The sequence below is a fragment of the Nesoenas mayeri genome, assembly GCF_963082525.1.
Source record: "Nesoenas mayeri genome assembly, chromosome: 6".
NCBI lineage: Eukaryota > Metazoa > Chordata > Aves > Columbiformes > Columbidae > Nesoenas > Nesoenas mayeri.
Window position 1 is genome coordinate 18,620,562 of NC_137545.1, and position 144,179 is coordinate 18,764,740.

General features: G+C 40.7%; 2 protein-coding genes across 2 annotated transcripts; both read right to left on the reverse strand.

Annotated features, from left to right (window-relative positions):
* Positions 1–4,346: 4,346 nt before the first annotated feature.
* PPP1R1C (protein phosphatase 1 regulatory inhibitor subunit 1C) lies at positions 4,347–52,810 on the reverse strand (the record flags this gene model as incomplete). The annotated part of the gene is made up of 5 exons (XM_080346802.1): positions 4,347–4,435; positions 27,338–27,398; positions 29,539–29,576; positions 50,233–50,293; positions 52,565–52,810. The coding sequence occupies 5 exons, from the start codon at positions 52,808–52,810 to the stop codon at positions 4,347–4,349; spliced, it is 495 nt and encodes a 164-aa protein (XP_080202928.1).
* An 8,643-nt stretch (positions 52,811–61,453) lies between these two features.
* ITPRID2 (ITPR interacting domain containing 2) lies at positions 61,454–101,878 on the reverse strand. The gene is made up of 18 exons (XM_080347008.1): positions 101,821–101,878; positions 101,634–101,682; positions 96,099–96,148; positions 95,191–95,247; positions 92,672–92,708; positions 91,306–91,404; positions 90,576–90,784; positions 88,982–89,676; positions 85,275–85,347; positions 79,138–79,226; positions 74,809–76,026; positions 73,030–73,110; positions 72,487–72,614; positions 71,295–71,445; positions 69,992–70,057; positions 68,903–69,316; positions 62,705–62,829; positions 61,454–62,304 (listed from the first exon to the last, which is right to left on the reverse strand). The coding sequence occupies exons 4-17, from the start codon at positions 95,243–95,245 to the stop codon at positions 62,719–62,721; spliced, it is 3,426 nt and encodes a 1,141-aa protein (XP_080203134.1). The 5' UTR covers positions 95,246–95,247; positions 96,099–96,148; positions 101,634–101,682; positions 101,821–101,878; the 3' UTR covers positions 61,454–62,304; positions 62,705–62,718.
* Between the last annotated feature and the right edge of the window lie 42,301 nt (positions 101,879–144,179).

Sequence of the window (144,179 nt, forward strand, 5' to 3'; positions counted from 1 at the left end):
TATATTACGTGCTGCAAGAGTAAGACCCATCATAAAACCCCCTTGTGTCTCAATCTGTATGAGAAAGACAATGGGAGGGGCACCCTGCATGGAGCTATTTTGTTGTATGGTGCCAGCTGCCAGGCTTGTCCAGCAGCGGCCCCGCAGCCTTGCAGTTGCCCCGCTTAGGGTCTGGCCGCAGCACTCGCAGCGTGGCAGTCTGTCCAGCCCAGCCTGGGCAGAGCTTGGACAGCCAGCAACAGTTTGCCTTGTGGAATACAATGAGACAGTTTTTAAAGAGCAAAAGCCACCACCGGCCTGGCCCTCGGTATGTTACCGGAGGTGCAGGCGGACTGGAAGTCCCTTACTGACTGGCCTGGACCCCGAAGCACAGGCAGCAGAACCTTTGCCTGCAGCCCCACCGCAGAGGTGACACAATAGTGTTGGATGCAACAGTTTTGATTCAACAGAACTAGTGGTGCAAGAAGTAATGGTGATTTTTTCAATTGACATTTACTGGGGAGAACAATAAGGTTATAAGAAGACAGCGGGATAGTCTTTGAAGACCTTAGCAGCATTTATGGTAATCTTAAAAAAAAAAAAAAGGCAAGAAATTTAGTAATTAAATTGATAGCAGGATAAGAGAACCTTTCCTGTGCACTACATGTCACATTTCCTGAAAGGAAAATATGCTGTTGACCAAAACCTGTGGCCATTCTTGAGCAAAATTCCTCTGACTTCAGTGGAAGTTATGGTCTAGACAGGACTTTTAAATCTTGGCTCTTTATTTAAGTATTATCTGGTTTTGCACCTGGAGAATTAACAACATATACCATCCTGTAAGTCAAACCATGGAATTTTTCCGAATAACTTATTAGCACAATGTCTCAATAAATCTCTCTGAAGGGAAGAACCTGTCATGGAATAACAAGTACAGCACGAGAAAAAGAAACAAGGCTGTAAAGTGCAATAACAAAACGCCTTCAAACCCCTGTACATTAATGAGTTAAGGGATACTGGGAAAAGACAGATCAGTCCGAGGAGACAGCTTCCTTTCAACTCTGCAAATAACATTTCCTGCAATACCTTGAAAGCAAGAGCAACAGCAAATGTGCCACGGCTTAGAAAGGCAGGAGATTTAAAGCAAGGAGGGGGAAGGGGAAAAAGACACAAATCTGAGTCGCTCATTGTGAAAAAACTGTGTTTGTTACTTGCCGGAGTAGTTTGTTTCCATTTTCTTTTTCCATCAGCCTGTTTGTGGAAAATGGACCAAAACAACTCATCTCTAAAAATCCTGCTCCCACCAAACCTGTAAGACTCTGCAGCAGGAGCAGGTATTGTGAGAGGAGACAGCTCAAGCAGGGAACAAGTCTTTGCAGTTTTCCTTTAAGGTGATTTTAGATTGGCTTTTTCTTTGAGACACTCGGTGTTCAGTAACTTTTTGCCTACTTTCTCAATCCCTTATTGGTTTGTTCACACTAAACCAAAAGGCAACATTTATGGATAATTTTGTTTGTTTTAATCTATGCTTTTGGTGACATAAACATGTTGGGCAACAATGGTTGACCACTGACTCCCACAAGGAGATCTACAAGGTTCAAGTGTCCCTCTGTGGGGCTCACCATGCTGTGAGACAACCAGAGCTTTCACTTACATGCCAAAGCATATGAGAGGCTGCTGTTTTTAAATGTTGAAGGCCAGAAAAGACCTGGTTTAGTAAGCAGACTGCCTCTCCTAAGCTACTCTTTTGACCTTCCCATACCCTGATATTTCTATCATGGGGTTCACTGACAAGCCACTGCAGTGTTTCAGCTCTACTTCATGACAAGCAGCTTCTTTTTTTTTTTCTTTTTTTTTGGGGGGGGGTGGGGGGTGGGGGTGTAGTTCTATTGTTATACTGATTTTTTCCTTCTAGCTCCACTGAGTGTATGCCCCACAAGTGGAAGATCAGAGAAACAGTCTTTGCTTATTTTTTTGAGCTTAAAAAGGCTGATGGATAAAAAATGTGCATCATGACTTTGTACTTCAGATGAGGTCCCACAAGCAAATGGTGTCTGGGTGGATCCATAACACAATCTCTTGCAGCAAGTCCTGTCCCTTTGCCAGAAAAGAGGAATCTATTGCTGTGCTCAGACATGCTGCTTGCATAACCTTGGGTCAAGGAAGAGAGAAAAAAATAGGCTTTTAAAATGATAAAACACAGCTGGAATATTTAGAGATGGGGAGATGATAAGACCTGGATTTAGAGATGCATATAAATGCTGGAGTGACTATCTGAGGCTCTTATGAGACCTTGATGTTTCTTCCAGATCGTGGCTGTAAAACAGAATTGTTGTCTTCTCATTGCTGCCGTAACAATCCTGGAAACAGATCCATTTCAAATTTTTTTTTTCTTGTTTTGTTTTGATGTATAAAGTGTAATCATCTTCAACCTAACAGCCATCATGAAATAGAGATTTCAGTGATGAATTCTCCAAGCTTTTTTCAGGTGTTTTGTGTTGCCTTTGAAATGTTGAAATTCCTAAGTGTTTGATACAGTATCTTGGTATCAAGTATTATAACTCACATTTTAAAAAAATTTGCCTGTAAGTCTCATCTGAAACCTATGGGTACTAATTACTAGCAAAAAGTCATTAATATCAAAAGTGCTTTATTAGCTAGCAACACAGATAGTGCAAGGTTAAACACTGATCACCATTTTCCAACTGGGAATACTGTGGCAACGAGTGACTCTGAAGGGCCTGGTGCTGTGTGAAAGCAAAGCTGTGGCAAAGTGGGGACCAGAGCCCAGCTCTTCTTGATGCCATTCCAGGATTAACCTTGGTCTCTTCCAATGTTTTTTTGCAGGGTCACTTCTTTATTTTTGTTGTTTGTGGCATAAAAAGCCTTCAGTCATGTAAGTCCGGTAGTTGCTTCTGTACAACTGAAGAGTCCTTCTTTTAGTCCTTGCACACCCACGCTGAGCCCGAGTCACAGATCCTGTTTGCAATGTTTCTACAGAAAATGCAACAAAAAAAGGACAGATCCAAAGGTACAGATGGGGGGTGGGCAGGGAGGGGCAAAAAGACAGCTCCCAAGAATAGAGAAACACTTGTTGATAGATCCTGTTCTCAGCAGTCTTCATGGAAGAGCTTGGATTGAATAAAAACACCATGCAAGGCATAGACAAAAGGCTCTGTGTTTTCATACCCTTCATCTCTCTCTCTTTTTTTTTTTTAATCCCTTGCTCTGCCTTTTAAGAGACTTAAAGGAGTGGAACGCTAAATGGAGGGTAAAACTTTGTATCTGACAATGAACTGGTTGAAAAATTGCCCTTTGATAAAAAAAAAAAAGCAAACGATCTGTCAAGTGTGACTTTGAAGAAACAAGGTTTTCTTTCTCCTTATTATCTCATTTTATGCCATAGAGTTTGTGTGGGCTAACAAATGAAAATGTTGGTATGAAGGATGCCAAACTTGAATCAAAAACCCGAGGGCTTGGATACAAGCTAAATCACTGCAGCTTGATCTACTGCCACTTACTGGTTGAAACTGTGACAAATGTGGGGTGGTCTGTCCCTCTTTCTCACAGAAGGCTGTACCCTGTGTGTGCTGTGGGTGATGAAGGTGAATATCAGCATTTCCCACTCCTCAGCTGGTATGTGGGACGTTGCTCATGGGTCTTGCACACTCCCGTGTCTCCTCTGATTCTCAAATGCAAACTTTAATGCCTGCAGACAGCAATGTTCTTGCATAAAGAGAAGTTGTTTTTGCCTGATGCAATTAGGCAGCCTCAGACCAAAAGCAAGACAAGTACTTTACACATTGCATATCCAGGGAATAGAGGGAAGAATGTCTTTGCATCCTTCTCTGCTTGCTTTGTTTCTATCTACATTAATGTAAGTAACTCTAACAACACTGGTAGAAGCTGCCCTGAACTGAAAGGATTATTTTATGTTAACATCTCTCTGCATGCTAGACAAACCCACTGTACAATATACAATTTTGTCTAAATGAACATATTTATTTTGTAGCTTTTAAATCAGTTTTATTTACAACAGGTCTTAGAGAACAGCTCACACGCAGTAGTTAAGCTCTGGCAGTACTGACATCAGGTTGCTAACACATTTGCAAATTATATTTCTAAGTCATAAAAAATGAAAGAAAAATGACTTTAAAATAACTGATTTATCTTTGGGTAAAAGGATCACAGAACACATTTGCAGGTGGCTGTAAAACCCAGCCAAGGGTGCTGCCGGGGAGCCCCAGTGCCGGTGGCACAGCGAGTGCTGCGGCGCGGGGACACAAGCAGTGGTGAATGATCTGATGCACGCACGGCCACCCAGGTCAGTTGTCTCTGTGATGGGTCTCGAAGCAGCTCCATGCTCTTTAATGGCCCCATTCCTCTTCCCTTTCACTAACTCCCTCTTCTTCCTCTGGAAACGCTGAATCACTCTGACTCTTCAGGTGCTTAATCCCTGAAAATATAGAAGTCATGGTTAAAGTTGTGTTAGCTCATATCAGACATTTTTTTCCTGAACGAAGAAATAAACAAAAAACCAAACTAGTGGCAAGTTTTTAAATGCCTATTCTAAATCTCATTTTCACAAACGTCTTAGTTCAAACAATACCATGGTGTATTTCCAACAGAAACATTCTCTTCCTTGAACATAAACTCTTAGGAAATATATCATGTTTTGTTGAAAAAAACTGCTGAAAGATAGATACCTTGTAGAACAGAACAGTATCTGCTTCTCTCTTTTCCTTAGTAATACTTGATCAGATTAGTATTGCCGACCTCAAGCAAGTTAAGAGTTTTGAAGGCTCAGACAGTAGACATGGGAATTATCCTACCAGAATTTCAGCTTGAGCATTTTCTGAGACCTAGCTGAAGAGATGAAAAACTTGCACATTTTCTCACATGGAGAATGTATTCTGTTGACCTCCAAATACCACCTGGGGCTGGATGAAAACAGTAAATAACTATCATGGGATATATGGAAATTTAGGTTTTGGGGAAAGCTGTGAAGTTCATGCTGATGGCTGGTTTCAGCCAGCAAGTGAAATAAGCTCTACAAAATTAATCAAATTTCAAAGTTATTTTCCTTGCCCCATGTTCAAGACAAGCAAGCAGGCCTTGACGAATGTGCCTAGTCCCACCTTTTCAGCTCCGCCTTGCTGTCATAGAAGAATTCAAGCAAAAAAAGAAAGCAAAAGCAAGTTAAAAAGATGACTGAGCAAAGAAATCAGCAAATCTAAACAGCAAATGCACAAGTTTCATTTCTGGGTCTCCTGGTTTTTGAAAAAACACTTGTAGTGGGAACATAACTGTTAGTCAAAAATGCATGATTTCAACAAAACAGAAGCCTAAAGTAGGTTTTCTGGTGTCATTACTGCCATAACACGGAACATTTGTAGTTTCATGACAGATCATACATAGTTCTACACACCATTTCTAATTGTCATTAAAAAAAACCCCAAACTTCTTGCGTGCTTCAGTTCCACTGTTTGTTGAGGAGAAATTGCACCCTGCTTTAGATGATAACCACAGCTGGACAATCAGATACCCCGCTGTCATAGCACTGGTAGAGGTATAATTTTCAAAAAGGGGTGCACCCTTAAGGCATACAGGGCAAGGTCCAGATTACCTCCAACTGTGAGTAAGAGGAATTGCTGTTGTATGTCTGAGAGTCATGTCATCACTTAACCTGGAGATTCTTACACTTCACTGTTTGTGTCCACATCACTCTAATATATGGGATAGTTTCTTCCAAATACATCACTTGAACAGAATTTCAATATAAATTATGCCAATTCAACGAAGTTACAAATAGCTGAAAAAGAGGATCTTACAATGGGTTGTACAAGAGGAGCGCAGCCAGCTCCACTTTCAGCAGGAGCCCATCACTGTTGTTTTTTTTTGGTTTGTTCCCCCCACACCCCCCCGACTGTACTTCATTCCCTGGGAAACTGTTTTTCAGATGTGAAATGAGCAAATAGTTTAATGCTCCCAAGCCACATTACTTAAAAGTGTGCCCTGCAATAATAAAACCATTTCCAATTAAGTAACTGTGATGCATGAAGAAACACTGAGGGTGCTCAGCTACCACCAAGCTGGCCTCTGTAGCAACACCCTTTAGTAAGATAAACACTTTAAATATAGGTTAAAGGACATTCAATTAAAAATTATATTATGTTTGTAGAGCAAAGTTGTGTCTCGTTGTTGACTTTTGGACTTACAGAGCTATTTCTTGCACATTCACAGTACCCATCTAACAGCTACAGTTCAGTGCTTCACACAGGGCTTGCTAGGAGAAGCCAGAATGCATCATTTTTTTAGGGAGTTTTTTTCAAAGATTAAAAAGGAAAAATTATGGACAGAAAAGCAAGTGTGTGATACACAGCATGATGAAGCTTAATTTTTGGTAGAAGTGAAGACTTTTCACTATGTAGCTTAATTGCAACATTCAATGTAAAAATTGCAGGAAATTGAGAGAAATGACATCAATTAGCATTACCCATTGATTTTCATGTAGCAGGCAACTATCAGTCTTATTTAATGATTTTTCATAACCTCCGTTCTACAGCCTGTCTTCTTTTTTGCCAGCTATTTAATACCACAGTGTCATTTGAACTAAAGACTCACAGGGTTTCCTGCACTGACCAATAAGTGCACAAGACTCGCTATCGTTATTCATAAGTCTCAAGATGTTCTGACAGCATCAGGCTGTCAGAATTAATGGACCATATGTGTGGCATTGCGAAATAAGTGCTCAACTATGTGAAGAAATAACTACTGTGAATCAATGTACAAGTAATGAATTTCTTGTCAGTAACATATGAACATGCGTGACAGAAAAGGTTGATGCCTTTCCTGGAAAGATACATCTTGTGTACAATGCATCAGGCTTTCACAGTGGAAAGAAAAGTCTGGGGTAATAAAAATACTTAGTTAAATGCTAGCAACTGTACACTTAGATTAAAAGTCTATCTAGCCACATAACACTGCAGTAGTCAGCAGTGGCTGCTGAGGGTGGTAAGAAGGTGCTGTAGCCAGGCATGCCCAGGAGCACACCAGCATATTTGTCCACAGCTCCCGCTGAGCCAAAACAACTCAAGAGCCTTTGCTGTGGCTCTCGAGTGTCACTCCAGCAGTGTTGTTCAAACTGTGTGCTCTGCCCTTTGTCAGTATGAGGCAAATGATAAGCAGGTAGTGAGCTGCAGCTCAGTCCACAGAGATATTTTTTCCTAAGTTGAATCTATTAATACTCAGTATATTTGTTTAGAAATATCTAAACTATTTGCTGAAAGATCACATTCTGGTGAAAATTTACTGCTCAGGTCACCCCAACTTGATTTAACAACTGCTACTATGGTAACATTAATTTATTAGAAAGGATATTCCCTTCTCACCTTTTCAATCTTCATACACGGGTAACAAAATTCATGCCCCCAGGTTTCTCAAATAGTAATCAAGAAGCACCAGAAAGCTGCTGTTTTGGCTTTGTTTTTATCAATTAATGAAAAATGCTAGTAAAGATGAGCAACAAATACAGACTCTAAGCTTTTACTCATAGGAAAAAAAAAACAAAAAAGCCAAGATATTTGGTGGGATATATGGGGATATTTTAGAAGATATTTTTTGTGCATTCGGTAGATCTACGTTAGAAACATAAAGTTACTAATTCCGTGTTAAACTGCAGAAGCTTCATAATATCACTTGTGAATAGGGGGGACTGCAAATGCTGATCCAGGAGTCACCTTATCTTATCGATGTCCCCTGTTCCAGGCAATCGGTAACTCTGAATTTGGGGGCACTCTCGCCCTCCTGAAGCATGGTGCCTGCACCCTCCTGACGCAGTTCGGTTCTCCTTGCAGCCCTGTCCCCAGCATGGTGCCCTGCCCTGCTGTCCCCGGGTGCGGGGGGGTCACAGGATCCCAGCTGACCCCCAGCTCCCAACCTGGCTGCGGTCCCACAGCCCCAGGGGCTGGCTGGGGCTTTGCTCTTTGCCCGGAGGTCTGACAGCAAAAACCCCTCCCGACCCAAGGGCTGCCCCTTCTCACCACCGCCTGGCAGCGATTTCATACCCACAGCGTGGCCAAACCCACTCATGGTCTGCCTGAAAACAAAGCCTGTCTGATCACTGCCTCCCGGTTTCTTTTTCCCTTCCCGCTCCCCCCTCCTTTTCTGTTTCTAAAGCCAGCAGGACAAGAATTGTTTTTCCTCCAAGGGCTCATATTTCACTGCAGGTAATTTAATCCAATTAATGCTGATGAAGAAACCCTTAATGCCAAGCCATATTCAGCAGCCATGCACTAATACACTTTGAACTGGCAATTCTTTTTAGATGAAGTCACTGCCTCAAAGCATATTTCTAGATTACTTATAAATTATGAGTGCAAATGGGACAACTTCCTGGCATTTTTTCTGACACATAATAACATCTATGCTGTTTAATCAACAGCTGTCTTTTTCCTTCTCTCCATCTGACCAAAGCACCAGATTAGAAGGCTAAGCAGTGTCACAAGGTATGAAATAACCAAGTGTTCCTGAACTAAATATGTCCTGGAAAAAAAAAAGATTGAGTAATTAATGCAGCTCCCCATCCTACTTAAGAGTTCTTCCTACACCCGGCTTCACTGCCCAATGACTGGTGTCAACATTTACCAAACTCAGGACTGAAGTCTGGTTGGCAATTTGAATTCCCTGAAGTTTGAAGGTTATTTAGTTTTATGACTTGGAGCTGAGCCTCTCTATCAAAAACATGTTTCCAGATTTTCAAAAAACAGTGGAAGGCAAAGCTAAGCCATAGACAAAGCAGCCTGTTTTTCAGAGTTTCAGAACTAAAGTCTTCTTGAAATTATCAAGCAAACAAACCTGGCCAAAGAGGATAAGAGCCAAATAAAAATGTCTACTTTATGCCAATCCTAAATGAAATATGTTCTAGTTCCTTCAGCAAAAAAGAGAATATCGAAACAAAAATCGTGTATTCACTAAACAGGAAACAGCACTTTTTATTGGAACATTTTGTTTAGAATTTACCAGTCAAATATGTTTTGACTTCTCTGAAACACCTTTCTCTTTTTTTTCTCCCCAACTGAAATATATTTTTGATTTTTATGAAAAACAAAACAAACAACAACAAAAAACCCAAACCCACCCAAACAAACAAACGAAAACCCCACAACCAACCAACCAAAATAAACAACAACAGAAAAAAAATGCCAAGGGTAATGTCATGAAGCACAGGTTTTTGGCTAAGGTGGTTGCAGTGTGAAGCAGCTGTGAAGGTGACGGAGCCCAGAAGAGCTGGCAGGTCTTCAGGAGCAGCCCCCACCAAGCACAGGAGTGGCCCACACTGACACAGAACAAGCTGCTGTATCAGAAGATTGGCTAAGCAGGGGCTCAGTGACTGAGTTCCAATGCCAAAAGGTGATGCATACAGTGAAAGAAAGTCAAGATAAGGTAAAAATGAGGAATAGAGAAAAAAAACACGTGCCCACAATGTGCAGATGATGTTAGGAAAGCTCAAGCTTAGTTTGAGTAGAAACTAGCAGAGTGCGTCAGGGGCTGCTGCAAGAGTTTCTTCCCCTACCTCCACTTTGACATTCTTGATAAAAAATTCAGTTGTTTGGCCAGAAAAAAATGAATTCCTACTATGTGAGTTTTTGTTTTAAACAGCTGAAATACAGAAGGGTATATACTCCATGTAAAAGCAGGACAGTGAACCAGTAAGGAAAATGCTATAATTTCCCAAATGTCTATTTTGAGCTTTCTCATTTACTCTTTGCATAAATGACCTGCTATCTATCTCCCTCGTCTGTACAATCAGTTCTTGAAACCTTTAATCCATTTTTACTTAATTAATTGGTTTAGATAAGCTCTCCTTGCATGCAAGTCAGAGTTCAGTCCATACGCTTTTGTTAGTAACCCCTTAAAAAACATTAACCCCACCCTTAACCCACTTGTCTACCCAGCTGCTGCCAAACTCTTCTTCTCCTTCTACCATCCAGCTCATCAAAAATGACAACCTCTTGATTTCCTTCTACTGAGTCCCTCCAAGAATTTTCAGATTAATGGTCACTATTTATGCTTTCAAGGAAAATTAAGTTTCTTTGCATATAACGAGTGCCACCCACCCTCATCTCAACTTGGGAACAGATACAGCTCAGTTTGCTGGGCTTTTAAATTAGCATTTTCATCCTTTCTCCCACATTGTGCTGAGTGCTGGAGAGATACACCTATCAGCCTCCACAGCTACTTCCAAATCCTCCTCAAAACTCTCAGTTATGGAATTTGAGACACAACGTGAGGTTGTGCTGAGAGCCAGTTTCATCCTTCCCTGACACTGTCTCCATTCCTGGGCTAGATCGCTACCCCCCAGCTGGGAGTTTCCTGGTGAAACAACCAGTCTCTGTTAAATGTTAGAACAAGTTTTAACAGAGGACAGTGCTGATCCCTGGTGAAGGCTTCTCGGTGTGATGGTAACATCAATATAGCATGGCAAGAACTGTGGCATACAGTGATCAGTGGGGGATTACTGAGTGTGAACCGAAAGCCAGACCATGACTAGTATTTGTGTGCAAACAGAAAATGTGTTTTACATACCTTTCCTTGTGCTGCTTCATTCCCACCTGCAAGAACAACTTCATTCTGCCAGACTGGCAGCAATTATTTCATCTGCTGTTGCTCATGTTCATGAATCACCTGTGGCTGGAGGCTACTGGCCCTGCTGCAAAGCAGAGCCAGCACAAGAGCAGCAGCCCAGCCTGGCTGAGGGTGGCAGCCCCGGTGTGTACCAAGGCAGCCACTCTCTTGGGTGGCCCCTGAGCCACCAGCGGTCCAAAGAACATCAAAAAGTAATCTGTGAAGTGACAGTGATAAAACACACAGATCCTGACAATTCCCATGCATGTGAGTTAGCAAAAAGAAAAACGTGAGGGAGGGAAGACAAAAGTAAATGGAAGTGGAAAATTTTGCTTTGTGAATGTGGGCAACTGTGAACAGTCTGTTTGCTGCAGTGTTTGGAAGTCTCCTAAAAGGTGTTATTTTTTTGAGAAAGACTGAAAGATGCTGCTCTGTAGAACTGTCTCAAAGGACTCTAAACTGTACTTGTGCCTGTAAGCTTTTGATAACCAAGGTTTCATGGCACAGCAGTACTAATCCCTTGCCATGCAAAGGTCTGGCCTTACTCCTGCGGTCAATGAGTCCGAACACAACCAGGTCATCTGTCTTTACACACAGCTTGGTCCTTCAGAAATTAATGAAACTTTCCCTTACTGTTTTCAAAGAAAGAAGGGTCAGCTTTTGTAGTTTATCTTCATTGTCATCTATAAAAAAGAAATAACTTCAAAGAGCTACTGTTTATTTACAATTAATATATGTAAAATGCTAAAAATTAATGTTCTATGTGGCTTTAAAGTTTGAAGTGTGAGGTAAACAAAGTGACACAGAAAACCAGCGCACTAAGTAGTATCAAACTCCTGTTCAGATTACGCAAGGAAAAGCAAAATCAGGGTGTCACTCTGTCCCTTACAGCTGATGGAGTCTTCAAAGGCCAGCACACATGGTGGGCCTTCAGCATTTAGAGTAAAAAGAATCTGAAACACCAGTGTGTCAGTTTAAAAATACACTGACATTTTAGCAAGATGTTAATCAGCAAGATAACCATGTGTGATACATTATTTTACACCTAAGATCAGACTGAGGAGGAGAAAAAAACTTTCATGTGTCTGTTATGACTATGAGACCAAGATGTTATTCAGTCATGCAGTTTAATCTACTCTTTTTTTGTTGTTCTCCAATATGCATCCCTTTCACAAGTGCTGACGACTGAATCAAACCAAATGATCTGAAGCACTGGCAAATATGACGGGTTTATAAAGGTCACATGTGTGATCTGGAGCAGATCAGATCATTAGCCTACCCAGCAGGTCACCATGGCCTCATAAATGTTTGTGAATGATCATTTGGATACCAAGCAACAAGGACTGACTGATTTCTCAAGTGTCTGCTGGTTGTTACTAACTCTTAGCTCCAGCCATACAATATGCAATCCACATGGTAAAGCTTTTAAATGGCAAATTTTAAGACTCATGCTATTTTCCCCACAGTTAAAAGGCTCAGTGTTAAACTATCACAATGGACACTGTATGAAAGCAGCAAAATTCATGTTGCAAATGTCTGGCTGCTTTCCATTTTGTTCTCTCACACAGCGCTTCCACCCCTTTTTACCTCTCAGAAGTTGCCTGAAGCAGCCATGGCTCCATAAGCACAGTGCAGAGTAGCTGCTCCAGCACAGAGAGGTTGTTGTTGCTCTCCACGGGCTGCCAGAACATGCAACCAGAGACAGTGGTCAGCTTTGCTGTGACTGAAGGAACCACATCTCCCACTCACAGTAGCCAAAGGAGTAGACAGAGAAGCTTTTGTCACCCCAGGCAACTTGTGCTAGTATGTAAACATCTCATCTGGCTGGTTCTTTCCTTCCCTCTCCAGCTCTCAGACGTCAGAGAAGTCAGCGAGTCTTCAGAGGTCAAATGCACAGCAGAAGCCCCTGCAGTCAGCTAAGTGGGTGTTTCAGCCTGTAACAATCTCAGATACATCAACAGCTTGAGCAGAAAAACCTGTGGAGATGGCTTCCAATTTGGTGATGCTGGTGGGCAGCACTGCAGGGCTCTCCTCCTGCTCGGCTCCCTGGGCAGCTGCAGGTGCAACCAGGAGAGGATCTAAGCTTTTCAGCTGATATTTTTTCATCCTAGTTTTTCATAGTTGAGAGATGGGCTCAGAGCTGTTGATAAGTGTGTGTGAATTCAACCAACACAGGCACATCTTCAAGAGTGCTGTGTTCTGACAGATCCTCAGAATCACGCCTCAGAAAGCAGCTGTCTGGATGCCAAGTTTTGCTGGGCAATATGTTTATTTGCTGGAATTGCTAAACCCTCACTTTTCACACCAGCACCATTTGCTGCCAGGCTGTCCGACAGTAGATCAAAATCACAGGACTGGCAGAATTGTTCCCTTATGACAAAGGATTACAGGTATTCCTTCAAATATAGGACCACATTTCCAAACCTGAATTAGCTGCTCTATAATAACAGAAGCTCTGCTACTGCCAAGAAAATATGTATTATAACTCACTGGCCTTAAAACTTTATGACTAGCATTTTCTAAGCATGGCTTCTTTAAATTAAAACATCTTACATTTCTCAGGCTGACTAACTTAAACGGTGAGGGAAAAAGCAGGAAATAGGTTTTGCAGCTAGAAAATCACCTGGGAAAACTGATACTCAGGACAATGTGAAACTACACTCAATATTTCAAGTGCAGCATGGAAGTCTGTTTAGGAGTAGGGACAAGACAAATGTTAGTTAGATAGTCTGCTATGTACAGAATAAAGCGTTATCATCCTACCTGCTGTAAGTAAGGGAAGGGAAAGGCTAAGGACAATTAGATAAATCTTAACTTTCATAAGAAGTCATGACTTCTGTATTCTAAAATATTTGCCATCATTCAACATAAATTATGGATCGAGCATAGAATTAGGTTGAAGGGTGTGCTTTATGCCAGAGATTCAATTATATAAAATGGTTCTTTCCTAGCCTTAAGATGAATAAGCATATACAAAAGTGATCCTCCTCTTGTTTCTAGGAGCAAGTGCTTTGTTCACAGGTACTATTCATTTTGGAAAAAGTTCTGCCACCAATATGTTAATATATTAAATGGTGACTGATATGTGAGAAAGGAAATTAATTGAGTCTCATACCAATTTAATTTCCTCTAATCTGTTCCTGTCAATAGTGGCAACCAAGAATATTTTATCTTTTTTTTTTTTTTTTCCTTCACCAGTTCCTAATGGGAAACCTCCAGTCCGCTCCCCTGGCCACTTCTCTTACTTCAAGCACAGTTATTCAAGCTTTTATAATTTCTAATAAGGGGGCATAAGTATTTCTGCAATATTGACAGAATGGCAGATTTGAGGAGGTATGAAACATGTAAGACCCCATCTAGATTGGATGTACCAGGTATTTGACAGCTGTGATTGGATCGTGATACGAGGGCCAGCAGTTAAATTTAGGTCCAATCACAGGTCATATGCAGACAGAATCTGGACTCAGATTTCACCAAGGTTTTAATTATGGCCTCTTTAGCTAGAGTATGTAATTGGAAATGCTCATCCTTAGTTACACAAGGCCTGTGCCACCACAGTCTCACTAGTTTTGCAGTGCTGCCTGGCAAACATTTTTCCTCAATGCAGAATTAATTGTTAAACATCAGGGAGGTTTCTTTTTGGTTTTAAGTGCAAAAATATGTGATTATCCTCCTTATTATGACAATGATAAACTGTGTAAAAAGGCAACATGGACAAAGCCATCCTTGCTTTACCTCTGCTTCCTAGGTCTTTATTTCCCTTGTTTTCCACTTGCTACTGTGGCAACTTAAGAACCATCCCTGCGGGATGTCCCAGAGCAGCCTGGGTTTGTAGCTAAGCACAGATGCCCACCTATCTTTGGGTACTTTAATATTGAACACACTTGCCTGTCATTCCTTATATGCTCAGCATATGGGGACTTCCAGGGCTCGATTCTTCACTTGGCAGCCTAAAACAAGCCCAGGGTAACTCCATGCCTAACTTGGTTTAAGCAAGATGGATTCAGGCAGACCATTTATAAAAATGACAGTGGCAAACTTCAATAGCTGAATATTCCCACTTGCTTGGAGCCTTACAATTTTTGTTTGCTTGTGATTAGTAAAAAACCTGAAATTTCACCATTTCCTTTGAGGGGAAAAAAGAAGAAAAAACATTTCACTAAAGCATTTAATATTAGCAGTACCAAAACATTTCCTTTTGCCTACTATGTTAAACATAAAAATCTAGACAAGCCATAGGAAAATGAATTAAATTTTTATACAAGTTCAAAACACGAAGGAAATAAAGTTTTTTGTATTTAAAACCTTACTGAAAATGCTTTACGAAATATTTTCATCTGCACAACTTCACAAGCCATTTCTGAACAGCTGTATTTCAGTTTTCTTCAGTCATTCTTATCTAACTTCAACATTAATGGGCAGCATTATCCAGCTGCTCTCTTTTTCCTGGACAACTGAACTGTGGCTTTGCTTCTTAATATTTTGGCTGACATGAGGATTTTTCTGAGGTCATGAATCCTAAACAGATGACAAAAAAAACTTACTGCCACATCCTGAGGGGACAGAATCCTTGACAGAGGAGGAGAGGCTGTAATACTGAGAAGCAGAAGCCTGAGTGCCTGATGGGGTGGATGAGTCCTGTGTGTAAGGACTGAGCAGTGTTTGCTGTTCCACAGCTGCTTCTGTTCCCCTCCAGGCCTGGCATGGGACCCTGAGCGCTCTGTTCAGTTTATATTGTGGATCCATAGTTTCTATTTTTGTTATTATTTTTGTGGCTATTATATCTTATTGTGGTCTGGGGCAGATACAGCGTAATATTTGTTAATGGCAGGTTTAAATCTCTTGCCGAATACTCTTGTGCAGCCTGAGATTTTCAGGGTGCAGATGAAAAGCTTTCCAGTGAGTTGTACTTTTCAAAATGAAGACAGGAGCAAAATCTTCTCTGGTCAGCCAAAAATCCAAGGCGGTGTTTCTCTGTTGTACTTCTATGTGTTACATGGCTTTCATGTTTAATTAATCCAGTCTGTTTGGTTTCTGTCAGAAGTCTATGAGCTTCTCTGTTAATTTGCTGATGAATCCCCTACTGAGTTATAATTATAATCTTCATTGTGATCCTTCTTATGATGACAAAGGAGATAAGATTTTGGCATCAGCATAACCTGACATCAGTAATATTGTAAATGTTAGAATGATCCCTTATTTTCTTTTAAGTATTTAATAAACCTTCAAAATTACAAAAACATTGTGATGATTAGACAGGTGATTGATTGGCTAGTGTTTACATTAGGTGATCCCCATCGCAGTTGCTTCATGGGTGGCATAGGAATAGCAGACAATTATCATTTTATTCGTATTACTGGTACTCTAGCTTTAGTCCTTATATCCAAGCAGGAATCTGTCAGGAAGAATAAGCCTTTTCAGTTTTCACCACCTCATTTCCTGTGAGCTGCTGAGATCATCTCAAGCAGCTGAGATCCGTTTCAGAAGAGTGAAGTGGAAGATGGCTTGAATCCTTCCTCTCTGCCCCTGCGCCAGGGATTTCACCCTAACCAAAGCCAAGGCTGCAATATAAGTGATGAATTGAGTCAGCTTCACCTCCTGGGAGCACTGGAGTATTTCTGGAAAGTCAGTCCCTTGGGGGACTTGCAGCCTGCCCTAATCCTAATTTTTGATTCTGAGATATTTTCACCTAAAACACAGCATCTCCCAGGCAAACTGACATTTAAAGAGCTCTTTTACAGAAGTAGGGAATGTAATACCATAAAATGTCATCTGTCAGACTAAGAGGTGAAGTTCTCATATGGACAGCTGCAGGATGAAGTTTTTACTGTGCTTGCCACTGCCATGATATGGAAGGTTTACGTTACATAAATGGTAAGTAAAACAGCTATTGAATCACAGAATTGCTGAGGCTGGATTGTACCTCCAGGGACTGACCTGCCAGCAGGTGCTGATGGCTGGCTAGCTGGGGCTTCTACTGGAAAGTCCACCCCAATGCAAGCTGATGCCTTCAACCTTTAAAAGCTGGATGACAATTTGTCATGTCCCACTACTGCAACCAGCAGGAAGGGGAAGAAGGGGGGAGCCCGACAGTCTGCAGCAGGGACCCATAGTCCCAACCAGCGCTGAACTCTGCCCACCCACACTTGCTGGTCACGGGGAAGTGGGAAGGAGGGATCCTGCCCCTTGGCATCTGGAAAATGAAGTGACTCCTTACCACACAACACCAAATCAGAGACATCTGGTGGAAAATGGTTCTCTAGAACTGCTCAACACAGCAACTTCAATAGGAGATAGTGATTTATAGTGTTTCGCACAATAATATAGGTGGATTTCCCCACTCCTAAAAAAACAAAAACAAACAAACAAAAAACCCCAAACCCAAACAAAATTGCAAAAAAAATTGTACATGACACTTAAGCACAAACAGGCTGCTTCTATGTTATGCAAATTCAGCAAACCCTAAGTACTAGCTTTTTGGAGGGAAGAAAAGATAAAGTGAAAACAGTGAAAGGTTTGTTTTGATATCTTTGGTAATGCTTTAAATTTGTAATGCTTTCATCTTAACTCACAAACTTACTGACAACTGAAAACCCACCGAATTCTTGTATTTAAGTATTTTTTTGACTGCTGGCAAATTAAAACCCAATATTAAGAGATCCGTTATTCCACATAAAATGTAGTCACCACAAACTATTCACACCACAGTAGATACAACTGATCTCACTTTGCAGTTGCCATGGGCAGCAAAACATCAGGGGCAAAATCTTTAGTGGCTCCTTATTGTGTGAATGACTTGAGCTTGCAAGAAACCTACCTCTTCGCTTTGCCTAAGGCATCAAAATACCCCAGAGCCAGCAACCACTACAACCAGAATGTAATTACACCATGGAAGCACACTATCTGGCACTCATATGAACAGTCAGAGCCTGAAAACAATTTTTCTGGCAGGCACATACAGTAATTTAGGAGAAAGAATATCAGTTTAACCAGCTTCATTATGCAAAATATAGACAAAATATAGAAAAGGTAGACTCTTCTCTGAAGGCTTAGACACATTCGTATCAGAGTTATAGATTTTGTAAAAAGGAGTTTTAACACTGTTCTTACTTTCAATCTTGCTAGGAGTGAGTTTTAAGAAAAGCCATGCTGTAATTTCTCCAACGATTTGGGAAAAAAACATTGGCGTGCAGGTGAAATAACCTAACGGATTTTAGTTGGAAATTATACATTGCAGCCCAACTGTAATATAATTCCACTCCTTCTCCTATAACCTTTCTTGCCGGTTTCTGAAAATTTTCAACATGCTTATTTAGAAAAAAATCCTTTAGGAATTCACCAGAACTGGCGGTAAGGAGCTACACCTACATGTCACCAGGGGGAGCTTGCATGCCAAAAATCTCATTAGCATTTTTTTAATAACTGAGCGTAATGCCTCAGACTAGACACAATTGCAGCTGAACTGGGTGGATGTGTGGGGGTTTCCTATGCCTTACCAGCTGCCCTCCAAGTACAAGTGCACGTTTCGTGTGTCGCGTCCCTGTTGCCCAGAGAGATGCCATTGCAGGGAGTAGCCCACAAAACTGTGCTGTTTTCAGCATTTACCAGCCACCTGTTTCCATGTACTTCTTGCTATGTGTGGAACAAATGCAGTAAAAGTGCACCCTGAGTTGAAAGCAAACATTTTACGTTTCTTTTTTTTTTTTTGCATCTGAGTGGTCATTAGATCCCACAATTCCTTTAAATGTACTCTTAAAAGTCTTCTCTGGCTATAAGAGACCCATGGAATAACACTGGTTAACAGGTTGGGTGAGCACTGGAAAACCTGAAAAGTCCTCCCACTATTGCAAGAAAAATTAGCAGCTACAGCAGATGAGATCTGTTTAAACAACAACCTCTGGCCCGTGCAGCCCACAGGAAAATGAATCCCTTTTCAGATCCATATGCTTGCTGCAGTACTTCCTGTGTTTTTCTGGTCACATTCACACACACAATTCATGTGAGTGTTCAGTTCTAGCTGCAGGCCTGAAAGGATGTGGTTGAAATCTTCAGGCTGCTCATGTTCTTGTCTCCATGCCAAAGCTCTGGTGGATGGTTTTGGGAACTCTGTGTTCCTGCTAAACTGGGCAAAGTCGCATCCCAAGGGGTCAAGGAAGGGAGAAATTATGGAGGGGAGGAGAAACACATCGCCTTCTTTAAAAAAATTTTGCTTTTCAATAAATTCAGACTAAGAGGCACCCGCTTCAAAAGAAAAAAGAAGTCAAATCATAAAAACATCAGGCAAGATCCCTACCACAAGAAACCCAACACAGATGGTCTCTAAGAATCAGAAGCGAGTTTTCTCTATGACTTGTTTTGGTCTAACCACTGAAATAAGGTCCACATTTTTCAGAGAAAGAGATCTCACAAAGCTAACATAGTCCTTGGACATTTACTTGGGTCAGAGTGAAACCTGATGATAGAAAGTAAAATAACTTATGTCAAGCTACTGTCCCTGGAAAAGCAGCTTCTGGGCAGGAGCTGCTTTCGAGGAAATTGGTGTGTTTTCCAAGCCTCCCAGCCCTGATCCCAGGAGGAGTGGGGACGGTGGGAGCTGTGAGCCTGCACCTCCCTACACATGCTCGCAAGGGCCAGCACAGCTGATGGAGTCTCGGCTGGAAGGTCGTGGGATGATTTTGCTGCACCAGTGCACAGCGGTGCATTCACACTGTACAAATTCACTATGAACCTTGGGTTTGCCTGTAGTTAGTCATGCTGTCTTTTGACAGCTTTGCTTTTTGAAGGTAGAGATTTTTATAAGTGAAATCTGACTGCATTGAGAGGAGACACTAATAGACATAGAAGAACTGTAGAAATACACAGTTAGATAAAAATGCAGGGAAGGCTTTACTTTTAAGGGTAAATTAAATGAGACATGAGACTGCATACTATGGAGGCTTTTTGGAAAAAATGTGACTTAGAGAGGTACCTCTGCAGTTATACATGTGTACTGTCATTACACTGTACCTACCTCTACCCTGAGAAGACCCCAAATACAGGCTGAGGGAGTTTCCCCCTGTCTCCCCATATGCCAGATCCCTGGGGGTCTGTAGGAGAAGTGTGCTGTCCCCAGCAGGGCTGGTGGGTGACAAGGAGGGGTGAGAAACTGACAAACACACTCACCCCTGCTGCACGCAGGATCCTGCAGCTCCTGTCCAGGAACCCAGGAGATGTCAAAGGCTGACCAGGAGCAGCAGTGGGAGTAGGCAGAGCCTGCTCCCATGTCATTTAGACCTTCGTTTGGTCATCTTGCTTGGGATCAAATTCAGGATTTTAAATGCTTAAGAAGAAACAAACGGGCAATTATTATTTATTAAAATAGGACTCACTGGAGTCAGTGTCTGCCATGTGGCTTGGTTGTTAACCTCCAGCATAGAATATACAGCTAAAGCCAGGAAATAAAATTTAATACCCTGCCAAATGACTGGCTTCATAATAACCTTACATCTTCTCCTACAAAAATATTATCTTTTATTCAAAAGACGTTTCAATTCAGAGCATACCACTGCCAAAATCCTTGGAATTTCACTATAAATATGTCCTATGATACAAAGCAACCAGAACAACACACGCTGCCCTTCCTGGGCTTTCTACTTTATATTTTAAAATAAGCACTAAGTCTCCCACATTCTCTTTCTAGAATATTTTATGGTGTTATCTTTTAAAGAGTTGAGTTTTTAATGTCATCTGTTACTGCTTAGAAGCAATTAATAATACTATGATGTTTACACTGCTCTGTATTTAGTACAACAATGCTTAATTACACTGTTTTCAAGTCATAAATGCTGTTTCACAGACATTTGTAAGATTACCCTTGTGTCATAAAAATAAAGTCATACCCTTAAAAAGAAGGCAGTTTAGTATTCATTGCATGAAGCTTAGAAAGAGCTATCAGATATGTGGACCTCATGCTGAACCAAATGAAGTCAGTGGAAATACTCCCCTAGACTTTGGCCCATGTTGGATCAAGCCTTTAAACCACAAGTGGTAATTTAGAGACCCCTATTAGTGCTCAGCTCAGTCTTCTCTTTTTGACACACCAGGTAATAGTGGCAGATGACAAGTTATAACACAAACATCCTATTTTGCTGTAGAGCAGATGTCAAGCTTAATCTTGACTGAACACCTCAGTGTCTCTAACGGCACTGTGGTATTTATTGCAGCCAAAGCCAGAGCCATCTTGAAGCAGAAGCCACCAGCTGTGTGAAATGAAACGTATTCAAAGCTGCCAACAGTAAGAAATTAAATACAGGCTGCGGGGGTGTCTGCCAACTTTCTGGGCAGTAGCAGAATAGTGGCAGCCAACTGAACTTGAGATGGCAGCAATCTAATGTATCCCATTCACCAAATCGGTGATTCACTAATTAATTTAGCTCTTTTTTTTTTTTTTTTTAATTATATCTACTGTCATCATACTACTGTAGAAGTCTGAGGGAGAAGAGAGGAAGCTAGAGAGAGTGAGGAAAAGAGACACAGCACTGGAAAGTAACATCTTGAAAAAGAACAGTAACACAGGCAGGAAATCTGACCATGGTATGATTGCATTGAGGTGCAATCTGACTAAGATGTAGGTAAGAATGGTATATAAATGAAGGGAAGAACCAGTTTTGAAACCAAGGCTGCACCTTTCTTTTGTGACCTGATTAGGCAGAAGGTAAAAATGTAATGATACAAGACTGCAGCATGAATTTTCTTCAGGACATCCTGGCAGCTGTAGGACTTCCACTCCTGAAACTAAATATACTGATGGTGCTTTGTCACATCACAGCACATAAACAAACAAGAGCAGCACACATGAATAATGAGGCAGAGCTTTGTCTTCTGTTACCCAAGAAACAACATATTGAGACAGAGCTTCAACCTAAAAGTAATGGATTGAAGAATGGGTGTCACCAGGCTAAAGCAAAGCTGCTGCTCTAGGAACACCACAGCTCTGCTGAGGGATTAGAGGAGAACTTGGCCCTGACCTCAGGGATTGCTTCATTTACTGGATGGTGCCTGCTTTTGTGGAACAGTCCTAGACATCCCCCCAGAATTAATCACAGCCCTCTAGCGCACTGGAAAAACAAGGAGATCTGATATGCACACTCAGGACTGAGAGGTCAGTTAAAAACCATCTCCTTTTGTTCTGGTCTTGTGGCTTATGTACAACACAATCATGTTAGAAAAGTAGTAGGTGTTTTGTCATCACTGAAGAGACTGGGAAAATGTAATACCCTGAGCAAAAGTGACTTAACCACATCAGAAAAATCTGACTCAGTCTGTCACAGCAGCTTAGTCTGTGAATTTTGACACACCTGGGCTGGATGATCAGAAAAGCATGTAAGGTGTGTTATATTATGGCTAATATTAATTACCTAAAAATTAAATTTAAGCCGGTGTATGATCAGAAAGAGTGTTTTTCTTTCTAGTGTAATATGATGTTTCTTGTTCTTACACTGATGTGTTTAGTTAATGATAGAAGCTTTTCACTGTGTTTGCCACATAGGTGGGCAGCCCGTAAAATGATACAAAGATTCTGTAGTCACTGCTTAACGCTTACAAACTTAATTCCTCTGCCACTTGAAGTAAATTTAGTCTCAGATTTTTGTTCCGTGATGATTCTTGTGGGCTCCAAACTCAGTGCCTACCACGCTAACAATAATCCTTTATGTCTCTAGACTCTATCCATGTTCCTTGTTAACCTTCAGTCACAAAGTAATGAGATGCACGAGACATCATCAAGCTGGCCTAAGGGGTTACAAATTTGGATTATGGCCACATACTGTACTAATTGCTTCTAATAAAATACATATTTCAGGAGGGACATCATGATTTTAATCATTTATTCCGCATGTTGTTTCCTTTGGAGAGAAGAACAAGCAGGCACTAAACACATTGAGCATCAGCAATTCATGGCAGAAGCTAGAAAGAGCTGATTTAATATCAACCATCATTGTAAATACCAGAATTATGCATGTATCAAATCCCTGGGTCTGAACACTTTGGGAACAGCCAGAAAGCCTTGGTTTTTTTAATGAGTCAAACCCAAATGATGTCTTTGAACACTCCTTAGATTCATAACAACTCAGATTTAATCCCATTTCAAGTGTTGTAGCTGGGGTCTAGCTCAAGAAAAAGTCTTTGTTTCTATGCAAAGAAAAATACATTAAGAGGGGAATTTAAAGAATGTATTTCCCAAAAGCTGAGAGGGAAAACAGTCAAATGTAACTTTCACCTCTGTGGGGAAAGATTTTAATTATGATTTGGTGGCAGCTAATTGTAAAGGTGGTCCAGTGTACACAGAAAGCTGCAAGAACTTCCCAGCCCATTGAAATTAGTAGGAACTTGATGCTGATCTAAATAGCCTCCTACAGGGTGAGGGAGGATGAGTGGAGGTTTCTCATTTCCCTGACCTCTAGCACACCCACAGCAGTGGGTTCAATGAGTTCCTCAAACCACTCAGGAATGCACTTCCTTCATAAGGGAGACCTTGATGGTGTTTAAATAGCTGTAAGTATTAATAGCAATAGCTGGTAGAGAGTGTGGAGACTTGGGAGCTCTAGGGAGCGATGCAGATTTGGTTCTGTTTGTCTTTGCAAACCTTCTTTCTTGTCACTTCAGTCTGCATTTCCTTTCAAGGATGATCTGATGTATCAAACAAAATGTGACTATCTAGGTAAAAGGAAACCTGCATTGGTACAAAGCGTGCCTTGGGATGGAAAGTTGCAGTTGTAACTCTGAGACTCAGATGTGTTCTTTTGATTTTCTACTGGTAATGTGACACCAAGGAACCACCATTACTTGAGATAAACTGCTCCTGCCCTGGCAGTCTAAGCTGCATTCCACTTGGTCTCTCTCTACCTGGCAGTGTTATCGTGTTGTTTTAGATTTCTCTGGTGTGTGTGAGGGAAAAAGGGTAAGAATCCAGCAAGGCTTCCAGTGGCTTCTCTAACCCACCGATCAGAATAATGAAGATATCTCTAAGGATGCTCTTTGTGGATGGACGGATGGATGGACGGATGGATGGACAGATGGATAGACGGATGGATGGATATTTGTGCTAAAACATTTGAACTCCAATTCTGTACAGAGGAAAAAAGACCAAAGGATTTTTCTTGGTTTTGTCAGACAAAACGAGAAGCAGATTAGTGAATCGGAGAAGCAGGCCTTATGCAGTGAGAACTGACTGAAAAGGATTGCCTTAGGTAAACTGGTGACTCTTCAAATTGAGAAGCCTTCCTCTGTTTTTATGGTGTTTTCCACAGGGAGGTTAAAGCCAACCTCTGCACATGAAGAAGAACATAAATTGAAAGAAATTGATGCATTGGAAATTATAGAAGGATGAGAGAATTTGTAGTACAGACATGAAAGTGTAAGAAAAAGGGAAGAAAAAAGTGATAAAAACAAGTGGAACAGAGGTCATGAATCCTCAGTTAAAAGTGATAGTATACCTAGAAAACAATGTGACAAGAGGTAAATCACAACAAACTGAAAGTATAATGGATTAATTTAGTGCAGTTTTCAGATACTGACTTGTGCCAAATTTGCATGCTACATGAGAGTGTAGAATTAGCAAACACTAGTGTAGCAGGGTTAGGAAAAGAAATATTTTTGAAAGCAAAGTAGAAAACCTCATTGACATCCATTAGGTTTGGTAACATGAGACTAACAAGAACACAGCACTGAGCTGTTATCTGGTTTGCTGTCTGATTTGCTCTCTAGATCACCATTTAAATCAATAGCTCTCACATTGATTTTTCCAGCACACTGTATTCCAGTAAAAAGAACAATGCTCTGAGATGAGTCAGCTATTTGGTCTGTCCATAGGGACTCTGGTGCATTTTTGTTTAGGAAAACAAATGCAGGAGCCAAAGTACACACAAATATATAGTAATAAGAACCTGCCTGATGCACCATAACATGACACTGGCTCTGCAGACACATGGATTTGCTATGGCTTGCTGCAGCAACTACAGACCTGCCTTGAGCTAGAGCAAACTGTTGTAAGGTTGGAACCAAAATATTTGGGGGTAATGGTAGACAAACAACAATACCATTGTTCCGTTTCAGTCACTGTGATGGCAGAGCAGGAAAATATGCCCACATTTAACTAAGAAGCTGATCTCCATATATTTACCATGTAGAATATCAGCAATATTGCATTTTAATTTATTTAAGTTATTTTCATGTGTTTGCGTATTCTATGTAACGTGTACTATAGTTCTGGTACTGCAACAGGTCATCATGATTTTTTTGTGTTCCTCCCACTCATTTTAACCATGTTAACAATTTCCTATTTTGTTTCTAAACACAACATGCAGGTTCATTTACTCTTGCTCAGCCATGAATTCATGAAACCAGCAACTGTTCTCTCACACAGCTTTGTAATTGTTTCAAGGAACTTACAAGAAGTACAACAAAAACTTTTTTCAGTTCACAGAAGAAATAATAATCTTAAGAGGTACTTGGAGGCTGGGAGCTGGGCTGAAGCCTGACTCCCCCCATGGTTTCTCTGAGCATCTCTGCTGTGGAATGGAGCAAAGGTCTTGCTGTGACCCCGTCCTCCCACAGCTCTGCACACATGGGTCCTGCCTCAGCTCCAGGCTCTGCCTGTGAGTTTGCCTTATTTCTAGGAATTTGGGATTAACAGCAGCTAAAAACTACTAAAATGCCAGAGAAATTAACAAAAGAAAATATTAGTCCCTCTTTTCTATTACGAGTTCTGTTTTATGGAGATTTCTTATCTCCATCTTCGAATGTAAGGTACAGGACTACAATCTATCCCAACTTCCATAGAGGTTCAGCATCCAGAATCTCATCCTTTCCTGTATATTGAATACCATATCATGACTATACGAAGGGAGAAACAGCCCACAGGAAATGAACATACGCAAAACTGTGGGAACAGTCTGTAATTATGAAGCTTGTTATTCTGATAGTATTGCTGTATATTGCTATCTTCAACTGCTATAAAAGTAGAATTATTTAAGTCATTACAAAACCTCTATACTTCTCTGTAATGCTTTCATTGCATTGTGTATTTCACATTGCTATATGTTTGCCTCCTAATCTCTTAGTCTAAACAAAATGACATTCCTGTTTTCATAACAATGAAGAGGAAGGAATAATGAGTTTTCTACTCCAAGTCATTTATAAATAAAAAGGATAGTATTTATGGCAGTTACATTACGGTAAATCTGGCACAATCCAGCCTGTTTATAGGAAGGGTTATCACTTTCAGATGTGCACTGGTGTACCCAGGGAATACTGTGTAGTTTAGGGTGTTAAGGTATCATGGAGAGGCAGTCTGTGCTTTGCTTTGTTCTGTTCACAAGATATTTCAGGTTAGTTGTGATCTATCTTGAATCACATACTTTCCTACTTTCCTACTGTTCCCTGGGAACTAAGTTGATGTGGAAGGAAACGGTGCCAGGTGCTTCCCCAGGTCTCAGCAGGGTATTAAAGGTAACACCAAGTAGGTTGCAGTCCTTGAGAGGAGATATAAGGACCTGTTTTAGAGAGCATTTCATTTGCACAGTATTTAGTTATGGTTTTTGCAGAAAAATAATATAGCAGTGAGAGCAATAGGTATTATTGCTACTCATTCAAAGCTTCTTCCTTCCACAAATTATTATAATTGACTGTAATAATCTTACTTCTAAAAGGCAGTACACAAACTTTAGCCCATTTTGACAAACAGTCTCATACGTCTTTAATTGTTGTCAAGACAAGTACTAGAGAATTTAAGCTACAGAATAAGATACATGGAACTGGCTGATACAGTAAATTGCCTAATGACAGCAGCAGTATTTCACACAACAAATCAGATATCCTACCTTTTTTTTTTTTTCTTTTTTTTTTTTTTTTTTTCCCAGGTAATAAATCCTGCTAAGCAGAAGGAATGGAAATTGAGGCTATTCATTATCTATCAAGAGATACCAGATACCTGGCAGAATAGCCTTTGGTCTGTAGTCTGAAAATAATCCTGCACTGACAAGGTGCTGGTGAATCACTAGAGATTTTGCTTCACTACAAGCATGGTCAAGTCAAACCCTGTTCTAGAGTCATCTGAGAAACAGGTCCTAAATGGAGCTTTTCTGATCCCAGTTAATATTCCTGCTGCTTTTACATTCATTCCTGCAAAGCACATAGGCTCTTTAAACATTTACTGAGATTTCTTATTTCCCCTTGTCTTCACAAAAAAACTTGACCCTTCCTATGATCAGATACCCAGCCCACAACTTTGGCTTTTCTTTTCACAGCTGCCTGGAAAGGGAGGCAGAACATACCTGAGTAGTTTAAATACCAGAGAGCTGTATGGGCCCAGCACCGCTAAAATGCACCTATTCAAGAAGTTCTCTTCAAAGTTTGGGACAGAATCACGTGTTACATCAAATTGATACAAGTATCAAGACTTTGCAAAAAAAAAAGGAAAAAGAAAAAGAAGCTAAAAAAGTTTAAAAGACGAAGAAATTGCTACTGCTGCAAGATTATGCTGTGGTGAGGTAAATATCCAAATGGTTGGTCTCAGCAGACAGTCAATGCCACACAGATGTTTCAGAGTGTGAAGACGGGGATGGGGAAGCAGGAAGCTTTCCCAGCTGCGCTGCCAGGGGCAGAGCCATTGCTGCATTGCTGACACCGCGGGGTCTCCTCTGCAACACTGAGGAACAAGTCACGGGGCCGGGACAGGGACGGGACCTGCACGTACCTTTGAGGGCCGGCGGGGTGAAGACGCTCTGCTTCCTCTGCTTGGGAGAGGCACTCTGGGACTGGGCAGAACAGAGACAGGCGGTCAGACACAGGCACCCACCAATGCTTCTGTTCACAACAGCTCCGGGCATTGCCCCACAGCTGCTTTCTGAGGGTGCACACACCAATCTGAGGCGTTTCTAACAAAACTGTATTGTATAAACCTGATGCCAGCTCCTGGGCTTTCACAAACACAGGGGTAACTAAGACTAGATAGACAAAATATGTGTTTGATGGGCAATCTTTATGGCTCACAGGCAAAACAAACCCAATGCTACAAAAAATTACCCTTCACTCTAAAGAAATATTGTTAAACACAAAATTAAGACAGCCTGTGATTTTAAGAGTCTATGCAAATGATTCTCATAAGGCAAATAGATGTTTGCATATATCAAAATAGTTGTAAATAGTTGCAAGATTTGCATTAACCAATATTCCAATTAAAGACAGTGTAATAAATGGTTGTATGTATAGGTAAGGTAGTATTGAAATTATTAATTTTTTTTTTACATAAATAAATGGAAGATGCCTCTCCCTGAACTTTTTCTATTTTTCTATTACTTCTAAAATAACAATTTCAGCAACCAATCACTCAGCTTTTAACTAGACCTGATTTAAGTGATATATTTAGACAAAGTTAAACTTTTTACAGCCCCAAAAATCACACCTATGCACAAAAGAGAAATTATTCCAAAATAATTGTAGTAAAATTACACGTAGACTAAAAGCGGTATAATTGCACCAACATATAGCTAGCAAAAACTAACTGGAATATATTCCACTGCTAAAGCAGAGCAACTTTTGCAAAATGAAAGTAATTAAATTGGTAATTATACCAACACGACATATGTCCATATACAAAGGGTCTCTACAGCTATCTGAAAGCAGGTTGTAGCATGGAGGGTAGTTGGTCTCTTCTGAGTAGCAAGTGATAATATCAGAGAAAATGGCCTCAAGTTGCACCAGGGAAGGTTCAAATTGCATATTAGGAAAAATTCATTCACAGAAAGGGTTGTGAAGCATTGGCACAGGCTGCCCAGGGAAGTGGTTGAGTTGCCAGCCCTGGAGGTGTTTAAAAGATGTGTAGATGAGGCTCTTAGGGACATGGTTTAGTGACAGAGTTAGGTCATTGTTGGACTCAGTGATCTTCAGGGTCTCTTCCAACCCAGATGATGCTATGATTCTATGATATCACACACCTATGAGATCACACATATAGATAGCTTTCGAAGACATAAATATCATATCGCATTCCTAAGGATTCCTAATCAATTTGTTGTAGTTGTTCATAAGGATGTTGCCTTTTCCCAAATATTTGCTAAAAATGTCTTTTCCCCTGAGTACTTCGACTGGTATATAGTCTGTGAATTTTAATCAGATCTATTTCTTCAAGGAGCATTTGAGACAGCTCTTAAGAAAACTACTTTCACACAATTATAGCCAATCCTATTATCTTACCTTATCACAATGGATGGAATGATAACATTTATAAATAAAATATTGTCTTCTTTTGAAAGAGAAAGCTATTTATAAACACTGCGGGATAGGTTGTTGATCCTCCCCCAGTAAATCTTTGTAAGTCTGTATTTGAGTCCAAATTTGAACCAATCAATACCTCCTACTGCTATTTAAAGCACTGCCTGCTTCTCTGAGCAATGGGTGAAGGAGAAAGAGATCAGGGAATTGCAGGAGCTATGCAAGGAAAGGTTAGAAAATTAGATTGGAGGAATCGACTTTTAACTCTTGTGTGAAGAACACTGATGTGCTGCCTGCTGTAGGCTTGGCAAATGTTGAGAGGAGAAGAGAGAAGCCTGTAATGCTTTTGTAGGTCAGCAGTGACCTGCAGACTCAAACCAATGCTGGATGAGGTGACCTGGCAGGGTCACCTTGGGCCAGGTTTTCTATGATTTATGAGGGCACAGCAACAAGGCAGTGGGGAAACTTGTCTTTCCCAGTTCCTGGCCACAGAGATGAGATACAACACAGCTTTACACAGCCCTGATTTGGAAGCAATGGTTCTTAAAAGGCTGTGTTACTGAAGATGGCATGACAATGTAAATGAAATCATTAACCAGGATGAATCAGTGAGTTTCAAAGGGGTTTTAGCAATAGACCTATTTTAACAATAAATATGTTTGGAAAAAAAAAATCATCACTTACCTCTGCCTGTGAGATATTTGTTCTCTTCTCGTCTTTTTCTAAAAGAGGAAAAGATATGGAAAGAGAAAAGTTAGTACAAAAATGTTTCTCAGCCGTAACCCTTGCAACTCTGCCCTGAACCCTACCGCATTATTGTAAGAAATTACTCTTCTGATTTATAGCTTTTCTTTCTCTTTTGTGTGTCTGAGAAAACCAGAGGCTCCGATTAGTGTTTAGACACAAGCACTATGTCTAAACCACTTCTGTCTTTTGTCAGTGAACTAACAGCAGGTGAGGCAGTGCCTTCAGCAGCAGGTCCTTTGGCCAGGCTGGCAGCAAGGCTCACTGGTGGCCATTGGGACAGGTGGCTGTGTGACCTGGGACTGGATTTCCCTCTGTGATCAGAAAAGGTTTGGTTACCAAACAGCGTGCAGCAAAATCATGAAGGGCTCTACAGAACTCAAAGAATAATAAGAACCTCACCCCACTTCAATTATTAATATACTAATATTGGTACTAAAGAGCACCTAACAGTAACATGTAAAATTAGCAAACCAAAGCTTAACAAAGACTAATCTTTCATTTTTAAAGTTTCATCACATTACTGGACTGGTTTTTTTTTTCCCTGAAACTGCTTACTTTTGTTGCCTTAATTTGCTTCGGGCTATAGGCATGGCAGTAATGGTCAGTTCCAGAGATTTCTAGTGAAAATAAGTGTCTCTGGGAGCCTGTCTGAACAACTAAGTATAACTGTGTGGAACAGAGAAGGCTCAAGGATCTTCCTAATGATTTCTCTTAAACAATTTTTGCATGAGATCGAAATATTTTTCTACTATTCTCTTGATGTGGTTAGTTGACAGAAAGCATCTGTCTTCTGATGACGATTCCCCACATATTAGATGAAGATCATGTAGGATCTTTGATGTACAGTAGTTTGGAGCTCTAAAATAAAATGCCATTACAAACAGAGACATCAATCTCTCACTGTACCTACGCCCCTTCTAAAATTTTCCACTTGCATGTATCACTGTGCAATTTCCACTGAGGTGTGGCAGATCTGTAAATGTAAGTCTGAGGGAAGAATTAGGTTTGGGCAATATCCATTTATCTAACTTATCCTCTAGATACTGGCTGCTTGTGGTGTGCTGTGTGTGAGGGGACAAGCCAGTCCAGACAGACAGATTGCATTTTCTATTGTGTTCTTTACCATTGTATCTATTCATCTTGCAAATATTCATTGGCTTACTGGATTTTTTCAATGTATATATTTCCCATTACCTTTATATGAAAGACTTATAGTCAAGTTTAAACAGCGTAGTTGAAAACAATGCTGATTACTGAACCATGGTCCCACAGATACTGAATTAGACAGGACAATTAGGAGGCCAGTTCCTGCCATTGACATTTGTATGAACTTTGGTAAGGTGACTAACCTCTTCCTTGACTTCCTCACCTGTAAATAAGTAATAGAAGTTTCTCTTTAAGTATAGCAGTGTCTATTTGCCTTTGTGAAGCACTTTGGAGAATGAAAAGTTAGGCTTGTTAAATAGGTGATTATTTATGTGCTTGCAATCTTAGTAGTTGTATACTGAACAGACACAGCCTTCAATAATTCAACATTGTGTTGTGCAGTGGGGGGTGGGGTTGTTGTTTTGTTTTGATTTGTTTTGTTTTGTTTTGCTTTGTTTTGTTTTGTTTTGGCTTAGGACCCTGGATTTAGTTTCGAGGTTGGAATTTGAATAAATCAGGAACTTTCAGCAGAAAGCAATGAAAAGTAAGCTATCTGCTGTTCCTTCCTGAAACTCTAAACTTGCCCAGATTAAAAATATGTTTTGTAAACCCAAGCTAAGGCTTGCATAAGGAACAAAAACTGCAACCAGCAGCTTTGTTGGGTTTCAGCTCTTGTTCCTAAGGATGTACGCAACTCTAACCCTTTGGTCTTGCACATTCAGTGCTCTTAGTGAGGTGACATTAAACCTACAAGAACTGGAAAGTTTCCAGCCTTTCCTTTCACCTAGCAGCCCTTATATGACAGGCAACTTTGGGAACAAGAACTGGTCCTGTATGGAGTTAGAGAAATCATCCATATCCACAGAGCAAATAGTGACAATGAATAGCATCAGACAATGCAGAAACTTAAGAATGACTTACAAAATCCCACAAACAGTTTTTCTGATCCAGTAAACAAAGATCAGAAATTAACCTAAAGGAGTAAAATAAACTTGAGGCAGCAGATGTGAAGTGTTTCAAGTGAACTGCGAGACAAAGGGAAAGTTAGAGCTGGTTGGAGTTGCAGTTTGGTCAGTGGAACATTTTGGAATGCATTTATTTTTGAGGACAGAAAGACCATTGCATGCCTGTTTTTGACAGGCATTTTGATTGATAAGACTCAACGAAGAGTGTAGATTTTCAAGGAGAGTTGACAAGGAATGGGAAGAAGAGAAGCTGAGATCCCTGAGTGCCATAGGCTGAGGCAGAGAGTAGAAAATAAACAAAAACTCTTTCTGTAGAGGAGAGGAAAAGATAAAAGGCAAGGGTGACATGGAAGGAAGACAGAGGTACTTGTGTGTAGCTGAGGTAGCAATGAGAGACATGGACAGTGGACTTGTAGCAGAAGTAAAAGGGAGAATTCAGTGGTGACAGAGCAGAGCCGAAGTGCAGTGTGGGGTGGAGCTCAATCAAGAGCTCTCTGCCTGGGGAAATATTTTGAGACATCTTGGTCTAACTGAAGGATTAAATTAATAATTGTGTGAAGGTTCTTCCTTGGACAAACAGTGTTTTTCCAGTGTAACATACAATGCTTTGAAAGCAGTCTAAAATTAATGAAAGCATGTTCTTATAACAATCTTACTAAGAAACTGTCCTTGTGAGAGTCAATGCGTGTGGGAATTGATGCTCTCACTACAACAGGTCAGCTCTGGCATCAAAAGAATCCAAGTAGAGAATCTCTGTGACAACAGAATTTACAATGAGGATAGAAGGTACAAGGTAAAAAAGAACCTAATGAATTAGCTACTGCAAATCAGACATATCCAATTACAGAAATCAACCAGCCATGCATTTATGACCCTTAACTCCTTCTCAAACCCATTGACAATTATAAGCTGAATTTATTTACTGAACTCTTTGAGCATGAATTCCTCTTGAGAGGGGTCAGGAAAAAATCAGACACTAGATCCCAAATATCAGACTGGGATATCACATGAGTTACAGGAGAGAATGAAATCCCTGGTTTCTCAGCATCCTTTAGTTCTCACTGACAACCGTGCAGTCAGGATTCTGCTCACAAAAAAAAATATAGTTATACAGAATGAGAAATTTCCTTATCATGTTTATAATTAGGCAATTATTTCAGAGAGAATGTGGATTCAAGTGATAAGCTATTCCTTTCTTATATGAAACAAAACCCAAGTTCTCAGTACCTAACTTCTCCCTACAGATTTGCTCTCTTTTTGGGAACGGGAGGGAAGAGTTTTTAACAATTCTCCATTTTCCTCCCTCACAGACCATAATATTGCTCACAGAAAAAAATGCAGTTGTATTATATTCCAAATCTCAACATTTGCCTTTTTCCAGTGTAACTTATTCTTGGCTGCTCTAATGAACTGGCAGGAATCTAATTACTCAAAGAATTTCTTGACAGTTTTTATATTTTTTTTGTTTTGAAGTGATATAATACAAATCATTTGAGGTGTAGAGAACAGATTTGTACATTCTGAAGTTATGAAAAGTCAAGGTACGTAAAAATAACATTGGAAATTTGTTTAGAGGTTTTCACACTCATGATGAAGAAAAAGCAGTGGAGAACTTTCCACTGTGCTGGATGAATAATGTCTGAGGCCAGTGTGATCCTTACCTTGTGTAGACTGCAGTAGCACCTAGCAAAATAAACAGGATTTCAGGCTTTAGTCAGCGTCCTCAGGAGGAGAAATGGTCTGTGTTCATCAATGAAAGGTTCAGTCTGAAGGATATTTCCATCCATCCAGATATGTACACAGACTTTCTGAAATGAAGCCTTATTTATTTAGGGAGACACACTACTAAAAGTCCATCTACCTGCACAGAGCCCATTTCAGCATTAGAGCTCTAAGCTCTAGTCTTTACCCAGGGCAAAATCTCACCAACCTGCAGGATTTGGCCTGGCTGTATTGCTGAAATATGGAGGAAGAAACACCAAGGGATTTGTCTCCCACACAGTCTTGTTAGGATAACTCCTTTGAGCATTTATTAGCACAGCCACCCAGCCAAGCTGACTCAGTAAGCCGAACTACCCCAAAGGTGTCATTATATCAGGTGAGAAAAGAACGGAGTAGAAGGAGTGGAAGGAGGAGGCTGGTTGTAGCCTGGATGAAAACCATTTGACATTGCTGATCCCTTTTCCTGTGAATCTCCACGGTTGTGCAAATGGCATGACCATGCTGGGGGAAGCCTTATGGTTGTTTTAGAGTAAGATCAAAATTCATCTGCCTCTCTTCTCCCTCTGGATAATGGTAATGCACTTGGAGCTGCTATGCAGGGCAAGAGGTGACCTATTTTAAAAGTCTTGGCCTCTGATATCACCCATGGGCTCTGCAGTGGAGTCATCCGGCAAAGGCTTATCTCATCCAACTAAGTACCGTGCTTTCTTGCCCCTTGGCAAGAGCAAATAAAAGCCTTTTCTGTAAGGTTTCAGTCAGGCACAGGAGCAACAGAACAGGTCAGAGAGGCTGGCTTTTACACAAAAGAAACTCCGTAAGTGGCTGGTGTAATTGTTGGAGAAAGCTTCATGTAGGGAGTCTGGAATTTTCCTTGAGAAAACAAAGATGAGAAGTTTCAGATAAAAATCACAGGGGGCTGGATAGGGCTTTGGATTTGCTTCGTTCTTGTCAAAGTGTCTAAATTTTCCCTTAAAAAATAATAAGCACAATACACTCTAATTGCTCAGATAGTGGAAATAACCCATGAGCCACATGCCTATATCAGGTTTTAGTTAAAGAATGATTTAAACAAGAAAGGTTTGAATCTGAAAGAAATGAGCCTGAAGACAGACTTTAAGGACACAATGTCACCATTAATGTGGACCCTTCTTATAGTCCTGCCCCCACCCCTGTATAAACAGTGCCACAGGATAGAGCAAAGCAGATGAAGAGAAGCATGGACCCAGCCTTTCACATGCAAACTTTCATGCTGGACACCCCAAGCTAGAGACAAAAAACAGATCATGCTCCTGCTATGAAATAGTTCAACCTCTTTCACTTCATTTTGTTAATTTTGATGAAATGTCTCCATGAGCAAAGCTTTCTCTCTCAAAAATGTGAAAGAAATGAACCAATTTCTGACTTCTAATCAATATAATCAATGCTGATATACAGTTGGAAAATCAACATCATTTTCCTGGCTCTGGCTCCACTTAGCTATCTCTTGTGGTGAAGAGGAGGGTGGTCTCTCCTCCTGCGGGAGGATCAGGGGATGCTCGTGTGCTTGGGCTGTGGGTGGCAAAGCTCTGCTCCCTGCTCTGCTGTGTGCTAGCTGTGCAACAAGGCAAATCACCCATTTCAAAACCCTACATTTAAATATATGACCTACACAATTTTAGGAACTAAGAAACAGGTAATTTTCCAAATAATTCTTCATTCTCTTGTCACTTAGTGGTACATAAACCTGAAATTTTCTGAAAATTTTGTTTCAGTAATTTCACATTTCAATTTTTTCATCAATAAAGTAAAGGATATCAGCTTGCCTCTTTGGTGTTTGTCCACCACCATTTGTGTTCGTAAAACAAGCTCATTGAAATCTGATACAGCAATTGTCTGGCATAATGTTGTTTTGCTTTTCTGCTCTCAAAACTATTTTCCCTTTCCTCCAGAAGACAAAGTAAGATCAAAAATATATTTTATGTTCTGCTTTTGCCAGAGTTCTAACTGCAGATTGACAGATTAGCTAGCATCTCATGGTTTTTTGCTAAGCCACTGAGGCGAGAACTGGAAAAAAGTCCAAAAAGACAAATATAGAAAATGCTTACGTAATTAATTGTTTGACTTTTGCTTGCTGGTTTTTATTTGCCTGTACCTATCAATGAAAACTTGACCATGGGTATAGATGTAATTACATTCAGTTACAAAAAAAAATATCCTGGTAAGCCCTTCTGGCATGAGTATATGTTTCTAAAATCTTCACATTGCAAAAGCACCTCATTAAACTCCAGTATTGCAGCTGCTGCGGTGAACGTAGCTGCAGGGTCTGCTCCCCTCCTCAGTCAAATGCTGACAAGAGAGTGAGTATATTGCGGTTCTGCTGCATCTCACACACTAATCAGCATCTAAATTACTGCCTGGCCCTTTAGGGAACACTAATAAGAAGATTTGTATAGGAAATATTAACAAAAATGTAGGGGAGAGAGGAATTTGCTATATACACAAGCATTTGCGTGCTTATTCTGTCAGGCATTTGCAGTTATGGTGTGCAACGTGCAAAAGGTCCAGCACTGCTGTCAAGAGACATCTCATCATGTTGGTTCAGAGGTGATAGTGCAGTAGCTCTTCCCAACTAGCTCCTGACTGTAACCAGCCCCCTGTAGTTCACTAAAATGCCACAGGCCAGATGAATCAGCTGTTTGGACAAGTAAAATTTTCTTTCCAGGTAAACTAGTCTGTTTATATTTATGTAGCTCTGTATTTCCCACCTTCAATATTCAAGTAGCTATTACTAGTACTTAGAGTAGGGGCAGAAATCTCCTTTGTTAGACCAAATCCTTCCTAGTGGTGCTCAAAGTCAACCTCTAAATGAAAAGAAGTATCAGTCTTTTTCCTCCCAACACACGCAACAACATCCAATCCAAACAACATCTCTATCTCTGAACATCATACAGACTGTATCCAAGGACCCACTTTCAACAGCACAGCCATAAGAATATAAAATAAAACCACCTTTCATGAATTACACAGATCTAAAACTATTTAAAACATACATTTTGAGGTCATAATCTGGTTTGGAAGAAAGTGGAGACATTACAAACCTTAAATGTGAATCTAAATTATTTGTTTACATCACACAGATCTCAGAAGGGAATTATAGTGAGTGATTTACCAACATGTTATTCCAGTTTCATGCCAGACTCATGGAAATCAGTCTAGTTTCACTGGCATTAAACAATAATGTGACAGTGATGAATCAGATCTGCAGCCTTACCACAAAGCTGTCATGAATTATTTCAACAAACACGAAAAATCATCCCTCTCTCAAGCATTTTGTTTTCAATTTTTCATTCTCCCTCCCTAAGATAGCTGTTAAATATAAATATATATATATAAATCTAATCAAGCCCCATAAATCAAATACAGCTTCTCAAAATATACATTGGAACAGAATTCTAATTTAGGTCTTTGTTTTCTCTCTTTTTATTAATAAGGACTGAGTTGTTTGGTCTGCCTGCTTGGAGTTACACCTCTGCCTGACTCTGTGATCTTCCAGCTCCTGCCAGCTCTATACGGCTCTTTCTGATACTGTCCTGGCTTTGAATGACAGAACACAAAACAGGCTTCATGGAAAAACCTGTCATGAAAAAATCCTTCCATGCAGAGGTTTATTTTCCTCACAGCACCGGAGTCCCCATTCTGTAGCCCTGCTCCATGAGAAAGCCAGGCAAGCATGGAGTGTGGAGCAGACCTTCCTGACATGAAGTCCCTCATCCATCATATGGGGACAATTACAGAGTTGGCAGGTCTTGCCAGGGAAAGTAATCAACCCAGGGAGAAATACACTTGAAATAAACATTCTGTTTGGATAACTAATGTAAAGTTTGACTTGAATCACGATATAAAAAATTCTAGGCTTGAAGTTGCTTCCTTCTAGTTGGTTTCTAAGCAGCACAAATGCCTCTTTGCTGAAAGAAACGGAGATGGATTTCAAAGAACAACTGACTAAATAGGAGGAACCAGAAGAAGGTAACTAAAAGTATCTTTTTTCTTTTGATCTCTCAGATGAGACATTTTCTGGACACAATATAAATCTCTTACTAAATTACCAGGAATGACTCCAAGATAAACTTTTCATATAACATGCAGATGGCCAGTGTGGGATCATGGCATCAAAGCCTGGAGAAACCTCTGGCAAGACCACGGGGTGTCACTGTGGGCAGAAGCTCCAGGTCAGGGTCTGCCTCTGCATCGCTTCAGATCTCCCTTAAATTAATTTGTTCTGAAAGAATACCATTTAGTTAACAGAAAGTACTGCGTTCCATTTCCAGCACAACAAAGTTAAGCTTAGTCACAAACCTGCCCTGCCTGTTACACTCTGACATTCTGCAAATAGGAGCCCTGTCAGTGCTTCAGGCAAAATGAATCCAACACAGGAGTTCAATACACGTGGAGGGCTGCTCAGCACAAATACTGTGGCAAATGTACAGTCTGAACCAGCAAAACAAACCGGGAGAGAAATGCGAGACAGAAAACTATATTACTGCTGACTTTATTAGAGCATAAGCAATAGGTAGCTTTGCCACTGACTTAAAAGTGCAGATTTTATGGTATATATAGAGCATGAGCTTGGTTTAGAGAGGAAAAAGGCAAACTACTTTCTCATTTAATGAACTAGTTCAAGAGTTAGTGCAGTTGGGAAAGAACTTCAGCTGTATGTACACTGGCTTCTTAGTAAGAACTCTGATTCATTATCTAAATTAAGTAATGACATTTGCATTAATATCACTGCATCTTTGAAAATCCAGGTTAATTCATTGAACTAAGTAAAAATAAGTGAGATTAACTGAAGAAAACTGCTGTGATTGGTGGTGTGAAATTTAAAATCCTTGGCCTATTGGGAAGGTTGATGGTAAATTCAAGTCTCAAAATGTGTGAAGTAAGACTTAAACAATACATGATGATTTAGATATGAATCTCTTTTGTGCACATCTATTTAGGATGATTCAAATACCTCTTTTAGATTGGAATATATGTAAGAAAATTTCATCTATTCCTGAAGCAAATAAACGTAAACCAGGGTGACACTGATTTTCTGGTGTGAGCCAGAAGGGAAAGCTTACAGCCAGCAGGAGGTGCTGGAGGAGCCCCAGGAGGTGCTGGAGTGCCAAGCCGAGCCACAAGAAGGCCTTGGAAAAATATGCTTTCACAGACATATGGAATGAAGCAATGGACAAGGAGTGGAAAATAGATCTAAAGGAAATTGTAGTATCTCAAAGTTTGTCCAACTGTGCAGCAGGAGGACTCTTATTGTAAGGTTACATTGACACAGGGTCTATTGACACAAAAACAGACATCAATAAAGATTACATCTTTGCTGCATGGAGTAAGTTTCTACATTCACAGCGTAGCCTCATCTGGCCTGAAACCTTACAGTGAAAGAAAAGGCTCACACAAAACAGGAGGGCAATGGAAATAAAGACAGCTTTTGAGAGGTTAGAGGAGGGCCAGAGCTGTCCAGTGACTGCCAGCAAACACTCAGAGAAACGGGTTCAAAGAACAGAAGTGCCTCTGAAATGAATGTGACAGAGCAAAACATACTGCCAGACTACTAAATATTTACAAATAATGGCTACTGTTTTACCAAGTGTTACCAAAGCACTTACCCCAAAACTTCCCAAATAGCTTGCAATTACTTTGTCTGTTGACTCAGTCATAACAACGTATTAGTGTCCAAAAAGACTTAACATGTTCATTAAGTATTTTCAGATACAGGAGGAAGCTAAGTACCTTAAGAAGATGGTTACCCAGTGTTGTGAATTCATCAGCAATGCTGATTAGTATTAATAATGTGTTACTTTCCAGCTGCTTGCTTGCTTTATGTTCAGTCTATGTTCAAATTACATACTGAGGAGATTGAAGACCTAAATACAACTGAGGCAAAGATGATGACAAAAAGTCCATTGTTACCAGAAATATAATACTAGCTGATCCACTGATATAGATTTAAATCATTTCCTAATAGCTTCATGTGTGGGAATCAATTTTGATGGAAAATGGCTCCAAATCGACCCACTGATCGCAATCTTTATATCAGAGTTACAGCTGCAATAGCTATCACTGTGACCAGTTCCTTTTTTCAGTTATGAACTGTAGGAGTATTCTAAGCTTTAAAAGAAAAGCCAGCAGCAGCAGCCAAAACTAAAAAAAGTCAAACAATTTTTAGCATGCTATACCTCATAAAGCCATTCAAAAACATTGTAGCTGAACAGTTGTGTATTGTACATTCTGGAAAGTGACATTTACCAGGGGAGAAGAAAACAAACACAAAACAATAAAACTCTTCCTTAGCCAGTGATTAGTATTGCTGCCTTTGCAGTTTCCTTCCTTTTGGAATAATACCTCAAGGATTTCAGAAAGAATGTGTTGTAAAACCAGTCTGGCCAACTGCTTGCAGCTTGCTTATGGTTAGAATAAACATGCGTAAAGCTCCTCACATACATGTATCATCCTATGCATGAACCAAGCGAGCTACTAGTCATAGTACTTCTTGGGATTTACGACTCTCTTCACAAAAACAAAACAAAACAAAACAACCCCAAAAAAACAGTTTTGTAAATTCATTCTTTGGTTTTCTAAGCTTTCAAAGAGCCAGTAAAATGAGGTTCCATAATCTCTTTTTTGCAATCAGCATGACTAGGTGGGATGGGAAAGACAGGGCAATCATAATTATCTCAGATTATGTCATCTGTATTTTCCAAAGGCATTTTTCAGAATTTCTACTAACCTCACTACATACCAGAGACAAAGGAGACCCTGGATTTTGTTTTATCCATCTCCATCTGTACTGTCACAATCAGAAACACCTTACTGTTATTCCCATGGAATGAGCTGTTCCACACTCTCCTACAGGATAAGTTGCATACACTAAAGCCTAAGGTACACACTAGCATCAGCATTTTAGGAGACTTGGAAGCACATTTCTAAACAATTACAGCCCTGCAGTCTACTTCCCGTATTTCAAAAACAGACAATAAAACCCTAGTGTTAATTGGGATCGAAACATCTTCTGAAACGGAAAATTTGTTTCTCTTACCTACTCCTCCACTTGCTTTTTAGTTCATCAGAACATTTCCACCTCAAAGAGAAAAGGTTATAAAAGTACACTTTGTAATACAAATATGTTGCATTCGGACCAGCTGGGCTTGTAGGTTGAATTGCTCCCTGATTCTGTAGCTGTCCTGCAGATCCAAATATAACAGAGAGAAGGTGGAGAAATGCTGCAGCAATGTAGTGGCTGATCCAGAGATGCTACTGTTTGGTGGTGGTAAAACAAAGTGGGAAAGCCTCATCCAGAACTTCTATGCACTCTGTCACTGTCTGAGAGCAGCTATGTCAGGGAACGTCAGGAAGAGCTGAAGCAAATACTATAACCACAAGCTTTCTTCTTTCTCTATAGTGGGGGCTCAGAGCAGAAATGTTTAGGCTATGGGATGACTAGGTACCAGGATACTGGTCCTGCAGGATGCAGTAGAGCTCACTGCTTTATTGAGCTTTCCATCTGCCTTCATCAAGCTCACATTCTGCCTGGTGTGACTCTTCCCTGCTTGTCTCATCAGAACGAAGGACATGGTCCCTGGATGAAAAACACTGCCTTTAAAATGCACATTCGTCTACTCAGCACTGTGAACTCTCTAATCATAGAATGATAGAATCATTTCAGTTGGAAGAGACCTGCAGGATCATTGAGTACAACCATAAAATATATGTGTGGTTTGGTTGCACAAGGTGAATAACACCAAGACATTAATTGTCTCTGGTACACATGCAGCTCAGGTGTTCCAGGGAAGACATGAACAAAGAGAGAACATGTAACTGTGCTTCATTCTGCTACTATGATATTCTCTTGATCCCCCCATAAAGCCATCTGAAAAAAATATTAGAACTGATGATTTTAAATACAGGCACGTGAATCAGGTTGTGAAGGGAAGAAGGGGAAAAAAGAGCTCCTTCCAATAGACATATAGTTTAATTCTACCCTAGAAATGCTTTGACTACTGTAAAAAGAGACTTGGCTGCTCCAGCTGATCTTGTTTCCACCAGCTGGTGACACAGACAGCTCAGACTCAGAGGAAAGCAGCATGGAGCTCTGCACCTCCATGCACACTCTCTGAATTCCCACAGTCCAGCCTTGTGTAGCTGGCAAAAACTTTTATGATCAATAGCTTTGTTTTGTTTAGAGTCTTGCTGGCTTTCAGTCCAGATTAATTAAATTCCCACTTCTGGTGTATTTTGAAGTGAAGATTTAACTTCATTTACTCCACATGAAGAGTTAAATTTTGTCTCTGAAAGCTCAATAAATGGGGCTATCTTAATTGATGCTTTAAGTGCAACCCCTTCCCGATATTCTGAACATAATGAGGTTAGTGCTAAAAGCTGGATTCTCTCTCATCTGTCTGCACTGTCTATTTATTCTGCACACGTCACCATGGTAAATGAGTGCTGCATTAAGTACTAAATAGTACAGGTCAGACAAACACTGTGTTGTTTGTTTTTTTTTTTTCCCCTCAGCAAGGCTGAAATATTTATTAATGGGTTTCAGTTTATTACCTGATGAGAAAAAAAATATCATTATTGCCAGCATAATTTAAGCACAATCTCAAAACAAAGTAATTTGACATTCTTATTCAAAACACTTTGTCTTCATTTCAAATGGTCTCTAAAATTTTTTACTGTTTAAAAAACCCCACTCAAAATACAAACAGAACACTTGCTCCAGGCTAAACTGGACCTATTTTGATCCAAACTAAATTTTTTTGAAGACAACTAGCCCTCCTTCCCCCCCAAATGTATATTCATGTAGCTGTATAAAATATAGCTTAATGCTTTGATTATAAGATGTAGTTAATTACACACAGGCAATTTTTTTAAATAGAAAAACTCACCATCTATTCAGAATTCTCACCAAAACAGACGGCATGAGGTGTATAAGTATTTGGCACAGTGCAAACCTGTTAGAATTCCTTTAGCAAAATATTAAGCCTTATGAATGCAATAAAGTTAGAAGCTGTCCAGCTGACTTCCTCACCAGGTGAGGTGGCTGTGCATGCTGCTATTCTCTGCCCAAGGCACACCTCTTTGTCATGTTAATACACACAAACTGATAGCAGAGGTAAACAGTCTGAAAGCTTATCAGTCCTGATGTTGAATAAACAAGCAGATGGAGATCTGTAATGTGAAGCCATATATATTAAAAATGATTTGCAAATAATCTCCTGTGGTGGAAAAAGGCTGTTTCTATGGTGCTTTTGTATAAGTAATGAGGAAAACAGATGAAAAGTACAAGGTTCAACTCTAAAAATATCTCCTTCACTTTTAGATAGTTCCACGGACGTTGACCCTTCCAACACTAAACCAACAGGAGGCAGGGAGCAGGTGAAACAAATAATGTCACAGTACACATTAGGGGCTTAGCTGCACTGATAAATAAAGAAGTATGTCAATTCACCTGTTGGGGATTTAAGACTGGAACAAGAAAAATGGGTAAATGCAATTCCACTCAAATTGGGAGCAAGTAAACTTTTTTTTTGCTTGATGGCCTCTCACCTGCACCACTTCTCTGACTTCCACCAGAAATTTGAGACCTGGTTGTGAATATCCAACCTCTATTTCCAGTTTGCAGGGCTGAGTCAGACCTTTCCACAGACCAGAGCTTTCTGGGCCAGTGTGTGCACCCCATGCTCCCGCTTCTTGCAGAGGGAGGCCAGGTTTTGGGGAACAAGAGGGACTGGTTGCCTTGTTTTGACTAAATTTAGTCACTTCAACCAACTAGACCATAGTCAATAGAAGTTAGCAAGCTCATATGGGCTATGTGCCGTGTGAAATGTACCTATCAATCATCACTAAGCACTGGAAATAAAGGAAGCATGGATAAAAGTGAATATGAAAAATGGGGGAAGTTAATTATGACCAGAAGATGCACAATACCTTTTTACTTTTCCTGAGTAGTTTTCAGATACTTATCCTTGTTAAAGCATTACTTACTGACTAAAGAGAGTCCAGACTCAACCTGGGTACTATATGAAATAGCGTTTCTTACCGTTTCAGACTATGTGTTTTATACAATGACTAAAATGTTCCCAGGGAATGTTTCTGTTTGTGAACTAATATGTTAATGACTGCAAAGAAAGCAAAAATGCATCTGGCTGTTTTAGTGATAACCTTTGGGCTAGGGCACAGTGCATCCCAACCAAATAAAGCCTAGTCTTCCAGCTTGCTGTCTTTGCCGTACTGCAGGGATGTCCCAGTTTCAGCTGCAGTAGAGTTAATTTTCTTCCTCATAGCTGCTATGGTGCTGTGGTTTGGATTTACAATAAGAATAATGTTGATAACACACTGATGTTTTAGTTGTTGCTGGGTAATCAAGGACTTTTTGGCTTCTCATGCCGTGTCAGGTGCACAAGAAGCTGGGAAGGGGCACTGCTGGCGCAGCTGACCCAAACTGACCAAAGGGATGTTCCATATCATATGATGTCATGATCAGTATATTTTGGGGGAAGAAGAAGGAAGGTGGGGAAATTTGGAGTCATGGTAGTTGTCTTCCCAAGTAACCACTGCATGTGATGGAGCCCTGCTTTCCTGGGGATGGCTGAACATCTGCATGCCCATGGGAAGTGGTGAATGAAGCCCTTGTTTTGCTTTGCTTGCATGTGCGGCTTTTGCTTTACCTATTAAATTGTCTTTATGTCAAGCCATGAGTTTTCTCACTTTTACTCTTCTTATTCTCTCCCCCATCCCATCTGGTGATGCGTGGCTGAGTGGGGCTTAGCTGCCAGCTGGGGTTAAACCACAACAAAGGAGCAGGACAGGTGGTGACAATGACATATAAAATCCTCACCCTTCCATGAAACCTTTTCATGAAAGAGGCTAATGAAAGCTTCTTTTATTAAAAAAAAAAAAAAAAAAATCCATTGCTTCTCTTTGGAAGCTTCTGGACTCCTGTCACTTCTGAACTCCATTAAAAACAGCTCAAGCAGAGCTGGTTTTTTGGTGTTTTTTTTTTTTTTTCCCCTGTTTGTTTGGTTGGATTTTTTTAAATCCCTGAAGTTTTAATTGTCAAGGGTCAAATCATGGAGACTCTACTCACACTGCATATGTGTGAGGAACTTACACTGTGGCTTGTCCCAGGGGCTTCTGTAAGCCTGAACTGCAGAGTAAATTCAAAGTCACTTGAACGAAAGAACATCCAAGCATAGTGTATATAGGTAAGAAAAAGGAATGTAGTTTGCCACTAAATGTTTCCAGTCACACATCAATCTGCAAACACAGAATGTTTTCAAGCATAGAGATTTTCATCTCTGTTCTAGAATCCCTATCACCTGTCAGGTCTTATGCAATGTTTAGTTTATGTATTATATAGTATTACATAGTTTCACTGTGTCAGATTGTGCTTTCCAGCACAGGCCTAAAGTACAAGAAGGTCCTCACTGCCCTAACCAATGGTGCTTGATCTCTGAGCATCCTGGTGCTGTTGGTAATCTACACTGAGTTGTACCAATCCAGTGGCAGGAGGGAATACAAATCTTTTTCATTGCTTATTGCCATAACTCCATGAACTCCTAGACTGAAATAAAAACATACAGTGCACTTAAATGGTGGCCACATTTACATGTGGAAAGGCCAACTACTTTAACAACAAAAAAAATACAGTTAATGACAGCTTTTATTAATGTACTGCTTTCCTGAATGCTTTATTACCACATTAAAAGCCTAAATTTGCAATTGAAACCAGCTGCTATTTGGCTTACTCACTTTCTATTTCTTGAACCAAAGTAAGCAGTATGTCCTACCAGAATCTCATGCTTTTGAAAAACATATCAGTTTTCACGAACTGTGGGACCCAGAATTCTCAGCTGCCTCAAGTTTCAGTGAGATTTTTGCCTGAGAAAGTATAGCAGGATTGTTTGACAATGACCAGAAACAGCTGTCTCCTATCTAGCAGCTCTTTTTGGTCCCAGTTTATTTTGTCTTGGGAAAACAAACAAAAAGAACATTATATGGAAAAAAAAATCACATTCACTCACCTAGAAGCATAATCTAACAAATATTAGTTACAAACATTAATGCTGGGTATTGCATCTTCCATTTATCCTCTCAAAGATGCGGTGCTGGTATAGTTTGCATCATCAGAAAAGCACATCTATAAGTGTTTAGGAGATGTATTGTGCAGGGAAAATATGAGAGTGTCTAGAACCAATTTAGCATGAAAAACCTCATCTCATTTGGGTTGTTGTGGGATTGTCAAAGGTGTATGGACAGTTTTTCCTCCCTCCACCCCTCTGGCTGTGTTGTTTGCTACTGCACTGAATATTGACTCTGCTCCTGAGGCATCTCACCAGGCCTCCGGGGAAGGGGCAGTAAACTGAAAGGCATGAATCCCTCTCTGGACAACTGAAAAGCAGCTGGAACAAGACAGAAAAACTGCTAATGTCCAAAGACAAGCTACAAGCAAGTTCCTTGTCTGGAGACAGGTACAGCTTAGTCATCTTCAAGTTATGATTTCCAGCCTTCAGAAAACTCAGATTTACTGAGTTGTACTTGGAATACACATTTTATATTGCTTTTGCAGTGATAATATATGCTTTCTGCCTTGAAATGAGATTTGCAAAACAAAAAGGCACCTCTGGATAAGAGTTATCAAAACACATTGCTATGTTCTTCTTATTTCCAAGCACCAAGTAACATTCACATTACAAACAAGGAAGCCAAAGTAGGCAACTGAGCAGAAAGGAGAGCTGGAAACAGAAAATGCATAGAAAGTTCAGAAATTTAGAAGTTTATCATAATGTTTACCCATATTCTAATGCTTCAAGGAGACCAAACACTTTGACACAAATTGAACCGTCTTTGCCAGCCAGACTGTTTGATGTTGTGTTGGCTCTGTGACAAAGCCAGGCTGCACAGGAACACTGGCACTGTTTTCTGATCAAAGTGAACCCTTATGGTGTTGAACCTGAGCTGTAGTCTGACATGGTTTCCTCCCTCAGCCATCACTTCTCTACATTGCCACCAGCTTTTTCTTGAGCCATTGCAGTGTGATATTCTGCTAGTTTAAAGCATAGTCAGACTTTTATTTCAGATTATAAGACTTGATTTTCATATATATCCTGCTATGCCTGGTAAGGAGACAGGAGGCTGTGAGTATATTATAGCAGTACAAGAAAGGTTGTTTTCAGAGTATGGTGATATTCAGTTTATGTTGGCTGCAGTGATATTGCAAGAGAAAGAAGAACCAGGAGAGCTTTAGCAGTTTTTGGATTGAGCCCTTGTGCAGCAAAATAGTTAAACGTGTCTTTAAAATTAAGCATGTGCTGATGTTTCCATTATAAAGGACAGACATGGAGCAACTGTGGCTATAGCAGGACATGAGTGGGTTACTCCAGTAACCAACACAAGCATCTTGCACAGGATGAGATGCTGCACTTTTTTGCAGTTCTGTCCATTAATATTTGGTTTTGCTTTCATAGTGTTAGGGAATAGACTACCTTAGCTTATTGAAAAGTAAAACAGTCTTATAATTTCAAATAAAAGTAAAACTGCTCACAAAATATAACTCCATTGATGGAGCATTTTCATGAATTACGCTAATGAAAGCAACCAAAGTATGATAGTTAACTAACTTCATCATTCAAGTCTCAATTTTCTAGCACTAGCTTCTCTGCTCAGATGTGACACAACTCACCACAGAGCACTTTACAGAGCACTTACAGAAAGAGTTAAGGGTTTCTTCATTGTTATGTTGCTTCACAAGCCCATATTATTACCCACTGCAATTGTTGTAGCTGCAATTCAAATCTCTCTTGACTTTGATTGCAATTATATATGATACCAATCAGAGGCAACAGGAGAAAATGCACCAGTCACTGATACTAAAGGCTGGATATTAGCTCCTGCAGTCACGTCTACCACTTGTCTTTAAATCATTTAGTGTGTTCTAGCTCTTACTGTCTCCTTGGAAGAAGGGAAGCCAAGCAGACTCTTCTTATAGTTTTTGAGTAGCGGTCATCAGTTTAAAATTACTTAGCCTTGGTAGATATTCCATCTTCACTTCGTAGCACAATGGACCTGACCTAAATCAGTGAAGACAGACTTCTGTCAAAGCTGTAGTAGACATCAGGGACAGATGCAAAGACTTAGAAGAAAACAATTATTTTAGATCTTTGTATGACACCACTCAAACTGAATTTATTATAAAGTTCTGAAATGTCCAAACACATTTTACTGCCTTCTGGTTTCCAGATGAGTCTGCATCCAGAACACCAGAATACCACAAGAATGCTGCTTTTTTCCTGCTTCAATCAAAAGCAGCTGCAACAGAGGCTATAGAAAAGTCTGATTCTCAGAAAATGCCTGTTTCTGTTTTGCAAAAGAAGTTTAAATAATTTGACTAAAGTTTGCAGTGGCATCTAAACATTTAGAATTGCATTAGGACATGTATTTCAAACCCTTGGAAGCATATCCTTCACTAGCTGTTTTCTCCTAATGAGGGAATTGGAGTACTCCGGTGGGTAAAATTCAAGAGATGAGATTCTTGTTTAGCCCAGATCTAATTTAATAGGTGGCTTTGACAGTATCACTTAAATTCTCTGCTGTTCAGTTTCCCTGTTGACCTAGGGAATCACACTTCTAAAGCAATTTGCTGGAGTGTCAACTTACTATTATTATATTATTGACTACAAACATGTAGTGAGGAATTTAACATTTTTGGAGACAAATTCTTACTCTGCATGCCATTGAATTCTATTCAAAAGCCAATAACAGACCAGCCTTTGGGGTTTAATCAGCAAGGTATCATGAGTCCCTAGAACTAGCTGACTCCTCTGAAAATTGAAGGTATACAGTAATTTCAGAAGCTGTGCAGCACCTTGCACACCCATAAGAAATATTTTTACTATTTATACTTCTGTTGTAAAGCTATTGTCTGCCTTTCCAGTTGGGCATTGCAGTCCTTGTATTCAGTGGGCTTACACAACCACATATACACACCCCATTCAAAACACTTGCTCATATCAAGAATGCCATATGGAAATACGCACACACATGCTCACGGATAAATCACATGGTGAGGTGCAGGAAAACAAAGGTGCTTTTAAAGTTTTTTTATCTGACTTCATGCAAAATTAAAAAACAAGACTATTATAATTTAAACAAAGAATACCTTCATTGATATTAGTTCCCAGTATCTAGTAAGGGGGGCTAATATCTAAATGAATATATGTAAATAAGTGAAGAAGGTGAATGTACTAGCTCTTGGGCTTATATGGAAGATGACTGATATTTGCAGCAATCTTGACTCATAATAAAAATGATTTATTTAAAGATTCATTATGAACATTGCAGGAAAGGAGATAACAGACATGCATCATTTTGTTTACAGTAAAATTTCCTGTAAATTAAAAAGAGTTCTTATTCTCTGTTTGGTTTTGATTTGGTACTCTACCAAGTATCTGTTTATAAAAGGAAATATGACAGTACAAAGTGTACAAAGTGAATTGCAAAAGAGATTAACAGTCAAGGTGAATTTGCTTTAAATTAAGTCCTAGCAACACAGACACTGTAGATCCCACTAAAGTAAGGAAAGTCAGTCTAAGTAAGACAGATCTTTTGTGTACCACTACTGAGAGCTGAACTGCCCAAAATTCAGGCCAGAAAGCTACTCCCCAAACTGGGATTGATGTTACACCTGCAGCAAATGCATGGGTCACTCTCAGTGCCAAAAGAATATAACCCCAGCCGTATCTCACACTAGAACATCCCTAATCTGTGTGCTGTGCTGCAATGACCTCAACCCCTAGAACAGGGCTCTCTAAATGCTTCTTTCTGTGCATTTCTCAGGAACTTCAGCTACTGGTGATCTCAATCACAATTGTAAATCATCAACACAGTGCAGTAAGTGAAGATCCTAATAGAGCTGGGATGGGTATGGTTTACTGAGGTGCCAGTGCATACAGCAGTGACCTGAGACACATCAGTGAGATAAAACCTGAACTGCTTTTAAAAAAAGATTCAGGTGATGAAGAGATAGGGAAGGAAAAAATATTGCAGAGTACTATAAAAAAGAAAAGTTTGATATAAATTAGGTAGTGTCTTTCAAAGGGATTATGTCTTGAGGAATTTTTCTTGAAATCCTCAATCTTTTTTGCTGAGCTTTTTTACTTATAATACTCCCTAAACAGCTTAAATAAGAGTCTTTCTGAAGTTACATTTAGGTCACAAAGTATGTTGCAATGTCTCAGGCCACAGAAAATCTGCTGGGAGGAGTCTTGCATGAAGATAATGCATGAACAATTGAAAAGGAGTAGTGAAAACAAACATCACATGTTTCATTAGAAAACTAGAAAACAACCTGTTTTACAGAAGCAACTTTTTTTTTTTTAATTAGCCCTGGAGCCAGCCTGGTATCTTTGGAGGTCAGAAAACTAAGACTAGGACTTCATGGATCTCCAAAGTATCCAGCTAGGGAAAGAAAAGTTTTGTGGACAGGAGTGCTGGATCATGGTCATATTAATTCTCCTTGTACATACAACAAAACATTTACATGGAGGATAAAATCCTGAAATTATTGACATTATCTGGAGGCCAAGAGCTACACATATTCATGAGGTTTACTCCCAACCGTTCTAAGATCCATGATCCAGATAATTCAATGTGTAGTACAATGAAATTAATGCTGGAATTTTTAAATCATGTAGTTAATAAAACCAATTTGCAGAAAGTCCTGTGTATACAAGTTCAATGGTTTAGAAGGTATTTTGGCACTTACCTGGGGGCACATGTTCATTCATGATGACGAGCGATGCTGGTGTAGGCCTTCTTTTCCTGATCTGTAACATGCATAAACCAAGGAGAGTCATTAGGGTGCATCAGCTGTCCTGCATCCAAAGAAATCAAAAGCCCATCTGGTGCACTCCTGAGTATACACCAGGCAATGTTAAAAGATAAAATACTTAAAGAACAGCAGCACATCACTGTGTTACTGATTGCCGTCCTGGATGACAGTTATCAGGGTCATGCTACTGCTTGTACATAGAAAGCAAAGGCAGGGAGAAGAGCTTTCCAAAATACCTTTAGGATTTGCAGTCACCTTGAATAAGTTTTTGGATGTGTATTGCTGACATGTATCAGTCATATCTCACAATATTGGCATTTAGCTTTTCTTCAGGAAAATTATTGCAGTAGTTTGTGAGCTTATATGTGCAAATACCTAGTATTGTCATAGCTCTCACAAGTAATCATTAATACTAGTATTTTGTAAGTGTACTTGAGAGCTGATATGGCATGCATGCCTCCCAATGAATTTATGATATTTCTAAACTGTTGCCAGAGCTGTTACTACTGTTCTTTAGCTAAAGAAAAACAATACTTAGGACTTTCAAAATAACGTTTTCTAAGAGCACTATACAAGATATTTACCTATCAATATATAATCCTGAATTCTATGCAATTCTTCTTATTCAGAGCTTATTTGGTTAAGTAGTTTTGTTCCATTTACAGTAGTTGAACTATGTGATATTGGACTACCACATTTGCATTGAAAGCTTTGTGTTGTTTCACTGAAGCCTTCAGGCTATTGATATTCTATTGAATTTAAGAGAGGAAACAGAGTATTTAAGCTAGAAACCATTCTGATACATAACCTCAATGTCAGTGCATTTGTTCTTTCTTAGTTGCTGACACAACATCTGTATTTAGCCGGATTCAAATTTTGCTTTGAGAGGTGTAAATGGAAAATTACATAATCAGAGTTAATGGGTTTATTCCAGATTAGTGTAACCATAGCTGACAGCAGAATTTATTACTTTGATTTCATCACACACCCACAGTGAAACTGTATAGCACTTGGAATTAGACTCACAACATGAAAAAAAGACTGCCCATAAATCCTGGGCAAAGTTTGGGCCACCGCACTTCAAAAGCCGTGGGAATTTCAGGAAATCCTAATCCTATAGTTCTCACAGATTTCAGAAAAATATCAGAATACATCCTGCTTGAATTCATTGTAGGGCTGTTCCATAAGATACAGACATCTTGCAGCTCAGAAGCGCCTATGGACAAAATGAAGACCCACAGCAATTCTCTCCTGCACCCTTCTAGTATTTCTTCATTCAGTGGTCACGCACAACTCATCATTTTCTGGCAAAGGCGGCTGCTTTTAAGAGACACGACATCAGAATATTCAGGAAACTAGATACCTGTCCTAAAGGTGCAAATAGTTTGGTAGCTAATGGCACGGAACTGTCAAGGTTATAATATTCCCCTGGTATCATCTAAAACTAGACTTACCCAAATAGAAGCAAATGTCGAGAAGGACTTGGCACTGACAGAAATATACTGGGTCACCTAATTATGATTTAACCATCTTTTCTCATAAGATTCCCTGTGTCCTTCTTTATGTGTATCTATGCATATCTATAGACAGTAATAGACATATTTTCCTCCTTAGACATTTGTATTACTATATATATATTACATGTATGTGTTTTGAGAGTGAGTCAAAACCCAAAATAGCACACACATAATTCCAACACTGACATAAGTCAGGCATATTCTACATGTATATTTTTCAGACATGTAAAGTACTGTAACAATGACATAAACCTATATAAAAATCATGAGAAATACAGCAGGTAACTGGAGGGATAACTATTGTACAAAACATAACTCATATTTTCTCATGCTAAAATGATGGGCAAATAAGCTATCTTCTGCACACTGTTTCCATTAGGTACCTATTATCAGCTTCATATTTTGCTTTATATACAAATAAAATAGTTCAGCTGATTTGTTGAGAAAGTATATTCATGTAAAGTGTATGTATTAGGGTACAAGTCTAGTTATAGAAAAGTCATGACAGATACATACTGAATAAACCTACCCAAGGTAAAGAAGCCTTACTCTGGCTAGAGGACACATCATCCTCCCTCTTTGGGTGTATCCAGACATCATTATAACCTCCAGAGCATATAATCTATAGTTATACTAATATAAGTTAGAAAAGCATTTAGGCCTCCAGTATTAACTGTTCTCACCCTACATCTTGCCCCCCATGCCTACCTCATTCCCTCAAAAGGCGAAAAGAAATTTGTTTTCCTTACCTGCTCAGCTGCCTCGGGATCTATTTGACTCTGAAACAGTGGCACAGCAAACTGTATTTTTTTAGGGCTGTTGGGCTCCATCGTGATGCTGAGGTGAGTCAGAGTGAAGAGCCTGGAGCTTGAGACTCGATTTGCTCCTCTCCTGGGTGCTCTCCCCCCAGCCAGGCTGAGTGCTCCCAGTAGCAGCTGCAAGTCCCGACTTAGCACGGGAATCTGCGTGAGCCGAGCAACTCCCTTATTCCACATCCACGGAGATGCCCACTGGCTTGGCTATTTTCTTTTTTTGTCCCTCTCCCCTCTTTTCTGCAGTCCTTCAGATCCTCTCAGCACAAAGCTGAAAGGAACAATAAGCTAATTGTGTACCAGTTCACTTCTACATATGCCAAGCATTCACTCAGAAGCTAATTGAAAATGCAATACTAGCACTGCATGGCCTGGAGCCCTGGGATTTGAAAAAGAGGATCTCTCCACTGTATATTACTAACTGGCTGCTCAGAAGTGCAATGCAAGCTCCCTCTGAGTATTGCTGATGGGCTCTTAATTATTGATGAACACAAATCAGGAAGTTTTCAGATTTTGAGGGCGGAGGTAGCAGAAGGGGTGGATGCAATAATTCCATCTCTGTTACAGTGTGCCAGACCTGCTCTCCTCTTCTCACCTATCAAACAATTGCCATTGCTCTATCAAATCCTTTTCTAAAACTCTTCCAGGAAGAGTTTTGATGATGATGCTACACAGATGCCTACACTTTCATGAAGCTTATTTGGTGTGCTAAGTGGGTTTGCACCTTATGGCTGGGTTTGTAGATTCAGACTGTTATCACTTCTGGTGGGCTTCACCTCACTTGATTTCAGATACTGAGAACATCCACATTTAAATCAGTTATCTGGATCCCTCATACTAGACACATCAAAGGGCATTTCAGTCTACCCTAGTTAAGCAGAATACAGTGTTTACTGGAGATGACATTTTCTCTCCATTAACCTTAGAAAAAATAAAAATGACTAGTTACTTCACTTTTAGATGGCCAAATCCTACTTCAGGGTACAAAATCTGTGCCTCCTTCCAAGATCAGGAAAATAATTTGGTCAATCATACCAATAGTAGACTTTGGTGAATGTAATTCATTATCACTTTTCATTTCACCTTAATTCAAAAGAACTGTCTGAAACAATACATAGCTACCACTGATGTAACCACTTCCTTTGCTTAGAGCACCTGAGCACTGCCAGGCTGCCCAGCAGAGCTCCTTCATGTGACAAAGGTGTGTTTGAGGCCAAAACTGGATCCCCAGGCACAGGCAAAAAATGTCCCAGAGCCAGTTCAAAGGGTTGTGCTGAAAGCTCAGCTCTGAGCCCACAAGCATTGGGCCAATCTCTTGTTACACATACCTGCCAATTGGGAAGAAAGAGAAAATGAGGTACAGCAGGAAAACCCAGACTGCCCTAGCCTGTCAGAGTCAGCTTTACCTGCAATGAGGCTACCTGTATTTTGGTCAGGGTTTTGGAGGGCCTGTGAACATTCTCAACTCAACATGCGAAGGGAAACACACCCAGCCAGAACAAAGAGCAAACACACAAAATTCATGGAGAGGAGTAACAGCCTGAGCCTGCCTCTGGCGGACCGCAGTAAGGAAGCAGTGAGCCGCTGAATTCAGAGCTGAGGCTGGACATCACACATCAGTGTCTCATGTGATAATTTTTAAGCCTTCACTACTCCTGCAAAGAACCACCATAATTTGCTTTGTAGATGTCTACAGACAATTTGAGCCAGAGCACAATTGCAGCAGTTCTGCTGCTACAACTAAGAGTCTAAGACACTAAAGTAGCAGAGGCACATGCCACTTTCACAAATGACTATTAGAGAGTTATTTTCAGGACAGTCTAATTATCATGAACAGATACACCATTAACTTCAATGACAGCTTCAGACATAGAGAATCTACACAGGAATACACCTGGGGGGAGGACACACACAGGGATCAGAAGTTGTGACTTTTCTCTGATAAATTTTCATAGTTAACATAATCTTTGGTTTTGCAGTCCCAGATAACATGAGAAAAATGTTTCTCAGCTGCTTTTCTATTATATATAGTAATAAATAGTATATTTTAAATACTGCATTTCTCTATGAAAAAACTGCCACAAAATACCTATTACAGCTGCCTACGAAACTTCATGTATTAAATTATGCTACAATTACAGCGTATGTTACTGTATTACAGGAGGCATAATTCTCACTATAAAGGCTCAAAATTTCTTATGTTAATGATAAAAGTTGAAAAACACATTCAGACAGTGGAAAAAAATATTAAAATATTAAATGTCCAAAGGACTGTAGTGTTGTGTTTCAGCTCTAGACCACTGGACATGCTGTCTAAAGGAATCATGTCTCAAAGATGTTGCTAGAAAAGGTACCTGAGAAAAATGTTCAACAGTCTTTTGAAGAATTAAACCAATGAAAGCACTTCTTGGCAGGTTCAGAAGGGAGACAGACAACATGGACAGGACAAGACACAAGGACAAATCCTTGATGGGGCTGCTATGAGGTCCACCAGCCATGTGATGTGGAGATATTTGCTTCTGCAGCTCTCCTCCCTGTGCCTATTTGCAGCTGGCGCCCAGCAATCTTCACATGCACTATAACAATACAAGTATTTTTAAAATAGTATAAGAGGCATATTTCAGAGACCACTCGGGTATAGCATTTCAGGATTACTACATCAGCTCACTCTTACACCTAATTTGCAGCACTAGATGTCTCCGGGCAAAGTGTGCTTGCATTTTCTATAGACTGCATCATAGTCTGGGGAAGAGCTGAAATGCATGTAAGTACTGCCAAATCCTTTTAGCTCATCTTCTGTTTTTAGTGCACTCCCCACGTTTCAAATTCCTTCATGATTCAGCTAAAACTATCATGTAAGAAAAAATAACAATAACCATCTAAGATCATTCCTTCCTATGTCATTCACTAGGTTCTGGTATGAAGTGCCTCCTTTTAATGTATTCTACTGTATTGACGAGCTACCAGAGCACTCACAGCGCAGTTTCTGCCTGAGATATTTTTCTTGCTGCGTTAGGGTAGGTTTATATTTTTTTTTCCTAGCCAGATACAGAGGCTGCTGGGAAGAGAATTCAAGGGTCTCTGTCCTGCGCTTTCCTTACACAGTTTCTGCTGTGGTTGTGATCTGCCTCGGCTTCTCTGCCGTGGTCAGGGACTCCTGCAACGTCAGCCAGCTGAGGAGAGGAGAGAGAGTTGGAGCTGCTTGTGAAGGCCACCCACTTAAGGCTTTGGCTCCTAATTTCACCTGTGCAGATGCAAGGAAGCATTCAGTCACAGTTCCCTGATCCACCAGGCAAAGACTCTGCTTGGCAGTGTCATTCCATTCCATGTCCCTTAGGACATGGAATAACTTTAATCCCCATTGTAGCTAATGATATGTCAGAACCTTTGGACAGATGTGTTAATCTATGCGTTCCTGAGACCTCTCCTCACACCAGCATCTCCTCAGGTCACTGCTGGGCAGCCCCGGAAGGGAGGCAGAGTGCATGAACACTGAACACGGTCTTTGTTGTGCACACCATACCTGTTCATGAACAGGTTTTTCTCCTGGGCTCTACACCAGGCTTTGCTCATAGGTGCTAAAATGACATGCAAACCTTTCAAAATAAACAAAGATCTATTAAAAATGACACTGAAAATTTCCTTCCAAAATAATAAAATCCAGGGGTTGCAATCAGGGTGGCTCCCACTCAACTGCTGGAAACACAGTTTGCTATTTATATGCAGAAAATGTGAAGAATTTAAAATCTGCAAGGGTGGGAGGGTGTAGAGCAAATCACGTCCGCCTCATGAGCAGTAAGTGCTGCCGCAGGCAGGTCAAGAAGAAGAAGAGAAAGTCTTGCTGAGCAGCGACAGAGTCAGTGGGACGTTCGGCAAGAGCTGTTGGCCTAGTAACAGCCTAACCCAAACATCCATCACCAGTACCCGTTCATCGAACACCAGACTTGTCCATGACTATGTACTAACTACATACATAGATTCACAAAGCCTAGATAAGTTAAAAATACAGCTATACAGCTATTTCTATTTATACCATCATTCCTTAGAGGTATAATTTTAATCATGATCAGTTTAAAGTCAGCTTTATCTGAGGACATAAGAACTGATACTATCTATTCAAGTCTTTCTCTGGGACTCACAGCTCTCCAGACTGTCAGGGAATGTACAGACATTTACTGGTAGGTGCCATCCACTACTGTCCATAGAGCACACAAATCCAAAACACAGGAAATTAGCTGGATTAATGGTAGGTAATCTGATCAGACAGTCAAAAGATTCATGTATAATATGGACTACAGTTCAATAGTGCAGAAACCAAAATTCTGGTACTGGTCTTAGGGAGATATTTCAGCAAGCAGTCATGCTAGAATTTGCTTCTTTACCAACAACAGGGTAAATGTAACATATCTTTCAATAAGCAGAACTACTGTTGGCAGTTTACACAGACTTTAGAATGAAATTATATTATCTTATTTCCATAATAAATCTTTAATGAAAAAATAGACTGACTATACCATTGAATTAAACAATTAAAATATAAAATTGAGTTTCTACTGTATTTTTTTTAAAAAAAACCCAAAAATTAAAATATAGAACACGGAGAAGACAGACAAGAAATTAACTGCTAGAGTTTCAGAGTCTGAGTCAGAAAATTCAGTGTACAAACATAGGCTAAAAACTAGATACATTCATGGAAAAGAAATCCATCAGGGATACCACCACTGGCCAGGACATCCCAGAGCCACCACCTGCTGAGAATGGCAGAGATGCTCCCCACACTCCCCCAGGGAACACTCTTCCAAAGGGCATCATTTGTTGTTGGCCACTGAGGGGGTGAAGATATCAAAGGGGCTGGACCTTTGGTTTCATCTGCTGTGGCTGTTCCCATGTTAATGACTGCAACAAAACTCCAAGTGTTTTACGAGCCTGCGCTACTACACTCCTTGTATTTAAGAATAAGCAATCATCTCTTTACTAGGCTTTTCTTTTCATTACTTATGCCAGTGCAAAAATAAGCCTAGATGTAAATTTTCCTGCACCCCAAATCACCACGATATTTAATTTATTAAGTACACATATAAAATTTACATTATTTAACATCAAGTATAGGACACTGCCCTTCAAAATCAAGTCCCATGTCTTTATGATCCTTTTCAACCAAAATCTAAAACTGAAGTTGAACACAGAAAACTAAACAGAAATATTTATGTGGATGTTTTCTTAATAAATTGACTCTAAGACTCCCTAATAACTTGCAGTATACAACCAAAGGAAAATGAGATTACTTCAGAAGATAAAGAGAAGCTCTACATTATTATACAAAGTACTCACAGACTTAGAGATACTTGTGAAAGCAGGTATCTGTACCAAAGATTTCACAATAAGCAGAACACCTCCTCACTCACTGAGGCAATTCCTGGTTCTCATTGTGCTGCCTTCTCCTTGCTACCATTTAATTACTTCAGCATTGTCCAGACTTTCCCCTTTTACCCTGTCAAAAATAGAGAAATATGTTTCTGCATATAATATTCACCATCATTCAGAAAGCATATATGCAGAATTGCATGATAGACAAGCTATTTAGAATTATTGAGTAATATTGTTTCTGGTTGTTTGGTTTTTTTTTAATATCTTTTATTGTTACAATTGTTATCATAACATTATTGTGCATTTTTATGCTATGGTATGAATATGAAAGATTAGCACCAGATCTAAAAATTACTTGTGAAATATCAAAGTAGATTTGCCATATGCCAAGGCAATGTAAGTTTCTTGTTTTTCCTGAAAATCAAATAATGTATTATTTTGAAATTATCCTGTTAATTCAGAAGAAAGTGTTTTATTGGACTGAAACCATGTATTTTACAACATCAAACAAGTTTCAGACTCTTTGGTTTGTTCCCTATCGAAGAAACTCTTCCAAAAGAGAAATTTGCCAGCAGTTTAGGGGCAATTTTGTTTTACACTGCTAGTTATGGCTTGAATTACTCCAGCTTCCAAATTGGTCTCTTCTTCTCTCTCCCTAATCAGTATCTTCCTGTGGCAAATTTCATTAAAACAGATTCATCTCTGGTATAACTGCATTAAAATGTCTAACCTATGCTATATTTCAGGTGTAAGACATTTGCTCAGCAGTACACAAAATCCAAAGGCAGGACAAACGCTGCCCCTCAAGACTCAGTAGAGTGATACTGGTGAGCATCAGTGATTGGATGGCATCAGCAAGGCTTTAAATTCTCACCTTAAAAGAGACAGCAATCAGAGCAAATTGGTCCTTAGGAAACGCATGGCTTGGAGCCTCTCGAGCATCACTTGCCTTCCAAGAGCAAGTTGCTGAGGGCTTGCACACCACACAGTTTGAGAGAAAGAAGGAGATGTAGGGCAGCCTCCCTCCTGTGAGGGCTGTGTTCAGCAAAACTGCCTGATAGAACTTCAAGAGCCCATCAATTCTTTCAGCAGGGCCATTCCGAATCCTCTATGCAAACAGCATTGCAGAACTACCAGCAGCAGGACCCTCTTCTCCTGGATACTCACCCCCAGCCACATAGCTGGGTCCATGGTCATCCTCAGTCCTTTCCTTTTCGGGTCTTGCATCCACAGCGAGCAGCAGCAGCACCTCCCAGACATCGCAGTGCTGACCCAGGGAGACCAAGGGCTGCTCCCACCTTTCCAGCTATTGCCTCCAGCCGCCCAATGCTGAGATGTCCCCACGTCATTTCAGCATAGGTCATTTTTGTAGCTTTTCACCGCAACAATGGGGACTAGAAACATGTTTTCACTCACCCTAAAAAAAAAAAATAATAATACAAAAAGATCTCCAAGTACCAGGCCCCAAACCTGTGCCTGCTCTGAGCTGTGCCACAGGCAGCAGGCTGAAGACAAGTCAATTTTATTACCAACAGCGATGTAGCCGTCCTGCATCCACTGAGAACAGCTAGCTCTGAGCGTTTCCAAAATACAGCCCTTGGCTTTATATTCCTGCAGCCAACTGGCAGCCCCAAAGACCACTATCACAGTGAAGTTTGGAAAAGCATCCAAAATATCTCTGGCATTACTGTTGGCTTCATTCACAGCAAATTTGATAAACCATTATTTATCAGCCACCAATAAAGCTGTTTCAATCTACATAGAATTCACATCAAATTTCAGGCTGGCAAAAAAAGACAACACTAATTTGTAAGGAAAGTAGCAGTTTCAGTTGTCAAATAAAAGAAAAATCGTCCATGCTCAGAAAATCATTACAGCTGAATTGACATTGCTAAAGGGCAAGGCACCCAGGTTAGGCATGTGTCCAATAATAATGATGGTTGTTCCTAAGGCACAAGCAGAAATGTCAATAGAGGTTGCTACCAGTACAGCTCAACTTACATGACAGCAGTGCACTACACTTTTTTTTTCTAACAGGAGTTTATAGACACGCCTATAACTACATAAATGTCAGTCAGAAAGTATTAGCTGGAACTACCTTTAAGAATAGCAAAAATCTGTTATCAGGATTATGGAAAAATAGGTGCTTGTATATTCATTAGTTTCAGTAGAATGTTTAGAAATGTCATTTTGAAATGCCTTCATTTTAAATTACACCAAGAACTTCACAAATCTGCCTCCCATCAGCTGAATGAAAAATTCACACTGTTTTTCATTTCTCAGGACATACTAAACGTTAGTCTCTGTCGCTGAGAAAGCACCCCAGGCACACTGGGTCGTTACCTCCAAGCTGTGAGGAGCCAGGCTACGTGGAGGATGCTGCTGGCAGGTGCTGTGCAGTGGCTGCCAGCTCCTGAGCTGCTTTTCTCCATCACTCCCTCACGGCCACAGTTGTCACCTTTCTTGGAATGACACTTTGAGTAGCACATAGGCATGGGACCTACATTAATGGTCAAGTGTGTCAATTAATCTGGCTGGGGCATAAGGGGAGCATCTGCTGCTGCAATTATTTGAGTGGGTTTGGGGTTTGGACATTTGCGAAGGAAGGTTGCAGGCACTCAGGTCTGGCTGGTTACTCTCCAGCGGCATTCTGGAATAGAACTGCCTGCTCACACAAGCTCCAAAGGAAAGCAGAAATCTACTGCAGCTTACCACCTTGAACGGACTGCCACACGTCAGTGCTGTCGGAGCTCATATTTCAACTTTTAAACATGTAGGATAAGGTTTTCAACAAAGCTCTGGCTCCACTCAAAGGGATCAACTCTGAGAAGAGGTCAAGACCAACCAAATTCTTGGAACCACAACTTAAAGAGTTTGGTTTTAAGTGCCAACATTGTTCTCAAATTTCACATTTCCTAAGCATATAGTACCCCCTGACCATCTGAAAGCTTTTGGAAACTCAGGTCCTGAGCTTTGCTGCTGTTCTCCATTCTGTGCACTATTTGATCAAACCTATATTACTTACTTTGCTTAAGAGTAAACCATGGTCAATGAAAAACAGACACAGATTATAGGCAAAATAAATATTTTATTGGTTTAATATACACTTTTGTTTAAGAAATCAGCCCTTGTGTGTCTTCCTAACACAATTTAAAATCTTATAAACTTTTCCATATAACATTGTTATATTTGAAACATTTTTTGATTAAAGACCTTGACATAGTGTAAAGAGTTTTAGTAGATGGAAATGGCAAATGAATAAAGAGATTCCAAACACAGCAAAATGGGATATTACATATCCACTACATGTCTATTTGACCACATAAAACCTCCAATGATTTCCAGTTTGCTCCACTGGAACAAATACGTGTTCACCAGGCTAACTGAAAATACACTCAGTGACGGATGGGGAAGGAAAAGAGATTTTTTCCATTTTCTCCATAATACAAGCAAGGTCGTTCATCCATTCCAAGTTGCACATCCTAATTGCTTTCAGAAGATCAGTACTTTTATTGCATTTTGGTTAATAGGAAGCAGAAGAGAACTTCTCTTGGTTTGACTGAAAGCAGTCAACACAAAGAGTGCTTAAAATAAGGCACTTTACTATAAAGGGATGGGCAAACAGTAAGGAAGCAAATAAAAATAATTAAAAGTTGTCTTCTACACAAAGATAAGGCTTTCAGTGTCAGAACTTTAAGTAGTTTAAGTAACCTCATGTCATTCTACCACTCTGCTAATAGTAACCGCCCCAAGAATTAACAGCATTTTTTACATCAGGATTGTTTCCTTCTTTTGAAGTGGCACTAAGTAACAGCAGTGGAAACCATTACTGGTTGTTTCAAGCTCTTAAAGTGAATCAGTTATTGCACAATAAATACCTCATAGAGGTCAGTGTTTTGGGGGGGGGGTTGTCTTTTTTTTTTTTTTTTTTAATTTTTGTAAAAAAGCTAGGCTGAATGCATGTGTGTTATTTATAAACTGCTTATGTCTGGAAATCTTCAAGTTTCATGATGCATCATTAAAGAAAGAAATTAGCTACACAAAAATTTACAACAGGGACATACAAATAAATACAAAACCTTTCAGAGACCCACAGTTTTGTTGATGCTTTAAGGAAAGTAATGAACTAGTTAAAGTGTCTAAGTCTTTATAAATGAACTCAAGGAAAGGCACACACCATAGAATCAAGCATTGAATGCAGTAGCCTATCTCAGCAGCTTTAACATCTCCTGAAGCAAAAATAACTTGACTCTTTTGCCAGTGTACGCCGCTCAAAGCAGAATCCCATAGCGTTTCGGACTACATCCAACCTTACAGAAAACAAAAAGCAAGACAAATATCTAAATTAGATTTTTGGAAGTCTGCTTGTTATGCTTAAGTATGTATTTTGATAACATTCATGGCTAAGGCAGGCAAACTACAGAAATCCTCTCACATGCTATATTCACATGCAAAGCCATCACAGAGCACACCAAAACCAAACACCAAACACCACTGCGAGAAAGCTGACAATAGCATGAGCCAAACTATAAACCGGTTGATCTTGCAAAGCTATCCAGGATTATCAGTATCCTCTGTATTTAATGAACTTCTATTTTGATCACTTATGTTTCAAGGGGAAAATGCAAACAAAGCAAGGTTTAAGTTAACAATGATATTTCATGTGACAAACAAAATAAAACCTGGTTGTGGCCATTTGCCAAAGATTACCTGCAGTACCCGTTTCATGGCTGTGTATCTTGTTTTGCAGTTGCAGATCTGCTTTGGGGTGATACAGCTGCTAATAATCCACTTACTATTTCTCGTCTTATTTCACCAACAATAGATTCCTTGATCTGAAAGGGATTAGCCAAAGTTTTAAGGTCAGCGAGTTATATAAGCAACGGATAAAACTAAATGATATTGCAGATATGCTTGACATTATTGACACACGAAAATGTACAACAGCAAAAATTCAACTGCCAAAAAAATGCAAATGGAAAAATATAAGAGGATTTCTCTTGGAAAAATAACCATAATTTTAAAGTTCTCAGAAATCATACAAATGCAAACCCTCTGGTGCTTTTGGGTTTTTTGGTTCGTTGGTTGGCTTTTATTTGTTTTTGTTTTGTTTGGTAAATATATCTGTGTTTTATACTTAGGATTAGTAGTTTTAAGTTAGGAAAAAATACATTTTTACTGTTCTGAAGTTCTGAAAATGGCATTTCAGGATACACACACCAAAAGCACCCCATATGCACCACTTTTTGACAGTAGTTGTTATCTCTTGAAAAGACAGGCAGGACCGATCTGCCTCACAAATGAATTGCGCACTAGGAAAGATCCACACCTATGAACATGAGCTGCTGTTTTCATACAAATCAAAAGGAGATGAATCCTAATTACATACTTTCAGCATCAAACACTGAACTTGAACGGTTGCTCACCCCGTCAGCTGGCCCCTGGGTATGATCTATGCCAGCAAAGACTATTTTTCACAGGACTGTGACAAAGCATTTACTCATTAAATTTTGCATAAAACAAACCCAGGAGTTACTGTGAGCAGGCACCTGAGTGTGGCTGAGGCTAGAACAGAGGAAGAACAGAGCACTGACGGCTACGTAAAAGGGAGCAAACCCCAGTTCTACAACAGCGTATTATGCTGGAAAGGAGCACAGTATGACAAAGAAAAATAACACGGGCTGCTCTCACAAGTATGAGAAATCTTTGGCACCAACTCATTTTTTGGATTGTCTTCACTTGAGGAAGCACTGATAAGTCAGACACTGTTCCAAGCACGGGGAGGATGATGATGGTAAGAGAACGGAGCGGGGTCAGAGCCGGAGCCCAGCCACTGGGGTCACTCACTGGGGCACCCACCAGCCAGTTAAGCCCACTTTTCTTCTTCTTATGAAAAGGGCAAATAATTTCCTGGCATGAATAGCTGATCTTGGACTGAAGAAAATACTGTTCACAGTGTCACTTTAAAGTAGCTTTCAAGTGCCTGAGTAGTGGTAATGAACACAAGATTCAATGCCAGAAAAAAAGCTCAAATTTCTAACCCTGGTATTGCCAGTAACAAATCCCTTCATGTTGTGATGCCTCACCAATACCATGGGAATAATAGTTACTCAAACCCAGCCTTCCCAATGGCATAGCCCTCTCATCATCTCCACGATCATCTTGCAATTCTTGTAAGTCTCCCCTTTTCCTGGTGCGTCAAAAGTATTAAGGAACAACGTCAGAAGGGTGGCAACGGCATTAGCAACAGGTTATTTATCCGTTGTTCTCACTGGCAAGCAATTCAATCCCTAAACTATTAGTGGCAAAGTTCCTTATTTCACTACTGCTTTGCATCAAGCAGAAATTCAGAGACTCTAATATTATTGGGAAACAGGTTTCCAGTTGGGTTGTTAGCTGATTAACTGACCAAAGAAAAACCAGTGTGTCACAGGACCTGGCTTACTGATGGCTCAAGTCCTAAGGATGTCTACACCAATGCACACAGGGATGTACAATGCTTTAGGACCACTGTCAGTACAGTAAGGGCTTTGGGATTTAGAAACACTGGCACAGGGAAACAGCCCCCCAGCTGTCTATCAGCCCACTGTCCTAAGAGCCCTGCACTGCTCTCATCACTTTCCTTCTCCAGTATCACACAGGGTGGGTCTGTGACTACACTACAAAGCAGTTATTCAGTGCCTTTCCCTCACCAGATAGACAAAAATAAACCTCATTTTCCAAAGAAAACTGATAAAAGCTTCCCAAATCAGCAAGTAAATGGCCTAGTATGACAGTCTCAAGGCGAGGTGAAGCAGCTCCTGTTCTGTCCTCAGCTCTTCCAACAACTTCTGGCTTGACCTTGGTGGGTCCCTCGAGCCCTCTGCCTCTCACCTTCCCACCCTGACAGAACAAGGACACTGCTGCTTCTTTTCCCTGCCACTGCTTCCTCCCTCCTTTCCAGACTCATCATGGCCATTCTTGCGTGGCAAGCATGGCATCAATTTCTGCAGTGACTCAGTCCCATGCATGTGTCATGACAATTGCCAATGTTTGCCTTTTTCATTACACACAATTTAGGGCAAGGTGCACCTTCCCATTTACTCTGCAGAAGGCACAGCCCACTGCCAAGGTTTCTTCCATACAAAAGAGAGAGGCAGTCAATGAACGCTCCGCTGGTATGTTTAGCAGTTGAGTGAAAAACTGATCATATCAAAGGGGAGAGAACTCCCTCATTTATGGTACATATACTACATTGATACAACACTAACATTCAATATTGCATTAACAAAACAGTACCACATTCATAGAGAGCTTTACTATAGTAAACCAGTGATCCTTCTCCCTGCGAAAAAATTAGCATAACTGCAATATTACGTTCCTGCTAAATAATGAACTGACTGAGAGTGAAATGTGCCACAGCAACAATTCTGGAGATGGGTGTTCTTCATCTACTGATGGAAAATGAGCGCGAAGCTTTCACAGTCCTCATACTCCTGATATGAGTTACATTTTCTAAATCAAAATAATTATTTTCTACTCTATTTTCTTCTCGTGCTACTTCCTCATGGCAGCAGCTGGTGAGTTTTATGCTCAAGATAGTAAGAAGAGGAATTCTATGCCTGCACAGGGGGAATATGAACAACCAACAGACATTTTTGATTGATGCTGAGTGAACATGGATTTGAATGGAAAAGGTAAGATTCTCTATAAAACCATCTCTCCACCCCATTAAGACCCATTACAGCCTCTTAAAAAAGATGTTAACAGGAAAAACATACATTTCTTTAAAGTGTAACTTCATTAAATGTCATTTACAATAGAGAACTGTTAGCAAAACCAAAACCTGTACCATTCTCATGCAGAAAGCTTTTTAAACTATCACACCTCTTAAACTACAGAAGAGCAGAGAGGGCCTGGCGGCACTCCTAGTAACACTGTGACCTACGAGTCAAGCAGTGTGTGCTTCATGTGATACTTCTGTGGAGGTCAGGCTGTAGTTTCCTCAAAACAAGAGGGCTTCTGTTCAACGTTTTAACATTTCAGATTGTTGAATGCTTTTCTGTGGGAGTTAGTCAATTAATGCTAAAAGTTAACACCATGGGGTTTTCTAATGCCAGCAAATAGTTACAGGTCAAAGCTCACTTGCATTACAACCCACCCAGGCATATTCTGAAACACTGCCTGACTTCTCTTTCCCCAACACAAGGTCATGCAGCTACAGAGAATGGGAGGAATAAGCAAGGGTTTAACATTTGTGAGTGCAGACATCAAGAATGCAACCTACCAGATTTCTTCTTTTGACAATGAAACTGGAATTCCTTTGCTAACAACAAGGCCACTTAAGGAAGACATTTCAATTTATGCTCTGTTTTAGCTCTTATGAAATACAAAAGATTTTCCTGACCAGTATTTAATAGCATATTCTGTTTCTGCAGAAACTACCAGGAGCTTTGAGCCAATGCATCTTCATTCTGACCTGCAAAACTTCTCACGTTGAGAATGAGAGCAGAAACCAGGCTGACAATGAAGTTAAACTGAGGGACAATCTCTGTGTGCACAAACATTTGCGAAGTGAGTTAAGCTCAGCTATTTGCTGACTACTCATCTTTGAATAGCAGCTTCTCAGTTCAGTGCAGATTCTTTCTGCATTACAATGTCCTCAGTGCCACATAACCCAAAGAACAATCTCTGTGCAAAGAGTACACATCTTTATTTGCTATCAATTAATGAAGTTAAAGAGGGACTTTCACACAGGCTAACCTCAGAGAAAATATTGGCTGAAATAACTCTGTACTTTGACTCCAGCTCCCTTTATTGTCTCTGCCGCTCTTACAGTACATTTGAATTACAGCTCTCCTTCCTCTCTGTTTCTCCTTTAGCAATCCTCCACTACGACACCACTCCTCTGACACACAGGTTTTTACAGAAGGGCTGAATACAAATGCAATATCCTGGCTTCACTTCAGAATCAGCAGCAGAGCGCAATGCAAGATAAATATGTGCCAGTCTCTAAGCATTCGGCAAGAAATCCCTTTAAAAAGGCATGAAAGAAAAGAAAAATGAACCAGAATTTGGGACGTCTAGGAGTATTTTATGACCTTTCCAAAACAAGATCTTTCCCAAGACTCCTTTCAATTTTAGCTGCTTTAGAGAAGATGGCGGCAGAAGGGTGGCAGAGGGGGAATACATTTCAAAACTGAATGCTTGCCCCCCTGCCTCATTCACTCCTTTGCTTTCAAAGTGGAGGTGTAAAGTTGTAGCATCACAAGCTCCACTGGAAAGATCTGTAAAGATCAGTGATGGTCAGAAGGTTTGCTGGTACCTCACTGCGAGCTGACTGCGGTGCCCGTCCTTCCACAGGGTAATGGCACTTTCCATAACTCATCCCACTGACTCTAATGGGGCTACTGATGGGGTGAAGTACTATTCAGCATCATAAGGCTACTTATTGAAAGCTGGTCTCCATTTCACCTCACTGCCAAATTGCATCCTTTTTTAACACCAGCAGTTCACTGGTCATTAATGCTTGTGGCTACGTATTATTCTTTGCACTCTCAGCTCCGGTTATTTATGGTGTTACCCAAAGGTAAACAAAGTAAGTACCTTCACATCCTTCCAGACTTCATCTTCTATAAGAACACCCCTTAGTAATGCTCTACTGCTTCACAAATCTCACTGTGCAAGTGTAAAGTGCCTATGCATAGCAAAGCCCACAGTGAGTCAGCCAAGAAAATATCTCCACTTTGCAAAGACAGATGCAGCAGAATCTTGTGGTCAGATGATGAGTGAAAGGAAAGCTTATGGTCCAGTACACCCTGCCTCTTTCTGTGCTGAGAGAAGAGGACTGAAGCTGTGCCAAAAGATTCCTCTGGGATCACAGCTCCTGTTCTATCATGAGATGAGCAGCCTGCCTCTCATCTGTTTGAAAACCAAAGCTAAGGCAAAGCTGGTTCCAGTTATATACAGACTCAACACAAGCAGACCTGGATGGCACTTACAGCCTGGTCTGTTGTACATTCCTGAGCACGATACCCCTCCTGGCCTTTCCAGTGGTTTGCAGCAGAGCCACATAAAAGCTTCAAGGGACAAGCTAAAGGCTAAGGGTCGAATGACCTCCAGCTAAAGGCTAAGTGGTGCCTCTCCAGTGAAGGAGAAGGAACAAAACTCACAGGTTCTCATTTCCCATTTCTGTATTCACAACAGAGAGAGCACTGCATTTGGGAACAAGAAGTTTCTTTTGCTTCCTTTTCCCATTTATACTGCTTGCCATAAGGCTTTCTGTCATGTCACTGACAAACAAAACATCCAGTTTTAGTCCTGTTTTTCAGCCTGGCCCACAGGAAAAATAACCAAGCACCCTTCACTTTCATTGACTGCCAACAAAACTAGTTCAACAGCATTGGTCCAACATCAGTCTTAAAGTCTGAAATAACTTCTCATCTGACTAGAGCTTGCTTCACTTACACTTCTACAGATCTTCGTAGTTTGGGGCAGAGGGACTGGGAAAGTATTTTTAACATTTACTACAGAGTTTTTTCAGGAACAGCAATTCATTAATCAAAGTAACACCAACCTGGCTTTTTATCAAGCACATATGACACAGAAATTTTCACTTGTGACTCTGAAATAATGCTGCTTAACCACGTAGTAGAGATGGCAAATTCCTTCTCACCCAGACTTAGAGTGGCAACAAGTGACCAAGTTACGTGCTAACCGCTATCACTGAAAAACCATCTACTGCCTTGCACAAGAATACAACTGTGGCTTGAAAATCGAGTCACAAGCTCCGAGCCTTCAGAAATAGTACAGTAACAGTATGGAGCCTTGGCTTGAGAGGAAAGAGAAAACCTAGTGGCCAAGAGTTATAGACAGCCTGTCTCTAGGTTTCAGTAAACACGGTTCAAACATCAGCCCCTCTCTCCTCACCTCCCGTATGACTTGCTGCAGCTCCTCCTGCTCCATGCTTTTGTGGATTTCATCAACCGAAGGCACGACAGGGACTTTATCAAGTTTGCGCTCCACCTCTGGCTTGGAGTCTGCAAGCTCCTCAGAGCTTTCCACCTGCTGCCCAGCACCTGCTCTCACCGGGGGTGTTGGTGTTAAGGCAACAGATGCTCGGTATAACTTCTTGCTTTGACCCTTAGACTTTCTCATTAGTTCAGATGATCCAACACCAGCTTTTCTACCTGCGTGACCAGAGCACACTGAAGAGGAATCAGAGTTTCCATGGGAGAATACTGACTCTGTACCCTCTGCCGGGAGAGTTTCCAGTCCAAGATCTCCTAGTCCTAAACCCAGTTCAGACTTGAGAAATGACTGTTCTCGAATAAGTTCGGAGACCTAAGGATTCAGAAAAGAAAGAGTCCTAAATATGCATATTAAAAAGTCACATATAGACACAACTATGCTTTCTGGTTATTCATTCACTTACTCATTCTGTCCATGTAACAAATATAGCTATAAAATAAATACGTGCTTTGCCTTTATGATTGCAACAAAGAGGATCATAAAAAGGAATGGGCTTTTTTGAAAGCCAACATAAATACAAAGTGAGGCAGTTCCCCAAGCCACTGACTTTTGCAATACAGATGCATCCTGCCAGAGCCGTTGACATAGACACATGTAAAGGCTTGATCTTGTTTTTCTTTACTAGAACAATTCAAGTTTGTTCTTTCCTTCCTGAAATCTTTGAACTACTTGTTTTTGATAGCATAAAATGCACAGAAAAATAAGAAATAATTTTCCTTGGAAAACTCACTATGTAGTTATTGCATCAACTAAATGCCAATGACATCTCACTTCTATGTATTCCTTTTAAAAACAAACAAGAGTTCACAGCTACTTACACCTATATTTAACATTGCTTAAGGAAAAACGCAGCTGTTCTCAACAGAACTATTAAGGTCAGTAAAGTATTTCAAAACTGTGTCAAATGAATCTCCTGCAACCTTTTCTGAGAAATTCCTTCCCAGTTCTTTTTCTTAGTAAAACATACAGCACACAACAATTACTTACTGGTTCAATGACATTCAATGGAGAAGGGCAGGACAGATTATCAGCACTTCTGCTTCCATACATACCCTGAAAAAGTAAGTCAAGTTAATGCATTGAGGATTTTTATAGAGTTGTCAGAAGCCAATATATGAACATGTTGTGTCTCGGATGACTTTCTGTCAAAGCAGAAACTCAGAAACAGGAAGCAAAGCTGGCTGGAGAAAGTTTATTTCAGACATTTTTAAAGCTGGCCCTCCTTCTATAAAAGGATTTACAAATAAAAAGATTTTTATATGGTTCAAAGAATGCAAGTTTGGCTTGGGATCACAGTAATACCATATTTTCCTATTCTTGCATTTCAATTTTTTTCCCATGACAAAATACTGAAAAGGAAGATGTGGCCTGTGCTGCTTCTACAGAATAGAATTGGCTAAGAAAGAGGAATGAAATGCAGGAAGAAAATATGATACTTTTCATTTGTGCTTCATTTGTTTGGCTGATGACAGAATTGCAGCAGAAAAAAGAGGAACAGTCTTCTGTTGAGTGAAGAAGGAGAGAAAGTATATCACCATGCCACCAATAAACATATGCAAGTGTCTTTTTTATCCCCTCTCTTGTGCTTCTGGGGACCGTCTGTGGTAGGAGAGCATTTCCCACTGTTTGGCAGGGAGCCACACGTTCATCTGAAGCAGTTATAAAAAGCAATAGAGGGGAAAATTGAAGATGACGACTGTATTTTCCTGGTTTGGGTTGATTGGTTGGTTTTGTTTTGTTGATTGGTTGTTGTTTGTTTGCTTGTTTGTTTCTGGTTGTGGCAGGTTCTTGTTGTTGTTTGGTTTTTGTCCATTTGGTTTTTGTCCCCCATGGATTGGCAGAGCTAGAGGGGAAGCACAACCCATTTCTTGGGAGACAAACACTGCATGTTTCTGATCCATCTGTCCTCACTTCAAAAGTAAGAAAACCAGTGTAGGGAAGCTCTAGAAAGACCATCCTCACGCCTCAAGGATTTTAGACATGAGCACTACCTACCAAAACTGTGAGAATTCAGGGTCATGACAAAGAAAAAGAAGAAGAGGTTTGAAATCTCAGACTTAGCACTCCAGAAGATATGTCTTGATACATAACAACACCAAGGAAATCCCTCTATTCACACCCCTTTCCCCAAGACAAACCACGGACTGAAACCAATAAAATATGACCCCGATAATACACACGGCATCATTAGATTGCCCAGATTTCACTGCATTCTAAGAGTTTTAACAGTTATGAGATATTAAAATTACACTGAGAAAACATACAATATTGTTGAGAAAGAAATACTTACTATGTGTGTCTGAGGTCTGTAAGGTGAAGACATGTGCAGACTTCTCAGCTGGTCTTCCAAAGCAAGTAGACGTTCTTCTAACTGCATCTCTAACTCCTGTAGCTCCATGCGAACAGACTTTCTCAAGCTCTGTAGCTGATCAGCTTCGTATCTATACCAAGTGCATCACAAAAAGAACAAGGGCATTTACTGCACTCAGTAGCACACCACAAAGGGGGAACTGAACAGGACAGTCCCGCAAGGAAAGGACTTTATACAAGGGGATTCAAAGTGCAACACAGAAAATTCCTGTTTCAGGGAAAAATTAGCTAAACGTCTAGACAGAAATATTTCTCCATTTATAGAAAATACGTATCACTCCATGGAGAAAACTAAGCCACATAGTGTATCACAGAACGTTCTCTGAAAATTTTAGCTTTAAATTCTTAAATATGTGCAAGCAGAAGTCAGCATTTATACATGTATCAAATCCAATTTAAAACCAGTAACAACAAAAATTACAGAGCAATGCAGTAATTGCATATTACTTCTTCTGTTTGTTACTAGATTCCCAAGCAGTCACACCTACATTTTGGCCAGGACGCCATTGCATAAGAAAGCCAACTGATTTCAAACACATTTACTTTTAAAGTGACTAGTCAAGAGCTGATTCAACTAAAGTAAATATGTAGGCAGTTTTGAAAATTGTTCCGGATCAGCGGCTGCTGCAACTCATGGTGAGCACAAACACACGGAGCCAGAACATGAATGCCATCTGTAGCCTGACAAGTAGGCACTGTAAGTTGGAAAAGCACCTGAATACTAAAATATTTGGTTTTTATTTACATCTACAAAGATGGGGGAAAAAAAAAATCTAAGATTAAAATCTTTAAGAATTTTTTACGCCTATATCCTATGTTCAAGTATTCTATAATAAAAGTCCTTAAAATCCACAGCTGTAAAATCACCTCAGAGAAAGGATGAAGAAAAAAAAATCCCATCAATTAATGAGAAATAGGGATCAGAAGAAACAAAGAGGAAAAGACTCTGAAATTAGGAAGTGTGAAGAAGAGAGTAAACAAGTTTTTGGCAAAAACTCAGCTCCAACCCTGTTCAAACCGAAACTAATAGTTGTTTTGCTCTGATTTGAGAAGCAACAACAAATTTCCTTGAGTTGCTGAAGTACTTTCTTTTTTTAAAAAGATCATCTTACCTTTCCTCTTCTGTCATGTGCTGATAAACTGTTGTTTGTTGACGTAACATAGTCAATTCCAAATCCATCATTTGGGTTCTAAATAAGTTTAGATTTCGCCTTACCACTTGTAGCTCCTGGAAAGTATTCTGGAGGAGAAAGGAAAAAAAATGCACTAACCAAAAAACCACAACATAATATTGTGTTACGTGGAAAAACTGAATTTAAATAAGTCTGGATCTTATAACCACATGTGCCCAGATGTGCCCTTGAGTCAAGCAGAACCTCAGCAACTCCAGTATACGACAGAGGCTGCATGTTGTGAACTCACATTAATTCAAGAAAGCAACATTTTTAGATGTCTCATACAAGCATACACATGAAAGGATTTCCATGTATTTAGATGAATTCATTTTTAATATTATTTGCAGGATGGAGTCATCTGTTATCTCTTGAGAGCAAAAACAGAGAATTGCCCAAAGTTAGCACAATCTGTGGCACATTTAGGATGTTTCTTTGTGTTTCATACTGACTAAGTACCACTGTGTGAACACGGTCACTTACTTCGTAGAGAGGTAGAATGGATGATCTCTGAGTAGTGTAACTGGTGGCCGCTGAAAGATCCTGACCCCTCATCACAGGGTACTAGAGAAGAAACAAGCAATTTGAAATGGGAAAGTCAACTATCTCCTTTCAGAACTCATCTTCCCAAGCGCACAGATGAGTATCAGCCACTGCTAAACACAACCTTGCTGGCATCGCAATTTCTGCTGTCTATGTAAATATTATATCAGGAAAGGGAAACCTTACAAAATGGCAGTGCCAGCTCTTAGCTGAAGCATGTGCACCAAAGCTCTGTAATGCAAATGTGCTGCAGGTGAAAAACCAAATTAACCCCGTCTGACACTGTAAGTAGGAGTAAAAGCCGAATTTTCCTGCTGCAGGCATGTTATGCCTGAAAATTCAGTAGTCTCAGCTAATGGTAAGAACAACTTGGAAAACAGAACTGAGCAAATTGAAGTGTGACATTTTCAAATCATTATTACAGTCACGTTTGTCACAGGGTTTTGCTCAGTTCTTAGTTTTGGGGTTTTTTTGGTTGATTTTGGTTTTTAATCTCACTACATTGCCTACATGCAAAGACCTCTGCATGATAATGAACTCTCAGGAAGAGTGTTGAAGAATTTCTCTTCGCATGTTGCATCAACACATGGAGCAAGCAGATAAAATTAAGGGGCTGTTAAATGTAGGGACATGACACAACAAGGAACAGTGGAAACAGCAAAAACATTCACCTTTTCATATGCGAAAAAGATAGCTTGTCCAATATAATTTTGAAAGAATTAAAAGGACTATTGACTTAGCATGGAAACTTTGAAGCATGTCCATTCACCCAGAGGAGTTTTGCTCAAACATGATCAGATCAAGTGGATGTTTGGGGTTTTTTTCCTCTCCCAGTTCTCTGTTCTATCAGGAATTTATCTGCTCCTCTTTATTCCTTCCTAAAATCAGAGTCATGTATTCAAAACATCTCAACTTTTTCATTAGCAGCTGAGTATGCTATGGGCCAAACTTGATCTTGGCAGTAAGAAAAAGCAGCACCAGGGAACTGTGTATTTTAAGTGAGATGCTTCCATACAAACTTGTGTAATGAGAAGGACCAAGCACCCAAATTGGAACTAGTCTAGACGAATTATGCTGAAAATAGAACAAGTGGGCTAGGAGATATTATTATCCCTTCTGATACTGATTTTTTTTTTTTTTTTTTTAAGCAAACCAGCTCGAGCATAAGTTATGGACATAACACAAAGATTTTTTCTTCAGCAGGTTTAGTTAGCACAGTATAAGTGATAAAAGTGCTGTAGCACACTACAACCTTACCCACATTAAGGCTGCAATTGGTTCCCAAGAGGAAATTTTACAAAGAAGGTTAAATTCTGCAAATGCTTACTCTCAGGCACACTGTCCACTACCTTGAGCAATGACTGACTTAAACCACAGCTATCTCAGATTTCCACTGCAGAGCTGTGTCCCAGTGCCCAGGCTTGCTCCAAGAAGCAAAGCCAGCCAATATAGTCAGGATGGAACAGCCTCTAACTTTTGACAAGTGGCAAAGTAAAACAAAACAACAATTAAATGCAAGAATAATGAAGCACAGGAAAGATGATAATTTGCCACTTTAAACAGAAGCTCCTGAAACAGCAGCAAATCAAACCTGCACAAAATACAATTTTTTCCTGATCTGCTGTATCATGCAAAGGAATATTCAGATTAACATTCTGGTTTTGTAAAGATAAAATAAGAAGCCTCTTTGCCCAAGGTAAAAATTTGGCTTCTCCTTACCTGTGAGAGGTTCTGCAGGGAGTTTCTGATGTCATGTAGGACCCTGCGCAGCTGCATCTCCACAGTGGAGGGAGGGTTGAGGGCATGAGATCGATGAGGAAACACAGCATGCCTCGGAGAGAAGGGACAGCCAAACGGGGAAAGCAAGGTGCCAAAGGAAGAGCCAGAGATGCTTGGGACGCTGTGGGTGCTCAGCGTCCTCATGTGCTCACAGAGGGGTCTGTCCTGCCACTCAGCAGGGAGGGAGTGGAGGGAGCATGTTGACTGGGACATATGTGCTGGCGTGTGCAGCGGGCAGCTCTGTACCCTGGTGGGACTGGGCTCCTCAGACAGTTTGCTGGGCCCAGTTTGGGGCACTTCTTTCTTGGAGGATGAAGGCGCAATGAACAGCGTGGATTTGCACACCGGCGGGCTGGCAGCTGCCTCAGCCTCACTTTTGTCATTCTCAGACACTGGTTTCTCATCTTCTTCCACACGTGTGTACTTGTAGGTGAAAGAAGGAGGACTGCACAGAGTCTCTTTTCCTGGAGTTAACTGGACATTCACAGAGGACACCACTTTCACTGGATTCAGCAATGCAGCTGGGAGAGACTGAGACCGCCTCAGCGGATAGCCTGATTCAGCAAACCAGAGTCTCTGCTTCCTCAGGAGATCTTTTGACTTAAGCAGAGTGCGTCCAGCCCTGGAATCAGATGTGCTGATGATCCTCATCTCGGCTCTTTGTAGAGCAACGTGCACCCTGTCCACGGAAGATGGGGAGGAGCTGCCGCCTTCCAGAGACTCCATTGACTTGAGGATATGGTGCGTGTGGTACTGAGGAAACTCAAACACACTGCCTTCCTCCAGCAGGTTGAATTCTTTCTGCTCACTAGAAATGTCCTCCTCTTTGGAGCTGACCTCTCCTTGGACTGTCTCCAGTATATGAGATGACTTGCTTTCTCCTCCTTGATTTTGTTCAGTTTCGTAGTCAACTTTTGTGTCTTTGCTCCTTCTGTTCTCAGAAGGTGCCCCTACCTTTCGCCTTTCTACTTGAGAGATAATATCCTCTTCATCATCGTCATCATCATCATCATCATCTTCTTCCTCCTCCTCAAACTTATTGAAACAGGACAGTTCCTTGGTTATTGGGGTCTTCTGTTCCTCACTATGTGATGTCACGGTTGTCTCACTGTCACAGCTGTCAGCACTGCTTCCCATGCCCTGCAAAGACTCCTGAACCTAGGGAAGATACAAGCCAGCAAAGGGGTGAACATACTGGACACTCAGCTGCCACCTTCCCAGGGGTCAGGCTGAGAGTCCAAGTCCATATTCATTGAGCATTGTGGAGAGAAGTAGAATGAATAATACAAAATGCAAGAGAAACAGTGAATGAGCGCCAAGAAACCAGAATACCAGAGATGTTAGAAGCACACTGAAGTACAGCACCAAATGGAGATGGTTAAAAAAATAAAAACAAACTGTTCACACATTTCTTTGATTTGACAATAAACACTTTATTGCCAGAAGAACAGAAGCAGTAGCAGAATAAAAGAGTAAAAAGCCAGTATTTCAGGTAGTGATGGCAAAGGGATAGCAGGGTGGAAGCATGTGGCATCTCCCACACACAAAGTTTCACAGTGAACACTGACACACAGTGATGGTGGTATTAGGGAATGCATACAGAGAAGTGAGGAGAACTGCAGACTGCAGGGAAACTAGTGTCACGGGACAACACTAAGAATAGGAAAACCAGTCTTCCTGTATACTCAGCCTGTTTTAAGTCACAGAATTGTCTGAGACCTGGCAACTCACATAAGGCTGCTAAGCACTATTGAAGACTGCATCCATAAGCATCCATCCTCCTTTTCTTCTTCCTAATATTTCTTCCCCTTTTCATTCTAAATCACAGTTTAAAACAGCATGTGTGCGGGAGATGCTAATTAAATAGTTAACAAATGGCAGGGAGAGCATCTCTGAGACAGGTAAAAAAGAGAGATCTATGGATTACAAAGCACATTCCTTAGGCTGGCCTGATTGACTACTATATTTACAAGTGGACAAGACATTTTCATAAGAATATGTGTTATTAAGTACGGTCTTGGAAGTTCACCATAGCTGACATACGAACTAGAAATTTAGAGAAGTTTCTCCCATTTCTAATTTCTGCAGTTCTCACTGCCATTAGGATACCAAATATGAGTTTCTTCTAGAGAGATTAGTACATCAGGCAATAGTTCCTTCTCCAACCATCTAGAAGAAAATTTCAATCATGAATGTCAACTTCTTTAATTATGTGCTTGACATTGCAGTCACTGGCACAGTCACAGACTCATATGAAAGACTGTACAGGTTCAGATACTGTTCAAGTCAAACGTATTAAAAGAATAAAAGATTGAAATGTCTAGGTGAAATGAGGTGTGCTACATTTATGCGTATCTGTGTCTCTAATCTTCCATCACATTGTTTGCTTACAAGTCAGGCAAGCAAAACTTCAAGAACTTGGATGGAGAATTCTTCTTGTTTCACCGGCAACATGAAACTCCTCGGCAGAATATCCCACCTTAATGCCAAAATCTCCCTTTGAAGTCTTTATTTTGGACATCAGGGATGAAAGGCAATATGGTTCCAGTTTTTGAGTTTTCTCCTGAATTTCACAGGAATGCTATGTCTGCTAGAGTCAATTATTTAACAGTAGATGGCACCAACTTACCACACTTCTAAGAAACAATATACCCTCCTCTGTATCCCCTTCATCTTCTTTTCACAGTTCTCTTTGCTAGCTGCCAAGTCCTCATTTCCCCTAGTCTTATCCTTCACCCGGATTTTCTGAATTCAGCTCAGCACTTGTTCGGAATAAAGCAGTAAAGGTGGCAGAAGAGAGCCTAGTGACTCCATACCACAAATCTCATGCAGTCTCAATACATCTTTTCAAAACAGCATAATAGAAAGCAGAAAAATCTCATCCCTTTACAGCCAACAAAAATAAACTCCACTAGTCTTCCAGTGAAGGGGTGCTTAGTTGCAAAATGCTTTTAATGAACTCTTAATCAGGTTGTGACCAATATAAAGACTAGGAGTGAGCAACTCTAACCTGAGGCTCTTTCTAACATGCCTGCCAACTTCAGTGCAGTCCCAGTTTAGCAGAGAGCAGAACCAGTATCTCAGACTATTATGCTCATTACAGAGACTCAGGCTCATGATTTCCTTAATTCACAGTCTTGCTCTTGGAAAGTGTAAGCTGATGTTTATAAGGGAGACACAAAGACTAGCACTGTCTTGGCTTTAATTTTGGTACCCAGTTGAAAAACTACTAAACTGGAAAACACAGAATAGCAGTACCAAAACAGAAAAGCAACACTGACGGATGGGGAGGGTGGGAATCTCTTCCTAATAAGTGCCAAACAGCTTTAAAAAATGTTTGGTGTGTCACAAGGCAAAAAACATACTGTAGCATAAAAAAAGAGTTCAGCAGCTGCAAGCTCCAGAAATGAAATTACTGGTAATACTTAGACTCCTAACTTTGTGTTCCTCCAGGCTGTGGTTTAGGTCCCAGACAGCTAACTGATGGCCTTGAGGCCAGGATCCAACTCAAGACTTTTTTCTGGCTGATTGACAGGCCAACGAAATCATGGCTATTAGTGCGGGAATGTTTTAGGAGAGGCAAGAGAACATCTCTCACAAATATCAGGTACAACACTGAGCAAACATGTGTATCAAGCAGACACCTAAGCACCATGCTGGAACAAAAGCCTCCGCTAAGACATGCTGTCTCTGGTCAGTGTCACAGCAAGTTCTGGGACTGAGATCAAAGGAACTGGAACAAGAAAGATTGTGGGAACTCAAGATCAACTAGACATTAATATACCTTCACTGTTAAGTTAGTATGAAATTGTTTTCACTTTCTGTCAGCTGCTAACTGAAAAAAAAATATAGAAAAATATACAAAAGAATATGAGTGGGAAGGCAAAAACGATACAAGAAATGAAATTATCAGCAGAAAAGCTATATTCTTTCATTACTTTAATCTCTACCCACTGCAGTCATGAGAGGAATGGACTGTGATTCTGGAGATTCAGTTGGTGAGAAAAGGTATACCAGAAATTGCAAACAGGACATATTAAACTTAGAGCTTATTCCAGGCCCAAGGATACCCAGACTATCCTGGCAGAAGGGCCTTAATATTTTAACACAGTTCTGTAAGGGATTCAGCAGGTCCAGCTCTGAAAATGAGAAGTTTTATAGGATCTAAACTGATGGTCACGATAGCAGTCACACATCAACATCCCTCCCCCACGTCCCTACTGTCACACAATGATCTGTAATACTTCAACCCCAGTGTGGGAGCCTTACCTGAAGCTGATTAAACGAAGAACAATCTGTGGAGTCCTCAGCAAACCCACTGCTGTCAGAGTGCTGACTCGCAGTCCGTAAGAGCTGATCTGTTTAAAACAAGGAAAACCCAATTGTAATTACTCTGCAAATCACCACCTTTCATGCCCAATCACATTCAATACACGCTTTCCTTTTACATCAAAGTAATCTTAAGTGGATAACACAATTACTTTTGAAATTCCACTTTGAACAATACAGAGAAACAGATTGTTGTTTAAAGGAAAAGCTCTTCTCATGCAAAGTTCTACTAGTGAAACTTCAAGCAGTGGTGGAAGAGGAAACATCTTTTACATTTTTCTTTCCTGTACTGTGGAAAAAACCCCACTCTACAGACGTTGTCACTGCTGGAGTTTTCCTTCCACAAAACTGAATCACTGGTTAATGCACATGCAAGCAGTGGAACAGTTGCCTTTGTATTGACACGTACAGATTCGCCACACCCCCCCAACATCATGAAGATGAAGGAGATCACTCGTCTCCTGCCAGCCTGCACCAGCCCATATACCCAGGAGAACAGCATCACCTGAGCAGAGGGGGCGATGAGCAGGACTTAAGAGAACTGCTAGAGACAGTCCTCCTCTGGTTTAGAGGACAAATATGAAACATCTCTGACACATCAACAGGCAATCTGCCAAAGCACATTCCCAGTGCTCATTTTATACATAAAAGATAAGATCCTCCTGCTTCTTCCTTTCTACTCAGATTACGTAAGTGTTAAAATAGCCTAAAGAGACTCTAAAACCCTCAGTGCTACCCAGGAGTGCTTTCCTCTGGTGGAAACACTATAGTCAAAAACTTGCTTTCCAAGGAGACCTCAGCAAGCTCTGCAGTACAGTACTGCAGGAAATGTTGTTCCCTGCTAGACACAGGAGGCACTCACCAGATACAGGCTTTACATTATAGGATCATAAACACTTCACTTAGCCAGAGGGCAGCCTGGGCAACAACCACCCCTCACCTCTAGTTCTCCACAGAAGTGTAAAAGGTTGGAGATGGGATGAGACCACAGTGGTCTCCAGCCCCCAGGTCCCCATCTCCGCCTCTTCCTCACCATGTAGCGAGAGCTCACTGTTGTCTTCTCAGATGCTCAACACAGAATTTTGCCCCACATTCCTTCAACCGCTTAACTGTCATCATATAATTAATCCCAGTTCACAGCTCAATGCATTGGAATGCATTATGAAACCTGTTTTGAAACTGCTGGATTTTCAGAACTCATTTTTTCATTATTAATTTTGATGAACATTTCACTAAAACAAAAATAAAATCCTGCACAGGCCCAGAAGCTTGTGAGCACCAGGAGAGGCAAACTGCCCATTAAATTTCTCTATCAGCGACTTCACACAGCTTTTAGGGAGTGTCTTTCAAATTGTGCTACTGCTTTGTTATCATGGTAGCCACAATATCCTGCAATGATAAACAACTTTTTTACCTCAAGACAGACATTCCCACCCAGCTCCCAGTAAAGACAATGGAAATGACTTCCCTGAGAACTGGACTAGCTCTTATTAACTGCCTGATTCAATTAATACAGCTGAAAGAGCATGCCGTGAACAGGCTGCCACTACAGCTGAGGCTGTTGGGAAGCTGCCACCTCCTCCAAGGTGAATAGTCACCTACTTTGGCCTCCTCACTGTCTCTTTCCCTATTTGGTGAATTTTAATTTAAAAGGACAAAGCACTACTGGTGAAAGCCTTAGCCACAGGGGAGAGATTCCAATGAGTTCTGATAAAGCAGTTCATCAGTGCGTGTGCTGGCACCTGGTTTCATGTGCACAAAGTTTATTACTGCTCAAGAAAAATATTGACCTTCCCTTCTTTTTCCTTCTCAGTCAATGTCTCATTTTCAGCTGCTTAAAAAAACCCACAAACACAAACAAACAAACACACACAAACACAAACAAACACACACAAACACAAACAAACAAACACACACAAACACAAAACAAACACCAAACCAAACCCAACAGATTTATGTATGTCTCCTCAAATCAATTCTTAGTCTCTTTGGACACACAGTACTAAAGTAAAAATCGGTGGTTTAGATAATTTTCTATAGCATTTGTTATTTATGCACATGCTTTGACAGCCTTATGTGACAGATACTGCCAGTCAACAGGTCAGATTCAAGCAGACAAGGGGAAAGCATGAAAACATTTTTTTAAAAACGCTGAAAAGTTACATTTAGAACTTGATTCAAACACCTCCTGTGATGAAATACGGCTCCTCTCTCTTCACCCTGGAGGTAGAAAACTCATCACAAAAACCGGGCTGTAGGGGCAAATCTGGGACCATCCCTTGTCCTGCACTAAGTGAACTGTACCTTCTGCAAAAAGTCACTGCACAATGCTGACACTCTGCAGCCCAAAGCTATTACCAACACTATGTAGAGGAAATCTTCTGAACTAGCAGGAGAAGGCCAAAGGCAGCATAATAAGGAAACTGTGGGAAAAGGAGCCAGCCAAGATGAACAAAACCAGAAGGAACAATCAAACTCGCGTCCCAGTTAAACAGAACACAAACAAAAATGCACCTTGGATTATTGTTTTAAGTTGCATTAAAAAAAAAAAATAATATATATATATTTAAGCACTGAATACATGCCAGAGAAATGTGGGTATTCAGAAATATATCAAATAAGCTGAAAAAGTTTTTACAAGAACAGATGATGAAGAAAGAAGTCTGCAGTTTACAAAATGTGGGAGCACCAATTTGTCAGAGAATCACTATCAAATAATGGAATAATTCATCTACTGTAAAATAATATTCAACTACCAATGGACTGTCACTCTCACCAGTCCAAATGGTCCCATCAGGTACTTGTCCTAGACTTTCTGTGTCACCCAACTGCTCACACAGAAGAAGAGGAGAAACACATGGAAACTGCCCATGATGCTTTAGTAACATCTATATTTCTTTTACCTGCAATGCTCTAATGTACTTCGTGTATCACAAGATTATTAATAAACTGACATTCCCAACTTAGCTATAAAGTATTCCATTAAGGGATTAAATATCTGCTGCCGCTTTTTCCCATACTGGTCGCACCCTGCACCCCAGCACTGCCAAAACCAGCCTGATATGGAACCCTGCTGCAGAAACTCTGCAGCATCCCTGAGGATTTCCCAGCTTCTAGAGAGATAAGCATGGACTGCCACAAATACTAAATCTGCTCCAATGTTTTCTTCTCACTCCCTCATCTCCAGTCTCCTGTGGAGCTGCACCCACAGAGGGCTATAAATACAATAATATCTTAAGGACAGGAAGTGCTGATGATGTGCTTTCTTCACTGTAAAGAACAAAATTTTCGAAATTAATCACTGCTTTTGACTGTCAATTTCAGATGCCTTAAAAGAAACAGGTTTGTGGCTATGCAAAATTTCACAGGGCAACTGATGTCAGCAACTAGACGCTCACAAATCACAACGCCTCAAGAATACTTTGTTCTTTACACATTGTACCTATATTTGTCTTGTTTGTCGGGCATTTTTGGAATGGGAGGTGCTGCTGTATAAATATGTCAGGAAGAATTTGTTTTCCAACTAACAAACCTTCCTTCCAGATAACTTTGCAGTAAGTTTTTTTATAGTGGACATTTAGCAGCACTGTATGCTTATAGTGCAGAGCAACTGAAGCTTTTCATTCTTCTCTGCTGCATTTCTAAAAAAACCCCATGCAACAAACAACAAAATGCCGATTTTGGGCAAAATGGATAAACCCATTCGGTACCATTCAGAAGACATAACCTAAAAAGTACATCATGCTAGTCAATACAATACAGAATTCTTTGTATCCCATAAACAAAGATAGTATTATAGCAAAGCACTCATTTGCAAACCACTTTGAAAATCTAAGCTTACCACGTATAAACAAAGCTAATCTGAAATAAGAAACATACTTCAATGGGTAGTCTAAGCAGCGGTAGACTCAGTGTTGTTCAAGCATATCTTAAGTCTCCAGACTGTTTCAGTAGGAGAGTCTTAAAAAAAATACAAATACTTTATATCTTATTATAGGCCCTCTTAAAATGCCTTACAAACTGTTGTGAATGTCAGAGAAAGCATCCACATTCCTCTGTGTAGATGTAAAATGACACTGCAAGGTTTATAATAGTCTGTACCAAACGCCACTAACCCTGCTAATTGACACAGAAATACCCCTACATGAAAAAAAAAAGTTACAAATGTATTCCCTCAGGTGGAACAAATTTTTTGTTTACGGGTGCTTATGTACAGTAGAGTCAAGACCACTGAAAGAGGTGGGTCTGTATGAGGATCACCAACTGACATCACACTGCAATAGAAGACCAGTGCTTGAATTTCATACTGACCTCACCTCAAGAGATTGCTAGTGAGAATGACATTTCACATTCAGATACAATGGCACGCATTTTTAATAAGTGGCTATTAACTTTGGATGCCTTTGAACTTGGTGAGCACTCACCCTCTGACAAAACTGGCCTCTATGTTGTCTCATGGTGGACAACTTGCAAAAGAAATGACTACTGTTTTTTAACATTCTGGCTAAGTTCTCCATCAAATGCTCTCCCTCTTGGCAGCGTTACTGAAACCCATTAGAATAAAGTCCTAAGCTTTCCATATCTCCAAGGTGAAATAAAATGTTGGTCTCAGACTAACTTCTAGCAAATGTGCAGGCTTACCATCAGCAGTGACATCTTTGTAAGGTAATTCATATAAAACTCTAGGCAATACTTGCATAATAAAAAAATGTCAGCACTAATCTATGCCAAGCGTATTCAGAAATGGGTGGCAAACATATGCCAGCATGGCCCACTTCTGCCACACTGAAGACCCATTGCTAGAACTGCTGGTACCACTCAACAGGTACACACAGGACCACCTGGCTTTTTTTCCCCCATTTCATGGAGAAGAAACAGGTAAGATAGCTACTGGGAACACAGAACACAAAACTAGCATTTCAGAAGACGAAAAACCATATTTTTCTCCACCCTGACTACAGCTCGTAGTTCCTTAAGTTGCCTTTCTCTGAAGAGCTCTTTCTGAAACTGCTGGGGCCAGGCAAACAAGAGACCTGCCCTGTAAAGAGTGCATCTCTTAACATGTAATCATGTAAAACATGAACTTTAAAATACAGCCAAGGGAGAAATGCTGGGACCAGTCAGAGATGCAGTTTCTGGTGGTCCTTCCTGGTGGCCTACGTTTGTAACAGAGGAAGACTGGTGAGTGCAATGCTGCCTTGTGCAAAAAGCTGCTGAACTAGTTAGCACAAGCTGTCCTAATAACCAGACACTAACTTTCAGAGCTTAAGCCAGAGCATTCTCAACCATGTTAATGCAATTCAGCTGACAGTTCACAAGACTGTCAGTTCATTTGTGAAAAAGCAAAGAAGATGATCTCTGCTTCTTAAGACAAGTGTTACTGCCTCTCGTTAGTATCTAGAGATGCTAGTCATGTTTCACCAAGAAACTGCATCACAGCTAAGCTTCTCACTAAGTGCAACAAGCTATATTTCTTCTTTAATCACACGTAACAGCTGAAGAACAGACTTCAATTGCCAATGGTGGGCAAATAACAATTCACAAAATGAACTTAAAGATCAGTTTTGTCCCAGTCCCAAGCCATAAAATACATAAATAAGAATTTGAGATGAGAGCACAAACTGAGCTACAAGAGCCGGTGCACAGTTTGCCATGTGCAGGACCACAGCTTCCCTGTGGGTGAGAGGCCCGTCTTCTGTGCAGCCGGCTTGCAGGCGGAGCAGTAGCTCATAGGAAAAGGTTGGATGTATCATGCAATTTAGGTTTAAAACAATATACTTTTAGTTTAAATGGGTATCTTAAATTACAAGATCTGCCAGAGAAAGAAAATCCCATGCAATCTGAATTAACATTTCAGTTCCTCTGAGCTATCATCAGTTGTACAAAAGTGAAAACAGCCTGTGAGGTTATAGGGCTGTTGCCTTCCCTGTAATTTGGTTGCCACTTTGCAGTAATGTTCTGTGATTTAGCTGAAAATCTTTTTTATTTATAAAGAGAAAAGAAAATTTAGAAGTTTTAAATATCTGAATGAGCGTTTCAGAGAGAAGGACACTCAGCAGGAGCTGAAGTCTACTTACCTTTCCTTGACTTGGTCACTGCCAGCTGCTGAGAAGCTGGAACATGCGGCAGATCCCCCTCTGTGCTCTGGATCTATCAGGAAGAGGAGATTAATATTTTGTCAAGACAACTGGAGTATGTTCCCATGCTTAAGAATGCCCAAGCTAGATACACTGCACATGCAGGAAGGGTTTGTTTGAGGGGGGTTTTTTTTGTGGTTTTGGTTGGTTTGGTTGGTTGTGTTTTTTTGTTTTGTTCGTTTTTTCTCTCCAGTCTGACAGCCTGTAATGACTGAGGCAGTAAATCGTACCTCCTTGAATCAAAGCATTATTTCTCAGGTACTCAGCAATGCCTCTGCATGACAACTGGGATCCTTAAGACAGCACCTCTCTCTCACAGCGTGGGGCTTCCCTTCAGTTACATTGATAATGCAAAAAGACCAGGAAATCGCATCCTATGACACTACTGAGAGTTCTCAGTTCCTTTTTGATCAAAGACTGAAACGTGTGAAAATACCTTTGACCACCTTCACACTACTACTGTCTCTTCTGTTCAGCACTCTTGGCCTCTCACTTGAATTTGAAGAAAAAGCAAAATACATTTAGAAAAATATATCAAGAGGTCAGCACGTAAGGGTTGTCATCTACTGCCCTACCAAGTATTTCCCACAAGCCATCAATCCTCTAGAATGATCCAGACCCTACTCCAGACTTCAGCACACCACCACTCATTGAAACACTTTTTGTGTCCATCAGTACAAAAAAGGAAGATAATATATTCAGAGCTATGCAGATTTCAACTGGGAAACTTAAAACTACATGAAAATTAATCCTATTACTTAATCACTTTGTGAAACACAGCCTTATTAAGAAAGCAGTTCTCAGACAACCATTCAAACAATGAAAAGAATACGTCTAAAATCTCAACAGGGAGGCCTTTGTTCAGTTCAAAAGCTAGAATATGTTCTCTCTTGCGTGCTACAGAAAAAATCCTCATGGTTCACATGCAAGTCTACATGCACAAAAACCCCAACCCAAATACCCCTCAATCCTTCCCTGTAATGGGCTGCCTGCCTAATTTCAAAATTACCAAGCAATGAAATTTTCATCTTCAGTTGTGCTCAACTTAAAAATGCAAAACCAGGATGCTGATGGTTTGAAGCCCAAATTAGTATTTGGCTAAAGAAGAAACTATATTTGCATGGATACTGTGTGCAGAGCAGCTACCAAAGTGCATTTTCTTAATTAGAAGAGTTTTGAGAGGTACTTGGCCTGAATTTTTCACCTTTAATAAGTGAACAGCATTACTCCTGCACGATAAATCAAGATGCTTCTGTTCCTTTAGGAGAAAAAGGCTGTACCAAAGGGGTAAATGCTTATTTTGTCCAAATGCAGTGAAGCATAGAAGAGACTCACCATTTATGTCTAGGAAAAGCACCTTTTAAAACAATAATAAACAAATAAAGAACAGCAAGTAATCTTACAGGCCTTTTGGACAGGCTGGCCTTCCAGGAAAGGTGTCTTGATCCTCTCAAACCTCCCAGTTTCCGATGGCTAAATTTTCAGCCTCCCAAAAGCAAAGCCTCTTCTGACCTAAATCCCCAACAACCGCCTGTCCTTGGCTGGCACACACATCCTGGCCACAGCTCAGCCACCATGCAGGGCTCCTCACTCTGTCCCCATCCCTTTGGCCAACACTGATGCTGGTTAATGACCTTTGGGTTTGTAACTGGCCGGCTTGGGAGCGGGTGCTTGGGGGAAATCCTGCCCTGACTCACTCCACATTAGCTATCTCCACAGCCACAGGCTTCCGAAGGGCGCCTGGACCTCCAAGGCATTTGTAAGTGTGGAAAGCGCTTCCTGATACATCTGTCATCTTTCTTATGTCAATGAATGCACTCCAAGCCAAGCTGCGAAAATGAGGGGAGGAGTTAGTATCACTGTTTCTAATACAGTTCATTAAACCTTCCTTAGAGACGCACACAAATAAAGTCACACTGCCAGGTATTGTTCTAAAGTTTCTTCAACAAAACCAAATCCCTCCCTCCCAGGGATCTGACGGCAGTTGATATGTATGTATTATATTACATAAACAAAGATTCACCACAATCTCCTACCACATCACATCTGGTCTTGCCAAAACAGCTGTGTTTATGCACTGGCATCATTGCAAAGCGTGTCAACCAAAACTTCACAAACCCATTGCATTTGGCTTGTGCAGAATTCAGCAAGTCTTCTTCATGTCATAACCCTTTATGGTCCAACTTACTCTGAAGGAAAGTTTCATTCTTTTTTTTTTATTTTTTTTTAATGAGTTGTTTCGACTTGGCCCAAGGGTACCAAAAAATGGGTTTCTCCTCTGGGATACATGAAAGCAGCCCAGCTATCAAGAATACAGCAAAATGCATTGGCATTCAGACCTCTCCCATTGTGTCAATGCAAACATCTGTGCAGCTACACAACACACTGGATCACGAAAATTATCCAGTTGAAAACTAAGCCAGGAAAAATAAATACATCAAAATACACTGGGTTTCTTTCTCCCCTCTTAACTGGACCAGCCCTTTGTTCTGATTCAGAAGATGGCCACACAAGATGTGGGTGATGATACACAGGCACAAACAAGTGGCAGGAACTACGAGAGGCTGGATTACCTCTTTCTACTTAATGAGTTCCTTCAGCTCCAACATTAGTTAATCTAGAGGAGCCTCAAAAGCCTGTAATGCAAATATAACACTAGACATGGCACCTACTAAATCATCATTTCCTCCTTCACTGTAGAACTCAGGGGGGTTTCTATTCACTTACTTCCTTCACTCGTTTCACCAATTAAATCACAATACTTCATCTTACATGTCTATTTCACATAGACAGAAGAAGATAACTGCTGAATTGCTAACAATGGCCATTTCAGAACATGCCCACCTAAATACCTGCTGATTTAATTTAAGGCAGATCATAGAACTCACGGTGTGAATCTATGCCCCAAAATTGCATTCTTACTAGCCTATTAAACAAAAAACTTAAGGAGACCGGGAATTAAAACCCCTTTATGACAATTATCAGTCAAAAAATGGATACATGCATTTATAAAGATATTAAAAGGCAGCTAGCATAGAATATGTAACTAAGCCACAACCAAAGGCACATCAAACAGCAACTTTCAGTGTGCTAATTTCCAGAGAACAAACAAATCAACATATTGTAGATTGCCATCAAAACTAAAAGCTGCACAAAGTAAGCACCTCACCTTACTTGATGGCCCCTTTCCCTTTCATGCAACAACATTCTTGCTCCATCCACAAATTTATCCTTAATATAAATTGATAAACTAAATTTACTTCTGGGCAACAAAAAGAAAGATTTCCAGTTAGCAATTCAAGCAAAGTAAAAACGTTCTTATATATATAAAGGCAAAGGCAGATCTATTTCCACAGGAAAAGTTCTTAGTAGTTTTGCCAATGACTGCAATTACCTGAGCTCGACGAAAAAAAGAATGAGAACTTTCTTGCTGACTCTCAGGAACAACAGCAACACAAAATTATTTTGTTAAAAGGGTCAATTAGAGCAGCCTACCGAGAGAAAGTGACAACTGTCCTATCACTCAGAGAATTCAAAGTATTCCTGGAGAAAACACTGTTAGCTACACAGGAAAGAACATTCCTCTGCTGGCAGCCAGCAAGTTATGTAAACTGTATGCGAAAACAAAGCCATCTATCTCCACCTACCTCTTCCATCTCAAAGGAGTCCTTCTGCTGCAGCATTAGGTTCATTATGGACGGGTTTGCGAGCAGAGCACAGGGGTCTCTATTTGGTGATGCCGTGGGCAGCCTTTGCGTCGAGGAGCTGCTGTTGGATGTACTGGAACTGCTGCTGAGGCTTGGCGAGTCCAAAAGACCAGATTCTTCATATGGTCTATCTTGGGTGCTTGCCAACCTGCTGCTTGGCACATCTGCTGGAGGCACAGCACCCTCTTGCTTGTCATCAGTCTCAGCAGGAAGGTTTGCAGGTTTACGTGTGTCCACAGCATTTGTCTGACTACTGGCTATCTCCTCTTTTACAGTAGCCAAAAAAGAGGAAGAGTCTTTCTTTTTAGAGTATTTTTGTAATTTAGATTCATTTTTAACATCATTGTCTTCATTCCCTGGTTCAGCTGGACTTTTCCCTTTTTCAACAGGTGAAGGAGTTGAGCAGCCGCTACCATCAGCTTGCTGTGTGCCGCACAGATTGAGCTTAGACAAGGTCTTCATCAACCGACTGGCTGTGTTGCTGCGATTTAAAGGGGGAGGGCTGGATGCCTCTTTGCTGGAAGACACTGAATTCATACTACCAATTTTCTGCAAAGGGGTCCCAGAGACTTGAGAGTACAAAGAAGAAAAAGCATTGGCCACAGTAGTAAGCACTTCAATTTGACGAAAACGACCTGCACAAGGAAAAAAACATAAGGCAGCATTTATGAGGACCTGTTGATCCATCTCTACACCATGGTGTGCATTCTCAGAGATAGCCCTTTCTTCATACCCGAAGGGGGACTTTTCATCATAACCTCTGCCCAACCCTACATCTCCTCCTACTTGTATCAAGGATCCCAAAGGTTGACTGAACACTGCCTAGTCCTAGAACATAAGTAATACCACACAGTATAGAAAAAATGGAAAAAACCTTTGCAAGAGTGTTAGATGCAAGAAGAACAGCAAAGAAAACTTTTACAAAGTGAAAAAGGGACACAGTTACATGAGTGCAAGTTAATACACAAGGTGCTAGAAAGAAAAGGGTTACACGCCTCACTCTCACCATCTACAAGTACAGGAGGACATTTCAGCTATGCCCTCATTTCAGCAGCACTCATTACTGACCTAACAAAGCTCCTGTCCAAGTCAACAGAAATATTGGCCCAGATTTCAGCAACTACAGAAGTAGGTCGCTGCTGACACATTTCAAAAATCCCTCCCAGACACTGAAGAACACAAGAAAAAGACAGATATTGCTATTTGTTTCAGTGCTATAAAGCTCCATCAGAAGACAAGCTTAGAAGCAAGCAGCAGGAATGATACAAACCAGAAACCAATACATTTTACAGGATTGCCTTTCATTTCCCTCCCCCACTATAAATCCTCTTCCCTCACCCCAAGGTGTACAACACTGATGGTCCCCTCTTGCCATATTTAAGACCAAACAGGAGTTTTATTATGAATTCTGGATGGAATTTGGCCTTTAGACTGTAAAGGGGTTTTGCCAGAACACTACATATACACCTTCTTTTGAGGTTGCTTACATAGTTCCAGAACTTAAAAATGAACTTTGCTTCAAAAACATACTTACTTGTTAAAGCAAAATTTGGATTTTCCACTTCCATGCGCTGTATTTGGGCATTCAAAAATACTTTGATATCTATCCCTCTGGCAAATGATGATGAATTAAAAAATCTTGCTGGAATTTTTGAAGCAATATCAGGTTCATCTCTTCCAAATCCAAGGTTATAGAGTACTTCTTCAGGATCTTCCTCATAAAGTTCCAGTAATTCAGAAACACTAGACAAATGAAAATATGTTTACTATCTACTTGTCTCTTTTTAAGACCCAGTCCCTTCTGTACAACTGCTAATTCAGCCCAGTAGCCAGCTTGGTCTATTGAACTTTTGACTCCTACAGCTCAGTCTACTCTAGGAAATAATTGTGGAGATCTCTGGATCTGAAGTTTTGGTTCACATCACCAGAGACATCAGCCCAGAGACATCTCAGATCCAATCCTTTAATTTATAAAGTCAGTCCTTGTTCTGCAGAGCTCCAATTTTAAAATGTCATTAAAATCTCAGATGTTTCTAACATTTGGAACCATTTGTTAGTATTTACTGCAAACCACAACTAAAACCAAACAGCAGTTTTTCAAGCGACCAAATGAAAATTCCCTTCTCGGCTACTTAATGCAACAATGCACATAAATCAAGCCAAGTCCATTTAACTGAGGAACAGAAGAAGTAAGTTTTGCCAGCAAAACACAGCCAAATTCCACTCAACTGCGCCATGACCTTCAAAGCATAGAACTCTCTTACCTTGAAACAGTCGCACTGCTTTTTCCAGACCCGGAGGAGTTCATACTTCTCCCCTTCTGGTGGAACTGCAGCCTCCTCTCCTTCGCCAGCACACCATTGCTGTCAACACAAACAGAGGAGACCCCTGCGATAAACTCCTTTTGCTCTGTCTCTGAGGAGAGCTAAGCCTCCAGCGCTGCTGAACTTCTCTTTTCCCTTTCAGTGTTATCTGGTTTATATTAGCCATGTCATTTATTGAAATACAATAACAAAAGCGAACCCTGGGACGCCTCAGTAAAAATGTACATAGACGGTAAGAATTTCAAGGCAAATGCAAGCTGAATAAACAAACCCCTGATCTCCCCTTGCTGCCCCACCCTCCCCGATCCCACCCTCTTCCAGCAAGGAAGCCCAGCCTCTGCTGAGCTGCCCTGTCCTGCCTTTCCCTGCATGTCCCCATGCCACTGCCTCCTCTAGCAGGACCACCTCTCCATGGCAGGACCACCCCTCCATGCCTCAGGTACCCGGCTCCCCCTCACCCTTGACTGCCACCCACGCAAGACTGTGAGCTGTCCCAGCAGTGGCCAGGGAAGCTGAAGAGGCTCCAGGGGGGAGGAAATGGAGCAAGATGAGCTCCAATCAAGACTGCCAGCCGGTTTCTTTCCCAATCCCAAACTATTTCCTCCCTGAGTCTGGAGAAGCCGCCTCAGCATTAGGTGGTACCTCGGTCTCAAACGTACTGTTACTGACAATCTCTCTGTGGGACAAACTTTCCCAGGGTGAAATTTACTGTACAAATCCTAAGAGACACACACAATAGAACAACCACCGAAAAACCAAAGATGACAGTGGATTCATCTAAAAGCACATTTGTGGGGCCTGGCTCAGAAGGAGTTGCGAGGACACTGCCCACATGGGCTGTGCTGGCACTTGCTGAAGTCTCAACAGGGGTTTTAGTCACAGCACATTTCATTTAGAAGCTCTCCCTATAAATCAAGTACTCTCAGTCTTTTCTTCCCACTCTCAAAGGATATCTGGTCTGAGAAGTAAAACTAATTTTCCCTTGAAATTTCTGAAATAGCAATGGATCAGTAAGGCAAAGAAGGTAAATCATACTAGGTTACTCAGATTTGGCATTTCTCCATTCTCCTCCTGCTACCCAAAAATCTACATCAGGTCTGCTGGAAGAATAAAAACCTGGGTTTTTTCTGCATTTCATAATGACTGTTTCTATGCTAAGTCTTCTCTTTCCATCTCACATAAAGTGACATGACCAGAAGAGCTGTAGCTCTGATGTAGCCTCTACAACTTCCATTGCTCCCTCTTCCTCCTGCACTTCAGTATCAATATTTCTTTGAAGTAAAAAATAACAAAAAAAGAAGTTTACCCTGTTTCCATTTGGGTATCACTCCGTAGATGATTAGCTGTAGAGAAACAAGAAGAAGTTACACCCAGATCTCTTCAAGATTACACTTTCCACAACAGGTATGAAGAAGCAGGCAGTGAGCACATTTACCAAAACTCCCAAGTAAGCCAGGTTTCTCTCTTCCCACATAAATGTGATTGTCGAGTGTTTCTGGTACACAGCTGAGATGAAGACAATCTGGTTTATTCAGGCTCTGTTTAAGCTAAAATCTCACATGGACACGTGCTTACATACTGTCACTAATCATATTAACTTGAAGTCTTACATGTGGTAAGCTAGTAATTGTTATATAAACCATTTATTGCCTTGCAATTGAAGAAGCAATTACCAGCTGCAGGGCTGTCCTTGGGCGGGAAGGGGAGGAGGAGTAGCGGGCATGGGAGGATTGCTCTCATAGATAAAGTAAAGAACATATGAAAGGCAGGTGGATCGGCCCAGCTCCACACAGGAACACCTCAGGCAGCATTATTCTTTCAGAAAATCAACACCCTGTCAAGCCAGAGAGTTAAGCACCAGCCTTAAATTATGGAATCCCCGAAGAGGCGACTCAACATTAACAAACTTGCCCCAGGAGACAGACATGGAGTGTGCATACGCTGTAGCAGCCCTCAGAATCAGCTACGAAAAGAGCAGAATGGTGTCAAATGCTGCCAGGAAAAAAACCTGCATCTCAACTTGCTGTGCCAGAGGGCACAGTCACCAACAGAGAGCAAATATGGAAACCTCACCACCTCCCCCTTATTTTCAGAGGCATCATAAAGAAACCTAAACATATACAAAACACAGATGCCACAACACTTTTTTTTTTTTTTCTTTTTTTAAATATTCTTGCGTATAACATGAAGGTAAGCCTACCTATATGGATCAGCTGGTGACTGGTGTGAACAGCTAAACCATGGACTTTAAGAGCTCAGTAGGGTCTGGGGTTACAGGGCCTGATGCCCTCTGTGCCATTTGCACAGGGCTCTGGCTTGTTTCTGGACTCGGGCAGCGATGGACGCACAAGGGCAGGCATTCACACCAGCCTCAGTGGGGCCGTCTGTCTGGCAGGGTGCGCAGCTCTGTGCCAACCAGCTTTGTTGTCCCCTTGTTCTCAGATGGGGAAACAAAGCCCTGCAGAAACACCTGCGTCTTTACCCAGGAAAATCAACTAGAGATTCTAGGATTCTCTGTCATCTGAAAAGGGGAGAAATGACCTTCTGCCTAAATCACGCTAAAGGCTCATAAAAACCAGAAATCCTTGGGAATGATAAGGGGAAAACACTGAAAAGAAAAAAGTGACATGATGTTTTAAAATGTACTGATTCTTGACTTATTTTCCATATGCTCAGAGCTGGGATTATTGTTAAAACTTTTTCCATGAAATCCTTGTACTTCAGGCAATCTAACAGGCAGAAAAGACTGTCAAAAAGAAAATTTAATCCTATTTAATCTATTGAAATAAGTGACTCATTTACTGCATCTCCATCATTATCAGATCAAGGTAATTATCAGAGGAAAAGTCTTGAAACTTTAAAAACTAAAGATATTTCCTTCCTTCAGACCCTGCCCCACTACTTTGACACCACTGGTAATACCGCTGTGGAAAAAAAGGGCTGTCTACTGTACAAGTTCTGACACTATTGCAAAAACTGTAGTTTGAAAAACATTAAAAGCTAAAGGGAGGGAGTAGTTTTACCTTTATATTTTTTTGACAAAGATATTGTCTTATATTCCCTATCCTGCAGATAATGCCAGAGCCCCCTTTGTGAGACTCTTTTTTTGCTATTTTATTTCAGGACGCTGCTGTTAGAACAGGGTCCACAGTGCTTTTGTTCATTTATGGACACCTCTAACCCTTGATCAACAGAGAGGTTAAAAGTATTTTTCTAGCAAAAAAGTCCACCATGAACAGACACACATCTCCTTTCCCTTAAAAAACAAAAAAGAAAGTCAAGCAGCTAGTGACAGCTAAGTGTATATCATGGCTGATCCAAAGTACTTACTTAGCTTTGGTGCTTTTCATTTTTAAAAGCACTTAGCCCTTAATGGGTTTGCCTCTTGGCTGACAGAATTTTATTTCTCCTTTCAAAAGCTTGCACATGGCAGTTCCAAGGGATTCAGGGGAAGTGGGGCATTCACGGCTGCCAGAGTAACCCACAGACAAGAAGATCAAGTAGGAGAAACCACCTTCTCACAGCCTCAGTGAGTGCTGCAGGCTCTGCTGCCACTGTGAGCATTAAAATGAGAAGGCAGAGGCAAATTCAGGGCTGCCTCTGACCTTTGGGTTAGACAAGAACGTTTAACACCAGTGATAGTCTAATAAACTCAAAAAGCAAATCCTCCTGTATTTTTCTATGTGCTTCATGCAGGTTTTCTAGCCAGCTTTAGCAACTGTCTTTGACCAGAAGGGAAATGCAATCTTTCAAAATAAAAATCAGATGACTAAACTATATTTTTTTCTAGGGAAAAAAAAAAAGTCATAATCCTGCCACACCCACCTTCAGCTCCCAGGGATAAGTCATCTTCAAAACTTCCTCCATTTCTCACCAGCATGCCTGAAATCGTACAGTTAGCAGTTCAACAACTAGAATGCTTCAGTGTCTTCTTTTCAACAGCTTAACTAAAGATTTTAGCAAGACACTTCAGTTGATACAACACGCTATAACTGGGCTATATTTACAATTCCTGCATTACTGAAACACTAAAAAAGCACTAAGAAGTGAGAAGTTACATTTGAGAACATAGAAAAATTATTTGGAAAGAGCATGTCTATAACACTGCTTTAGTTTTGTCCTCAGAAGCACCCTCAAGTCAACCTACAAGCAAATTAACTGCACATGGGAAACTGAAGGTACCACCCAACAATTTAGGATCAGAAGGCACAAATGTATCTATCCTCCAGACATCTTACCAGGGGGATCCAGAGTCTGAGTCCAGCTTAGGTATTCCCCTCTCTCTCCCTGTACCAGACTGAGTTGAAGCGAAGACTCCAGGCACAGCCAGTAATTCCTCTGCACCCTGTCACTACCTGCACATTCTCATTGTACTTTGAACTTTAGTATCCAGCTCTGCTCAGATAGTAAAATTTTCAGGTGTGGCAACCAGAGTTACAAGAGACAGAGACTGCCTAATGCTCACCATCTCGGAGAGGAAATTACAGCCCCCTCATTGTGCACATTTTGGGTTTCTGGTTTTAGGGATTACTAAACTCTCCAGGAATATTTATTCAGGATCTTTTCCCCCTTCTCCAGTTTCTCAGGCACAACTGCTTCACAGCGAGAACAACTTGGCAACACCAACCAGGCTGTGGTTGGTGCTGCCGCTAGAGAGCTAAGGTCTCAGGTGAACATCCACAGAAGCACAGTTCCCAGCAAGAGAGATTTCAGCAGGTAAAGCCTTTCCTTACCCTTCAACAGAGGATTGCTTTGCTCATCCAGGGAGGCTCCCAGAGGCGTTCTGAAACCACAGAAGAGATTAATAATACTTTAAAAACTTGCTGCTTCATGTCCTTCCTTACAGTGTGTAACAAGCTTGTGATAGCAGCAGTTGTCCCTCCCTCCGCCCCCAGAAAGCACAAACATCTGAGGACAGGCAATTACTTCCTAAACAATCCCCAGCCCTCTGAACAAATATGTCTTGTAGGGAAAAACAACAAAACAGGTTAATAATAACTGCAATGCTCAGACACCAGTCAGCAGCAAAGCTTTGGGGTCACCAGCCCTCTGTCAAGAAAGATAACGGGCTTCTCAGCAGAACACCCAGAAAAAAATGAGCACAGGTTTTTGAATGACTTGATTTGATCTCATTTATACAACAAAAACTGTTGCCATTTTTCTACACATCTAAAACTTCTTGAAGAGAGGGGTGAAAAGCTGTATTGGGTGGTCAGACACAAGATAAATATCTTAACAGCTATGTCAGCTGTCCCTTGCCAGTTCTGATACTTCACAGGCTCTTTAGGTTGGCTCTTGTTTGGATGATCCCTCCTATTGCAGCCCCCTGAAAGGCAGAGGATTTGCTGAACCTCATGGTGCCCAAATGGAGCAGCAGCAACCACTGAAATGACAGGTCCGAACCCTTTCTGGGCTCACGCTACACTTGTTGACATTAGCTGGATGTTTCCACAACTTGTCTCTGAGACATGTTTAACCAAAGGCCTGTCACTATTAAGTAGTGCAGCATTAACTCTCAAAGCCCAAAACAAATTCAGAAATATAATACTCATAAAGAAGGGGAAAGCAGATGATTTATGTGCCTATATTATCTATGTTTCATTTGGGTTTTTAATTAGACAAACACATAAACCAGCCCAAAGAGCTGAAAGTAAACAGTGCTCTGATACAGTATTTGTTTTGGTGCCATAGCCAAATTAAGCAAGGAAAGTTTGCATCTCTCCTTTCTAACAGACCTTAACATTTCACAACCTTTTTTTTTTTTCTTCCCTCTCTGAAAAGAGTTCACTCTTTCCACCTGTGGCCTGCTGACAGGGAACAAGCTCACTTCAACATGTCTTTTGAAAAGCAAAGCAAAGACCAGCATGATGAGAGGCCAAGGCAAACAGCCAGAGCACCCATGCGCACAAGCGTGTTTCAGGTGACGGGAGAGACTGCCGAGGCTCAGATCTTCTGGGTTCCGGCGTGTCTGTCCTCTCAGGGTTTGAAAAAGCTTAGGGCATATTGTCTGAACCTGTCACGCTACAATAAGCCTTATGTTCTGAGGTAATAACTATGCCGGTTGTTTACTCTCTGGCTTTGATGGGTGCGCTCCCACGCTTCTCCCCCTCCTTCCGTGGTGGCTACTTCAACGTCTCTACTTTTGGATACAGAAACTTGCTGGCAGTGACTCTGACAACCAAGGGCAGTGCTGCATGCACCAGCTGTCAGAAAAATGGTAAAAGCAACCGCCGAAGTGGGCATTTTATTTCAAAAATCAAGCCTGTCACCTCTACAGCATGTTAGCAGCTACCAGAAAAGCAGCCCTGTCAGCCACCCATCTGCTGCCCTGCTTGCATTGCTGCACACAGGCACAGCTGCCTTACACCTCCTGCCTTTGAAAAACTTTCATTTAAGAACTAGACACATGTTTAAACAAGGGACAAATACCACAGACAAAATACTCTCGGACAACAGCATGGACAGCTGTTTGTCACCAGCGAGGCACATGAGCCAAGTTGGCCAGCTCTGTCTCAGAGCAGCCTCGTGCACTGGGAAAGGCTGGGCCTTTTCCATCTGCTGGGCCCTCGGGACAAGATCTGCCGGCCGGAGGTGCCCCACGGCAGGTCCCCAGCATGTCCCAGCAGCCTTCACACAGCAGCTGGGGATGCCAAGAGCAAGCAGAGCCCAGCCAGAGCAAAGAGCAAGGGAGTGGCTGTGTGCCTGGACCCTACAGTTTTCCATTTGTGTTCACTCATTTATTATTGTATTTTAACACATATGGCAGTAACTTATCTCAGTATCTCACAAAAGAAGTGAATGAACTCTCAATGCCCACATTGCCACAGGTACCGAGCAGGTAAGAGGGGCATATGGAGCCTCAAGGCTTCCCCTCATCCCAGAGGCTGGCTTACTCAGCTACCAGTTGTGGTAGGCTGGTCTTCAGGAATAGGATGAGGGTTTTGCACTGTGCTGTAAGAGCGTTTAGACCTCAGGTTTAAAAGCATTAATTGGGCAGGAGCCATGTTTATTTTAAACTTGAAGCAAAAAGATCTCTTCTTTCTGAGGCATTTCAAGAACTCACTTCCTGCGTATCTACAGGAGATGGCTCCTAAATACCTCCCGCATCCCCTGTATTGCTGGAAGAGTTTAAATACAGTGAATCAAAATAATACACATCACCATGGAGTCGTCAAAAAATGTTTCTTTTCTATCAGTATAATACAAACACTTGTGTTTCCTGTCTTAGCTTTACAAGAGTTAAAACTGAAAACTTTGTAAGCTTTCTTATTACTTCAAAATGCCTTTTCAAAATACTGGGGAGAGAGAAAAGGATGCCTTTCTCAAAGGTAGGTGATTCCCAAAACATGAATGAACCAGAGACTCTGGGTAACATCTGACATTTCTTAAGCCATCATAATTCTTATTACAGTGTGATACATACTTGCCTTTTTTTGGTTTTGCTGTGTTTGTTTTTTTTTTTAACAAACAAAACAAAAAGAAAAGCAACAAAGTATACCAAGTTAAATAGCATGTGATTTTAGGCACACTCCTCTCTCCTCCAAAGCAGATGTGAAACATAGATGCCAAGTAATAAGAGCCCCAAACTGCTAACCCAAATACCAAGGGACAACTAGTAATTATTTTTATCCATATTATAACAGTGTCAATGCTTTTGGAAACAAACAAAGGAATAAATCTTACAAGTAGATCTATTTATGCAGCAGGTTGATATTACATTTTTTTTGTGCTGCTGCCAACTCAAAACAGAAGATGAAATTTTAAAAGTGCTAATTTGCCTCTGATGTACATTTCACAAAATTTTACAGACAAAATGAAAAGGACTGCTTTCAGAAAATACATAACAGAGAAAATACTTCATTTTAGTAACTGAATCTTCACTTGTAGTAATGGTTACATTTTGCAACAGAGCTAACTCTTAACAATGATGTGGTGCGATGGGCCAGAAACAGAAGCTCAGTCTGCGTCTATTGCCCATGCTTTGTAGCAATCAAAGCTCTACAACAAAAACAGTGTTATTAAACAAATAAGAATTCTCAGGGAAGACAACAATTGCAAATTTCACAACAACTGTTGTTTTTAAGTATTCCTTTTCAAACAACACCCTGTCCTCTTTTCCTATATGCATTGTTATCAAGAGAAAATCGAATCAGGGTTTATATACATACAGTCACTCTATAATCGTACAAGTTGTATAATCATTTTACTGCATGTACTAGCTGCTGCTTGCATGTATATTCGATTAAAAAAAAAAAAAAAAAAATTAAATCATTTGTGTTTGTAAAACACAAGGGACTGCTCCAGGCATCTGGGATTGCACCTCCCAGACTGAATCGTGTATGCACACACTCTGCACATTACAGAGTCAGAGGCTAACTCCAATCTCAACAGCCTAACAGTTTAAAAGATCTTTAGAAAAATGCAAATTTTATCTAAGGAGAACCCAAGATTCTTCTGAAAATATTTACAACACTGGATAGCTATACTTTAAAAGACTTCTGTGGAAAGGCCACAATGGGTTTCACAAATATGCATTAATTAAATTTGCATCTCTGTATTAGCAAAAGGGTAAATTCATGCTTTATTTCCTTATGTCTAAAATATGGAAATAGAGTATAAAATAAGATTCCCATATTTTGCAAATCAACTACCAGAGATACAAACACATTCTGCAGAAGCATTTAGTGCCAGTCTTAGCAACAGATAGTTACCATAGCACACGAATAAAACCACAAGTTTTGTGTTACTGTTCAAGATTTCTTACTATCTCTTAGGTGTTCATGTTGTCAGTTTGCAGTTTTGTGCTATTCCTTAAATTCTGTATGGATAAGGCAAGGGTGACAGGACCAGGGAAGGTTCTAGACAGAAATCCTGCAGATACGGAAAGAAGTAGCACTGCAGCATTAGGAGGAATTTCTCCCTCAAGGGCCTCTTCCCCCCTTCTTCCTCTATTTTTTGCCCTCTCTACTCAAAAAATACTTCTAATAAAGCATTGAGATCGTAACAATTATTTTTAAGGATATACTTTCCCAGACAAATAGGATATCAGATTTCAGGTAAAGTCAGAAAAATCTTCTCCCATTCTAACATTCTGCAAGAATAGTCTGCCAGACATGAACGTCGCATTTTAGGGACACTATGATTTCAAGCTGCTAGCTGCCAAAACCCCTTCCAAGGCACAGCCTGTAAAGATCCAAGGAAAATTATACCAAGGACCCTGTAGCTATAAAGCAACCCACACTTCAGTTATGGGAGTAAGCTCAGCTCAGCTGCTTGCTAGATAAAAAGATCACAACAGCACAGCTAATCTCAGAGTTAAATTTTCATCTTAATGTAGCTGCTCTCAAAACGAGAAGGAAATCAGAAATATCAAGTAGGGGAAGCCTTGAAATGTCATTGTTAACTACTTAAAAGCTAATTATTAGCTTTCCCCCGTCAATTCTGACTCGAAGGGCTGCTAGGACTGAATAGAGAAAAAGACAGGACAAAAACAGTAGCTACTGGATGTAGCATTTACACTTTTGTGTGACTGAGGATGAAGAAAAAGTAACGTCATCAACTCATTCCAAACACCAAGGAAATATTTTGTAATAGTAACAGAAACGTGGGATATATACACCACATCATAAATTAAGGATGTCGGTCCATATGGCAGACAAGGAGAGAGACTTGGATAAATCAAATTAGCTTAAATTGTGCCATTGCTCTTCAAGTCCCCTAAGCACAGAAGGCATTACTGTGTAAGTTCTGTTTCTTTAAGTCTGCGGGAAAAAAAAGGCAAGGCAACGGGACGCTTTAAACTGGAGCCCCTCCATAAGAAACAGAGCCGCTTCCAAAACACCACCACTATCCTTACCCTAAACTAAGTTCCTCCCCAGTGGCTGAAAGTGTTCAGCTTCATTACATGAGACACCAAAAAGAGAAAAGGTGCCAAAGCCAGCTCTTCCCTAGCTACACATACACATGCCACTGCTCCCATTGTAACCCCAACTGAGGGTATAATTGCCGTAAGACCGAAGGGTATTTTTGCTCGAAGAAGGCTCCTGACAGTGCCGATGACAAAGAGCGCTCCAGAGCGCAGATGCCCACGACAACCCGCGGGTCAGGACGCCGCCGAGATTTCCTCTTCTCCCCTATGTGGGAGCTGCCCGACCCGACACCCGCCTGGGGACCGTGGGCTTCGGCCCCGCATCCGCAGCGACTCGCCGGCGGCAGCGGCAACGGGGCGGCAGGACAAGGGCAGGGGCAAGGTCGGCGGGAGCACCCACCTGCAGTCCTTCAGCCATATCGCGATCTTCTCGTTGGGAACGCTGTGACCTTAAAGGCAGAGCACGAGAGAAAAGTTGATCGTAAGTAACAGCCCCTCCGTCAGGGGCCGCTCCCGCTGCCGGGGATCCCGGGGGTCCCAGGGGTCCGCGGGCTGCGGCACCAGCCCCGCCGCGCTCCTGCACTGACCTGCTTCTGCGGCCAGCGGCAACTCTCCGCTGGCGAGATCCTCTTCCTCCTCTTCTTCCTCTTCCTCCTCCTCCTCGCTGCGGGCCGCCGCTGCCGAGAAATCCTCCGCCTCCGACGCCTGCCAGGAGTCCCGGCTCTTGGCCCAGGCCTTCCTCTTCTGGGTCGCCCCTTGCCATTCCTCCACCGCTGGGGACTCCTCCATCGGGACGGCGGGGGCTTCACGCCGAGAGGCGAGTGCCCGAGAGAGCCAGCCTGCCGGGGGAAGGGGAGCCGTGCCGTCCGTCCGTCCGGGAGCCGCCACCGGAGACGGGCCGCCGGGGGGCGCGGGGCCGCTGTCCGCACAGCCCCGGAGGAGCGACACCGCCCCGCCCCACGCTCACCATCCACCCCACCACGAACCCACCCGAGATCACAGCCCAGCCCGCCCCCAGACCCACTCACCACCGCGCCCCAGCTTCCCCCAGACGGCCGCTCCCGGCCCCACAGCTGCAAGCCCCGGCCCCGCCCGGCTCGCAGCGGGAGGGCAAGGGGCTGGGCTGGGGTCGGCCCGGCCCGGTGCCGCTGCCCGCGGGTACTCACTCACTCACATCACATATCGCGCCGCGGGAAGGCGGCGGAGGCAGCGCCCGCCCGGGCAGCGGACGGCGGCGGCGGCGGCGGCTCTGACTTCCTCATACCGCTGCGGGAAGAAAACTCGGCGGCCACGTGATGGCAGCGGGGCTGGCGGCAGCTCCCGTCCTGCCGGGGCCGCCCGCGCCGCACCGGCCGGGCAGGGCTGCGGGGTCGGGGCGTCGGGCTGACCCTGAGCGCTGCTGGGGCAGCGCGGCCGGGGAAGGGGCGGCAGGGCTGCGGACCCCTGCGAGGGCACCCTGCGCCAGCCGCGCTTGGCCGCAGGCTGAGCCTAGCTGAGCTCTGCAGCGCTCCTCGGCCTTGGCCTGGCCGGCCAGTCGTGGGCATGTGAAGGATGTTTCGAAACCAAAACATAGGCAAAGCAAGTAAAAGAGTATTTGTGACATTTTTTCTTCCGGGAAGGGGGAAGGCACAAGACAGCAAGTAAGCTGGCTGGACACACACGAGTTTGTATCTTGTTTTCAGGGGTAGGACATCATATAAGCCTCTGCTTGAGCATAGGCAGAGATCTGCAGGGACAGCGGCAGTACCAAACAATACCTGTTAGCATCTTAGATTCACTTGAAGCCTTTGTCATCTGGTCCAGGGTAAACTCAAGCAACCAGAATCAACTGAAAACCCAGCAAAAGATGAGTCCCTGCATCTGGGAAGGAGGCGTGACATGCCCAGCAAATATCCTTTCATTATCCAGCTTTATAGTTCAAACCTATCAAAGAATTTCTGTAATGTTTTTCCCCTACAAAAATTAAAAAAAAAAAAAATTGACTGAGAGCAAAACATTTATTTTTCCTAACCCATCCAACCTATCCACTACTTTACAGATACATAGCCTTCCTAAGATTAATTTATCCTCATCACTTGATCCATTTTCCTAAACTTGGTCTAATTTCCTGAATGCCTTGTATTAAGATTAAAGAAAACAGTAGCACAAAGAAAATGTATTTGTATTTAATTTGTTTCAGGACTGTATTTTAAAATATTGGTATTTTTGAAAAAAAAAAAAAAGAGCAAAATACACTTGAATCAATCTTGCTGATCCTCAAAATTATCAACATTTTCTCAGCACAGAATGTTTCACACACTACATGTTTTGGCATAAGCTAATAAAGAGCATGTCTTGAGCCATGGGTGTCCTGAGGGGTGAGTAAGAGAGTCAGCATGTCCTGCACCCTCTAGCACAGCATGCTGGGGCTTGGCCTTCAGCTGAAGTTCCTCACAGATGTATTTACAGTACTGGAATCTCAAAATCTGATTTTTCTGGCTTTATTGGCAAACGCCTAGCACAGGATTACTTTGACATAATGGAAAATATTTCTGTTTTGTGCATACACATAAATAGGCATATCTATTAAAAATGACTCTCATAGGTGAAGCTGTCTGGAGGAGACCTGTTGGAGAGGCCTGGGAATGGGAGGGATAGTGAGTAGTTTAACCCCTGTCATTATTCTGCCTCGGAGGGAACACAATAGCTTCTGGGAAGTAACAGTTGCACTGGTACAGCCAAGGGTGAGCTGTTGCAAGCTAAAAGCAGCTACTGTCTGCTGTGCCAATACATCGTTAAGGAGTTCTTAATCCACAAATTACTGACATTGTCTATAATTGCTTGTCTGTTGTGACAACACTTATTCAGAGAACGTTTGTAATGTAAACAGCAGCCAGTAGCTTTTTGCAATGAAGCCCTGCAATGTGTAGGACTGAACTCTCACTTGCACCTTTACACCATCCCAGCAAACTCCCTTTGACTCTAAATGAATAAAGGTTGCACACTAAGTTCCTGTGTTGAGTAGAACTGTTTTCTAAGGCTTGGTATTTCTTTTAATATTTGTAATCAAAGAGTGGGTTTGTTTTGCAATAAAAACTTCTCCCGCTTCAGAATATAGTTTGTTAGTCATACTTCAAAGAAATAAATCCTGTCAAGCCATCTTACCACTTAAATCAGACCAACTTCTTTTTTCCCCAAATTATTTTTGAAACTATTGAAATAAAAATGCATAAGCAGCAATTAGATAAGGGAGAAATTGTGATATACAGTACATTATGAATTCCAAAAGGAAGGTTTATAACCGCAGCACCATTAACAATACTACCAGACATCACAGTAAAACACGCACACACATTTTAAGAATAATAATAAAGGAACTCTCACAGCTGTCATCTGGGTGCTTGCCTTGAATATGTAAATGTGTGTAGAAATACACACACACAGAGATACAAGTTAACCCAAGGAATGCCACTAAGTCACTCTTTTGTGACTTAGAAAAGAGCAAAAACCTTTGAAAAGAAGTTAATCCAATTTTTGCATGCAGAAGATTCTTTCAGATGCAGGATTGTCTAAAAAAGTTACATTTCTACATAATTCAAAAACAAAAAAGTTAGATGTTTCCACCAGTTCCCCTGGGGACTTGTTCCCATGTCTGAGTGCATTGTGAGTAACACTTCCCTGCTATGCTAGGGCTGTGCTTTGCCATGCTTTTGAGCAGATTGTTTCCCTGTTAGATCTGTACGTTCACTGTTCAGGAAAGATTACACAATCCATTTATATAGAATCATGGAATCATTTTGGTTGGAAGAGACCCTCAAGTCCAACCACTAACCTAGCACTGGCACTAAACCACATCCCTAAGAACCTCATCTACACGTCTTGTAAACACCTCCAGGGATGGTGACTCAACCATGTCCCTGGGCAGCCTGTTCCAATGCCTCATAACCCTTTCTGTGAAGAATTTTTTCCTAATATCTGATCTGAACCTTCCCTGGCACAACCTGAGACCATTTCCTCTCATCCTATCAATACTACCCTATGGTATGGAGGATAGGGATAAGCTTCTGGAAACCAAAGATATTTGCAGGCTATATAGGTTAGCCCTCAGTAGCATGGTCAGAGCCTGTGCTTCTTCCTCTACTGCCTCCCAAAAACTACAGACACCCACCACCAGAGGAAGATGGGAGCAAATGGATCAAGAGGTGCTGGTGAGGTCTGGAATGGCCAGATTTGGAAGCTGTTGCCTCTGTTTCCCAGCTCAGCAGTGAGCTAAGCCCACCCCACCAGGACAACCTCTTATAGCAGGACAACATGCTACCAACCAGTCCCCAAAGCCCCACTGCACAGAGCTCACCACAGAGATGACGCTGCAGCCACACAAACAGATAACACAGAAGATTCTAGACAGGGTAATTAAGAATAAACAAACAACTAACCCTCTATGTGCCTAGTGCCTTCTTTTGAGAGAAGAAATGGGAGTAATTTTGAAACCTGTAGCATTTAGAGAAGACAAATAAGACAAAAGCCTTCTGTTGGACTTTCACACAGCAGTAACAACTGCTTCTTGACAAGGGGAGAAACTGCACACTACTGCCTAACAAAGGTCTGATCCTGGGACAGGCAGCTCCAGATCAGTAAGATTTCATGACTACAACTGGATTTCCATGGTGTTGGCTTTTTCCAGACAGAAAAGGAGAGAAGCTAAAAAATAGCTCACCTTAGCAGGCGTTTAATGAAAAACAGTCCTACATAGTAACAAAGCAATGATAAATACGGCACAGTTATTTGCTTTGGCAGGGTCCACGTCTAGGAGCAGGAGAATGCGTGAGGAAACACAAAACCCAGTGTCATGGACATCTTTATAGTTTCCACAGGTCTGTTTTAGTAAATGCACTTTGTTAAATTAAGTGATTTCTTTCTAAGCCAATATTATTATTATTATTTAAAAAAAAAAAAAGTCTACTCAGTCCTCTGTTATACTATAAATGAAAAAGACAACCTGTTCAGGCATCAGTTGCATCATCGTATCTATTCCATGTCAAAGGCAAAGGGCCTGCACTGCCTATTGCAATATTTTAGTTTGGATTGCCCACTGCAGGGGTGGACGGTTTGGCTGCCTGATTTCTCCAGAATACACATCCTGCATCCGCAAATGAAAGCAGAAGGCTGGAGATCAGTCTTTGCAGAGTGTCTCTGAGGCCACAGTGGCTGGGGAGGTGCTGCCACCTCTTCCTCAGGTCGGACTGGCAACTTCCCATTTTCTCTAAATGTCTCTCACCAACTTGCACCTCTGTCTCACAGAACATCTGTACATCTGTAGACTTCTCTTCTCTGTCAGTGGAAATACCCTTTTTTCTCTTTTTTTTTTTTTTTTTTTTGGGGGCGGAGGCGGGGAGGGTGCTGCAGGGAGGGTGCTGTCTTGTATGCCATTACTTATTTATTGCTTTAGGCCTTTTGAGAGCCTTGTCTCTCTCAGTGCTGACACTGATCATGCCAAGAATGTCTGCCATTTTAGCCACCTGAAGATTTTCCTAACATATTTAAAGAAAATCTCACTTGTTTCATATCATCACAGGAACCAAAGTGGGTAACTGGAATACTATATCACTAAGGCAGAACAGAAATCCTATGAAATACATATACCATAAAATAATAAATATGATGCCATGAAACAATAATATTATGCATTTCATATTTTTTCTAAATTTTCATTTTTAAAGTTACATATTTGAAGTGAAATTTTGCTAGAGGAAGGTAATCACATCTGGACTGTCATTCAAATATCTTTCTCCATAAAGAATCATATACTTGATTTGGAACCATCACTGTTACCAACAGATGTTCTCTCTCAAATATATGGAGTAGAAAGGATGGAAAATAACCTGACAGTTTTACTGTAATAAATTAAAATGTTAGGACAGCCTGTATAGCTTTGCCAGTCACTTTGTTTATACATGAGTGATATGCATGACATTTCTATAAGGTAAGAAACAAATGCGTTGATGCAAAACTACATTTCTTTGGGTTCTTTTTGAGACAAGTGTCGTCTGTTTTATAAAGTGACTTGTATTTCTGGGACCGTCTTGCAGCAGGAGGAAGGAGGAAAAAAACCCACTTCCGTCAGGGCGTTTACAAGAGCTATAGCACAGCAAGGGGAAGTTTCTAAAGGAAGAGCCAAATATCTGTACTGAAGTGGATTACAGCTGTACCACCAAATCAGATGGAGAGAACTGAGGCCAAATATGTGTAAATGTATGAAAAACAAAAAAACAAAAAAACAAAAAAAACACACCATGGAGAAGAGCAGAGAGTAAAAGTGGCTTTAAATCTTCCAAGATGTAAATGTACTTCATGTCATTAAATTATGGCAAGGGGTAGTTGTAATTTTTGAGGACATTTATATCTTTGCCAAGAGAGCAGGCTAAAGAAATAAATACACAGAAGCAGGAAATAAAGGTTGTGGTACATTTTAACTTTCAAGCCGATTCTATGAATTTTCTCATTCAACGCTGACCTTCTTAAATTTTAGCAACTGTGTTCATTCTGTTTCTGAACACCGCCCCGTTGGGACTATGTCTCTTTATGCACCTGTATCCTATACTGCCCTATGCTACAGGATTCTGTGGTTTACTTTTACAGTTGAAGAACTTTAAGACAGTAACTTCATTTGAAAATACTCTCCCATCTCATAAATATTAAACGTTGGTGTTCCAAATGGCTGATGAAGAAACCACCCATGAAAAATACAGAGAGATATTTACTTGCACTTTAAAGATCTTTCTGTCTCTTATTCTTCACATTCAAAAGTACTCCACTAATGTTTGAGTCCTGTTTCTGCTCTCACTAGGATCACTGATAAAACTGTGCATGTTTAGAATAATTAAGCTTTTTAACATGCATTGAGGTATGGAATAGCTGTTACATTATCCACTGTGAAACAGTGATCTGCAGGAAGACAAAGTAAGACAACTCATCACATCCAGGTCTGACCAACTTACATACATTTCATTCATTTCATTCCAAATCTATTTACAAAATTCTCTGGATTTTTTTTTTTTTTTTTTTTTTTTTTTTTTTTTTTTTTTTGCAATGAATGAGGTTTATCAGCTCCACAATGAAGGCAGTCAAGTTTCCTGGGGATGTAGCCTTTGTGGGTTTTGTTCCATTAAGTCTTCCATCACTGGAACACTGGTAATGTATCTCTCTTCTGTATATTGCCTGTTGTCTGATAATGAGCAATTTCATGGTGCAGCCTTCACCAACTATCTCTTTCATGAAACATGCTGAAATCTTAACATCATTGAGTCCTCTTCCCTCTCTAGAATTGGAAAGAAATTGGCCAGTGACTTCAGAAATTATGACAAGAGAAGGAGAGGAAAATAATCTATATAATCTCTATTTTCTTCAGAAATTAAGATTTTTAGAAACAAAAAAATCTGCCACCACCACCACAAAAGCAACTAACCAAACAAAAAACACAAAATGTGAGCTCAAGAATCATTCCTCATCACAAAGTCCACAGAAAGGTTGTGTATGAGCAAGCCCAGAGGACACATCCCTTGCTTGTCATCTGGAACTGAACAGCTCAGTGTGTGTGACCAGCTAGTTACAAAAACGTGCTATCAGATGTTTACCCAATGTGCCAATTCATTTGTGGGCTTGGCTCAGCTCTAAAATTAACGTATTTCATTTCCTTGGCAAGTACAAGAAGTTCCAGAGTGATAATACTATTAACTTTAAGGCGTTGACCAAGTTATCCTATAGCTGTGACCAGCAATATGACAAAAAACATCAAGAGAAAATTCTAAACATAAACCAGTAAGAATTTCCAAGTCAAATCACAGCTAAAATGATCTAGACAGTCTTGATGTCTTCACATTATTTGCTATAAATCTCATTCACCCAGTTCTGAGACACCAGTTCAAACAGCACAGCTAAGAATGGCATCCGTATCAACCCGTTCCTTAGCAGCAGGAGCACAGGAGGTGGGTGGGTGGGTGGAGCCCACACATAAGAATGGCATCCAGGCATTACAGCTCCTACAAGCTAACACTTGGCCAAGAACAGGCTGTCAATTCAAGAATATTGCAGCAGAAAAGAGAAGAAAATTTTATCTATGTTATAAAAGTCAGTTTATAATGTCAGTTTAAAACAAAGCTGGAATAAAAGGAAGAAAACAATGTGTTTTTCTTCCAGTATATATAAAGTAACTACTTCTGATTTTAGGGGTAGTCAAAGAATTGCGTAAAGGCCAGACTTCCTGTGTGAAGCTGCCTAGAGACTAAAAAAGCATATTCTACTGCATGAGCTCTTCACCACTAATCAATATATTCTAAAGAAAGATTTATTTACATAGTTCAATAACTCCTTGATGAGTCACTATGCTACTTCAATCCCATAGAGATTTAATGGTCAGATTGTATCACATTAAAGAGGATTTTCCAGTCTAACAACTCCACCTTGTCATATATATTTGAAATGTTTATAAATGGATACTCCAGCATTTGGAGTACAGGTTGTTTCTCTAGCTGACTGCTCAGAAGCTGGTGCGATCTGGTAGCAACCAAGAGCCATTCCTGGCCTTCAATTCTTTGGTGACTTATGTGAATTCATTTGATGTGGTCAACAGAAGTAACTCCCACCAGGCAGAAAGCCAAGTCACAAAACCAACATATTTTGTACTAGCTGTCTGTGGTCCAGGTTGGCAAACCCTTTGTGCACAGAGTCTAACTTTAAATTTAGCTCCTTAAAGAGCACAGCAAGGACTGGCAGTGGTGAATGCGACACCAAAAATAAATGGGAACGGAACCTGTGATGCCCACATAAATTATTCCATTACGTGGAAGTTCAAGCCTTCTGATCCTAAACTATCAGAGGGCTTTATCTGCTCAGCCCCCTTTAGATGTAAATTAATACTGCCTTTGGGAGCATTAATTAATTCAAACTCATATGGTTCCAAGCCCTGAACTCTGCCAGTGATTTTTCCCATCCATTTGATAAATTAAAATGTTAACTGTAAGTCTAAGTGAAGTCTCAAAAAAAAATAAACTCATGTCTTTAAAATCAGCTGCCAACCAGAGAAAAACTTTCCTTCTTTGATGTACACCAGGAATAGCCAATATCTGCATGTTCCCCATGAGGGTGGTTAAACTCCAGGGCAGCTCCTGCTGCTCATGTCCCTGCAGTCAGCAGAGCTCCCAGACCTGCCCTGGTACCTGTGCATCTCTCCACACACACAGTCACTTAGTACAGGAACGGGTCAACTATCACAGGTAGGAATTTGAGGACAATAGATATGGAAGGGTCAGAAAAGCCTGCTCTGCTAAACATCAGGATTTTGCCTTTAGTGTGAAAAAAAATTGATTAGGAGTTTGATTAGGAGAGATACTACAGAATACAACACCTGAAGGATAAGGACATGACAGTTTTACCAAGGCTCCTATTTGTTGCTGTTAGTGTGGCATGCTCTGGACTGTGATGATGTGTTCAATGCATGTCCTTTCCACCAGGCTTCTAGTCTCACTATGGGAAGGGATGGGTTACTGTGCCTTGAATCATAGCTTCCTGACAACAACAGGAATTCAGCTTTCAAACACTGCTCACATATCAGATGTTACTAGCTTTGGAAAACCTGCATGATGTCAAAGAAATGTATTATTAGTGTTTAAAACTATTTTGAGAATAGAACATTTCATTTGGAAGGGACCTAAAATGATCATCCAAGTCCAACTGCCTGACCAATTCAGGGCTGACCAAAAGGTAAAGCATGTTAAGTGCATTGTCCAAATGCCTTCTAAACACTGGCAGGCTTGGGTCATCAGCATCCTCCTTAAACTGTGGAGCCCAGAACCACACATTGTACTCAAGGTGAGGCTGCCTCAATGCTGAATACAGTGGTACAGTCCCCTCTCTTGACTGGCTGGTGAGGCTGTGCTTGATGCTCCCCAGGATGCAGTTTGTCCTCTCAGCTGCCAGGGCACACTGCTGGCTCATATTGGGCTGTTGCCACCCAGCACCCCCAGACACCTGTCTGCAGGGCTGCTCTCCAGTCACTCCTCTCACAGCTTATATGTTTGCCCAGTGTTACTCCATCTTAGGTGCAGAATAGTTTTTTTTGATCAAAACAGTGTTTTGATTAGTCATAACCCAGTGCTCCAATCTGTCTAGAGCCCTCTGCAAGGCCTCTTGTCGCTCAAAAGAGTCAGTAGAACTTCTCATTTTGGTATCAGCAGCAAACTTGCTAATAGTGCATTCAACTCCTGCATCCAGATCATTGATAGTTATATTGAAGAGAACCAGCCCCAGAACTGAGCCCTGAAGAACACTGCTGGTGACTGGTTGCCATTCACTACAACCCTTTGAGCCCCACCCCTCAGCACAAATGGAGGCTGTTTTGTTCTTAGAAACATGCCAGTTGTGCTCCTTCCTTCCTCTGTCCCATACTCTGGTGCTGTACACTAATCTCTAACATGTATTGAGTATCACTGCTGTCATGTTGGCAGCTATCAATCTTGTGAGCTCAGCTGTGACCATCCTGCCATGCACATGCCTTTTTCAGAGCTTTTGACTTGCTCAGGGCTTGAGGGAGGCTGTGCCTCCTCTCATCTTCCTAGAGGAAAATGATGCTTTTCTCTCCTCAAAATACACTGGGGTACAGCAAATCACCATGCCTGGAACAAGTTTAGGTCTGGGTGTCCCCTGAAGGGAGCAGAGGCAGTTGTCCTGCATGTGAAGTGGGGTCTACTTCCCTAGAAGTGGAAAGAGGAGGCTCTGGAGCCCACTGCAGTACTCTACACTGCAGACTATGAAGGGCTGAAGCTTCTAGGGGGTAGTAACTGCCCCCAAAGTAGTCAAAGGAAGGTAAGAGAAGCTGATAAGGGATGAAGTGTAATGCTACTAATCATCCTCTGAAGCCCCTGACACCATTCAGATGGTTTGGCAGTAACATGGTACTAAGAAATACTGTGATAACTTGTTTGGGTAGCAGTATTGAGAAACATTTGAATGGTGTTGCCTGGCTCTAAAACATACCTAATGCAGTCAAAGATGCAGAGGAATGTCAGAGTGACCTGACATTTGAAGTCACATCAGTACCCTTTCAGAGAACAATGTGTAAAGATCTGGACATTTTTTCCCCTTGGTCATTAGAGAAAGCGTGTTAATAGTGCACTACCACAGCCCAACATACATCTCTTGTTAAAACTGGGGTCTCTAAAACAATAGATTGGGAAGCTTTAGTTTCACAAGGTAGATTTGATCAGAATACCAGACTTACCATGTAGGAAAAATTATTAAAATAACCATTACTGTATATCTCAAAAATGTACCCTTCACAGAAAGCAATGGCACCTCTAACAAGAGAGAACTCCAGCACCTCAGCCTCACAGCCAACTTTATTGCCCAGCCTTTCTGATGCAATTTTCAGTGGATATGTGCACTTGTGCACACAGGAGAAGCACACTCAAAGTCTTATCTGTGAAATGTAGAGGTGATTAACCTCATGAAGCCAGCAGAACACCACAGGAGATGTACCTCCTTGCTGAAAGGTGGTCTTGCTTTTTATGTAGACAAATCATGAAAGAAAGTCCATCCCACTATTTTCAGTAATGGCATTCTCTGTTTTAATGACTACATGTGAAGGAATGATTATCCTGGCACTATTAAGCACACCATAGGCTAAAAGTTTTTTATTTGGCAGTTATTGTTTGTATTACAAATGCTAAAGTGATATGACGCAAGTGCCCTTTTTGTTGTCATATTGTTTGCTTTAGCTTTTGTTGGATCCATTCCAATGGTACCTTTACGCAGGCTCCTGTATAATTAAGATAGTGTGCACAGCCTCTGAAAGGAAATCATTAAGAGCCTCTTGTGGAGTATGCACTGATTTCTATGTCCATGCCTTTTAAGTGGGTATAGCTTACAGTCCATCGATTAACTTCTTGATAGTCCAGGAGTACTTCAAATATTAATCGCATGTTAAGTTTCCAAAGCAGCTTTCAGCTGAAAACATTCAAGCCACTTCGTAGGCTGTAATTAATTTGTTACAGACATTAATTTCTTGTTATACTAAGATGTTCCTTTCTCAAAAAAAAAAAATTCCCAGAAATGCCTTGGATTTGTCTAAAAAGTTATAAAAAGTATAACAAAACTAAAAAGAAGGTCTCCAAACTATTTGAGAGTAACTGACAGATTCCTGGATTAGAGATGTAAAATCAAGAAATCAAAAGAAATAGGTGCTTCTGGGGAGAAAGCCTGGTGGTGTAGCAACTGAACAAAGAAGATAAAGGAATATACAATTTTACAGTTTGCTCACCTGCAGCTGCAAACAGAAAGGATAAACTTTCCCATTGCCTATAAATAACATTTCATTGCTACCAACTCTCCATAGCTTCTGCACAAATTCCCAGGCTGGGTGGTGTGTCCCAGTTGCAGGTTATATCACTCCTGTGAAGTTTTCCAGCTGCTGTGCAGTGCTGTACCTGGGTCCTCCCCACCTGAGGGCACTCACCTGCCCACACTACCGAGGTGCTTCTGCATCCAACAGCCCCATCTGCCAGGCTACACCTCAACATACAGGATACTCCTCTCATTTACACCTAATGGACCAGTCAAGAAAACACTGAAACTAACCACGCCTGTGATATGAGAGGTAGAAAAGCTCCACTACTGTTGTGCTCACCTGCCCTTATTAGGACACCAAACTGAAGGCTGATTTCTCTCATAATTAAAACCTATTAAAAAGTTTAGTAGACTTCAGGGGAGTTATGACATCCAAAGCTAATTACTTAAGCAAAACCAAATAAAAACACAACATACAGTTACTATATGCATATTTGTAGATGATCAACGCGCAACAGTAGAAAATGGTTATTGAATGGATATTTGGTAAATTCTTAATTCTTCAACTTAAAACAATAGCTGTATTAAACCAGGAACTGCTTGACCCAACATGCTTTAGCTAAAATTGTATCAAAGTAATTATAAAACCTGATTAGACAAAGCTGCATTCCCACACACAACTCCACCTTCTTGCCTTGGCACAGCCATAAACTGGTAAATACCTTTTTGCTGGGTTTCACAAAGCACACTAATGATCAATAAAAGCAGAGCAGAGGAGTTCTTGTTTATTCCCAACACGCTGATGGTGTTTAGGGAACCAGTGCTCTCTGACAAAAGGGTGGTTCCAAAAAAACACTTTGAATAGGTTCCTGGTTTCTGTCTGACTTCAAAGGCAGCAGAACCAGGCTGGCACTGAGGACCTGTGCTGGTCACAGCCACAGCGCCAGAGCCCAAACCACCCTCCTCATCCTCTCCTGCCGGGTTACAGCTGAGCTCCTATTCACGCTCAAGTAGACTGTACGAGTTTTCAAAAAAACTACAGTTACGGCAATTAAAATAAAGTACCTAAAAACTCAATCCAAACAGGTTTCATCTGTACCATAAAGGACCATCTGAACAATCTAATTTCAATTGTATTCCAGCCTCTCGCCCACTTTCTGAAAACAGCAAACATTTCTTCCACCCCCATCCTTCACAAACTTGCCATGCTGCTTCTATTTAAACGAAGAAAGAAGAATGCACAACATTTTTTCAGACCAGTCACAATAACCCAGCCTCAGGAATTTGTCTTCATATAAAGCCACCACAGCTTGAGCACTGTACCCAAGTATTTTTTTACCCTTTGTTAACACATAGGAAATGGATTAGAGAAAGGAAGTGTATGACAGCATTCCCCTCTGCTAAAAATCACAAAAAATAAGACACTATCAAATACTTTTTGCAATAATATATTAAATGCAGATAGATTCTTGACTCTCCTAACGCTTCCTTGACTGCATTAGTTTACTGTATGCACAGGATTTTAAGTTACTCAACATTTCAGTCCTTTCAGCATTTTAAAAAAAAAAGGCCTATAAGGAAGATGGGGACAGAATTTTTAGCAGGGCCTTTTACAGTAAGAGAAGGGATAATGGTTTTAAACTAAAAGAGGAGAGATTCAGGCTAGATTCATTTTTCCCTAATTAGCTGTTTTCATGATTGTGTCATTGGTAAACATTCAGTAATAGATTGTTGAAGCTGTGAAGTCACACAGTAGTGAAGATGTTTCATTTAGCTCCTTATTCTCATATTAGTAAAAAAGTGAAAATATATAGAAGTTATAATTTGACAGTATTGCCCATTTTAAAGCATTATGATGTAATTCTAGTCACACAGTTCCACAACACTAAGTAGAAGTTAACTGATCACCATCTTCTTAACTCTGGAAAATTAAAATATGTGTTCTTTTGGCATAACAGTTTTCTTCCCAGGTGGAAGATGCTTTCTGACTCACAGACTGGCAGCACAGCTGCTGTTTGTCCTGTGCTGTGACCTGCCTGGGATATAAAGTAGCTGTTGGAGCAGCAGGCACAGCTGTATTAGGTCTGAGGGCTCCTGCCGTGACCTCTAAAGCTGACAGTCGTGCAGTAGAAAAAGCACAGAACAAAAATCTTTGGCACAAGGCAAGTGGATCAACCCACACATCAGAGAGCAGGTTGGATGCCACTCTCGGCAGTGTGTGAAAGCAACTGCAAACAGAGATGTTCCTGAATCTCCAGCTGCTCCAACAGCAGCTCTTTGGAAATTAATTTAAAAGAAAAAATTGGCATGGCTTTTAGAGGCCAAAGGCAAATAGTTGAGATTGCGGAGTCCCTGTGAACATCAGCTGGTGGTCACATCCAGGCATCACTAAACTGAAGTTCTGTCTCAAGCAAACCTTCACATCTCCACCTGAGTCTATGAGAAGAGGCTGAAGAGCTGCCCTGCCAAGTGGGAGAGATTTGTGTTCATTTTCTTTCACATTTCGTGTAACTCAGCCCAAACATTTTCATTTGTTTAGGTGATAGAACACCAAAGTGATATTCCTCTGTACTCAAGAAGGACATCAGAATATTCTCTATTTTGTGTATAGACTTAATTACCCAAACAGGTTTTATCTGGGGGAAAAAAAAACAAAAAATGCACACACATACCCCAAACCACCTGAGGTACATTAATCTTTGAAGCTCAGATTTCTGAGTATTTACACCTAGTTCCTGTATTTGTAGTGTTGATGGTTCCTTTATGGGCTTCTTAATGCACCAGCCAGTGATAAGATCAGAGCATTCCGCCAGGCTGATGGATAAGACCTTCATATTTTATAACTGAAAAAATGGTGAAATATCCCAAAACTTAAAGAGCATCAAACAAAAGTTGAACTTATTCTCCTTATTGTGCTAGCCTTATACCTTCAACCTCTGAAAGTCCCTCTGGCACAGACAAATCCTGAAATAGCTCCTGCTAAGTGCAGTGGCTGCCAATGCTGCTGAGCACAAGGACAGCACGGTCTGTGGCTGCCTAAGCCAAGATCATAGCACCTCAAAACATGTGGCTAGGAGAAAGGGAGCAGAGGACATTTCCCAGTATTACTCTATAAAAGGAATCTTAAAGCTGCAAGTGCTATTTGTGCTTCATCAATCACTAATATCACTGTGGGCTCAACTTAAACAAAAATATCATGAAGAATAAACCAACCTTCCTCCCTTTGTTTGTTCACCCAGATTAAATATTACATAAAAAAAAAAGTGTGCTGTGGTAATGACAACAGTGTCACATACTGAGAAAAAGGTGGCATGATATTAAAAGAAAAGCTCCAGCCCTTCTTTGAATGCAGAAGGAAATAGTGACAGAAATGGATTTTAATTATTAACTTGGATTAGCTATCACAGTACCTGAGAAACTGCCATATGGAACATATTCTAATGTAGTTTCTACTCTTAATGGCCCTGAGCCTTCCAAGAAACAAATTTTATGTTACATAAACTGATATCACAGTGGCCTTGCTTTCCCTTCCCTTAGGGCTACAAATACATCAGCAATGCAAGAGCCATTAATGGACAGTTAATGTGTCTAGTAAAATTTTGAGTGAAACTTACTGTGGTTACTTGGAGTAAGCATTTAGATGGAATAAGATTCAAAGTAGTGGGAGACTTGAACAATAAATTCCAGCTACATTACCCTCCCATTTTAGCTTCTTCTCAAAAAAGTCCTGCTGTGATCATGGCTGTGCTTTAGACCAGAGTGTGAAGGATGCAAGGCATGAAGAACTGTGCTATTCAGCCCTTTAATTATCTAACTCAGCTACTCCTGAAAAGATTACTGTAGTCACAGCCATGAAAAGATAGCATAGATGTCTCCTTTATATTTTCCACACATGGAAGAAATAGAAATCAGCACCAATGTAAGCCACATGGACACCAGTGACACTACCTTACAGCCTCTATAAGTCAATAAGTTTCCATCACTATTTTTCAGATAAATATTTTGTTGTGAGGACAAAATTTTTGGTATTTGAAGACTTTTTATTCCTCCTGCAGGCATATAAGTATCAGCATATATTTATATGGAAGCACCAGGATTAAAATACTAGAAACTGATTTTCTGTTTCCGCAAAAAGCATCGTGCATGGACAAAGGAAAGCAGGGTTTCCAGAAATGGTTGTAAAAGCCGGAAGATCAATGTCCTCTGATTTTGAGAGAGAGATGGGTTAGAGGAGAAAAGCAGCAAGAGCACAAGTGAAATGATTCTTCAGATTGCAGTCTAGTTTCAGGAGATCTGGTTTCAGTTCTTCTCCCATATTACTTCAGTAAGACAAGTGAGGAGGTATCACAGGCCCAGAAAGTGCAGGCTTATAGTCACATGAAATTTTGGTTAACAGAAGTATATGGTGGATGTCAATAGATCCAAACTCCAGCTACTGTGCTCTGAGCTAGTGAATGTACAAGGAGCTCCAGGGAGCAGCATGGCGCTCTGCCTTTCACTCGATTATAGTGCTGGCACAAGAGCTCACTGTCTCTCCAACCTCTTTTTGCTCACAAAATGACAATAGTCCTTACTATTGTGTTTTGTGTTTTTTTTTTTTTTTTTCTACAAAGCAGGAAAAAAAAAAGGCTATTTCAGAAAAGGGCAGCTAAAATGGATATCACTAAATATTCATCCAATATCATTATGAGACTGACTCTAAGAAAGGCATATTGTATACCAAACACATCTTACATGAGACCAGCGCTAGCCTTACAATGGCAGAATACAGCGAATTAATTGATGGACTCAGTGTCCCACACTTGTTTCTGAATAATCACCATCTGAGGAAAAGCTAAAATGTGAAATAGCAACAATCCTCAAAGGTTCATACACACTTACACAAAAACACAGTTGCAAACAAACCTTGAACAGAGTAGCACCAGCCTGGCTTCTTTTTTCCATAGCTCTTACCTCTTTGTAAACCAGGCTGTTCACAGGACTCTCTGTCCCCTCCAGAAAAGCATCTGAATCAGTTCAACCTAGGACAGAAAATGGGGAAAAAAAAAAAAAAATCATTTGTCATTTGAAGCTTAAGTAAGTATGAACATAGTTTCTGCTATTTTATTTCTATCAGATTTGGCTCTGTCATTTGTGTGGCTTTAACAGCTGTTTATTTGCACGCAGTTGTGTAACCTTTTTCACAGCTTGTTTAGACTCAAGATCACAGCATGTGGTTCCCTTCAGACACAACCAACTTAAAATAACAAAACCCAAAAATTCCTTCTTAAGAAGCTCGAGGTCATTTGTTTTAAATTTGGAAAGGATTAAGATCCTGTAGTTCCAGGCATTGTTATGAAATGAGTGAAAATTTTCCTTCACATTACCTTGCCAGGTGTGCTCTGCAGCTGTATCCCACTGCAGAACGACCATCAAATTCAGCTTCTTGTGTGTATACTGACTGCACAAAAAACTCTTGCCATAAACATATACAGTTGCATGTAACACCTTGGAGAAGGGATGAATGCATGAAAAGTAGTAACTGAAACTTGATGGCCTTAAAAACAAAACCAAACCACAAACGCACGAAGAAAAAAAAAAAACACAAACCTGTAAACAAGCAAACAGCAGGGTATCTTTCATACTTTCATAGCCTGTTATTCTCACAGTTTATAGGTGTGTTAAAACTAGAAGAAAATACCATTTTACTTATCTTAGCCACAGTAAAGGAAAAAATATCAGGGAGAAGATAGTAATAAAAAAGGTTTATCAGAAGATCAAAATGCAAACGCTCTTCCCCTGAAAGGCTTCACTCTAGCTGAAGGATGAGAATGACTGTACAGATGATGCACAGGAGCCAATTATGAACTATTAGAGCCAAGTGCCAGCTAGAGAGAATGCAGCAGGGACAGAAGGGACATATCTGAATGGTGGGACTGAGGCAAGTTTTTTGTTGTAACAGAGTGCAACTTCATACTCTGTAGCTGATATTAATAGAAACAAGATAGGCCTTCAAGATGCTTTGATTTGATAAACAGGTCTTTGCTAAAGCTACATTTTTGTGTACTCATGACAAGTATGGGCAGACGCAAAGAGGGACAGGGACACATTAAGTACTTCTGCCTTGCCTGAAAGAATGAGATTCAGCTTCAAGATAGCAAGTGACAGAGTAAGAACAAGCACTTTTGAGAAGTCTCATAAACAAAGTGTCAAAAGGCATTTGCTTTGACTTACTGTTTCCCTTTAATGGCTGTAGGCTGAATGTATTATTTCCAGTCAGTCCCTCATGCTATTTTCACCCCCATGTATGGACATTACATCTCTTCTCTTCAGCCCAGGCCTTTGGAGTTCTTCCCAGTGTTGTGAAGGAGCAGGGAATATCACACTTTTATATTTAGCTGCTGTAGATTCAAGTCATATATTTCTGATTTTCAATAGTAGATACTTTGAACCCAGATTCACAGCAGGCTGCTTGAAAATGTCTTTGGTTAGACTGAAATCTAGCAAACACTATTACTAATACAAAGGGCATATTTCTTTCTTCACCTGTTCTTACTACCAGATTGTCTGAAGGACAGAAAAAAAAAGAGAATTTAACCCTGTATATTACCCAGAATATGAAAAATATTTGCTTTTTGAAGAGTGAACTTGTTGTCTGATGATACAGATGAGGGAAGGGAATGCCAGCTGAGTTGTCCAGTGGCTTCTAATTGAGGGAAGAGATACAGCTTATCAACAGCTCCAAATGGCACTGAAGTATTGATAAAAAGGAGAGGCAATGACATTTGCAGGCAGAAATTCATTGCTCACAGAGAAATGCCAAGTTGCAATATTTATCTTTGCAAAATGCCAAGAACACTCTTCCATCATACAGTAAGTAACTACATTATCTCTCGCAAATCACATCTCCAGGGCCTACTGTATTACAGCCCTAACTCATCGCACAGTTTATTTGAGCATTATGATGACAGACACAGATTGTGCTGAGGCTTGTAGGTTGGCTGCTTTGATGGTACAGGTGATGCTCTGCTACAGGAATGGAATTTGCATGCCCATCCTCTGTGCAGTGAAAGGCTCCAATGGCTGTGGTTACCATTCACAACATCCATGTGGAAGAATGCCTGAAAATCTTCCCCAGATTTTAGCATCATCCAGAAACCAAGTTATAGACCAAATCTACAATCTAAATCTGCTTTTGTGTGAAATGTCCACATCATTCCTCAGGACAGAACAAGCTTACACCTGATACCACAATAGCAACACAGGGCACAAGGAACAGACTCTGGATCTACTTTGTGCAAACACTGGGATGGATGGCCGCCTTCCTAGCATTCATGCGAAACGTAGAAGCAGCTTCAGCCTGAACAGCCAGAAACAAGATCTGCATCTGGAGGAAATGTCTCTTACGGTGAAACCACAGTGCCAGACTCTCTCGGCCCCATGCATATCTCCTTGGAACACCATGACTGGTCTTCAAACAGGAGGATGAAGGGGTCCCTTCAGCAAAAGAACTGCAGAGTTTAAGGTTTCCTGTGCAGGGGAAAATGTGACCTCCTGTTCCTTTTAGCTGTAAAGGGTGCTGAGCTCATTTCTCATCTCTCAGTGAGGGCCTCTGGGCTATTCTAAAATGATGCTCCCTCCTGTGACCTACTGTAACTTTCAAAGACAAAGAGGCTGCAAGTTCTGTAATTTTTGCTGACCTTCTTTTAATCGCCACATCTTACTCATGCTCACATCACACTTCACACATGCAGGCTCTTTGAGGGGACAACATACAGAGATTCTTATCCACAATTGCAAGGGCTCTGACCAACTCCAGGAGTCTACATAGCTTGTATGTCAAAAACATGGATACCTGGATATGCAAGTGGTTGAGCAGAGATCTTGGAGGCTGCTCTCAGATGCATGTGGATACATTCTCCCTTAAGTTGCACTTTAGCCCTTTAGATCCTTTTGTGAATCTGGCCCAATGTTCTCTGATATAAATTCTGTTGTATTGATTCTCCAAATCATTCAGGATTAAGTTTGCTGAAAGTCAAATAATCTTGCATGATTGCTACAGATGACTGTGCATCACAAAAAGAAACAAATACCACTGAGTCAGGAAGCCTTGCCTCTCCCAAAGGCATGAAGGGACATGGAGAGGTGGAGGTTGGCACATTTTCTGCTAGGCCAACCAGAACAGATTGCTAATGCAGATTGTAAGCCTTTTCAAAGGAAACCCTTCCAATGGAAACTTTTCCCACCATCAGGGCTGAAATCCAGGTAGGAATAGAGCCCAGAGATGTGCCATAAGCCAGCAGGCAAGTCAAGCCTCTCCCATTCTCCATGCATGCAGCCTGGGGGGCACCAGTTCCAGCTCCCACAGGAGCCAGCTGCACCCCCAGCACAGTAGCATGGCTGGCAGGGCCTGTCCCCTGTCCCTGAGTGAGGGAGCGGGTCAGCCCGAGGGCAGCTCTGGAGATGAGGCAGGTCTGGTCTGAGGGAGGAAAAGGTTGCTTGCTCAGCACACAGAAACAGGTGTCTCATCCCTTAACACCAGCCAACACCAAGACTGTTGGGGGAACAGAGGGTCCACATTAAGCTGAAAAATAGGCACCTCAAGAAGACGCTTTCCCATTTGTCACTCAAAGCCATGGTAGAGAGAACACTGAACAGAATTACAGAGCTGAAGTGCCATAAGAAGGAAGCTGGCACACTGGAAAGGGGAAGGTGGAAAGATGGGATGGAAAAAAGCAGCTGGGAACACAAGGAGGCATGAGTGATTGACAAAATGATGACTGCAATTTAAGAAGCACAAAACTCTCAGTTATAAAGTGGAATAATTGTAGCGTGGAAAAAAATACTGTAAAAAGGACACCACATCAGAAAAGGTTATCACACATCTATCACCCATTCCATTAAACATTCTTAACTCAAAGCTAATCAGAATTCTTGGCTCATTAGTCTTATGAGTTAAAGATTCAGGATTTCCTGGCCCACTTTTTGCTGTCAATAATAGGACATGAACAATACAGCAGGATCACTGGCATCAGGGAGCAAACTTACAAAATGCAACCACAGCACTCACACAACACGCATAAATAGTTGTTCACAGTAGCTGGCAGCCAGACTGGAATGGGTTTATTATTAGTCTATTAAGCTTTTTTTTTTTTTAAACAGCAATTTAAATACATCTTCTCTTTTCATCATGAAAAATCTAATTCCCTTTCCTGAAGGTATAAAGTCATTGGCAGAACAAAAAAGCTTCTCCTTTAATGTTCAACATGTTTGAACAACAGCTAGTGCCTATGGATCTCTCCATCCATTAGTGGAGCTGAGCTGGTGCCACTGCTGTCAGGGGTAACTTAGTTACCAGAACATCCATTTCCTAAAACCCTGCAGGAGAACCAGGGGACACTGAGACTCTAAGTACAACACTGCATTCTTTAAGAAAACTGTCCGTTTCTTGGCAACTGGAAAAACAATCTCTCTCAATTAACGCACTTAGTCTAGCCCACATCTGCTGTTAAAACACTGGAGGAAAAAATATGAGTCCTTTCAAATTGCAGATAATGAAATTACACAGACAAGAGATTAGATTGTTCATTTGGAAATCAGTTTAATTAATAGCCTTCCCATTTTATTTATACTCTTTCTAAAATCCTGGATTCAATAGTTCCATTTCCTCTCCCTTCCATAGCATCACTCATTATGGAGTTATGAAAAAAAAAACTTGGAAAAAAAATTCTGATTAATTCAAGGCAGAATTTGTGTTAGAACATCTACTAAAATATACCTGCTTATTCACGTGTTCAATAAAAACTCACGTGCAGCAGTAGGATTAGGAACACCACTTGACAGTCTTGTGCTTAGGCCTCATTCTGGCCAGAGCATTATGTTTCACCTTTCACCTGTTTGATACAACCTTTATCAAATTACTAATGCTATTTAGTCATTCCAGATAGATGACATTTCAGATTAAAAAAAAAAATTAATTGGATAATTAACAGATAGGGACTGCTACTCTACATTTCTGTTCCTTATCCTTTCCCTCCTTGAAATGCTGACACTCACTGTCGGACACCTGCCTTACAATTCACAGGCAACTCTCTCCATTTCCATGTTTAAGCCCTAAATCCCAAAGGCAGTGGGAGATTTGCCTTTTAGGCGATGTTCAAAAGTTGGCAGATGTCCCTAATGAGCCTGTAAACACATTTCTCCAACTAAAAGGAATTGTCAGAGATTTCAAGCCATGAGAAAGATTCACTCTCCTCCATCTACCTAATGGCTCATCTGTTCTCCAAAGCTTCTTTGCCTGCTACAATTTTCACACATAAACTCCATTTAAACACTCTTACTGCACAAAGATCTCACTACTAGTTTGAGACAAAGTAGATATGATTCACAAAGGTTGTTACCTAAGTAGGAAACAATATTAAGTAAATAGTATTAAGAGAAAAAAAAACACCTTGAGCACAGGAACTCCCAGTTTTCCCAGTAGGAAAAACACAGATCACCAAGAGTCTATTCTGGGCTCCTCACAGAGCAGCACAGACACTATTACCAATCTGGCCTATCCATGAACCTCTGATATTTTTAGTATGCCATCAAATAAAAAAAAATTGTACCTTAAAAATAACTATTGCTTCCTACATTGACTCTTCTGAAGCGAAAGCTAGAGAAAATGCTGATTATAAATGCACAGCTTTTTCCAGGACACCATTTAATGAAGCTACTTTTCCTACTGATCAACCTTCTATACTTATATTTTGTTGAATGACAAACAATAGCACAGAGGAAATTAAACACTGAAATCTGCACACACTCCCTGACAATATTTGTTTAACAGCTGCTGAAACCTGGAAGTAACAGTGAAGAGTATTATGTAAGAAAATCCTGTAACCCAAAGAGATAATATTCTGGTTAACATCACATTGAGGCTCTACTTGCTTAAAATATCAGTTGTTGTAAGAAAACAATGTTCAACTGATGATTCACAGTGCAAAAGTATTTGTTCAATCCAGAAATGTAACAACCTAGAAATGTTCAATAAGCCAAATTCAGGCCAATATATAATTGACATTTATTTAAAAAGAAACAAATACATGATACAACAGGTTACTTGGTCTTACTTCATCTTTGAAAAAATATTACTGAAGTGATAGATTGTACACTAAGTGATAGATTGTTCCAGCCTACAGAGTTAAAACTAAATTCATAAAAAAATATATCTGAAACTGTCAGAGTCTGTAAATACAGACCTGGACAAAGAGTTTACAAAAAATGAACTAATTTGGCCTATATTTCTTAGCAGAATGTACCATATTTTATGTCATGATTGCTTTATGATATGAAATGGAAAGAAAACTTATTGTTTAATCTTCATAAGATAAAAAAAAAAATTATGAGCTTTATCCCAAAAGAAAGTTGACAGTTTGCCAAACAGGTATTTTTTCTGCTGTTACCAGACATTTTTAATGAAAATCTGAACATGGTCATTAGATCAACAGCTTTAAGAAGTGGCCCCATAAATTGTATATTTGTTTGACTGTTACCACAGCTACTATAAAAGTAACAGTAATGAATTACTGTTTCAAAAGAGGCCATATAACCTTTATCAAATTATTAATGCTATTTATTCATTCCAGATAGATGACATTTCAGATAATTATCCAAACTACAAATAGTGATTCAATGAAGCCAATGCAATGTTTAAAATCTGGTTATTAAGTTCTGCACAGGTTGCTTCAGAGGACTTGCAGAGAAAGTCTTGGAGGAAAAAAATTAGGTAGCAGTACATTGGTTAAAAGTATATAATTTTCTGAACAAAACAGTATGATGTGCCTTTGCAACAGTTAGAAGTTCATACAGAAATGTTAGGGATAGATCCCTCATCTAATTTTACAGAGTTTCACTTAACTGGAAGCTAACTGGAAAGGTTGAATTCAAGAGACTTGATCATAACCATGCAGTCCATAAGTAAAATATGTGTTGAAGATGACCTCTTCTGCTTGAACAGTGCACAAAATAGTACAAGTGACAAAAACAAAGAGCTTATTCAATTAAACCAAGAGTCACTTTTACATCAGCTTGGGAGGTGCCCAGCCTAAATCTAAAGTCCAGTACAAAATCATATGGCAATCACAGCTTCCTGCTTGATCCATCAAGTTACTCCTTGTGTTACTAGAAGTGAACACAGCTGTAGGGTGGCTGTGGTATAGAATCAAAGATCTCTTCCTGTCACACTTTTCTTTCCAGCAGAAGGAGATCTGTTTATTTAAAAACTCCATGACTGTCAGTATTTGTCTCACTCTGGCTTGAAACATTTTGGCCATAGAGGAAGAGACAACTTCTCCCCTTCATGCTCTTCCCTGTGGACATCTTCCATCAGGACAAGGACTATATTACCTGCAGCACACCTTCACTGTGCAGTCAGATACACACTGCATAGCTGGACATGGGGCTGAAGAAGCACAGGATCCTGAGCCAGGCTTTCTCTGCATTGGATCACTGGCAAAAATGGAGGGCAATAGGGAGATTTGTTTGTCTCAGGAGTGAGAAAGATGGGACAAGAAGGAAGAAAGGAGGCCATTCAGCAATTTCTCCTACTGTTATATCTGAGCACTCCTGCAGAAACACCACTGCTTTACTCTAAGTATGATTTTATTTTACCTTTTAAAATTGTTTTTTAATTTAACAGCAGCTAAGTTGCCTTCAACTACAGACCTCAGTGCAGAGGATGAGGACAGTAGATACAAAGCTGACTGTTTACAGAGGAGGGTAGGGCCAGAGATAAAAATCATACAATACATACAGTCCTAGCTGCCAACATTGGGGCTGAACAAGTAAGAAAAAACCCAAACCCAAACAACAAAACCTCTAAATATAAAGATAGGGAATGTCTTTCTTACTGACCTTAAAGGTCCCTTGGGTTGTCTCTGCATTGTAGCACAGGAAATAAGGTTAGGGCTGGGACTGCTGATTTCCCGTTTGCTTTCAAACTTCAAGAATATTGCAATAATTCTGATGCTCGGAACACCAAACAAGCCAGAAGAAACATGAGCATATGCTAGAGGAAAGCCAAGGAAAGGGACTAACCAAAAGCATTCCCTCACCCCTTTTTAAAAAAATCTGTTCATAAATATGGTTTTATTAATGCATTCTTTTCCTCTGTCAGATCAGGTATTTCTATCCTTTCACTTCTTTTATTGTCTCACTAATGGAATTTGCTGAAACATCTTTTTTTTTTTTAAAGTTTCTGCCATGTTCTGCTTCCAAAGGTTGTTCTTCCCATAGCACCGGTGGAGTCACCATGAGAGAGATCTCCATCCAGAAGCCCAGCAGCACATGACCTGATTTCATGCAGCCACCTAAGGAGTGTTCCCAAATTTCATGGGAAGTAAAGTGTCTTTTCACAGCATATCCACTTATTGGATACAATTTAGAAATCTTCTAATTGTTACCTTAAGAGTCTCATCCACTATCTTTTGTTGGTTAAAATAACTTTCCCTCCTCTGTGCAACGGGACATTCATCTAACCTGGTCTAGCTGAAAGTACAGCATGATTACTGCTGGGTTAAAGCTGGCTCAGTCTTCTTACAAATCTTTACTCTCCAGAGCAGAATGAAACACTAAACTTCACCGAGTCAGGTGGGATGGATTTCAAAGGTAGGGTTTAAACAGAATCTGGGCAAGCCACTCATCTCCCAGCACTTGCTTTTCTAATGCCTTTGTGCCCCCTGTACTACTTCTGCCATTCTGTCATGCAGATTTTCTCCCTCTGCTTCTTGAAGGCCCCAGCTATTTGGATCTTCTCTCTCTCTTCAATCTTCCACTAGCACAAATCCTGGATCCATATCCATCCATACCTGCTCCTGACCTCCTGTGATGCCATTTTGCCCAGATGTTCCCATAGATCTGTGTTGGTCTCTAGACAACACTATCACCTTTCTTTAAACTCATTAGGTAGACTAACTCCAATAGCTACCCATTCCTGAAGAGAGTTTCTCTTGTCCACTTAATACTCAACCTTTTTCCAATCCAGCTTTCATCTTGCATTCTCTGCAATTTCTTTAAACAAAGCTTCTATTGGTCTTAGTGAATTCAGATTCCACCCTTATCCTTATTTACACATCAGCCATTATCTCTGCCAGCCCTGATATGTACCAGAAATCTTTTCCCTTGCTCCATCTCTCTCCTGGTTTTCCTCTCCCTAAAATCATAATTTTCACATGCTAAGGATGGTCATCATGCCTATACTGATCCCTCTAAAGACCTGTTTCCTCATCTCCACCTTTGCATCCAATGCACTGGTAATTCTGCGCCAGTCTTTCAGCTGCTTTATTAAGACCTTTCTCCTGTTCAAACTACAGTCTCTCCCTTGCTTTGATATCTCATAGAAGTCTAGATAACAGTTCAAGGTGAGTCTAGCAAATCCACACTAGGAAGGGTTTGACAGTATGCCTTGCTTTATGGCAACAAATCACAGGATCACTCTCTGCTGGGTATGCAATGCAGATCTCTTGTTTTGAATGTCTTTCTACACCTTCACATCTGAGCTATATCTTACAGACTATACTTACAAATTACTAGAAGGTTCAGCTATATCTAGCTTTCCATCACTATAGATAAAGTACACAGATAAAAACCACCATCACCTTCTTTTTTTTTTACTATATCATATCTTCTTACCTAGAAAAATTCCATCATGATCCACTACATCCATGCAGAAGATTAAGTCCCTATAGCCTACTGACCAGCTTATCCATTACCTGCCCTTCTCCAGGATGTCTATCACGTCTGCTGTTTACTTTCTGGACTCACCTCCAATTTACATAGGTTTTCCTCATTCTCTGTCAGCTCCATTATTCACTCAGCTTAAAACTGCTCAAACTTGTGTTATCCCTGTGCTGTCCTTGAGGCTGGGAAGAGTTATTAATACGAGCACCTACAAAGTTGCCTGCCAGCTGACCTTCCAGTTTCTCTCTGCAACACAAACTTGAGAGGCCACTGGCCTGACAAGACTTCTAACAGTCATTCTGGTTCATATTACTTTACTTCCTCACAATTGCTTTGGTGTGGCCCTCTAATTCTAGGTGTAAGGCACATGGCAAAAGATAGGGAGAGTTTTCAAGTGGGGACCACTCAGGCCTTCCAGTAAAAAATATTTCATTCTACCATTCCTGATTTGTGCAACAATGAAAAACTGTAATACTATACTGGCATTTCCTCAGCTTTAGGGAAAAGTAAGAACAAATGCAATCCAGGCTCTATCTATGGCTCTGGCATGATTCCCAACTCTCACCTTTGAAATGGTTACCACATAGTTGATGGTATTTTCAGACTTCTGTTTCACCCCAGGAGTCACAACACTCTGCTCACTCAGAGCAATGGAAGAGCAGCTGTGGCAGCCAGGGCATGGCACAGTGGCAGCACCATGCAGGACCTGGTACTCGCCGCCCACAGGCAACTCCGCTTGGAAGAGAACTCACTCTCCACTTACCTCTGCAGTTCTCCTCCTTTGTGATTCACAGTTTACACACAGCTGCAAAGGACATTAGTGGGAGAGATCCAGATGAAGAACTTTGCTTTGTTTTTGTGACACCGGAGTTTCCAGTTAAGTTTATTTAAGGTAATAACGTAGACACTGATGAAGGCAACTTCCCAGTCACTGCCATGTCAGTGCTTCACATGAAGTGAAAAGCTAACACAGTCACTGTGTTAGAAAAGGTAATTTGAATTTCTCATGCATTCTGGTACAACTGCTGTGTGCCAGCTGATGAGCTTTTGCACACAGACATCCCCAAACAGGATAATTTTATACTGGCTTTGCTATTTGTGCTGGATGGTCCTCCATGATTTGTGAAAGAGCTGGTGCAGACTGGCTCACAGATTTATTTCATGTGGCCCCTGGTTTCTGATGCACATTATCCTACTGTCCACACTTGGAGGCAGAGCAGAAAAACCTGCTCTCTGCCAACACAGAGGTCTGGTTAGTTTACTCCAGAGCAGATCTTGGGTGTAGAGCAACACATATGTGGTGCAAAAAATTCAAAGGGACTTGAATTCCTGCATGAGAGAGGGAACACACCAAGATAATTAAACAAATTTGCTCCATGTTTCTTTAGATTCCTGTGCCTAATGTTACAGCTTAGAGCAGTTTCACAGATAGTCTAACAGGAACAACTCAGTACAACACCTGATTACAACATAAACTTTAACTCAGGCTAATTTCTCTAGGAAACCAGATATCCATTCTGAACAGTGAAAATCTTGCTAAGCTCAGACTGTGACCAAAGCAGCAGTATGTGTGTGTGACTGTTTCTGACACAAATTAGTATCTCTTGCATATTATTATACACCACAATTAAATTTCTGATATCAACCTAACATATTCCCAGTACCACTGGAATATTTTCAATAAGCCACATTCAGCTCCAATTTATATTAGAACTCCCATTAACTTTAGCATGTGTGGCACCTATTTACACAGGATGAATTTTCCCCCATTTTCTATCTTACTACACTTGAAACATGGCAAAGTCCCTACAAGGCTGCCCATGTTGCCAACACAAATTAACATCCCACACTGTGCAGCATTCCCATCCCTGCTAAGTATCTCCATCAGCATGTCTATCTAACTTGAGCTACTGAAGTGCTTGCTTTTCATATGCTGTTTTTTCTGCATCTTAAGATATAAAAATGAAGTGCTTTAAAGTTCTTAAATAAATATAAACTCCCATGTTATTACAGCCATTCTCCACTGCAAACAAGCCTCAGCATTCCCAATAGAGGTAATTTGTTCATCTAACACCATATGCCTAAGACTGGAGTAGGCTTTGATACCTTTGGTTTCTGTTTCAAAAGCATGATGATAAAGAATAAACCTCCAAACCAAAGTTCAAAATAAAAGCAAGGATGGTTGTACACCCCACAAAGGGAACTCTTTTTGGAGAAGAGATGCTGCTTATCATGTGGCAAATCATGACAAACTTGAAATGCTATGTAGCTCAAAAATAATGACTAGAACCCAGGAAGGCTATTTGATTTGAACTGAAAAAGGGTTGGAATCTTTTTTTCGGTTTATGGTCTAGGAGAAACCAGCGAGAGTCATACACTAGAAGTGCTCAGTGATCCAAACTGCAGTGTTTTCACAGTACTAAATGTAACCTCAGCACTTTACCAGTGAGCATTTTCTGATAGTTCTGTACAAAGTAACTGTCTGAAATTTATTTCAGGAGTAACATGGCTTATAGAGCCTAGTGGAGGATGATCATAGAAATGCCTAGGGCCTTCAATTCAGTTATCCAGGGCCCTGTGCAGCTGAGGCTTGAATATTTCATGTGGTATCCTATCACTCACTTCACTAGAAAACCTGTTCCAAAAATCTGGCTGTTCCCACAGAATGTTTTCTGATTGAAAGAATATTTTTGCAATATCCAGACAGAATTTCTTGTGCAAAAACTTGTGCCCATTAGCTCTTTTTGTCACTGTGCATCCTGAAACATGACATTTGCAAAAAGAATGTCCCCTGTCTTCTCTGTGACTACTTTTGAAGTGTTGGGAGGCTGTGGCTACATTCCCCTGAGCCTGCTCTTCCTCAGGCTGAACAAGCCCACTTCCTTCAACCCATCTTCCTATCTTTCAACCTCTGACTATCTTGGTGGCTCTCCACCAGACCCTCTCCAATTTTTCAGTGCCTAGGGGACAAGAACTGAACAAAAGTGCCCAGTAGAGTGGAATAAACACATCCCTTGACCTGTTGGGTACAGACAAAAGCAAGACATCACTGTACCCAGTTGGGTGTCTCAAAGGAAGAGGATTTTATCACAAGTTGTTAGAGTTGGGGTGGTTTTGTTTGATTGGGTTTTTTTTTAACCACAAAAGGGCAGACTGACCCTCAGAAGAAACCCCAGGTCCAGCAGAAGCAAGAGATCACAAGGATGCTGCCAGGTGTTATTTGGTTCTGACAGATGCTGGGATGGAGCAGGAAGAGGGGGACACTGTGCACAGCCTGGGCCACATTTCCTCAAGCCTTTGGTACTGGTAACAGGCATAGACAGGGCCCCAGAGCTTTGCTGTCATTCAGAACAGCAACTCCTGTGTACACATGCTACTAAGCCTCACATCCTGAGAGCTTCCACAGCTGAAATCATGTCAAAGATGAAACACTGCAGAGCACAGGGCTTTCTGCTTATTTTCCCAAAAGAGAGTAAGCATTTTGGTGCTGCTCTCTTGTAGTATGACCAGGTGCCTGAAAGGCTGGGCTTGAGGAGGTAGCTGTGCCCTCAGAAGGTGTCTCAAGGTTGCATCACACAGAGCAGCACAAGCTATGGTAGTTGTGCCAGCACAGCAGTGGTCTTGCTATTTCAGGCTCCTTTCCCAGAAATAGCCCATGCAGCAGCTCCTTCTGCGACTGTTCTCTGCTAACTCAGCATTTCTGTACATTAGTTATTACTCCTACATGCCTAAAAATTTCAGTGGCAACACGAAATGAATGCAAAAGAGTAGTTAGTGCTTCAAAATATCTCAAACTTAAGGAAAAAGTTCACCTTCCTAAGTGAAGCGGATACCCATGTTGTCATGGCACCACTAAAGAAACATGCTGATGAGGGGGGGTCTCCAGGAGTGAGGGGGCACCTATTCAGACAGCCCTTTCCCATTCATCTATGCTGGCAGAGAAGGGTAAAGCTGAGGGTTTCAGTGTTACTTGGTTACTGTCGTTGAAAGGAGCTGGGTTTTGCTCAATAGCCATTGAGTACATTCTTCAGATTCTTTCCTTCTGTGCTCTGTAAGTCAGGGTTGGAAGTCTCTGCTGAAAGCACAGGAAGTTAAAAAACACCTTTTTCAGCCTCCTGTCACCTCAGGGTACTTCTGTGATAAACTGACCCAGGCTTGAAGAATGGAGCACCTTTTATAGCTCCATCACAAAACAATTTACAAAATAATGAATTACTGCTCTTACCATGTCCTCAGCTGGCACTGCTGAGTCTGTACCTTGCAGTGCACATTCACAGGAGCAAAAGTTGTGCCCCTGGTAATAAGAGTCCAGCTGTCACAGGGGCCAAGTGCTCCACAGGCACCTGCTGAAAGCATGCGTCTTAAAAAACAGCATGGTGCATCTTATCCACTGAAATTAAGCAAAGGTTTTCCATTGACTTTAAATAGAGAAGGATTAAGAAATAAATTTTCAGTACTCACCTCCCTGCTTAGATCATTCATTAAAGCTCCTAAGAGAATTTAAAATTGAAATCTGGGCAGCCAGGACACAACTTTGTTCCGCATTGATTCAGTGTGAAAACCCAAATGATTAAAGTGTTTCACAGTAATTTTGATCCACATTAAAGGCATTTAAAAATATTTACCCTATATTGGATATTTAACCATATTGGAAATGAAAAACAGTTCAAGTGTTACTAGCAAATTCTGGAAGAGACAAAATCTTATTTAGGGCCAATACCAGAGTCTGTGAGGCAACACACTGGTCACCACCCATGATTCAATCCCTGCTCCAAGTGTAACAGGTTGAGTTCAAGCAGCACCTTGGTAACATCCAAAATCACAGGATAAAGCCACCCTCCACTGCTTGCCAAAAGCCAGCTCCTATCGGCACAGCTTCAAACTTTGCTTTTGCATTACAGAAGCCTCTAACAGAGGAAGAAGGCCCCAAGTGCTAGAAGCAAAAAGCCAGCTATCAAAGAACAGGGCACCAACCTTTGTGTCAGAGGGGAGAACCACAGGGCAGGACTGAGCTCTGTAAGACCACAATGTTACATCAGGCCAGGAGATAGAAGGCAGGATTCCTCCTGCCCCTCCTCAAGCCAGGCACCATCCTCCCAGAGCTTTCTAAGCTGGAGTAACTATTCCACTTTATGATCTACAACATATATTTTTTTCCTTCTCCACTTTTGCTTCCAACTGCATATTTTTATAGGACTTCTGCCTTTACCTATTTAAATTCTGGCTTTAAATAACCCCATGAATATTTGCTCCTGATTTTCTTGTAGCTACTTTGAAAACTGAACTTTAAACAGAAAAAAAAAACCACAGAAAACTTTATTTTTGCATTCATTTAAATGTACTCAGTTCAAAATTAGAGATGAAAGAGTTTGAGGTTTTTTCCCAAGTTTTCAACCAGGAAGCTACAAGAAGTTATGAGAGGACTGCTAAAGGTCAGCATGCTATAACCAAATTCCAGCCTGTTAAATTACTGCTATATTATGCTTCCAAGAAAATCTGTATTCAACATCTGTTTTCTTTACAGGACATCATTAGGAACAGACAGGCCAAGTCATAGCCTTATTCTGCACTTACCTCAGGTTTTGAAAGGACAAATCTGTCTCTCCCTAGACACAGGACTACATTCAAACCTGGCCTTGTTGGACTTGTTCACTACTATGATGTTTTCAAGTTGCTCTGGAGTCAGACATTACCCAAAAATCAGTATTAATGAGGAAAACAGGAAGGCAAACTGGACATGAGCCGGCTCTGCTTCTCGTCATTTACACTTGCTGCCGTTCAGGCTAATTTTTTATCAGCTCAGAGCAGATTTCTCTATGACATAGTTGGCAAAAAACTTCCTGAAAAAAAATTGCTGGCTGATAGTTAAATTAGGAATCAGTGTGGACCCCAACATCCTGCTACTTCTGAAGAGGTCAGTACTCTTAAAAAAACCTGACCACCACAAACATATGCATTTTGCAAATAGCTCTGCAATTACTTAAAGTTACAGAAAACAACTGTTACTCTCTAGCATGTGATAAAACAAGTGTTTTCCAACACCATCAGTTTGGTTTTGAGATATCAACACGCAGAATATGGAGACATCTGAATGTTCTGAGGTCAGTATGGTTGTGGATACAAATGCTACAGCAAAACGGTGTCCAGCTCTGCAGGACAGGCCTCTGGCACAAGCCAAAACAACTGGACCAGAAGCACCACATGTCTCTCCCACCACAGCTGTCACCTCCACCTTCCTCCAGTCCCTCTTTTCCTGCCATTTTGGTCCCTCTTCCTAATCCTGACAGAAATGCAATGCAAAGGCTAAAAAAAAAAAAATAAAATGTTTTTTTATGGCTGTGGTGAAAATTTTAAAACCATTTGACCTCTATTAATAATCATTACCCAAATATTTGATATCACAAGCAAACAAATGTTTTCACAAGCAGGAATTCCAGGACCTTCAGAAAAAGAAAGGAGCTTGAGTGTGCCTGGAACAAAGTGCTTGCAAATTTCAGGCAACACCCTACACATGGCTTACTGTACTTCCAGGTGCTTTTCCATCTGAGACCCAAGAAAGCAGCACACCTCATAGAAGCCTGGCCAAAGGGCTGTTGGGATATCGACTCAAATATATTCACCATTTGGTTTTAAAGATTGTTGAAATTACACATTGTAATAAAGATAAAAACAAAAAAGGAACATCCAAATAGATTACCATGACCATCCAAACTGGAAATGCTTAAATATAAAAGCAGTGTTGCAAAGGATCACTGTTTGTTTCCCTAATTTGTTCCACAGCATGAACATCACATGTTGCTACAATGCAGACAATTTTGAAATGAAAGTTAAACCTGGGCCTAGTTGAGGGAGAAGTTCAGGTTACCGTGGGATTTTTTTTTTATTGCTTGTTTTGCCTTCGAATTATTTGTAACCTTGAAAAAATCTTCTATACCTCATTTTACCCACATGCAGGATATTTACCACCCCTACCAACTGCCTATAAGGTTTATACCGAATAATGTTTTTCAAGAAATCTTGAGCTGTGCTGTTGAACCTTTAACATTTTGACCAACATCATTGATCCTGCAGTGTTATCAGAAAAAAAAAAAGTAAAGAAAAATTGAGGTAACATAGAATAGAGGGGTAACAGGTAGGCTGTAAAATGTTTGGTAGGGCTTCATTTGACAGATGAAGGAGAGGATACAAAGCAGAACTCAGAAAGAGCAGGAAGGCAGAAGGAAGAAGAAAATTTTATGAACTGATGCTTCAAAGACCAGTGAGATAAAGGGTTACCCACAACTGCACATGCCCACCAGAGTGGGGCTTGGTTTATTTTTCAGTGACAGGAACTATCCAAAATTAGTAGAGCAGAGACTGCAAACTCAGCTATAACTGCCCTATTTCATTATGAAGTAGCTGCTGAATTAGAAAATGTTCTCCCTAAAAGATGTAAAGCAACCTTCCCAAGGGCCTGAACTTCCTCTTAAATTTGCATTGTTTTGTATGCCTTGCTTTGTTTCTCCCTACAATGGAAAAGAGTTAAACCATCCCCTTTCTGAATAAAATTAACATTTTGAATAAGCTAAATGCAAAAAAAAAAAAATTATACCATTTCACTACTTCTTCCAGACAAAAAGGCAAGCAAGACTAAATATAAGTGCCACTGTGGTTTTCCATCTATAGCTGGTTTTTATCTAAATTATGAGGCTGTTTGCAGTAACACATCTCAAACAGAGCATAAGGCCAAATTAAGGACCATACCTTTAGATTTTGACTTTAAAAAGTGTGGACAAGATACAGTGGCACAAAAGTGTACAGAAGAAAGGACTATAAGAAAAAAACAAGCATGAAGGCCCCAGGGATGGGACGGTCACACCTCACGTTTGCTGGCAGTCCCACCATTCAAATTCTGCATCACTGGGTCATTTACATTGCACTAACCATACAGCTCCTTCTGAAAGGAGCATTAACTTTTTAGGCAGATTGCTAATGAACAAGTGTTTGCAATATCAACAGCAAAAGCAAAGCTTTGGTGAGCAGAAAGTTTGACCCGCCCTTTGGTCCCATCCCTGGGAGGCAGAGCTGACACAGGATGGGAAGGCAGGATGCACAAGCACACGGTTAGACCTGCTGTTTGGAGAAAGTCAAGTGTAGTGCCACTGAAAGGACTCACTTCTTTCATATTATAGTAGAGAAGTGAAAATTCATGACCTTTGAAGACAAACCAGTCTGGAGACTTGTTATTTTCACAGACATGAAAATTACAAGGAATAGCCCTTTTCTTTATCCCTGAAGGAAGTTTCAAGCTTAGTTAGCAACATCAGTTACTTCTGTGGCAACAGAAAGATATAAACACAGGATTATAACCTTCAACAAAGGATCAAGAAAAGGAAGAAATAGGACTTGAAGAGAGAAGTGCCTGGAAAAGCTGCAAAAAACGTAGAAAGTTACTAATTTTCTAAAAAAAAACAAAAAAAAAAATAAAAAAAAACCAAAAACCCTTATTGCTTCTTGCTCCCTACAGTACTTCTATGAACATTGTGTCTTTTGGGCATAACTTGGACTTCAAAGAGGGGGGAAAAAACACAGACTGTACATTGCTTTTTTGCTGCAGGCAGAAGAGTTAATCAAATAGCTGGGATTGCTGACACAGGACAAGGTATGATGAGGTGTCTTGCCTGGGATACATTACAGCTCACAAAATTAAGTTTACACTAGAAAGCATGTACTTCTACAAATTTTGCTATAGACATGGGAGTTCAGGCCCATGTACAAATAAATGTAAAATTTCCACATACACTTATGTACACTAAGTGGAGATGAGCAGGTAATTCTAGTGTTTGCAAACCAAAACTGATCTTTGAGGGAAAGCACAGATGATACCTTTTAAAATGTACTTTGCTGTGAGCCAAGTCACCACTCACTTTCACCCTTGAAGCCTTTTGCACCACCCCAAAACGTGATCAAGCTGTACTAACACAAAGTAGCAAATCCTTTGCCACTTTTCCCAGTGTAAATAACTGCACAGGGCACCACACACTGCTGAGCCCCATATAAAAAGCAGGACTGTTTTTCCCTTCCATTTTCACCAGCAGGATCAGCCAGCCCTCTGGCAAAGGAAGGCAACAGAGCAGCTGCCTTAGTGCATGCTCAAGGGCCCAACTCCATCCAGCCTGTCCAGGGAACATTTCAGGAGAGCTAACCCCAGCCCCAGCAGCAGAGTGTGTGTGGCAGCCTGAGCCAAATACACAGACCCAGGGCTCAGTTGGTACTGAGGCAAATTCATTTTGAGCTGCTTTGGGTGTGTCTGCAGGAGCTGCAGTCACTCCTTTGGATTGCCCTACAACAGCCATTTCCCAGGAACATCTGTCTCCTTGGGTCCCAGCCAAAGGCAGAAAGGTTGCTTTGTTGTTGATTTTTTTATCACCACTCTCACTTACCCAGACACATGCTCCTACATGAGACAGTGAAAGTAAGAAAGGGAAAGCCCAGCCTGCACAGAGACTAGCAACAGGTCTGAAGCATGACCCAATTAGAAAAAGGATCTGAGAAGAAGCAGGTGCGTGGGAAGCTCCCAGGAACTGAGAGGCATACCAGGTCAAAGAAATCTCCAAGTCACCATAATCCAGGGCAAGTTGAGAGAGTTAGGGTCATAAGCAATGAAGTCAGGAAAACCCTCCGTTTGCAGAGATAGGAGGGAGGAGAGGCACAGCCCATTGAAGAGCAATGCAAGAATATCTACCACTGGGCAGAGGTCTGACCAGTCACCAGATAATTTGTCAGGAAGCCAGTAAAAATGACAGCAATGAAATAACTGGGTAATGTTGCCTAGGATTAGATGTGAAAGGAAGGACCATGAAGCATCTTCTGAAGCTTAAAGTAACTCTACTCCCAGAGCAGAGAAGGATTGAGGGGAGCACATAATGCAGACAGCAGGAAGTTCTCTTCATCCTTCAGCACCTTTTGCCAAGAGAGACACTGTGCCTCATTATTCACTGGTAATATCCTAGGCCCTGCAACAGCTTTTTACTTTTAAAAAGCCCCAGTGAAAGTTCTCATTTTGCTATTCAGATGCCAAAGTTCGCTTTTGGAGCCCAGGTGCAAAAGCTCTGTACAGACTTATCCATACATCACCCGCCACGCTGGCAGGGCTGCACACAGGGAAGAATATGCAGTGACAGCAAACAGAGCCAGGCAGAGCAGACTGACAGAGCCCAGAGTCCTTACAGTGTTAGCAGTGACAATTTCTGTGTACCTGGAGTTACTCTCAATTTGTAAAACTTCAAATATTAATCTACTGTTTTGCACTTCAATAATTCACCCAGGGACTGATTTACTGTACAACTGTCAATGGGTCTACAATACTCACATGCTTCCCCTGTTAAAACAACTCCAGTTGCCAGTAAGGAAGGACATAAGAAAGGATGACTATTTTCCAGTCCTTTTCCAAACAAGTGGAAGCTGTCATAATATTTAAACTTTCCTCTACTCTTCTACCGACATGCACCCGGCCCCACCGCACCCTGGCGTTGGTTCCCACACCCCAGATATGAAAACAGATAAGGAGGTCCCTGCTTGCTGCTTCCTGATGGTGAGTCAGGGCTCTGAGTCAGCCTTTGTGTTCTAAGGAACCTGGAAGGCTTTGAAACCTGCTGTTGATTTTGGCAAAACCATCTCTTGCTTTGAGTGTAAAACAATTTGCACACATCATTCTTGGTCTGAAAATAGCCACTGAGACAAAAACAGAGCGACCAAAGATTTTCTTGTGCTGGACTCACCACACAGCAAAAGCAGAACCTCCCCATCCTGGGGCACAGTTGCACTGAAGTGACTGAACCACAAAATACTCACTTAAACCCTGAGGATCCGGGCAGGAGGTATTCATGGCTCCCATCTGCCTCTATTTTATGCACAGAAGGTACCACTATTTATTGCTTTGGACACAACCACTTGTAAAGCAGTTGGTGACCTTCTCAGTGATGATCAGGGAAGGTGTTGTCACCTGCTGGGTCACTGTGCTTCCCATAGCCAGGTGAGCTGAAGTTAAACCATACCAGTTCCAGTCCTGACATCAGTAAGGCTACCTGTTCCTCCTCTATTTTTCCTGGTGCATCTCTTCTAGCAAAGCCAGGTCAATCTCTTCAGGTGCTCACATATTAAGGAGCTTAGCACCAGGAGAGCCAGACAGAAATGTCTTTCGATAAACAAGAATTTGTCCCATCTTAGTTGAGACATGCCAGTAATGAGGGAAACTCTGCCAAATCCACCCCTCAAGAATCCATGTGTCCTGCCCAGTCCTTCCCTGTCTTCACAGATCAGCACTTTATATTTCTATATAAAAAAAACCCAACTCATTCTTGGCAGAGAAAAGGTCCCATATTTTTATTAACATGTTTAAACATTACATCACCTGCTCATCTCAGACATTCATCTGCATCACCCATTTCTGTGCCTACTTCTGTATCTGTTTTACAAAACCTCTAATTAAATTAATTATGCTTTTATGTATATATTTTAATTTCCTTTTGCAATCATTTCAAGTATCTTTTGATGTCATTGCAATTCCAAACCACATTCCTCCCCTTCATATCTCTTTGGTAAATACCTTTGCTTGGGCCAGATTCATTAGCATTTTAATTATTTTCTCACTCTAGGACTTCTCTGCTACCCCTTCTTCCCACAGTCTGGAAAATTAGGCTACTTCTAGATTAAGTCCTAAATTCACTAAAAAGTCTTAAATCATGACAGCATAAAGAAAACAGAAAAAGTTATCTTAGAAAGTACAATTAGTTGCTACACTTCCTTTCAGAGTGCAACTATTGTTAAAGAAATTACTTCACGGAAATTGGTTTTCATATGCTTTAATAGGGATTTTGCATGATAAAGCAAAGAAACTTGAAACATGCCAAAACACATGAAAGAGCAACTAAAGTATCACTTGTAACAGTGGTGTTTTTTTTTTTAAGTTTGCTTGAATGAGTGTTGAGAAAGGAAAATCTTGATGTGCTAAAACTTTGCAAATATTTTAACCTTAATTTTTAACTTGACTTTGAAAGTGAAAAACAGCTTCAGTGCACCTCTCCCTACATATCTCTTTCAAATGGCTTCTTGACAAATAAATTATCAAAAACCATGGCACTACAGAGCACTTTTTACAGCTTTTTCAATTCTAAATGTTTTTATTTTTAAATTGGGCTACTTTAAAAAATGGCTACACACTTTAAAAGCCAAAATGAAATGTTTCAGCTAGCTAGCAATGTCCTTTCCCCTTACCCAAGTCTGGCCAGCCAATCTAAGTAAAACAAACAAACAAGAACAGACACACAACAAAAACCCACCACCACACCACAACATTTTGCTCAGCTCTGCACATAGACAACTCCAACAATTTACCATTCACCAGGTGACAAAAATTCAAGTACAAGTTTTTTAGTCTGCTTTAACAAAAAATTTTGCTTCCCTCTTTTATTCATATTTTAACCTCACTGATTTGTGACTGATGTAGTGAGAGCATCCACATAATCAGCTATGCAGGTCAGCTATAAAATGATTATTTGTCTGATCACTTCCTTATATCACTACATACATAGCACCCTCACTAAGCTATACTTTAGAAAAGAAATCCACTAACACTAATATTGATACCATAAAAAAAAAAATCACAAGCATCCTCACCATAGACAGTCTCATTCAACAATTTAGCAATCAATGTTTATTCACTGTAAATAGTATGCAGGGCCATCCAAAGTGAGCCTGCAATACTTCCAGGCTTTCTTTTCATTGACAAAAGAACATGTTTCACCACAGGGAGAAAAAAAAGTAGGTGTTAAACCACTGGCTCTTTTTAAGGCAAGATTGGAGACAAAGCCCTTGAATTTCACATCAGGTGAAATCAAGGCTACAGGATGGATAAGGGTCAGATCTACTGATGGCATGCTGAAAGCTTCCAATGCTTTCCCTTCTCTTTGGATTTAACAAAGAAAGTCCATATGCAACGTTCTTCTCACAGAGAGTAGAAGCAACAGCAGTTCATAACTTTAGCTGATTAGAAATAGCTCCATTAAACCCCTTTGCTGCCTTTATGGACAAATTCACTTAAAATGTAAGTTGCTGTTTTAGCTGAATTCACTTCCAAACCAAAGACAGGCCACATATATTTGGATTAATCAAAATTAACTTGATGGGAATTATTTAAGCAACATTAAAACACTTGCATTGTACAACTGGTTTTTCCAGACAGACAAGTTTTTAGCTCCCCAAGTTGTTTCTTATCCAGGAGGACAATTTTCTTACCATGAACCTCTCCCACATACATTCAAAATGCACCTGCTTTCCTTTCCTCCAGCATTGTGGGAGCAATGTGAATATTGCACCACCTTTGTATTCTCTCCATGACATTACTAGGTGTCTCATTGCTGGTCTAGCTGAACCCCTCAAGGATAAACAAACAGAGCAAGATCTGCCATTACAGGTCTGGGGCTGCAATCACTCCCCAGAATGGCTGCAAGCAGAAACCCTGTTCTTCTGCAATCCCTTTCCAATTTATTTGCCTAAAATACTTCAAGTAATTCTCCACAGGAAACTGTTGAGGGCAGCAAACAGGATGTAAGACAATCCCTTGAGGTCATCATAGCCATTTGGCTATGGTATCCATTTGGAAATGGACACCTCCAAATCTAAGCCCATAGTCAAGTTGCAGTAAAAATATCCTTTCCTTTCACCAGCTTACAGTGAATTGAAATTTAAAGGATGCTTAACAATGTTAAACATCTTGCCAGGAGTTGTATATTAGAATCACTACAGTTAATTCCCTGAAAATTATACATGTGACTTGATTAACATTTTCACTATAACTTGTGTCTGAAGACAAAAAAAAAAAAAAAAATAAATTCAAAATAGTTTTCTACTGAAGAGTCACCAACTAAGGCTTCTTTTGGGAAGGTAACAAAACCTTAATTCTACTACTTCCTAGCAATAATTTCTCTATGCATTTAATTTCTCTATACATTCCACTGAATATGGAAGAGAGATTTATAAAGGGCAACAGTGAAGGAGAGCAACAGTTTATCTTTGCTGGAACCAGTGATGTCCGCCAGCAGGAGGTATGACCTTTATGATTTGAGTTGGACAGAGTATGGGAACCGTGTGGGCTCTGTGTACAAACAGCTTTCAGATTCATTCAGAGGCTATTCATAGACTGAAATAGGATGTGGAAGCAACACAAGAGTGACCAGAAGAAATAAAACATTAATTCCCACAAGCTTTTTCCAGTTTGGCCTGCTACATCTAACCCAGCTTTCCTTATGCACTACGCAAGTTGCAGAAGCCTGCTCAAGACCCAGCATATCTGACTGCACACAGGCACCTATAAATGTAGGGCAGTGATATCAGGTACCTGTCCTACTTCAATAATTCCACCTAGCTCCTAAAGGCTTATCTGGAGCCTAACCTTTCATTATACAAACAGGACAAAAACAAACTCAGCAGCATGCTGGGATTTCTATTTATGAAAGTAACCCACTGGGAACTAGTATACAGTCCAACACTATCATCAGATAAATCAGGATTTAATCTGAAAACAATGACATGCTGTTAGTTTAATTGGGCTGTTAAAGCTTAACAATGATGATTCTAATGTTGTTTTTTGATACAGGGAGTGGGGAAAAAGATGGAAAAAAATAAATAAAAGATTACTCAAGAATAGGCAAAAGAACCAGAAATAGTGATAGAAAAATTGCAGTGAAAGAAGAAAATGACAAAACTGAAGATTGTCCAAAATGTCCAATGAATGCATGGGTGAGCTAGTAAGCAACACCAACAAAAATCAAGGTGACTTTTCTTGCGGGTTTGAGATTCTCACACTACCACCTAAGAGTGCACTCTCTCAGCCTGGCCCTTGGGATCCCTTCAGCACAGAGGGAAAGTGATCCATAGATGGATAAAGGAGATGCATTTAAAAAGTCAGATATATTTTTTCCCAACTTTTTCTTTCTCTGCAGGAAAATAGACAAGTGATATAGAAAATACCACAGTTTATACTTTTCCATACCCAAAGTGATTTTTCAGACTGTGGCTAGCATGATGTGAAGATGGTGTTTACAAAACATCTGTATTGAACTTTCCCAGTGCCAATGAGTAACACTTAAAATAATTATATAGTACTGAGGTGTAACTGGCACCCTTAAAGTTCTCACATCTTTTGCACCAAAACATCAGAAATCTTTTGTGGTCAGATTCCATAAGTTTTTGTTGTCATTAAAACTATAGTCATTATTACCAATAGGATCTGGCACAGATTTTCAATTTCACATAAGAATCCAAGATCTAACAAAAAAACATTCTTCTGCTGTGATATGCAAGTTTCATATCTTAAAGGAAAAAAAAATTAGTAGAAATAAAACCTACACCCATTCATTCATGGTTTTCCTTCCATTATTTGCTTCATTCTATTGTTCACAAACAATAGAGATGCTTACAAATATATTCTTATGCAGCCCTTTTTGATAAAAATAAGTCCTTTCACAATTCATACTGTACAGGATTCTTGCTCCCTCTTCCAAATCAACCTGCACATATTTGAGCAAGTCTTGCTGCCCCTCTATGTTTTCCTCCCTCTAAACATTGACATAGAGGGAGATGAGAGCTGATGGAGTGAGTTTACTGCTTTGTATGCACACACAACAGTTGTTTGATGTTGAGGGTGAGTTGAATTGATCCAGGCTTTCATTTCCAACACTTATTTATGACATACAGTACACATTATTTACCAGTGAATATACACTAATAATGTACTTAGCTTTCACTTAAACAATTACCTTGTCATTTCCCATCCAAGTTCAGGAAGTAGCACAGACTCGGAAGGGCAAAAGGTTGCAATTAACAGGCATAGCTCACCACCAGAAGCTGCATTAACCCTATATAGGCACATTTTTGGATACAGCAAGCA

Bases quoted from the DNA above. Each gene is read 5' to 3' on its own strand.
- ITPRID2 (XM_080347008.1), bottom strand. From the start codon at position 95,245: ATGCTGGTGAGAAATGGAGGAAGTTTTGAAGATGACTTATCCCTGGGA. The intron at 89,677-90,575 runs GTAAGTATGTTT...TTCCTTGTGCAG, and splicing joins TCCAAATTTTGCTTTAACAA to GTCGTTTTCGTCAAATTGAA. The intron at 69,317-69,991 runs GTAAGTAATTGT...CTGAATCCTTAG, and splicing joins CATTGAATGTCATTGAACCA to GTCTCCGAACTTATTCGAGA.